Source organism: Natator depressus, chromosome 11 (genome assembly GCF_965152275.1).
Source record: "Natator depressus isolate rNatDep1 chromosome 11, rNatDep2.hap1, whole genome shotgun sequence".
Lineage (NCBI taxonomy): Eukaryota > Metazoa > Chordata > Testudines > Cheloniidae > Natator > Natator depressus.
In genome coordinates, this window is record NC_134244.1 from 46,646,460 (window position 1) to 46,751,871 (window position 105,412).

The 105,412-nt window shown below is 41.6% G+C and overlaps 1 protein-coding gene across 7 annotated transcripts; it reads left to right on the forward strand.

Annotated features, from left to right (window-relative positions):
- Positions 1–578: 578 nt before the first annotated feature.
- On the forward strand, positions 579–84,677 carry PPP1R1C (protein phosphatase 1 regulatory inhibitor subunit 1C). Of its 7 annotated transcripts, XM_074966858.1 has the most exons (7): positions 579–873; positions 3,785–3,845; positions 35,400–35,437; positions 39,722–39,782; positions 74,073–74,222; positions 84,260–84,364; positions 84,468–84,672. In XM_074966858.1, the coding sequence occupies exons 1-6, from the start codon at positions 793–795 to the stop codon at positions 84,346–84,348; spliced, it is 480 nt and encodes a 159-aa protein (XP_074822959.1). In that variant the 5' UTR covers positions 579–792; the 3' UTR covers positions 84,349–84,364; positions 84,468–84,672. The 7 variants fall into 7 exon arrangements, with proteins under 7 accessions (XP_074822959.1, XP_074822960.1, XP_074822958.1 ...); XM_074966859.1 differs by having other exon boundaries at positions 74,124–74,222; positions 84,260–84,673; XM_074966857.1 differs by having other exon boundaries at positions 84,260–84,672.
- Positions 84,678–105,412: the final 20,735 nt, after the last annotated feature.

Below are 105,412 nucleotides of genomic sequence, written 5' to 3' on the forward strand. Positions count from 1 at the left end.
CTCTGTAAACTTAGAGGAAGGCCCAGTCCTTGCTCCAAAGAGTGTACAGTCCGAAAGCTGAGACTGACAATATGGGGCTGGCCCACATAATCCATCAGCTAATGGATCAGGATCAAAGAAGTGGAGGTGTTTGTGTAGAATTGTCACTGAAAAGCTTCCTGGAAGAAGCATGTTTTAAAGAGGGCTTTGAAAGAAGCAAGGGGAGCTGCTGGATGCACAAGAGGAGGGAGGCATTCTGTAAATACTATAAAAGAGACGGAATTATTACATTCCACCCAGCTCTACTGCTGCCTCCACCCCCAAAATCACAAAACTTCCGGATTTGTGTTCATCAATAATTAAGGGCCCATCAGCAATACGCAGAGGGAGCTTACGCTGCACTTCTGAGCAGCCAGTTAGTAATGTACAGTGGGTAGATCCTCTTTTTCAAATCCCAGGGCACCAGGCCATGCAAGGCTAGTATTGCATTTTCAATTAGCTTCTGAGTGAATGCTTGGCATATGTAGAAGTGACCTGGTACACAATTAGCTTATTGTTCCTTTCAGCTTTGTGCAGAGAGGATCTGAAGGATTGGAAGGGGGGTGGGGGGAAACAGAGCCAGCCAGAGGCATCACTGTGGATATGGAATAAGGGATTGCTCAGCTCCTGCAGATTCACTTGCTAACTCGGGAGTTACAGCTGTTATTAGGAAGCTGTGGCTTTAGGGAGTGCACCAGGGAATAATCACTGAGGTGACTCTCTGATTTCTTGTAGTCTGGGCTCTTTTCTCTTCTGAGTCTCCTCATCATTATTATGGAGCCAAACAGCCCTAAAAAGATCCAATTTGCTGTGCCATTATTTCAGAGTCAAATAGATCCTGTAGCAGCTGAACAGGTAAGGAAGACAGGTGTCTTTCACTACTTGGGGGACTGGGTGTGGGATGACACTAGGTAATATTCATGGCCTAAATTCTTCTCCAGTTTACGCTGGTGTAAATTTAGATTAAATCCATGGAAATCAGTGTAACACAGGGCAGGATTTGTCCTATTGTGAGAATGCACATTTTAACTCGCACAGGTCTTTCTAAGTATATATTAGTGTCTGACTTTATTCTTTTAACATGTTTTGCACAAGAGATAAGCACACTTTATATGAATACATAATTTTGAGCTGAATCAATATGGGAAAATTAGCTGAAATGTATTGTTTCATATACAACAAAATATACATTTGATAATTTGTGTTTAAGGGGAATATTGCACAGCCTGGTTAGGAGACAGCCTGCTTGCAATTTATTTTGGTGTTGGAGCAAATCATTTAAATGCTGAAAGATAGTAATTTATTGAGTTATTCCCCCACATTTTAAGACTTTTCATGCTGAATTCTTTACATCACTGTTACTATTTGCTAAGTATTTCATGCATATGTATGTGGATATGGCTATATGTGTGACTGTATATACATGCGCACACTCAAAAATACAGCTATACTGTACAAATATATATGACAGCCGAATCTGACTCGCCTGTAAATTTATATACTGTTCAATCCTGCATTTATTACAGGCAGACCTCTCGTTAGTTATACGTATAGATACAGATGTGTAGAGCTACTTCTATATATAAGGAATGATACCATAAAATCCTAGAAGACAGAGGTGGATAATACGCATGAGTTGGTCTGGTCCATCTATGTTACTATATCATTGTTCCCCATTGTACATTTACTGTTGTTTTGATATGTCTAGTTTTAAATGATACGAAAGATGTAATAGGGCTTTGACAATTCCACTGTAGAGTGATGGCAGTGTAATCATTTACATCTGGAGGACAGACATCTTGTTTCCTTATCTTCTGATGTAATGTCTCCTAAGAGGAGGCGGGCTTTGCCAGGAAGAGATGAGTTGTTGTTGGCGGCCATGGAGGAAGGGGAGATGGAGGAGGGTAAAAACAAAGAACTTCCTGAGGCCTTCAACCTGCCCAGAGATGGTTTAACTAAAATATATTTATAACTTTGAGAATGATCCTTCTATTAACTTGAGCAAGACCTGGTCCACCACCTTTTGAAACCAATGAAAGTTATTGCCTTCAAGGACTGCAGAATTGGGCTCTTAACTAAATTCCTGTGGGCTGTAAAATATTATGAGCCAAGTTCTGCCCCACATTTATGGGAAGTCCTTTTGATTATGTTGTACTTTTAATTTATGGGATAGGTGCCCTCTAGTTTTATTTTAGATGTTTGAAGAAATTACATCAATAAAATCTGGAGTAACTGTCTGAACCTTATTGAGTTACTGTGGATTTCCCCCACTGAGAGCAGAATTGGGCCCTAGCTATTTACGAAGTTCCCTAAGTAATTAAAAAAGGGCCAACACATTGACAGAGAGATTATCTCAAAATGGTGTCTGGGTTAAATATTCTTCAGTACACTATTATATTCCGCTGCATAAGTGCCAATAGCCTCGGGGCTGTGATATAAAGTTTAGAAAAGCTTTCTTCACTAATACATCCATTATTGGAGACTATTCCAACATCATGTTAGTTAATTGTCTAACATTCCTGTTGGATGTTAATGGAACCACAAGAGAACTTGTGAAGATTTTAACTAAAAAGAAACTCATACAATGACTATTCAGATTTATATATATACAAACAGCTGCAATAGAGCATGCTTAAGAAATTTCCTTTTGGAAATATTAGTATTAGGTATTTTTTTTAAAAAATTGCTTGGAAATAGATAGGCATTTTTTTAATGTTCCTGTATACACTGACATTATTTATCTAGTTATTATTTCTTTGCTCTGCTTATACGCTTCACAATCAGTGCAACGTCAATGATAGAAAGGGTAAAAAAAGAGATTTAAATTAATCATTGTTGGTGATAACTATGGCAGTGCTAGAAATCCATGCTCGCATAGCAACTTAGGTTCTTTCCCAGAAGTAGAGATAAGGGGTTATATTTTCAAAAATACCTCAGACTATGTCTGCACTGCACACCACTTGTGGTGGCAGGTAGGGTACGTGTAGCTGCCTACCACAGTGAAAAGCAGGCTTTGTCCACACTGCAGTGTGTAACTACATGCATCAGTGAAAAGCTCTGATGGGGGAAGGCAGTGGGGAAAGGCTTGGTAGCTGGGAGCTGCTGGAGCCTTTCCCTACTCCCTTCCCGTTGCCAGAGCCTTTCCCCACTGCTGGAACCTTCCTCTGCGGCAGGGAAAAGCTCCAGCAGAGCAGTGCTACCAGAGCCTTTCCCTGCGGCATGCAAAAACTCCAGCAGAAGGGATGCAGCAGGACACTAGACTGCTACAGATAGCTGTGTAGATGGGAGAGGTATTGTTTGGTGAGTAGAGCGTCGTGTCGGGTACTTACCCACAGGGTTCAGGGATGGTGTATCTTTGTTCCACTTGCCTAAGCAATGCCTCACCATCTACACTGCTATTTATGCCCATGCTAGTGGGGTGTGCAGTGCCTGAACTTTACATGCTGCCGGAAGGAGTGTGCAGCGTAGACATACCTTAAGCGACTCAGGTGACTTGGTCTTTCTCTGGGGCTTGTACTCCTAAAAAACACTGGGGTTTTTGAAAATCCCACCCAATGACACTGATCCTGCAGTATGTTGCACCTGAATTGATTCTGATCATTATTACACTCACAGTTATGAAGACAATATTTTTAAAGCTGTTTTCCGTGTGCTTGCTTTTGCCACTTACATTGTTCAATAAGACTCCTGACGTCTTGTACTTTGTTTTGGATGTAGGGTAGTGGGTATCTTTAATGGCTCTGCTTGGGCCTCTGTTTTTTCACAGATCAGGAAAAGAAGACCCACACCAGCATCACTAGTTATTATGAATGAACACTCACCCCCAGGTAAGTAACAATGTATCTTCTAAATCACAAGACTGGGGTATGGGAACAAAGGGCCTGTCTTTTGCAATATGGTTTTAATAAATAAGTGCATTCAAAGAAAAGAAAATCAGCATTAAGCTCACAGCACCTAATGCCAGATCATGGGCCATACATGTGTTCACAGCAAAGACCTATGAATCTATGCAAATCCTGACCCCACTCGAGTCAATAGCACCACTCCCACTGACTTCAGTAGGGCCAGCAATCCACCCTACATGTGAATCTCCTTGTCGCACATGGAATGAGGGCTCAGTTGCCTCTGTGGGTTGGGGGTGGTCCCAGCTGCCCCTTCCACACACCCTCTCCTTCATCAATGGGATATTGTGGGGAAATCTGTGGAGTTACGTTAAACTAACACAGTTCTTGGTCCTCCAGTTCCTAGAGGGAACCAGGTCAGTTGCAGTGCAGAACTTAATAACACTAGGGGCTACACGGTAGGAGGGCCATTCTCTAGTTCTCTGCTGAAGCATATAGTGCCTGTTCTCTCTCTGCCCTGACCACAAAGTCTTTGTGGAGCTTGTCCTCCCACCAAAGACTCCCCTCAGAAGTTTTCCTGGGAGAGTTGATGATTTGGGGCCAGGACATGCTTAGTCACATACCTGTGCCTCCACAAGGCTGCTAAAGCAAATCTGGAGTTTCTAGACCAAGCCATTTTGGAGACACGATGAGCCAAAGAAAACACTAGAATTATTTTTAAAGAGTAAATCTCAGCAAAATCTTCAAAATATCATAATTTAAAACTCTTTATCTGTTTTTATTTAACCAAACTTCCCTGAAAAATGGCCTTTGGGTCAGATGCAGCATGCACAATTTTAGGATGATCAGTTTCTTTTCTCCTCTGAGGTGGGGGTTAAAAATCAAGCTTATAACGGAGAGCTACCTACCTACGGAAAGATTAGTACCACTCCATAATAAAGGCCTGTCAACAGAGTGAGTGATCCAAGATTAGCTCAGTTTACTGTTACTGTGCCATTACTGTAATGCAGTTGACAAATTTCCCAATCAGTTTTCACTATTGCCATTTTAAAAGCTTTTTTGAAAGATTCCAGTCCATTTACAAAGGTTGATTTCCAATTTTCTATAAATGTAACTTTGCATTATTCCTGCTGACAAATTTTATGCTGCAATTTACAGATTAGTTTTATATAGGAGTGTGTTTAAATTTCCATTTAATGACAGAGGGCCCAGTTACCATCTTTGCTAACAATGAGTAGTTCTTTACCCTGTGAGAAATCCCACTGATCTCAACAGAATTGTGGGGTATGGAACTACTCAACATGAATAAGGGTAGCAGAATTGGGCCCATGAGTAACATATATACAAGAAAAAGAAATGGGTTCTCCTAAAAGTGATACCTTGCTTCTAGTGAGCTATAATTCCACCTCCTGAAATGCCATTTCTGGAGATAACACTTTGTGAGTAAGTAGCAAATTAGTCCCATTATAAATAAGGATAATAATAACAGATCCTCTATACCAACTGGGATCATAAAGGCCATAGTTCTGGCCACTGGTTCTACAATCCACAGGGTAGGGGAGCAAATAAGAACCTAACCAAAGATCAATGGGTATTCTCCTCTCTGGAAACACACAAATGAATTGGTGGGAAGGGTTTGTTAGACAAATTTCTAGGTGCATTAGTAAACATGGAATCATAAGAGTCTAGAAAAAAACCAGCTGGATCTATTTTCACTTTTTGTGTTACCAGTCCCCTTTAATATTATTTCCCTCTTTAAATGGAGGGAAATCTCCTTGAGCATGTTTTAAATATAATTCAGATTTGTTCTCATTGCCCTAATAGGTTGTTTGCTGTCTATACTTATAACTAGTCTCTAAGTAAAGAAATTCCATCTCAGTTCTTTTAGGATTCAATCTTTCAAGGTTCTGAGCACTTCCTGAGAAGTGCTGAGCACCTTCAGTTCCCATTAAAGTCAATGGTAGTTGAGGGGTGATCCTTCCAGAGCTGTACACATAGGTATTCAAGCCAGAATACAGGGGCTGTGCAGCTCAAAGTAGCCATACTACCCAGAAGGATCTGGCTCTCAGTCTCTAACCTTTCCCTAACTCAGTGGCACACAGCACATCAGGGTTGCTAGGCCTTAATTTAAAACAAACTCACCTTGGCTGCTCTCCCATATTGCAGTTCTTTCTAAATAGACTCGTATTTCCTTTTGTAAACAGAGCCCTGTTGCAGCACTAAATCAAAAACAAACAGAGAATAAAGACACCTCTCCGATTTATAGAAAATGTTATTGTAAACAAATCAGTGCATGCCTGTTATCTCTTTTCATACAATGCTTACAATACAACTCCAAATAAATCATTTTTTATTGCTATTTAGTATTGCAGCAAGTATCAGTGAAATTTTAACCATGCAATGGAAAGAACATTGACACACTCAAATAATTGGTACATGAGATCATAGCACTTGGCTCATTCTTTGGTTAAAGTAGGCATGTATCTTATTTCTGATTTTTTTTGCAAAGTTAGAATTATTTTCAAAAATGAAGTCTTAAAGCTTTCCCAGAAACGGTATGTCTTGTTACAATTATGTGTATGTGAATGTATTTACATGTGAGTGCTTGATGTGTGCGTGTGTATAGTGGTGTGGGTGCACATGTGTATGATTTATGTATGTGTGTATATATACATATAGAGAAAGATTTCTTATATATTCGGATGTGAGTGTGTATATGTGCAAGTGTACAACCCTCCCCCCTTATTTGTATATAGAAGCTTCACTATTTGGTTTGGGGGAAGGATGCTTCTAAGGGGTAGGAGTTCCGATTTGAATGTGCTTTTAAAGGTTGAGATGCCTCAAAATTTATTCAGACTTTCAACCCCTTGAAAAAAAAAAGAGGTAGAAATCTTGTAAGAATGGGTTCTCCTGCACGATTTCTGGAGTATCTGCTCCCAGAGGCAGCTGATCAGAGCACAGTTTTTGTGGTATTTTGGCATCTCTGGTTGCAGCCCCTTCCCGAAACTAGAAAGAAACAAAATTTATTTGAACCTTGCTGAACTTTATAATAATTTCAATCTGAGTTGTGCTGTACAAATGGTTCAAGGTCAGAGTGTTTTTTTTTTCCTGAGCCATTTCATCTATCCCTTATGTCTCCTACAAATTCCAGTACAAAACCAGGAATCTATCTGCACTGACGTAAGTAGAGGTCATCCTGCTTTCAGGATAAATAATTTTGAACTAGTGGTAGTTTCTCAGAAACTATAAGACAAGTCTGTTTGGCTTCCTCAACATTTACATCCAGACCAGAACACACTAAATGATTTAAAGGCTGTTTGTGGATCTGGCTTCAAGAGATACATACAGCATGGGGGGAACATAGATTTGAGTATTTTCCCCTGCACACACTGTTGGAACCATCATATGCCCACATATAACTGCAGTAATAATTTTCAAAGGAGAGGATTTAAGTTCTCAACAGCTACAGAACTTCCTGTAGAGGACAAAACATCACTTTAAAACAAAATGAAAGTTAAAAAAACCCACTCAGCATCATCTACATCCATCCTGGAGACATCTTTTTGATGGAGGGCATTCTGCCAATATCATGACTGTGGTAGGAAGTTACCAATAATCAACCCAAATTGACCTATGGCTTCAAAGGAGTTATGTTTTTCATTGACACCAGCTGAGGATCTGGCATATTATTTTATTTATTATGCATTTTAATGTATTTTTATTTTTAATTTTGGGATAAATTTGATGTTTATGAAAGTAAAGGACTAATGCAACTGGAGAGAGCTATGCACAATATAGGCCAGTCCTATGCAAAGTTCCCTTCACAGCTAAACTCCCTTTGTGGCAATCAGAATTTCAGCCTCTAAAGTTTTATCCTTTGTTGTATATAGCTGACACTGTTTATTTTGTATGGTTGTAGTTAGATGCTTACAGCTGCTAACAAAGTGCGTGTTTTTTTGCACAATATACTTTGAAAGTAATTATTATTGTTATTATTATTATCATCATTCTTTTAGTTGCCTCTCTCCATAATTTCGAAACTCTATATAGATGTTCCACAGTCTACACAGGAGCAGGGTCCCTATGGTTGTAGTACAAGGGAAATAACCACCCTCTCCCTACTGGCTCTGTCCTTAAATCCACTTCCTCCCCTCCTTTCCCCACTTCAGGGAGTGTCTCTGGGGACAGCTTGGCTTCCTTGCAAGCTATCCCCATTAGTGTCTTCCCTCAGTCCTGCTCTTTCCTTGCTAGTGAGGGGCTCCTGGAAGGGGGCTGTAGGGCTATGAGAATCACATCAGTTTAGTTCAATACACATTTAAGAGCCCAGGCTGACAATCTTTTATTGATTCTTAGTATTAATTATTTATCTTATTATTTTATTACTAAACATCATATTCTTTCTTTGAAATACATTTTTAGCATAAAATTAATTAAAAGAGAAAAAGGGAGCTGTGGAATATGCTGCAGTGGAAATAAAATGATGTGTCCAAGCAATTCAGGCCCTGATTCAGCCCTTCACTTCAGGAGGTGCCTAAGTGCTTCACTGCACGGAGAGGGATTTTAGCACATGCTTATAGTTAAAATGCTCAAGTACTTTGCTAAATTAGAGCCTCAGCTGAGATTAGGCACAGCTCTCTTGATTGTTCTTTGGGTATCTTGTGACAATGTTGCTGAAAGCAACAGAAACCAGAACCTACCCTCCCTGCATACAACCTGCTTTAACAACCATGGCATAATTATGAGCTATTCTCTCCTTATCATCCATGGGCTATGTCATAAATATAAAGGGAAGGGTAAACACCTTTAAAATCCCTCCTGGCCAGAGGAAAAATCCTTTCACCTGTAAAGGGTTAAGAAGCTAGGATAACCTCACTGGCACCTGACCCAAAATGACCAATGAGGAGACAAGATACTTTCAAAAGCTGGGAGGAGGGAGAAAAACAAAGGGTGTGTGTCTGTCTGGGTGATGCTTTTGCCGGGGACAGAACAGGAATGGAGTCTTAGAATTTAGTAAGTAATCTAGCTAGATATGCGTTAGATTATGATTTCTTTAAATGGCTGAGAAAATAAGCTGTGCTGAATAGAATGGATATTCCTGTCCATGTGTCTTTTTGTAACTTAAGATTTGGCCTAGAGGGATTCTCTATATTTTGAATCTAATTACCCTGTAAGGTATTTACCATCCTGATTTTACAGAGGTGATTCTTTTTTACTTTTTACTTCTATTAAAATCCTTCGTTTCAAGAACTGAATGTTTTTTTCATGGTTCTTAAGATCCAAGGGTTTGGGTCTGTGGTCACCTATGCAAATTGTTGAGGATTTTTACCAAACCTTCCCCAGGAAGTGGGGTGCAAGGGTTGGGAGGATTTTGGGGGGAAAGACATTTTCAAACAACGCTTTCCTAATAAAATAAACCCAGATAAATGTTTGGTGGTGGCAGTGGAAGTCCAAGGGCAAAGGGTAAAATAGTTTGTACCTTGGGGAAGTTTTAACCTAAGCTGGTAAAAGTAAGGTTAGGAGGTTTTCATGCAAGTCCCCACATCTGTACCCTAGAGTTCAGAGTGGGGAAGGAACCTTGACAGGCTATTATAAATGAAGAATAAATCACTGCCATTTGAAATGAAAATACACCTAAGCTGTGTACTAGCAGAGTGTCATGTTGCAATGGCTCAGGAAAAAGCTGGTAACTATGGGGAAAAAATGACATTTCATGGCAAACATTTCAGATCACAGCTCAGATTTAAATTAATTGAGATTCACTTTGATCAGAATATGATGCCTACTTCTTTGTATGAACTGGCTTTGTCTCTCAGTCACTATAACATCAAATGGTACAATCTGCCCAGCTTGTGTTAAAAGTGTGTAGGGAGTTTGAAGCCATGCCAGGAACTGGGAATCCTGCTGGATCCTAAAGCCTTCAACATAACTCTAAATAAAAGAAAAGGAGTACTTGTGGCACCTTAGAGACTAACAAATTTATTTGCGCATAAGCTTTCGTGAGCTACAGCTCACTTCATCGGATGCATTCAGTGGAAAATAGAGTGGGGAGATTTATATACACAGAGAACATGAAACAAATGTGTGTTACCATACACGCTGTAACAAGAGTGATCAGGTAAGGTGAGCTATTACCAGCAGGAGAGCGGGGGGGGAGGAGGGGGAGGGAACCTTTTGTAGTGATAATCAAGGTGGGCCATTTCCAGCAGTTGACAAGAACGTGTGAGGAAGCGGGGGGGGGAGGGGGAATAAACATGGAGAAATAGTTTTCCTTTGTGTAATGACACATCCACTCCCAGTCTCTATTCAAGCCTAAGTTAATTGTATCCAGGTTGCAAATTAATTCCAGTTCAGCAGTCTGTATGGTAACACCCATTGTTTCATGTTCTCTGTGTATATAAAATCTCCCCACTGTATTTTCCAATACAATACAATAGCTCTGAGGTATGGGGAAAAAAACCATTTAGCTCAGTAGATGTTAAATCAGAGGCCAGTGATGATACTTTACATGTCAACATTGCTAACTATTTCACTGCTCATCAAAGTGTGTAAGAAAGCGGAGGAAATATCCTACTCTGAAGATGCATGTCATTTATTCTGAGTGATAGCTCAACTCATTTTGGCATCAGGAGTGGCTTGGATTTGGGAAAACAGTAGCACTTATTGGCTCAATCAAGAAGGAGCCAAGCAGAGCCCAACAAAGTATCTGAGCCCCACCAAAGGGAAACCACACCTGAGGAGCCAAGCAGAGCTCTTGGATATATTTTAACTTCTCAGAGGGGGTCTCAAACCCCAGGAGGCTAGCAGAGTCCAGCCGCGGGCCTGTTATTATATTTTGAACATCTGTGCAATCTACTGAAAGAGATGTCTCACTTTTGCTTCCCAGATAGGTGAAGCTTATTTTGTGGGTGGAGCTTGCAAGAATACTGCTACCTTATTCCTTTTTTCCCCAATGTGACCCCTGATGCTAATTCCTAGGGATGAACAGACCTGTGTAACATTTACATGGTTGCACAATCCAGTCTCTCTGGCAAAGTCCCATTTGTCACATATGGAAGACTGGGAACTGCTGTCTGATGAGTCACTAAAAATATGCACTATGTCCCAAACGTCCCAGCAAAAACAATAGGTCCGCTGGGCTAAATTAGGTCATATTCTGAGAACTGTGTGGAAAGTAACCAGTCCCCCATCCCTACAAAGGGATCACCCTCTACTCCATAACCGTAGGAGCCTCAGTCTAGGCCCATCTTTCCCTCACACTGAAAATGCTGGGTAATGGTGTAACATTACAGCTGTCGTGACTCCTCTGGCTTCTCCTAAGAAAAGAGACAAGAGTGTGATCTGCAAAGGGCTGAGTTCCCTGTCCCCCTACAGTAGCTCTGCATGTTCCATCTGCTAAGAACCCTTTTCAGAATAGATGCTAGCTACACAGAGTGGGTAGAGAAATGATTTTTTTTCCCCTGTGACAATTATTTTAAATTTTTTGTCTGAATTTGTGTGTGGTGGTGGTGGTTTTGTGAATTAGCGTCTGTCGGGCCTTAGCCAGCTTCTCTTTCAGATGGCCCCTTGACCCCAATTAGTTCTCAAGTTGAGCACACTGAGCAGGCCAGCCTTCCCCTGCGGGGGTCTGCCCTGCTATGAGGACGAGGCAGCATATATGATGGTCCCCTTCTCTCATCCCCAATTGGTTGAGAGGAGCCTTGCCTCACCCACTCTACAAGGCTCCTGGCCCCAGGCTCTTAAAGACATAGTGATTAGCTTTCCTCCCAGCACTACTCATTCCTGGACTACTTTATCTCCACCAGTATCTCCTAGGTTCTTGTATATATATCAGACCTTTCAAAATCTTAAAGGGCCATGCCACATGACAGGGGTGGGCTGATCCCTAGGTACCACTGCCCTTAAGGGGCAGACTACCTCATCACACCTACCTATTACAAAAAATGGACTAATATTTATTGGATTACACATTTTAATAAATGGATTTAGTTTGTCCAATACATTTTAAATTTCACCTTTGACAAAATATGTAGCAGTAAATAAGAACTGTGTCAGGTGCCCTGTGGGAGACGGACATCATGTATATTTGTGTGCAGTTATGACAGTCCTACAGTCCTTATTCAGGCAAAACTCTCACTGAAACCTAAATAAGGACTGAAATCTTGGGCCCAGAATTTGTGCTCTGACCTGTTTTTCAAATATATGCAGTGTTGCTGCAGCCATGTGGGTCCCAGGATATTGGAGAGGCAAAGTGGGTGGGGAATATCTTTTATTGGACCAACTGCTGTTGGTGAGAGAGACAAGCTTTTGAGCTTACCCAGCATTAGACTTCTGGCTGCGTAGGCCCTAACTGCTCACTGTTCAGGAAGCTGAAAGTGAGTAAGCCAATAACAGCTGTTTTCAATTGCAAATCTGAGCTTCTAACTTGGTTATAAAATACTCAGAAAAGCAGTAAATCACTAAAAACTGCCACTAATAACTACTGTTTATTTTTTTAAGTCAGAGCAATTGGCTTTGCTCCATGCTATATGTGAATACTATTTAAATTGGCTGTGCTCTCAGTTTAACTCTGTGACTTTAGGAACAGATGAAAAGAGCAATGAAAATGAACAGTCCCCTCCCCCCCCGCCTATTGCTAATGGTGGTGCAGCTGCAATCGTGTTAGCAGTACTAGGAGCACTGGTGCAGATATGGCATTGGCAGGCACTGCTGGTTTTACAACCATGCCGTGCAGACCTGTTTTAGCAGGGCCGGATGACACAGAGAGATTAGTGAAAACAAGAGAAGAACAAATGTATGTCAAAGGGATTTTCAGAATCAAGAAGACAAATCCTATAGTTGAGTATATCCTATCCTTAGTGCACTTGTATAGCTACTTCTAATAGGAGCAAAATGTTCACAGTGGTAAAATGTCCCCTTTCCCAATCTATGTACTAGATGACAAGTTATGTTCAGATTACTTACCTGACCCTTATGCTATGCAAGGCTTTGTTAAGCAAGAAATCAGTGGGACAACTCATAGGGGAAGATCCAATTCAATGTAAGGGTGACAGAATCTGGCTCTTACAAAACAGCTCAGCAATGCTTTCCAACAAAAGCTGCATTTGAGCTGGGTTTAGTATAGCCCAGAAAGGAAATATTTCTAAACAGCTAACACGTTCCAAACATTAGTGACAAAGCGCAGGCATGAAAAGCTTTCTCTTTGCTGAGTACTTGTGCAAAAGCAGACACTCCCAGAGTTACATGTGCAGGAAGTACATTCAATCTTTTGATGAGAGGGAGGATTTTATACTTCTGGCACATTTTCTGCTCTGTGGCAAACACAGGGAGGCGATTTGCATTTGGAATGAGTGAGCCACAGCAGCAGTTGAATTTTGGACCGTCACAGAGGGGCTCAGATACCATGGTGTTGAGTGCAATGTTAGTAGCTGCTAGCTAAGTAAGATATTACAGAAGATATTTTAAATGTCCCCCTTTGCTGATCTCAAGAGTGGATTTAACCTTCAAGAATAGTGCATTGGGTTCTCTCTTGCAGTCACAGGGCCTGACCCAACTCCTACTGAGCTCAATGGAATTTGAGTCTGACCCTCCAAGCATTGCCTGGGTGTTTGCCAGGAAGTACACGCAATGGCAAGTGGAAATAAAGACAGAGGCTAGCTGAGCTCTGATGCTTCAGTAATGGCTTCTGTAGGAGTGAGGTTTGACATCTCAGCAGGGCTACCTCTCTGAAATCAAAAGTAAGTGGGTCCCCCTCACCCTTGAGTTTATTTATAGAGTTTTATCACATGCAGTTACCCAATGGCTGCCTGGCTGGCTGCTTGTGGAAGCTTTAGTGCCTCTTACTGACTTATCCTCAATTTCAATGTACGGCCTGTAATTATCTTTCTTAGTAATTAGGTGAGGGAAGCTCCAATAGGTCCCTATTATTCCTTGAGATCATGAATGGATTAGTTCGGAATGTAAATATTCACCAGAATTCATGGAACACATATCGTTGGGTTCATTATTTATATAGTACCCAAAGTCTGCTGTTTGTGCTGAAGATGAGAAGGAGACCAAGGCCCCAGATCCTCAGCTGCATCACAGCCACTTTGCACAACTCCAGCATCACAAATGGCAACTTAACTGGCCCAGGGAGGAGCCCTGTGTAGAGGGATCCTTGGAAGGCATAAAAGGCAGTATAATGCCACCTATGCTACAGCCCTTCCTGAAGCTGATGTACAGAGCATGGCGGGTAGCTGTTGTAACACTTCTGTGCAGTCACAGGTAGCCAGTATACAGGAAAGCAGCCTTCAGCTTTCTCTAGCTTGCATTGGGGACTGGCTCAGCACACAACCCCAGGATACCTTAATGCTGCCTTTGCACTCCCATCCTGAGATGCACTGTGTGGGCCTTTGCTGAACTGAGGCTCAGGGCCCAGATCTGACCTCTGCCAGAATATCTGTGGAGTCCCTTCCCTTGAGTACAGAAGTTCAGAGGAGGATCCTCCAACAACAGCGATAGACACGCCAGTAGAAAACCACACACACGCTCCCTGCACCGAGCATGCACACTCCTCTGTAGCTCTCATCCCCCTCAACCAGGCCTTAAACACCCTTGAACACAATCTAAAGGCCAAATCCTGAGAGACGCTGAACACCTGCAACTCCCACCAACTGCAGTGAGTGTGCAAGTACCTAGCAGCTCTCAGGATTGGTCCCTTCATGTGCCACTGAAAAAGAAAGTAACAAGTATCAAAGCTATTCACATATGTAGAGTGACCTCTCCTGGCTGATTCAGACCCTCCCATATGCACAATCATGCTACAAAATGTGGCCTGATTTGATCTCACAACTTTAATACAGATCTCTGTGCGTCTTGTGACTTCTAGAAGAAAGCATGTGATTTATTTTTCTGTCTTATTTTTAATCAATCCCCACCAGTTAAGTCATCTCAACCTCACACAGCCAAGAAATATGGGATCTCGGCAATAGTTCAAAGCCGATTGGAGATAGAAAGGAGGAGAGATCTTTGCAAAGGGCCAAAGCCCAAGTGATGCATTGAGATCAAGGAGCTCAACTGTGTACCCCATGTCTGAGTAACTGAAAGCAAGATTGGGCCTTAATGCTCGTAGCAGCGATAACTAATGTGACTAACGAACACTGGACAAAGCTTGAGGTGGATATTCAATTGTTATATGCAGTTTGGAGTCTCATTGTTAGTTTTATATCTCATCTGATAAGAGAAAGGAAACAGTATCTCATGACATAGGCAAGTAGCTTACACATTGAATTTGCAAATTGTGAATTTTACTGTGAAGTATACAATTCACAATTTAGTTTCAGTGAATATTTGAGCTCAAATACTTTTTGAAAATATTTACGTTGTTAAAGCTGGGTTGATTGGAAATGAACACAAAAAGGTGGTGAGCACGGGCCAATCAGAATTCACTTCTGAATCTAGATGAGCATTCATGGACATTTTATCACTATTTGCTCAACTCTAATGATTAACTAAAGCTTATATTAGCAATCAAAAGTTTGTCATTGGAAGAGTTTGCATGGCACGTGACACTTTTTAACCTAATTTTTGACCGTGGTAGATTGATGTAATCATTAACTGTGTAGTCAACCCCCCCACCCCAACCAAAAACTATAAAAGTAGATATGGACTTAACCAGCCCCCAGCTCTGAAAAATGTTTGCAGTCTATGGGGAGGGGAAGTTTGGAATCGAAGCCTATTTCTGAATCCAAATTTTGCAGCTAACTGCAAACTATGTAAAGGGCTGACCCAAACCCTCAGATACAACACACATGCTTGCATGCTATCATGCAGATCTGAAATTTTTGTTTCTGGTAAGTGCCATGACACTGTCTGTTCACACTTTCATTGGCTTTGCACGTGAAAGGCTTCAACGTAAATGGAACTATTGGAAAGTAAAGGAAATAATTTTAGAACTGAACCTTGTACCCTTCATTTGTTTTCCTCGATCTTATACAACAGCACCATAGAAACAGCCTTCTTCAATCCTAGGGGATTAATTGCATGCCATTTTTAATATATATGGCTTCATATTACAACTCTCCAGCTGCTTTATAATTTAGTGTCAGGGACTGATGATCTTTGACTATTTCTTTCTGTTATCATCTGGGTGCATTATTAACATGACTCATAGCAGTGTCATTTTGGAGAGATAACAGTAGCATGCAGAGTTACAGAACACTGGCAAGGGTGAGAAAGGTACTTTGATAACAACCATTCACCTCATTACCCTCACAGAGTTTAATATTTTGTCCCAAGATCCTAGGGGATATACACTCGGCCGGACTGTGTCATCAGTTTCTGGGTGGAACTCCTAATTGATTTCAAAGGGGACTTCTACTAAAAAAAAGGAATGGTACAATATGGCCTAGCTGTAACTAGCTAGCTCTACTAATCAAAGTATTTGTATTATATTTAGAGTGTAACTAGGCACTCACAGATACCATGGTGACAAGTGCAGAATAAAACCACAGGTAGGTAGATAATGCGGATAAATGACCAGCTTTTAGCATTAACCTCGCTGTGTTCAGAAGAAGCCTATTTTGTACTCAGGCATCAGTCAGAACAGATCCATTTGTTGAGCTGCCTGAGAAAAAACTTGTGTTTTTATATACATTAACAGTACTTGAAGCTAGGCTTTAAAATAAATGGAGAGTAGGAATTTAATAAAGCTGAATTAAATTCAGAGACTCTGGACAAAAATGTAAAATTGCCTGATGATAAAACTTGCCATCAGCTATCCAGGACCAGATCCTTGGCTATAGCTGAGGAATACAGAGTGCAACTCAGGAGTTGACGTCACACCTGAAAAGGTGGTGTATTATTGACCTTTGCACGCCATGATCCTGCACTGGATGTAACCTGATCTGGTCTCCCAGTGCAAATTAGAGTAGCCAGGATGCTAGGTCACAACGCTATGCCAGCCAAGCCTCTATCTGCCACATTCAGGGCTGCTTTTGGGCAAAGTGTCTATCAGATATTGCTCCAATTTCCACCCCTAGCTGTTCACACATCTACTCCAGTATTCTTTTACTGCAAATAGCTTCAGCATTGGAACAACAGAACAGAAATGTGACGAAGACTGCACGGAGGTTCTGTGATTACTCTTCTTTTGTGTTTTCATTAATGTTTGGAATGCACCCATACTATAACTAATCAATCAGTGCCTTGGTATTCTAGAGCTTACCTTACCAAAATGTATTTTTGAAAGCCTGTAAGTGGTGCTAGGAAGCTTAATGTACTTTCAGAAAGACACCTCCTTTATTGAGGGCCATATTCCCCACTCTGTTACCACAAGCAGAGAAGAGGCAGGCTCAATAGAACCTTCTAGGGAGGACCTAGTCAGGTGAAGAGTCAAATAAGGCAGGGAGCTTCATGATACGTTCCACTCTTACCCTGATCCCGTGGAAGCCTCTCAATAGGATCAGGTCAGTGACATAGGCCAGGAAAGACTGGTTCAGAGTGTAGCAAGCATTGTTTGTGAACCTTGCTGAGGTCCTATCACTTAGTGTATGTCTGCGCTGGAACAGAGGTGTTATTGCAGCTTTGGGTAGGAATACCTGCATGAGCTTTAATCTAGCTAGTGTGGATAAAAATAGCAGTGAAGATGTGATAGCATAGGCTTCAGTTAGGACTGTAGAAGCATGCCCAGGACGCTGGACACATACTCACACAGCTGTTAGCCAGTGCTGAAGTCTGTGCTGCTGCATCTTTACTGCTATTTTTGTGTGAAGGGGTTGGCTGATGGAGTCACAATGCTATTGATCCGACCTTTCGCTAGGCTTGCCTAAGCCCAGCCTGTAGAAACATCTCTATGGGAGTGCAGATGGCGCTCCCATGGGTGTAATTCAGTAGCATTCCGGGGATGAGGATCTAATGGGCAAGAGATCTACACCAATCCTGTTGTCTATTGGCACTTTCTGAATCCCTGGGTAGGCCAGGGGAAAGGATTTGTTGAACCCGTTTAGGAAAAGGCTTGTAGCAAGCTTGTTTGCCAGTCAGTAGGTCTAATGTTCTGGGCCTCCGACTCTAGTCTCTCTTTCAGTTCAATATGTCCTAGACCTACTGGATGGAGTCTATCTGGGTTGGCTTCCTTGCCAGTAACTCATAGTCCTGCCTGTCCCAGGGCTAGGAGTTGGGGAATCTGGGATGGGGATGGGGACCAGGCCCTCCTGCTCCACTGGGTCACAACCCAGGGCCCTGAAAGTGAAACAGCATGCAGTGGCCTGGGTTCAGCCTGCCTCCTGCTTGCCTTCCCCTGGGCCACTGCCTACCACGCCCAATGCCTCCATTTGGGGCGTGCTTGCTATGGGGTAGAGACTTTTGCTTCACATTCCCACAATCTAGGGGCTGATGCAGGTGACCTTTTGGTGCTCCTTACGCAGTTCTTCTTCCCCTCCTGCTGCATAGCAGCGCTACTAAAGGAAATGGCTTCTCTTTCCCCATCTTGCCTGGACTGCTGGAGTTCTTGTTATATTGGCCTTTTTCCCAGGAGCACGCTTGGCAGTGTCTGAGGGGAGGAACTTTCCTTGCCCAGTACGGTTCCAACCCTTCCCCATCTCAGCCTTAATGTGGGGTCTGTAAACCCCATCACAGGACGCTAGACTCTTTTGCTGGTTATATCTTGCAAAAATACATATTGTCCAATTTCCATAGGGTTTGTCTTGAAGCCATCTATTGATGTCACTAAATATTTTTAAACCTATTCATTACTGGAATAGTGGGAGCTACTTCTTGATGATCTAGAAATTGATCTAAGAAAACATAAACCATCCTGAATCTCAACCCAAATCTTAAAAAACTTGACCCAGACATTCTGAGGTTCACCAAGTATTAATTTTGATGATCTTAATGTAACACACAGTAGGTAGTAGATATATGTGCTTAGATACCCCACTGTCAAGAACCCAGAAATGTCAATGTCAGTGTGTGATTTAGGAATTAATAAATATAGCATATCATGTTAGGGGAGTGGGACAACTCATTCCACGTGAATCACAGTGACATGTTCCTGATCATGTTGTTACAGATGCCGGCATAAAGAAATACAGGGTCATTTCTGAAGCATAACCTTTCCAATCTCTCGTATTAGTGAGATTAGTCAAGATTCAATTTTAGGAAATCATAGACTATTTTAGTTTAAATTAACGGATTATTGTCTTGTCATTTCCTAAATCCATCCAGCTTGCCTTCATATTGCCTATAGGATTATGGAGCCTCAACTGAACACACCTATATACAGAAATGAGAAATTAATTTAAGTTACCTATATTTCCCTCCTCTTTCTGTAGCAGGGACCTCAAAGCCAAAGAGTTTTACTAGTAAGAACTTGCTTGGTGCAGTGTTGATACTGGCATTTGAAGAGCTTAATGATGTGCAAAATCTATGATCATAAGAACTGAGAGAGTAGCTGGCAAGGGCTAGCTATAATATGAGTTGTTACTGGAATATTTGTGGTATTATTTAAAAAGGAGGAAAGGTACAAAGGTTCCAATAATGAATGGTTAAAGCTCAAACTACTGGCTATTGTTATGGTATGTATTTGTTTTCTTCTTCCACAGCAAATTGTTATCTCTCTCCAAAATATACAATGTTCTGCTATTCAGCTTCCAATGTATTTTTTATGGATCTATGAGCCATAGAATGATGTGAACAATTTTGACTTTTTTTTGTTTTTTTTAGTCGAGGTTGGAATACTCATACAGTTAAGAGAAAAGAATGAAATAGCTCAAAATGATGGCTATTTCAGCTGTAACTCCAGTGCAAAGATTGCCAGCCCTGTGCCAATTGTAAGCTATTTTTCATCAGAATTGATTCTTGTATACTATGCTGCTAGGAAATGGTTCAAAATGTACGTCGTGGGGTCCAGCTGGTATGGTATTTATGTTAGCAATTAATTTTTCTTGTGTTGCCTCACTGGTATTCATATTGTCAAACTGCCTATAAGACATTTAAAGTCTTAGATCCAAGAGAAGATATTTTTCTTTAAAGTTAGCAGTGTGGAAAGGATTAACTATTATTATTATTTCATTATTACAACTGAGCACATAACTCTGAGGAAATAATTTTTCAGTTCAGCTTCTTTTTCTGTTGAAAAAAATTATTGAAAATTATCAATAAACATGTTACAGTTTTCTCACATAGGTTCATTATTCAAAATTATTTGTTGCAATGGATTCATTTATTTACAATTATTTCATGGTTCACAAGCCACGAGTTGCAAATGTTTAGTAAGCAAAATTTGAAGGTCAAGCTGTGTCAATGTTTTGACTGGTCACATCAATCTCTTGGTGGTGGTTCTGGTCCATACTGCTTACTTTAAAATGCTTAAAAATGGCCAAAATCAAAACTAAGTATTTAAATTTTGTTGAAACAAAGCATTGTGTTTGGCCCCCCCAAATTTTTTTTTAACTTTTCAGTTTTCCAAAAATTTCTAAGAATGCTATTTTTGGTTCACCCCAAAACAAATTTTGTTTTTGTTTTTTTTTTGATTTTTCAGCAAACTGAAAAATCCGTTATTCACCCAGCTGTACTTGGAGTTCCCTAAAAGCTAACCTCAAGAACATTTTAAGATGCTCTAATTTGCTGTAATAACTCAATCCACAAGGTACAAAACATTTCTAAGGATTCTCTGATGATGGTTAATGTTCATTATCTCAAATGAATGTTCATAAAATAAGCACATAAAAGGGAAGACATAGGTCAACATATAAGTTTTTGCTTCTTGCTGTCTCCAATTAGCAGCCAAACTACAGGCTAATAAGCCTGAGAAATAAGATGCTAAGATAAAGGGGAATCAGTAACAGCAGTTTCCTGCAATTAGTTACAGGTATTCTTATTTAGGTGCATGAATTAACCAGGATTTTTCAAGTTAAGCGAATACTAATGTTATATCATCATTTAGTCAGCCTTACTCAAGATCAATAGACGTTTTCCTGATTAAAGACTCAGTTGCAAGCTGCTAAGAGAGTGGTCATAGAAAAGCCAAAATCTTATTTCAGTGAAGGAATGAATGATCTATTCCTGATTCAATTACAGTTGGATATGTAGGCCACAATTTTCAGATGTAGTAGCCTGAATTTAGGCTCCTAAATCTTGGCCAAGACACTAATTACTGACTAATGAACATTCATGGCAGGGTAATGTCTCTCTTCTTAGAGGTATAGGGCCACATTAATACTCAGAGAAGGTGCGCATTACACCAGATGTGATTCCATTCATTGAAACGGGCCTACTTGTGCAGTAATGTAATATTCAGAAAATTAGAATCTAGTCCATAATTAGTAGAATTCAACAATACAGACCTAGGCAAAGTTTTTTTTTTCTCCTGCTGATAATCGCTCATCTTAACTAATTAGCCTCTCACAGTTCGTATGGTAACTTCCAACTTATCTGTATGTATATATCTGTCTTCTTACTGTATGTTCCATTCTATGCATCCGATGAAGTGGGCTGTAGCCCACGAAAGCTTATGCTCTAATACATTTGTTAGTCTCTAAGGTGCCACAAGTCCTCCTGTTCTTTTTGTGGATACAGACTAACACGGCTGCTACTCTGAAACTTGACCTCTCAAAGTGCTTTATTACACATAACTGACGAACATCTGCCATCTGGTAGACACCCAGCTACCAGCTGTCATTCCATGCCAGCATACGCCATGACAGCTTCCCTGACACTGAAGTCAAGTTTCTTGTTGGTGGTTTTCTGCAGAGTAGTTTGGCAGTATGGAAATCTATTCCTCTGATGAGAAGTCAAAACCACAAGACAAACTTGTCACCAGAAACACTTAAACAGTTTTCTTAAAACAAGATTTTAACAGTAAATGTTGCCAAAGAAAGATGCATTTTGCTCTCTGTAATTTAGATTTCATACTGAAATTTCAGTAGAATGCATGTCCCTAATTTGCCAAAGCACTTAAGCACCTGCTTAAATTTAAGTATACGTGCAAATATTTTCCTGAATCAAGATCCTTTCCTGCATTTGCTGTGGTTAGAATATACTCAATTTAACTAGTAAAATACCATCCAAGAGCCAGATTCTGTCACTTTTACTTTCACTGAGTCACAGATTCATAGATTTTTATGGACACTGTGATTAGCTATAAAATTTAATTTAGTAATTACTGCATCAAGTCCAAGCAGTGAAATCAGTAGGAATAGTTGTGGAATAAGGCACTAATCAATGTGAGTAAAGGTGGAAAAATCTGGCCCTAAGTGTTTACATTAGCGATAGTAAGAAACATAATCTTATTTGTGGAGCTATAGTTCTAATATGTTTTATTGTATGTTTAGTACCATATACATTATGCTTTACAAAGATCAGTAATGAAATGATTCCGTGAACTAGAATAATAGATGAATAATAGGTTAGGAGTACATAATAAATATATCCCAGAGAAAAAAACTTGAAATGACAAGTCCATATATCTGCTAATCCATTAATTTAGTGCAAAGTTTAGGTATCTTTAAGGTTTATCTAGCGTTCAGACTCTAGAACAGTGTGTCCAGGGTGGAGAGATCAGAACTCTGTAAAGAAACATTAAAACATCAAAGGGATTTTCAGTCTGACACAAAGTTAAAGGAAATTAACAGTAACAGTTGCTGGCTATATTCCATCTTCAGATATAAAAGTTATGGCATGCACAATATTTTTAATCAGAGCTGTGCCTTAATAGTGTCTATGAAGAGTTGGACAGAACTTCTTACAAAAAAGTGATTTAATCTAGGGGGTGCAAAAATAAATTTAAAAATAAGCATGCCCTTTTATATAGGTGTTCTGCCAGTGAGCTGGCTTGATTAACTAGATGCTACAATGCCCCTTAAAGAAACATTTTAAATTCAGTAAATATAAAACTCATATGGATGAATCTAGGGAAATGGAATCCTTGCACTTCTGTAGGCTTAGGGACTTAGGGACTTTTCTGTAGCAACCTGCATGGAACTTGGAGGGAGCAGCAGAGCCTGCAGAATGGAAGAGTCTAGGGAAGGCAGCAGGCTGTCAATCTGTGAGCAGATAGCTGCAATTGAAGCATCCTGTAAATAGTTCTCTTAAGAAAGAGAGTTTCATTTTACAAGTATGAAGTCCTTACAAGTTATTATCCAGCATATGGGACACAAAACACTTCCTTACACTAGATGAAATCCTGACTATTGAAGTCAATGGCAAAACTTCCATTGACTTTCGGGAAGCCAAGATTTCATTTATATGTATATGTTTATATTTCTTTCTCCCTTCACATGGGCAGGGAGCAGAGAATTCTTGTTTGCTTGTTTTTGTTTTGCTGATGCAGGCCTTAAGTGCCAGTCTTAAGCTTTTCTAGGCGTTCAAGATGCAATAGGTGTTGGTATGGTGTTGGCATATGTGAAACCTTGAGGGTCTATGATTAAACTTAACTTTTGTTGTGTTGGAAACAGGAAAAATATGTTTGTCTCCAAGTTGATATTCTTTCAGAATGAAATAATTAGATGCAGCTTTAAAGCAACTCTCTGTTAGACATTGAACTGCACCTTCTGTACACAGTGACACCTTGTGGTTTTCTCATGGACTTCTCCCTTCTGTAAGTAATTCTCTGCACTGGACCAATTGCAAATTCTGTGGGAGGAAATTTCTCTCTAAATTATGCCTGATGTTTCAATGAATTATTTAGCCTTGATGATTTATCTCTGCTAGTAAGATATTTTAAACTGCATCCTGCACACAAGGTGACATGTTAGAGACATGAAAAGAAAAACATTTTCACTTATTCATCACTCGCCAACTGAAAGGCAATTCCCTTTATTTCACACAAAGGGGAGATTGTGGTGCTTAAAGAACTGCTAAGAGGCTTTAAGTTCAAATTAGCAATGTTTACATTATGGTTTAAAGCTAATCTCTACATCAATTATTACAACAGGAGATTTATTTTAAAATAGTGTCTCCCCGTGCCCCTTCCCCACCCCCCAAGTTGATCTCTTCCTCTCATAAGAATTACCAATCCTGTAATTGCTCCCATATGACTGATTAGTGACTTTATGTCAGGAGACTGCTCCTATATTTGAAAAATCTTCTAAAGATACAAGTTTTCCCAACAGTCTTTCTGAACGAGGCTCATTCTATTGTAATTAGAGCTGACCAAAAATTGGCAAAAAATAAAACTGAAAACATTCCATCAATTAGAAAAGGAGTACTTGTGGCACCTTAGAGACTAACCAATTTATGTGAGCATAAGCTTTCGTGAGCTACAGCTCACTGTAGCTTACGAAAGCTTATGCTCAAATAAATTGGTTAGTCTCTAAGGTGCCACAAGTACTCCTTTTCTTTTTGCGAATATAGACTAACACGGCTGCTACTCTGAAACATTCCATCAATTGTTTTTGCCATTTTTTGTGAAAAATTTTGACTAACATTTTTGTTGCCATTTCAATTTTCTTTGAGCAGCTCCAATTCTGATGCACATCTGCTAAGAATCCTAGAAGAGTCTGTGACCCCAGTGTTCATAGTCTTAATAATCCCTAACACAAACTTTCTGCTGTCTTGGGCAGAGACTAAAAAATTTTGCCCCTTTCCTTCCTTTACTTCAGAGCCAAAATCTAGCCCTTCCCCCTCTGATCTAAAGTAAATTTAAAAAAGTATATTTAAAATGATGAGCAGATTGAGGGGGCGAAACCCTGATCCTACTGAATAGGCCCGCCTTTTACCAAAGGTCTCTATCAGTTTAAAGAGATTAACAAGGGAAGAGTTGGATTAACAGCAGAAGGGGTGGCAAAGAGGGCAAAAGAGGCCACCAGAAGATTCTCACCATTATATCACCATTTCTCTCTATGTTTAGGAATCCAAGCCTCCCACCTCTAGAGGGACAGTGCATGAGGTATATCACTGGGACTACCTGAATGAGTAAATGCTCACCAATGCCAGTAAGGATTGCTCAACATAAGTTCAGTGCTCAGGGTAGCAAAATGGATGCAACATGACAGCAAGGTCTTTTCTGTACCCATGTATGTATGTGTGCGTGCTTCCTGACTGTGCATTTTTAAGAAACTCTTAATTTACAAAGTGGTTAGTAAAATGGGTGAAACATGGAAGGTGTGCCTATGCTGTAGAGTGCAATCTAGAGTGTCCAGGATGGCAGGTAGACTCTTGGGGTGGCATTAAGTAGATGGCAAAGAAGCGGAGAGGAGAGTGAAAAAGCCCAGGGTCAAATGCTCATTTTAGTTACAGCAGCAGAAATCTGGGGTAATTCCACTGATTATAGGAATTATCGTGGATTTACTCCAGTGTAACAGATCAAAGTTTGCTCCATCTGAGGAAGAATTAGAAGATGACAACAAAAAGCACAGAAAGAAGATGACATTTTTGTGCCTATTATAATAAGTCATCTGTGTTATGTGGTAAAACTGGGGGCCTGATTCACCACTGTGATATTCCAGTTTTATGCCAGTGTAACTCCATTGATTTCCATGAGCTATGCTAGAATAAAGCTGGAATAACACTGTGGTGAACCAGGCACTATGACTTCTCTCTGAGGGTCTTGTGCTATAAACAAATGCACTGAGATTTGCTTTTGAGATTTAAGATGGCTCCATATTCCCCTGAGGAAAATTACAGTCTCAGTATGTACGTCTTAGGGGAATTTTGATCCTTGTAAGTTATGAAGGAGGATTTTGTTTCATGTCCAGAATTATTATGCAGTCGTCACTGGGTCAGTAGGTATTGATGCCCCTCTTTTGCAGCCAGCACTCCTACCAGATTTTGTAGAGAGACTCACTCCGATGGGGCTGTCTTTGCAGCAGACACTTGCATCTGGAGGAAATGGCTCTATTATATTTTTTTTTGTTTGTTTTAAAGTTAATTTTAAAAATTGCTATTCAATGGGATTTGTTCTAACAAAGGGCATGGCTGCTCCTGGTCGGCACCGCTAATGTTTACTTCTTAATGTCTGATGCCGCAAATGCAGAACTAGGCAAACATGATCAGGCTAATTTATCTGGAGGCAAAGCTTTCAAATGGGCAACCAGCTGATCCATCTGACCTGTGGCATTCCTGGTGTTAATGGGTCTTAGAAACCACCTGGTGGGGATAAAGAGCCAGGAGGTTCTGGAGTTATTTTCAGTACAAATTGAGGCTGTGCTGAGGTTGATTAGGTTTGGGGATACTTCAGCCAACTGTGTTTGGGCTGGTGTCAGTTGTGCAGAGTAATTTGTAAATATTAGAGCTAAATTAACAATCCACATCCATTTCTCTCACATACAGCCTGAGTCATCAGGCTGTATGTTGGAGAAGTGGAGGTAGGCTAGGGAGATGAAATCTAGCCTCCAGCCTGGGATTTAGGGTACGAGATTGCAATGCAGAGCCCCTCCATGCCACTTGATCTGTCCCAACTAGATCCAAGGGTCCATCCCCTGGCCTGCCCCCCTGTGGAGCCCTCCACAGTAGCTTATGGCAGACTTTCAATGGAGGCCCCTTCCTCAGTGTTCAAGGAGTGTGCTGGCACCATTACATCGCAGCTCTTCCTGCAGGTGCCAACAGTTTTTGCCTTATGGTAACGTCCTATAGAATTTAATAGAAAATTGTATCTTTTTTCAATCGGCTTTTGGACCATCCTACATTATTTAAGAGAGAATTCTATCCTTGGCATAGAATTCTATAAGATGGTAAAAGCTGTGTAGAAAGAGTGTGATTCTCTGTGGGCCAGTAGCTGTGGTATTTCAGTTTTATGCTGAAATCAACCCCTTGAAGTTACATTGACATAAAACTGGAGAATCCTCTCCTACAAGTAGTGAGTTCTGTAAAACACAGGTAGATGTCTGTGGGTTCAGGAGTAGGGGGTCTAGATTGAATACATTGCTTTACAGCAGTGCTTGGATTTAATTCGAGTCATTTAACTATTTTTATTTTAAGTAAGGCATTCAGAGGCCTTGGTAACTAATACATATAGAATATTTATTATTATTTCTTTTGGACAAGTCAGCCTAGTCACTAGCTTAGAAAATCCATGGCGTGTAACTTTGTATTAGATTCTAGTGTCATGACTTTTTTAAAGGCCACAAACAGTGATTATTCAATTTATTAAAGCAATATTGATTAAGGCCCTGACCCTGGAAAGTGATAAATCCTTGTGGAATCTCATTGGTTCCAGTGGGGCTCAATACAGGCATAAGTGTTCATACAAGTCAAGCTCTTTGCAGGATAAAGGCCTAAAAATGACAGGCAAAATGCGTGACTGACTCCTACAGGTTCTTAGCACTAATCAGCCAACTGTGCCACTGTTACTTACTCTTTTCTCTCAGATTAATGTTGTTATGCTCTAGAAATCCCCTGTGCACACAGGGCATTGATTCATACAGTCTCTCCTAGCCTGAACTCCAGGAGCTCCATTGGTGAAGGTGCCTGACTCAACATAGTACAGAAGGTTTCATATGCTACTAACCCTACCAACAGCACCATTGTAGAAGAAGCAAGGGCAGAATGGCCTGGGCTGGTGCTTCTCCTCTGTATTTTTATTAATATTTTCCTGTACAAATCATATTATTAGGGCTCCCTATAAGACCAAGCAATAATTTAGATGCTGATTAGAGTATGAAATGCAGTGGAACTGTAAAATACTTACTCTCTTGTCAGCCCTAGAATAAAGGAGGAAAAACCTGCCTCCAGCTACACTTACCGTGGCAGCTGGGATATTGTAGTTTAATGAGGCACTTTTGCAGTGCAGAGGTTTACAGGGGCACACGCTAATGCTCAGCAGGATTTGCCATATTTCTTAGTAATTAAATGAAATTACATATGCCTCAGCAGCAGAGTTTTCCTGGAGAGACATAGACAAAAGGAAACCAGACAATTCACTTTGTCAAAGTGTTTCACATCTTTGCCTGACTAGATATTTTTCAATTTCTTAGCTCAGTCTTGCAACAAGATAGCTTGAGAAGTGGTTAGAGCAGTATGGAAAATCCTCACTGCAGGTTAAAAGCAGAGAATGTAACATTTTTGAAATTGGCTTGATTTTTTTTTTGTATGGAAAATAAAGGCCGTTTTGGGGGAAGAAAATAAACAATACTAAGACACTGAATTTCTAAGCTACATTCCATCTGAAATGCTTTCTGAACACCAGTTAATGTAGCTGCATAACATCCCCTCGAAACAGGTAGGTAGGTATCACTCGTTTTATTGAGGAGGAAACTGAGGCACACAAAGGAAAGCCAACATTTTCAGAAGCCTGCACATTCATCTGCTCCGATAGGTGGCCCAAGAAATTGCTAGATATGTCAGAAACTGGTCATTTGCTGATGCAGTTACTGAGATTGCATATTTAACTGCAGCTATTGTCTGTACAATTTAGGCGTACAATTGCAGATGCAGTTTTCTGAAAATCTGGGCCTAAGGGACTTTCATGAGGTTACACAGAAAATCCAAACAGAGCAAGTCCACTGAATGCCTGAATCAAGGCCTTCCATGTACCCTCGTGAGAAAGGCTTCCTTTGTCTCATTCACATTCCAAGATGGTCATGCTGACAGAAAGAACTAAGAAGAACTGAATCTTTTTTTTTCCACCTAAGAAAATGATAAAATTTCAGCACAAGTCAAATGCACAGACATCAGCATTTGGTCCATTTATTTCACATAAAAAATAATCAATTCATATTTGCTGATAGACATGGCATTATTTTGCTACAGAGAAATTTTGACAAGTGAATACTAATGAAACAAAAACTGGTTGAACGAGTTTCCAGGAGCAACAAGGTTTGATTTCTCACTAGTTTAAGATTTAAAATCCCTTCCAATGTAACGTTTCACATAATGAGCCACATTCCTGGCTCTGTTCCACCTGCTTTGCTTGTTCCAGTGTCACAAAGTAGCAGAGCGGGCGCTAGGCCTAAGCAGACTATACAATTGCTTAGGGCCCTGAGCCGCTCAAGGGGGCCCCCTATTAATTATTAGTATGTGTGGTGTGTGTATATGGGGGAGCGGGTATTTCTGCTCAGGGCCCCCAATGGCCTAGCGCCGGCACTGCAAAGAAGCCAGAAACCCTCCAGCTGATAATTCCCCCAGCCCTATTGAAAAGTGGGCATATCTGGAGGAGGATCAAAGGATGGCACCACAGACTGGTGGCTGAGCCTCTTGTCTGTGTAGCAGTGGAGGGATGTGTGTGTAAAAAGGGCTTGAGGGATGCTCCAGACCATTAGCACCATATCCATTGTGCACCCAAACCAGCCATCAGCTATGCAGACCCATTTCTCTGGGGCTCCGTCACCTTGGTTAGCTCCACTGTGTCTTCTCTTGCAGTAGTTGTGTATGCAGGCACTTCTCCCTGCCTGGACAGCGAAAAGGAAAAAGCCAAGACCAAAAGGAATAGCGCAGTAGGAATGCAGCTGCTTCAGAAGCAAATAGACGGATGATTGGAGCTGCTCAGAAAATTTGACCTTTTAGTCAAAACAAAAACAAAAAATTTCAGCCAAAAAGTGAAAGGTTTTGTTTTTCGGCCTAAAACTACTTTTCAGTTTATGGTTTTTCAGTAACAAAACTACCTTTTCCAAATAAAGCAGAAACGTTTAATGAACTTTTTGGGGGTCAAAACCCAATTTTCCATATAAAAACAGTTTCAACAGAATTTTTTCAACAAGTCCTACTGACTAAACTGATGAAATAACTAATTTATTTTGGAGTAAAAAATGTAGGTCTTGCCTCTGAGGATTAGGTTTCTGAGTGCCATTAACATTGAGTTGCATGTTGATCAAAGTAATGAATACACCCTCAGCTTTTTAAGAGTTTACAGTTATTTTGTTCTTTATAAATTAAGCCCTGTTTTCCTGTAATATTAATGCTGTCCTCTAAACACCACATGAATTGGGCATGTTCAGGGTTCTTCGCTCAGACCCCTATTCCCCTCTCTCCCTGTTACTGCTAGAAAACTGGGGGGTGGGGGAGGAAATGTTTTAACAAGGTAAAAATGAATGGAAGTAGCACTTTTCCTTTTCAAAGTAGCACTTTCTCTCATTTTGGATGGTCTGTCTCTTTAAATGAGAGAAAGAAGCACAAAGTGACAATGCCTTTTTTCTTGGGGGGGGGCAAATTAGAAAGTAACCACAAGTGCTTTATTTTCCACTTTGTTTCACTCTTTCACTCCTTTCCCTTTTCTAAAGGGAAAAGGGTGTTGAAATTAAAGAAGTAAGAGAGTACGATTTTAATCTCCAAAGTAAAACGAATGAACCCAACCAAAATTAAATGAAAATTTTTGAAATATGAAAATTTTTCACTGGGGGGCGGAAAAAACAGTTTCAACCAGCTCAGCTCCTGAGTCCGAGTCCAGTGCCATAACAGCAACATCCTTCCTCGCTGCTATTTTATAAACAGTTGGGCTGCCCAGGCTGAACCCAGGGCAGAAACTGATCCTTTGTTGTACAGAAATATTGCAAGGGGCAAGGCTGCCGGGAGAGTCTAGTGTGACCTGATTGTGCCTCCTAGTGGAGTAGAGTGAACTGCAGGTTTTTTTCTGAGCACACACACACATTTCTCAGCAATTATACCTGCCACTCACCGAGCTTTTTCTGTGCTGGCAGCTGCTCTCTGCATAGGGTGACCAGACAGCACATGTGCAAAATTGGGACAGGGGGTGGGGGATAATAGGTGCCTACATAAGACACAGCCCGAAATATCGGGACTGTCCCTATAAAATCGGGACATCTGGTCACCCTATCTCTGCAACCTGTTCTGCCTTCCATGTTTATGACTGAAAACTGGAGCAGAGGTTTTTATTTGTTCTTACGACTGGAGGAGGAAGAAGATTACTTAGTCTGACGAGATATGATTTTGCAGGATGACTCCATTGGGGAGCCCACTGGTGAGATCAGAGGCCAAGTCATTTATAATATGTCACCTCATGCCCTGCACAGTCGCCGTGAGTGCATTAAGTCTATCCGATGAGAGAAGAGGGAAGGGAGGCAGATGTGTAATGCTCATGTTTCCTGTCTCCATTCTCATTCTAAAGAGACCACGTTGCTCTCTGCACAGTATGGTCATGTTTCTTTGCAAAACTAATAGGGATTTGCTGGGAAACTGATAATCCGATATAGCTGTGGTCGTTCTGACTGCCACCCAGAGCATGGCCAGCTTCTGACCTCTTTTATAACAGGGTGGCTCTGGTGTAACTCAACTAACTGCATGATGATGTGGGTATGAGGATATGTCTGTGCTAACAAGCATTAGAAATTGATCTGCTCTGAAGGACTTTCAGTAAAAGAATTCCCCAGTGCATCTCCCTCCACCTTGCAGAAATGTCACTGGGCCAAATTTTGCAGCTTTCCTTCAAATGCCTGTGAAAGTGAGTGGGAGTTTGCAGTGAGCAAGACTCTGATTCTGAAACGGGATCTGGGCGGCCAAAGTCCTGCATCTGGCTGTACCCCCCTTGATTTCAACGGAGCTTCACAAAAGTGCAGAGATCTACCTCCATGAATCTCACTTCAGGATCAGGCCTTATGTAATACTGTTATTTATGTAGATAGACTGATAAAAGTGCCCATCCCAGGGCTTCAGGTTCGAGCCCTGGGTTTATAAAAATGGAACACTGCTCTTTGTAAAACCACTGAGCAAAGTGAAGCCCTATATTTGAAGTCTTTGTTTACTCTGCCAGAGACTGAGCTTTACTTAATTCACATGAACTTAGAATCCCTTGAGCTTCCAATGTTATTGAAACATTGTAGCTAAGAGTCGACAAACTCTTTCCACCTTTCCTCAGCACAGGTGTGGTAAAATCAAAGCAAACCTTCACCATTAATTTCAAGTGCATCTGCCTTAAAATATCTTGGGTACATACAGATCTTTTCCCAGCTATCCAAATCCATTTCTAATATGCCATATTAAAAGCCAGTATGGAAAAATGTCATATGTTCAGATTTAAAATGTAATAAAATGATGTATAGTTGTATGATGGAAGAACATGGACTGACATAAAAAATACTTACAAATAACAGAGTGCGATGGAATCTGTAAGGGAAATTATATCAGGTGTAAATAGCCTGAATTTCAATTCCTAAAAGCCTGGCCAAAATGATTTTCATTCTTAATGAGGTAATTGTCAGGGTATTAAATGTGAGTCCAAATAAATGTCTTTTTCTGTATTATCATAACAGACTTTGGGTGTAATCCTGGCCCCACTTTAGTTTTGTCATTAACCTCAGTGGGGCCAGGATTTCACCTCTCATTATTAATGAGCTCCAATATTTATGATTTGTTTTAAATCATTCCTTGAACTCTCTCAAGGGGAGAGAGCACCCAAAGAGCAATTTAGTAATGATATCAAGCTACCCACTATTAACTGAGTTCATGGGGATTTAGCAATTAATATCAAGTCACCATAACAATCCACAGTATATTAAATTCTGTCATTCACTTGGCTTTTTATTAAGGAGACTAAGAGATGTCTGGTTCAGTTAGTTCACAAAGATCATACTCTTCCCCCTCCTGCCTGCCTTTTCTTCCATTTCTCTAATGACTTGGGTCTTTTCTACGTGAGGGAGTTTCCTGACAGAACTATACCAGCATAATTATACCACTGTAGTTATACCAGTAAAACTCATCATGTAGAAACTCTTAATTGGGAATACAAGTGCCTTTTCCCCCGATACAGCTTATATTGCTTTCAAAGCAACATAAGCTAACTCAGAAAAAGGCACTCATTCTTAAATCAAATTGTCTACCCGAGGGGTTACATGTAGGTATAACTATAGCACTATAATTACACTGGTATACTTCTGCTGGTTAATTTCCCCACGTAGATTAGCCCTCAGTTGCTCATTCACTCCACTTCACTCTCCACTCCTTTGCCCTTCTTTCTCACCAAAAAAACTCCATCCTTTCACCCATGGCTCACTCCCACCGTCCACTTCCTCTGCTCCTAGGGTCATGCAGCTGAACTCATTTGTGGGAACTCCTGGGACAATGTGGCCATCAGGCTGCATGTTGACCAGGCCTTATCCGCTTGTCCCTTTACTACCTCTACTATATATGCTACCTCTACCTATACATTTGTTTTCCCCTTCTTCAGTTCTTCGGTATTCCTTGCCAAACAGCTCTATTTCTCCATCTGCGTTCATTCCTTCACCCACAACTCCCGCCTCTTTCCTATACCGTCAGCATCCCCATAATACCTTCTGCCCCATCCTTCCTCTCTGAGGAAGATCTCACTGACTGAGATTGACCATATCAATTGTAACTTCTCTTTTCCCCGCCCCCTTCTTTCTCCCTTACACAAAGGCTAAAGTTTATGCTCTACTCTCTTCCACCAAACTGTCTATCTGTCCCATTGATTCAACTCCTCCTGGCAACTAATCTCCATCACCATTGCCTCTCCAACCATGGCTCCCTCTCCTTTCTTCCCTTCACCTCTCAGCTCATTGAATGCACTGTTTGCAGCTGCTTCTCCAAGCCTGTCTCCTTTAACTCTAAGCTGGAGCCCCTCCTTTCCGGGTCCTGATCTCCCCACTCTATTGAAATTGCAAACACAATCAAGTCATATGATTTCAGTGACTTAATTAAAAAGTAATCAAATGGATTTTGTGCATTCCCAAATTTTCACATAGGTGCTATGCTGGATATTTGGTGCTGATTGCATAATAGCAACTATGTGGTTTTTTCTAAACCCAAACAGGGTCAAATCCTGTTCATATTACTAACTTCAGTGTAAGTGCTGCTGTGAGTAAGGTGAACAGGCTAGTTTAGCAGCAATGTCCATTGCTGATAGGTGTAATGTGACCCTGCTGAAAAGAACTGCAAAAGTGCAGGCTCTGTTGATTAGAACTGTGCAAACCTTAAGTGCTGAAACTTGAAACCAGACAAAATGTTACTGGTTGCAGGTTTTGTTCCCAGCCCAAGGCTCAGCTCAAGTTTTGAGGCGAAAATTCACAATCCTGAGCAGATTTAAGATGGAATGTCACCAAACTCAGCTTTCACTGACCTTTGGCTTCATTCAAACTCTAGCTCAAAATGAAACACAGGGTCCTGATCATGAAAATCCCTTGACACACTCAATTCCCATTGAAATCTCTCACCCACAGAAAGCATTAATGATTTTCTATTTAGTGTTTTCAATCTTTAGCTCTCCAAGTGCTTTATGAAGAAGTGTAAGTGTCACTATCTCCATGAGTCTATGATTCTATGATTTTATAGATGTGTGACCTGGGATAAGTTATTTTTCAGTTACCTAACAGGCCAATGGCAGGAACAGGCCCCATGAATCTGAGCCTAGCGCCCTTTCTGCTGGCCCAAGGCTGCCCCCTTCTTTAGTAATGAACTCTAATTATTTAGGGCCTGTTTTAATTCCTCCTTTACACACTGGAATATCAGTACTTTAATGCATGTCTTATAAAGTCATATGTGGAGGAATTGCAATTAATCAGTTAATGTTTGTGCAGTTCTCAGACACCAAAGAGATGAGCACCATAGAAAACACTATTAAAAATTAATTAAATAAATAAATTCTTCCTGGCTCTAATACAATAATCTCTCTCTCTCTCTCTCTCACACACACACTGGGCCCTATTTTCTCTTCAGGTGCACATGCACAAATTCACCAGACTTTAGTGGGAAGTGCACAGGGGCATTTTAGGATTGAAGATCTTAGGGTGGGGCCCATGTGTTTTGATGGTGAGAGATTTGTCGCACTCTATTTTAGTGTCACTTTATTTTAGAGCTCTGTAATTATGTGGCATCAAAGGTCTTGCCCAGTGGATAGTGTAGTAATTGGAAAATCATCCTTGACCATTAACAACATGCAAGTCGTGACAATAGAAAGGTAATTAATTCTTATGCAACAGGGCATAAACTGATTGGAACTAAGTGATAGGAAGCGATTGACCTCCTATCCCATGTACAACATTGCACAGTGTAACAAATAAATTATAGGAGGTATTTACTTTCTTTAGAAGTACTAAATTTAGGTTGTTGATGGAGGCAGTATATACCATGTAAATTAACCAAAAGCACTATGTAAAAACAAGAAACACTCCATGGTCACTTCTGACCCTAAACCAGTGTGCTATCATGAAACTTTTAAACTGTAAATTTAGAAATAATTATATTAGAATTGCTAATTTTATGTATAATTATAAGGTACTCTTCAGTGATGTCATTTTGCTGTTATATTAATAATTTAACAGCTTGTAGTTGGTATTAATGATTATTAATTAATTTCTAGTTGTGCCCATAAACTACTAGGTGTTTTGCAAACATAAAAGAAGGTGAAGTTCCTGTCCCAAGGACTTACAATCTAAGGGACAGATTTTTCAAAAGAGCTCATTGCCTAGTGTTCTGAAGAGGAGCTGTTGAGTACTGAGCACTTCTGGAAATCTGGCCAAAGCACTTATATGTTTAAAGGGTGTTGATCTCTTTGGCCTACAGGACAGACAAAGGCTAGGGGAAAGCTGTAAATCAGTGGAATTATTCCTTATTTACAGTGGAAATACTGTTGAGATCAGAATACGGTCCACAATATTTACCCTGGAAAAAACAAGTTTTTGGTACTCCCTTTTCTCTAATTGAATCTTTTCCCTTTTATAGAAATAGATGAGAAGAGAAAGAACAACTCACAAGGAGAAGTAAGTTAGTTACATTTTTTAAATAGTGGGCTATTGTTTAACAACTATTTTGAAATATATTAATTCTTGCTTTGCTGGCTTATACAATTGTTTATATTATCAGGCTTCCGTAACTGACACAGCTTTTCATGGACGAAGCTTCTAGATAAATGGCTTTGTACAAATACCTGTTGCTCCTTTAGTTCTGGTCAGTTTCTCCATTAGTCTCTATTCAGGTTAATGAGCACAGCAAACGCCATTCATTAGTACAGGGGAGATTAGGGATTGCAAGCTTCCTTTCTAATTCTGTACCAGGGCTAGAACTAGTACTCATTGAAAGCAATTAGTCTTTCCATTGACTTCAGTGAATATTAGCTCAAGTATTAAGTTTGCAATGAAGTCTAAGGTTTGTTCCTCCAGTTCCATCTCTTTTGCCCCCAAACCCTCACCTCGATCTCTTTCTCTTGTTATGGTGTTTTAAGGAAGCAAGCACTGCTTTAAATAGCAATGGGCAGTACTGTTTCAGACTTAGATCCAAATACAGACTTCTGAAGCCTTGCTGTGGTGAGGATCAACAGCATGTCACACACTGGTGTAAATAGCTCTCTTTGAATACAACAAATGTTTTATTCATAAACAGCATCTTTCCATCCATTATGATACAACAGGATAATAGTATTGGTCATATTTATGTGAAAGTGTTTTTCCTACGAGCCAACTTAAATTAATGTCTGTTGAAAGACTAGATCTGTTAGAAAATACAATCTCAGACACCCAGAGAAATACAAAGAGGCCTTTCAAGTGAACTTAAGGATGAATTTCCATTACATCACTATGATAAAAAACAATAGGAAATTGATAAGATCAAAGAATAGTTCTCTTAGGCCTGGTCTACCCAGTTTTTGTACCTCTATAATTGTTTTGGTCTGTGATGTGACATTTTATGAAAATAGATATACCTTGTACAACTCCTAATATAGATGTAGTTATGCCATTTAAAGGGGGCTTATACCAATATAGCTTAGTCCCCTTTCTATACAGAATAAAATAGATGGGTATAGACACTTTTATACCAGTATAATTAAATCCACACAATAACTTTAGCTATTCAGGTATAGATACATATTAGTTAGATACTGGTATAGTACAATCTTTGAGTGTAGACAAGGCCGTAGTGTCAGCAGAATTCCCTCACATCAAGCCCAACTAAAAGCATGTAATTTGAATGTTTAAACTCTTTATTATTTTAGGAGAGTTTCAATAAGAACATAAGTACAGGCATACTGGGTCAGACCAATGGTCCTTCTAGATCAGTATCCTGTCTTCCAACAGTGGCCAATGCCAAATGATTCAGAGGGGATGAACAAAATAGGACAACTATTGAGTGATGCATCCTCTTTTGTCCAGTCCCAGCTTCTAGCAGTCAGGGGCTTAGGGAAATCCAAAGCATGGGATTGCATCCCTGATTACCTTGACTAATAGCCATTGCTGGATTTATCCTCCATTAACTTATCTAATTCTTTTTTTAATCCAGTTATACTTTTATCCTTCACAACATCCCCGGCAATGAGTTTGATTGTGCACTGTGTGAAGAAATACTTCCTTTTGTTTGTTTTAAACCTGCTGCCTCTTAATGTCATTGAATGACCTCTGATTCTTGTGTTATGTGAAGGGGTAAATAATACTTCCTTATTCACTTTGTTCACACCATTCATGATTTTAGAGACTTCTATCATATTGTCCCTTAGTCGTCTCTTTTCCAAGATGAAGAGTCCCAATCTTTTAAATCTCTCCCCATACGGAAGTTGTTCCATACCCCTAATAATTTTTGTTGCCCTTTTCTGTATCTTTTCCAATTCTAATATCTCTTTTTTGAGATGAGACAACCAGAATTGCACACAGTATTCAAGGTATGGGCATACCATGGATTTATATGGTGGCATTATCATATTTACTGTGTTTTTATCTATCCCTTTCCTAAAGGTTCCTATCATTCTGTTAGATTTTTTGACTGCCACTGCACATTGAGTGGATGTTTTCAGAGAACTATCCACAATGACTCCAAGATCTTTCCTGAGTGGTAACAGCTAAATTGGACCCCATCATTTTGTATGTATAATTGGGATAATATTTTCCAATGTGCATTACTTTACCTTTCTCAACACAGAATTTCATCTGCCATTTTGTTGGCCAGTCATCCAGTGACAATCTATTGGAAAAAAGAGGTCTCATCAGTTTGTTTGTGTGCTTTTATGAATGTCAGTATTTCTTAGTTATTCTAGAATTGAACGTGTGAACATTACTTTTTTGGAGGCTTTTTTCTTTTGGATTATCACTTCTACTATTTATTTATTTATTTGGTTGCACTATGTCTTTTACTTAATGATGATGAAAACAAATCTTTCATTCTTTCAATTCATGTAAAGATATATTTCCCATATGGGTATCAATTTTACATGGAATGTTAGTTGTATAAGCTATTTTATTTTAATGCTGAAAAACATGTCTTTATATCCAGGCTTGTTTTAAAACAAAGTTGGGCCTATTTTACCCAGAAATGAAAAGAACTGCACTTGAGGCCTTATCTATACTATCGCAGTAAGTTGACCCAAGTTATGGGTCTGATGAGGTTCAACAAGGACAAGTGCAGAGTCCTGCACTTAGGACGGAAGAATCCCATGCACCACTACAGACTAGGGACTGAATGGCTCGGCAGCAGTTCTGCAGAAAAGGACCTAGGGGTTACAGTGGACGAAAAGCTGGATATGAGTCAACAGTGTGCCGTTGTTGCCAAGAAGGCCAATGGCATTTTGGGATGTATAAGTAGGGGCATTGCCAGCAGATTGAGGGACGTGATCGTTCCCCTCTATTCGACATTGGTGAGGCCTCATCTGGAGTACTGTGTCCAGTTTTGGGCCCCACGCTACAAGAAGGATGTGGAAAAATTGGAAAACGTCCAGCGGAGGGCTGGAACACATGACTTGTGAGGAGAGGCTGAGGGAACTGGGATTGTTTAGTCTGTGGAAGAGAAGAATGAGGGGGGATTTGATAGCTGCTTTCAACTACCTGAAAGGGGGTTCCAAAGAGGATGGATCTAGACTGTTCTCAGTGGTAGCAGATGACAGAACGAGGAGTAATGGTCTCAAGTTGCAGTGGGGGAGGTTTAGGTTGGATATTAGGAAAAACTTTTTCACTAGGAGGGTGGTGAAACACTAGAATGCGTTACCTAGGGAGGTGGTGGAATCTCCTTCCTTAGAAGTTTTTAAGGTCAGGCTTGACAAAGCCCTGGCTGGGATGATTTAGTTGCGGATTGGTCCTGCTTTGAGCAGGGGGTTGGACTAGATGACCTCCTGAGGTCCCTTCCAATCCTGATATTCTATGATTCTATGTGGCTTAGGTTGACTTACCGCAGTATCTACACCGTGCTGTGTAGACTGAAGGTGCTCTCCTGTCGACTTCCCTTACTCTTCTCATAGAGATGGAGTATTGGAGTCAACCAAAGAGTGCTCTGACATCGATTTAGCGGGTCTTCACTAGATCTGCTAAATCAACACCCGCTGCATCCATTGCAGCAGTGCCAATCTACCGGTAAGTGTAGGCAGGGCCTTAGACACAACTCTTTGTATCTAATCGTGGCTTTTCATATAAGTAGGTGGCATCCCAGGAATTGGGATCTGATTCATACAACATGCCTTCTTTATGAAGAACTCTTATCATAGATACAGTTACCCTTGTGAATTCTGATCAATTGTAAGGTATAAAGATGCATTAGTTCTGGATATCAACGCAGCCTACAAAGTTTGTATGTGTAGGTGGGTATGTATTCAGATTCTGGGGGCTACTTCAGACCCATATCTACTATAGGGTTGGCTGAAATCAGGTGAAAGGGGAACAATATATATTCCACAAGGCAAGAAAAGTGTTCCCAGAATTGCAAATCTCCCAGTTTGTTTTCCAAGTAACATGGATATTTCTCTATCAGAAGTGCAAATGCCTTATTCAAGAGGGTGTGCTACATGAAATATTACTGTAACACATGTGAAGCATATCCAGAATAACCACACCACCATATTAGATAATAATTATTTGGATTGTCTACCACTGACTGGAGCAGAACTAATAGGAACTCAGAGGGAAAACATTGTATGTGAGCAATACAAGCCATGTTGGGAAAAGAGGCAATGTAGAAAGACTGCATAACTGATAACTAGCAGACTTGATTTCCCCTCCCCTCCCCCCACCTCCCCAGGAAATGGTTTGACACTTTCCTTCTATGTTTATTAAACCTCTTTCTCTTATTCCTAGTCACAGAATGCCTCCCCTAAGCAGAGGAAGCAGAGTGTGTACACTCCTCCTGCCATCAAAGGTACTGTTCAGGTACTGTTTCTCATTATGCTAATGCATGTTTTGTTTCTGCCCACTGGTTTTCCACCATCTCCCTAGAATAAAAATCAACAACTAGATAAACAATGAGTATATTTGCCCATGGATAACTCACCCCAGGAACGGTTGGTTGCTTTAATTCTTATCTACCTGTGCATCTTATCTATGCATTTTCATACTTTGAATTAATTTCCCTCCACTTTTTCCTCTTCAGGGAAGTATCCTAGCAGCACTGGTATAAAGCAGTCATTACTTGTCAACTTCTAGATGCTATCACCAGCATGTGGTAACACATGCTTAGATCCCAATTGTTCAGACCAGTACTTATGCAATTAGTCCCATTGCTTTGAATGGAACTAATTGCATGAATAAGTGTTTGCAGGATCTGGCCCATACAGCTCACTCCCTCTTATTTAGAGCATTCCTTGGTGTTGTATCTTCCCTTTTGGGCAACTGCTAAAAGGAGGGAAGGCCAAAGCTGCACATTGATGACTGATCTTATGAGGTATAGATCTCTAAGGCTGATATCAAGAGGAATTGAGAATTCTCAGCATCCCGGGAGGGGTTTGGCCCAGATCCTCTAATGTATTTAGGTGCCTAACTGCCATTGATTTAAACTGAAGTTAACCCTAAATACCTCTAAGGATCTGGGCCTTAGTGTTTTTCAGAATTTGGACCTGAATATGAGCAACAGAAGTGGAAGTAGTGATCAGGACTCGTGCGCTTAGCCATGGTTTCTGAAATGATGCTGAACAGTGTTTGTCCTTGGCCACATTTGCAGCTAAGTGTGTTCAGAACTGGATCACTTGCATCTTTTATTGACACTTATTGTCAGCACTGGGTCATTTTCATAGTGCAGGCAAGGGTCCGTTCTTGCGAGGTAGAAAGTGTCTCCTGCCCGGTGCTGAGTGTCCTCAACTACTATTGCTTCTACTAAATGTAAGTGATCACATAGCAAAGAAGTAGAATTACAGTAAGTTAGCACTATTTCCTATAAAGCTACTAAATAATTATGAAATACCCCATAATATCCTATGGTAGTTTAGCCTATAACCCAGGTACACAGAACTTGTTCCATAATTTGAAATTTCCAGCTCTGCTCACAGTAGTAGCTATAACAATATTACCCATGTGCATGGGAATTATGTACCACGTTGGGGGTAATTATTTACTACTCTGGGTTAAAATTTCATTTACTGGATATTAGAAATATATTGCTCTATCCAATTATATTGATTTTCTGAAAGAAACCCCCTTGGCATGGGAAGCAATAATGTCTATTAACCTCACATATTGTCTTGCTGTACACTGAGTTCAAACTAGATAGTGTGTAAAAAAAGGTGTATGCGAAAGTTCAGTTTCTGTATTTCCTCATGATGATCTTGGTTGCCATGGGACCACCAGCTTTAATAGCCTCTTGGAGTATCAGGTATGTTTAGAAACTAGAGTTGCTTACTCGTTCTTTAAGATAGATGTAGGAATGGCTAACTTCTATTGAGATCCTCACTGCAGTGTGACAGACTTTCTAGTTTAAAATTATATGGTTTTCTCTGAGGTAGAAGAGCTCACAGCTGGGCTGAAATGGTTTGTAAATAAAACAAAGCAAAACACCACACCTCTGCAAAGTTATCCCTAAACACGACAGGCCAGATTCTGCTCCCAGTCACATCACTGTGAACCTGAACAACTTATCAGGTAAATGAATTACTTTAATGTGAACCAGAAACTTTTTAGTTCATGGACGCAAAGTCCACACAGGGGAGTTAAAGTTCAGCACTTTGGTGTGCACTGCTCTTCACATCCAAATAGTCCAAACTGTGGGGCAGCATAGAGTCATAGAACCATAGGGATAGAAGGGACTGCAAGGGTCATCTAGTCTAACCTCCTGCCAAGATGCAGGATTTGTTGTGTGTCAACCATCCAAAGACAGATGGTTATCCAGCTTTCTTTTGAAAACCTTGAGTGAAGGAGCTTCCATGACCTCCCTGTTCCATTGTCCTATTGTTCTTACAGTTAGGAACATTTTCCTGAGATTTAATCTACATCTGCTGTGCTGTACTTTGAACCCACTGCCTCTTGTTCTGCCCTCTGTGGCAACAGCGAACAACTGTTCTCCATCTTTTTTTATGACAACCTTTCAAGTATTTGAATACTGCTTTCATGTTCCCCCTTAATCACCTCTTTTCCAAACTCCTCTTTTTCAGTTCTTCAGCCTTTGCTCATACGGCTTGCATTCTGTCCCTTTGATCATCTTTGTTGCTTGCCTCTGGATCCTTTCCAGTTTCTTCACATCCTTTCTATATATTGGTGACCAAAACTGAAGACAGTACTCTAGCTTCAGCCTAACCAGCACCAAGTAGAGTGGTATTATCATCTCCCGTGACTTGCAGGCTATGCTTCTGTTAATGCAACCTAAAATTGCATTTGCTTTTTTTTTTTTTGCAACAGCATCACACTGTTGACTCTTGTAGAGGTTGTGATCCACCACAATTCCCAGATCCTTCTCAGCAGTGCTGCTGTCAAGCCAATTATCCCCCATTCTGTATTTGTGCATTTGGTTTTTCTTCCCTAAGTGTAGCACTTTACATTTGTCTTCATTGAATTTCATTTTATTGTCTATAACCCAGCTCTCCAATTTATCAAGATCCCTTTGAATTTTAGCTGTATCTTCCAAAGTGTTTGCAACCTCCTCCCTCCCAAGCGTTGTGTCATTTGCAAATGTGATCAGTATGCTCTCTATTCCTACATCCAGGTCATTAATAAAGATGTTAAATAACACCAGACCCAAAACAGATCCCTGTGCAACCCCACTTGAGATCCCCTCCAATCTGATGTCATTCCATTGATAGTTATTTGTTTGCGGTTGTTTAACCAATTATGTATCCACTTAATGGTAGTTCCACAGAGCCTGCATTTCTCCAGCTTACTTATCAGAATGTCATGTGGGACTATGTCAAAAGCCTTGCTAAAGTCCAAGTGTATTGGGTTCACTGCATCCTCCCATACACCAAACCAGTTACTCAGTCAAAGATGCAAATCCAGCTGGTTTGGCATGATTTGGAAATCCATGCTGGCTGCTAGTGATTAACCCTTCATCCTCCAGATATTCCCAAATTGAATGTTTTGTATATTGCTCTAATAGCTTCCCACGTATTGAGGTCAGGCTGACTGGTCTTTACTTTCCCGGCTCCTCCTTTTGTAGGACCCCTTCTTGTTGTCTGTAACATTTATTGCCATCTGTAACTCATTCTTTGTCTTGGCTTTCCTGAGTTTGTCCCAACACGCTTACACTATTCCCATGTATACTTTCTTGGTGACATGCCCCTCCTTCTATTTCCTGTATGTATCCTTTTAGGTTTTTAGATAGCTAAAGAACTGCTTGTGCAGCCACATTGGCCTCCTGTGGCTCTTATCTTGCCTCTGCATGGGAATAGCTTGATGTCGAGCCTCTAATATTACATCTTTTAGGAACTGCCAGCCCCCTTCAACTCCTTTTCTTCCTAATTGGTCTTTCCATGCCTACTATTTCTCTGAGCTGGTTGAAGTCTGCCTTTTTGAAGTCCAATGTCCTTGTTTTGCTGTTTCATGTCCTCTTTTCCATAGGATCTTGAATTCCATCAGATCATGATCACTTCCTCCCAAGTTCCTGACCACCTTCACACTTCACATTTGCAACTAATTCATCCCTGTTGGTCAACACCAGATCCAAAATGGATGACCCCTAGTTGTTTCCTCAACTTTCTGGATCAGAAAATTGTCTCCTACACATGCTGAGAACTTGCAGCACAAATTATGTTTTGCTGTGATAGTTTTCCAACAGATATCAGAGAAGTTAAATTTCCCCATTAATACTAGCTCATGTGTGGTAGCTAATCTTGTGTTACCTGCTTGTGAATGCCCCATCCACTTCCTTTTCTTGATTTGGTGGTCTATAATAGACCCCCACCAAAACACCTCCACTACTATTCTCTCACCCTAAGCTCTCAGTAGGTCTGCCACTCGCTTCCTCTTGGACCTGAGAGCAAGTGTATACATTCTTGACATATAGCATGACACCTCCTCCTTTTCCCCCATACTTATTCTTCTGGAACAAACTATATCCCTCAATGCTGGTACTTCAATCATGTAAGTAGTCATATTAAGTCATAATTGTCTTCATATATCACAACTATTTTACAGGCTGTCTTGTTGCTTTTCTTCTTGCCTCTTTAATGCAGTTGTGGTTTCTCGTCCCTTTTTCAGAATTTAGCTCCTTCCCCTTGACGTTATTGCTTGAGCGTAGATGCACATTGGCCAGATTTTTGTCACCATCCCCCATAAGATGTAGTTATAGCTCTTCTTATCAGGTTAGCCAGACAATGTTCAAATATGCCCTTCCCAGTATTTGATACATGGAGCCCATCCCAGCACAGTAATCCTCTTTCCTGGAACATCAGCTCATTGTTGAAGACACCAAAGCCCTCTCACCAGTGCCATCTGTGTAGTCATGCTTTTACTTCCATGCTTTAATAGTCCCTGCCCAGGCCTTTTCCTTCAACAGGGAGCATGGATGAGAACACCACTTGTGCCCCAAACTCTTTAATCCTTCTTCTCAGAACCATGTAATCTGTAGTGATCTGCTTACGGTCATTTTTGGCAGTACTGTTGGTGCTTCTATGGATAAGCAGGAAGTGGTAGTGGTCTGAGGGCTTGATGAGTCTTGGCAGACTCTCCATCACATTCTGAATTCTAGCTCCAAGCAAGCAGCACACTTCTCAGGATTCCCGGTCAGGATGGCAGATTGATGACTCTATCCCCTTTAGGTGGGAGTCCCTGACCACCACCACACTTCTCCTCCTCTTAGGAGTGGTGATCATGGAACTCCCATTCCTAGGACAATGCATCCCATGCTGTCCAGTTGACAGATTCTCCTTCTGATCCCTTGCCTCAGATGACTCTTCCAAGGCATTCTCAGCAGTAGTACCTGTGCAGAGAGCCTGAAAGCAGGTGCTTACCTCTATCTGTGTTGGGGGTACACTGATTATCTTCCTCCTTCTTCTGGAGGTCATGCACTGCCAATTTTCTTTCCTGTTCTTCAGTCCCCCTTGCACTGCCCTCTCTGATTCTTTGGCACACTCTACTCAGAGTACCAAATCCTGACTTCTGTCCAGGAAGTCTTCATTTTCTCTGATGCAATACAGGGTTGAGACTTGAACCTCCAGTCCTTTAACCTTTCTTCCAGTACAGAGACCCGCTTGCACTTTGTATGGATCAAGTCGCTCCTATCCTCCAGGAGAAAGACAAACATGGCACATCCTGTGCAGATCACAACAGCTATCCCTCAGTATCCATATTTTCTTCCTTGTAATGTATCAAGAGCCTGATCAGACAACGTATTTACTGTTCCCAAAAGCCTGAAAGGCAAAAACTCTGTGGGCGCTCTCCCTAGGTCACCTCCCAGGCAAACTCCCTCTGTTTACGTCTCCTCTGTTCGTTGCTCAGTAGGTTCACCACGGGCTGCCTTTTTATAAGGCTGCTGGCTCAAAGCAGTTGCCCCCGCTTAAAGCCTCCCCTGCTTCACACGTCAATCAACCACTCAAAGCCCATGTAGCCCAGATTACTCCAGATTTACAGTGGTGTATCTGATGACAAAATATGACCTAACTTGCTTAATATTTGCCACTAATGGGAAAACTCATATGACACAAATCCATTCATGCCTTTCTCTGTTCATGTGTTATGACAACATGCATGTTATTTAGTATAGGCAAAGGGACTAAAAAAGCAAACAAGTATAATAAAAATGGACAGTGAAATACTCAGGCCTATGAAAGACAGAATTCTGTAAAGAGCTAAGAATAGTTTAGATCAGTGGTTCTCAAAGCCCGTCCGCCGCTTGTTCAGGGAAAGCCCCTGCCGGGCCAGACCAGTTTGTTTACCTGCCGCGTCCGCAGGTTTGGCCGATCGCGGCTCTCACTGGCTGCGGTTCGCCGCTCCAGGCCAATGAGGGCTGCTGGACGGGCAGCCAGTACGTCTCTTGGCCTGCGCCGCTTCCCGCAGCCCCCATTGGCCTGGAGCGGCGAACCGCGGCCAGTGGGAGCCGTGATCAGCCGAACCTGCGGACACGGCAGGTAAACAAACTGGTCCGGCCTGGCGGGGGCTTTCCCTGAACAAGCGGCGGACTGGCTTTGAGAACCACTGGTTTAGATCATTCTGTTTTAGTAGCTGTTAAAGATCCTTTTTAGCAATGTGTTGATAACAGGGCCCATAACTATAAATTACTCCCAAAACATTTGCATGTTTTGCTTTCCCCTGGGCCGAGTTTATTAATTTGTTCTCCAATTGGCTTAGAAAGTCTACTTCACAATGCAAAAGAGAATGAGATTTTGGATGCTGGACTACCCACAAAAGGCCTCTGGACACAGTCTGCTCTATATCCTCTATTGCTGTTATTAATGAATAATCTTGGGAGGTGGGACAGGAATACATTCTGTGCCTTCACATTCCGAGATGAGGGTAGTAATACATCTCAGTTCCTGTCCCCAAGCCTTAAAATAGCACGACTACTGGAAAAGAGCAATAAACACTACCATTTTCTATATTGCACTGGAGTTTTAACATTGACTTCTCAGACAACCCCAAGCCCACAATAATTAGGCAAACATATGAGTGCAAAGCCTGGAAGTGCAGCAGTAGACACTGAGGCACTGTGAGAAAGACATATTGTAATAGAGGTTAGGATTTATCTTGTGTCTTCAATCAAAAAGTGTCCTAAAGAAACAACAGAGAGAACCCAAGAAGATTTATACTTAAGTCTGACTCAAGACCTCTAAATTGTTTCCTTGGGCTATATATATATTTTTTTTTACAAGCACCTCAGTGTATCTTTGGCAACTTTCTTGAAATGTATATGAAATTCCAAGACAGAGACAGATTACTGATGTACTGATTTCATGGAATTTAATGGAGCGGGCATTTAGGGCTGCAGCTGAAGGGAGAGAAAACGGGTAACTTAAGTTGAGACAAGATGGATGAGGTAGTATCTTTTACTGGACCAACATCGGTTGGTGAGGGAGAGACAACCTTTCAAGCCACACAGAGCTCTTCTTCAGGTCTGGGAAAGGTACTCCCAGTGTCACAGCTAACTGCAAAATGGAAAAGATTTTTTTAGCAGACGTAGTTAGCATATATTCTTAGAGACCATTCAAGGTAGAATTGCCTGTTAACATCTCTGCAGTCGTAGGACAAAAAGAGGGGTTAGTGGGCTACAGATTGTTGTAATAAGCCATAAATCCAGTGTCTCTGTTCAGTCTATGATTGTCAGTGTCTAGCAGAGTTATGAGTTTAAGCTTCCAGGCTTGTCTTTTGAAAGTATTCTGCAGGTTTCCTTTAAGGATGTGGACTGATAGGTCAAACACCGAGTGATAGCTTTGTGAAAAGACCAACAGAAATTGGTCTAATAAAAGATATTACCTCACCTACCTTGTCTCTCTAACATCCTGGGACCGCCACTCCTACAACTACACTGCATGTAGTAAATTAAGTTGTCCTTTGTGATACTAAATTAAAATGTATTGTTAATTTATTAGATTAAAAAGATGGTAAGCAAAAGGTACCTCAGGCAGCAGTAACTTGTGACCAATAGGCCATGCAGCACCCTGGTTAAACTATAGCAGAAGTTGCAGGAGCCCACAGGGCCCACCTATGAGTGTTGATGTGTTGGGATCAACATGGACTACCTCCAGCTCATGACAGTTAAGTGGGGCCTTACTTGCTCCCTCTGGCAGGCACCTAAATTGCACTACACAGCTTTACCAGTATGGCTTCTGTGGATTTTGGGTCTGTCCGGTTGTTGTCTCTGCCGTACCCACTGTAGTCTGTAAATTGCAACACTCTGGTTTGTGAGTTGTGACAAACTCCAAAATCATATGATGGTACAACTGACAGGTTCATTATTTGCAAATATTTGTGTATACTTTGCTGCTTCTGGGTATTTTTTCCTAAATGAAAGAGCATCAAAGAGCCCCAAGAGTAGGAAATAGCTGACTCATCCTAGGTTGTGGGGTTTTGTTTTTTGCTTTTTACTGGAATGCAGTATGCTGGAAAAATCAATGTGAGTGCTATTGATTTAAGAAGGTATCTGCAGAGTGAATCAGACAGCAGACCAGATAAGTTCCGTACACTATCCCTGTTAGTATTAGATTACTGTGCTTAATGGACGTCAGGAGACATTTTCCATTTTGCTGTGGCAAATCTCTCTTTTTTTTTTTTCGCCTCTCCCTTGACGGTTGCTAATTCAGTACTCATACTGTAGTATATATGTTTAGCAAATTCAGAATCTGAAGACACTATTCCTGTTGCACCAAATTGTGTTTTATCTGAATATTTTCAGCATGTTATAGTTTTACGTTATCTCGTCACATCATTCTTTTGATATATCTGCTACTTCCTCTTCCTAACTCATAATACTACTAATAATGAATAATATACTGCAAGCAGAGAAGGGTGTAATTGTTTTGTCTAATTTCAAACCCACTCATATAGCATGGGCCAAATCCTCAGCTGATGTAAATCAACATAGCTCCCTTAACTTCAGAAGACCTGTATGGATTTACACCTAATAAGGATCTGGTCCTCTGTGTTCAAAAGTCCACTGTTTTTTTATTAATTATTATTCTGTACCTATTTATTTATTAAATGTATTTGCCCAACTCCACTTACACTCCTGCCTATCGCCCGCAACCAGCACCCTCCTACACACACCACACCCCTCACTCACTCCTGGGCCCTCTTCTCCCAACTCTGCATGCCGCCCACCCACTCTCTACACTCACATACACACCAGTCCTGATTCCCCTCACATCTACTCCCTTCATTCTTGAGCCCTGTTTGCTCAAATCCTCAGGTTTGCATCTTCCTGTGACAAACAGGATACTGGCTGCCAGAGAGAGGATTCTGGACTAAATGGATCATAGGGCTGACCCAATATGGCAATGTCACAGGAAGGCTGGCCCTTAAGAAGAGATGGGTCTCAGCCCCACCTGTGACATCACCAACTTTCCTTGCCAGGTAGGAAAAGGCAGATGAACATGTGACCCAATCAGGCCTCTGGGGTAGATAATGGAGATGCCTGGGAGAGTCTTTGGGTGAAGCAGAGGCCAGAGCTGGAGGAGATGCAGGAAGTAGGAAGGCAGGGGACACACTAGAAGAGACAGGTCGGGGGGGAAGGACTGAGGTGGGGTGCCCCTACCTCCAACCTCTGGAGGAAGGCTGGAAGATCACATCCCAGTAGAGACGCCCCTGAGCAAAGGATTTTATTATGAAGGTTTTCTTTTGAGTTCTGTTTCTTAAAAGACTGTGTTGCCAGTCTGGTTGGAACTGGTCTAGGGCAATTTAAAGGGATCAGGGAGAAACTGAGCACAAGCCCTGCGTAATATCTTAGCCAAGAGGGAAGCGACTGGGCCTTCCACCAGAAACTGTGTGTAATGACTCAATAAATTAGACTCTAGGTATCTTGTTTTAAATACTTTGGATTGTGGAAAGTCTCTGGGAGACCTAAGAGGGAGCTGAGGGTAGTGTGCCTGCAGAGCTACCTCATGCCATGAGTGGTGCTCTGGAGATTGTGACCATACTACAGGTAACCATGGGCCAAATTTTAAATGGTATTTAGGGGCATAGCTCCTATTGAAATGTCCCTGTTTGGGTCCTGTTGGTCCCACTGAATGACCCTGCTCCCCACATCTGCCAACCCACCCTTCTCCCTGTAGGATCTCACAGTATAGCAAAGCAAAGAAGGATCTTCATTTCCCTTTGTCCTGGGCTCAGGGTCTGCCAGGAGCCAAAGGGAGAGGAGAAGTATTGTTCTCCACCCCTCCCTGCCTCTCTAAATCCAAATCAGGGAGTGCTAAAGTGATCCAGGAGCTATACTGGGAGATCTAAATTTGCCCTTCCCAGGAAAGGGAAGCAACTGGGAATGTGAGTCTTTAGGGTATCTTCATGCTCCTGCCTGTGGGCAGAGGAAAGGGGGCCATTGGGAACCACATGGGACCACCTTCCTCCTCCTTTTGAACCCACAGAGGAGAAGTCATAGGTGGTAATGGTGTCCCCATATGGGTAGGGACTTCTGTGGGAAGAGAGTTTAAGCTGCCAGTGCTGATGGCAGACTGCACTTACCCTCGGTGCGTCTTACCGATTTAAAATGAAGAGAGCACATGTACAGTCTTAGGGCTACGACATGTGACTGCTCATCCCCACACCTGCCTCTGCACCCAGCCAGGCTTCCCTTTATCTAGAGAAATGGGTGTGGCTTTGTACGAGTCATCCCCGGAAGGAAACCTGGGTTTAAATGACAGGAAACATTGTGTGAGGTGTTCACAAAACCCAAACTCGTCAGAGTTCACCTATCTCTACGTTATCTACGTTCAATCATTATCAGTACTACCAGCTGTTTAAACCCCAAAAAGCCCTTCCATTCTGCACGATCCCAAAGCACTTTACAGACTTCACCAACGATGGGTCAAATTATGGCTACCCTGTGTGGATATGCTAGAGGGGCAGGGCAATAGGGATCCTTCATTTGCTCTTATGCTCCTGCCCAGGAAACTACTGTAAGATCTGATCCAAAAGCAAATGAAGTCAATGCAAAAATTCCCATTGACTTCTGTGAGCTTTGGATCAAGCCTATAGAGTTGCTCTTTTTGTTTGCTGAGCCAGCATTGCCATTAGCCATCAACAACCCAGAATTAATCTCTTTACTCAGAGTCAGAAGATGACTTTGGCTTCATTGGCCCTCTTTGAGTTTATGGCAGCTCAGGTTTTATTCCTCTGTACGCAGCACTGGTTAGTGTGACAGGTTTTCAAGGTTTCATTAAAAACTCCAGGAAAATAGTTGATTTAATTACCCCTTTTAATGCATTTTTGGTCTGCTTAGGAATAAAGGTATGTTCTAGAGACGGACCCAAGCTACTAAGTTTGGAAGTGGATTGACTCTGAACTTTCCCAAAGTCATGGGATGTTTAGAGATGGGATTTTGGTTTGGCCCATTATAGAACTAGGATCGCTTTGTGAAGTCTGACTTCAGAGCCATATTTGAACTCTTCCAGTTCAAGTGGTGTTCAGCAGAGCTGGTTGAAAAGTTTTAGTCTAAACAGTTTTCCATAAGAAAATCCAGTTTTGATTAAACCCAAATTACCTGTGAAATTGTACTGATTTTGGACAAAAATCATCTGAAATGTCAAAACACAACATTTCTGCTTGTTGGAAATGAAAACTTTTCCATTTCAAAATGGCTTTGTTAAAAAATTTATATATATATAAATAAAACTTCAAAAATGGTTGAAATCAAAACACAGCATTTTGAATTTACTGATTAGAAACAATTTTTCTCTTTTGAATTTCTCTGCAAAATTTTTCAAAATTTTGGCTTTTTTGTCCCAATTCAGGATTTTTAAAAAATACTGAAATTTTTCAGAGGACAGAAAATCTGTTTTCCATCCAGTTCTAGTGTTCAGATACAGGGATTTGATGCATGAACAGCTTTAGCAGTTACAGTGATGGTTGCCTGAGCTCATTTTGTGAAGTTCCTGCTTGCTGTTTCCTCTAAAGGAAACAACATGCAGAAAAAATCATTAAAAGCATGATGTCCCTCCCGAAATATGTTGTTTATTAGAAACAATTAATATAATATGTGGCCATGAGCCAAATCTGGAACCCCTTAGGCCAACTGGAAGGTGTCTGATGCATCACATTACTTTGTGACCGGAGGTTAACAAGTTATGTGGATATGGCCAGGAGATTTTGATGCTTATTGCGAGCATGGTGAAGACTGAACTCAGAGAGCCCTCGAGAATCGCCATGGCTCAGGGTTCCCTGCAGCTTCAATCACATAAATCTCAGGTTAAACTTAGCTAGACTGTCAGAAGCACGAAACATGCCTCAGGAGATGGGGAACAGCTAATATCCATAGAACACTGTATATTGTTTAAGTGTAGCGTTCATATGCTAGCAAACTCTCTGAACTATACAGGTCTCCAACCCTAGTTAAATACATTAGGCCAACAGCAAGAAACATTGCATTATATTACAAAGGAAAATACAATGTTTTTGTCAGTGTCACACAGCCCTGGCAGAAGTCCTCCCAGCTGCACAGTCAGAAGGCTGCTGCATTTGGGTCCCACGCTCACCATCCTGGGTCCATGTGCCCTTAAGCTTCCCTCACGCTGAATAGGCCGCAACACTGGTTCTTTCCTGGGCCACTCATGCATGTTTCCTGGGCCCAGGTCCCCTGTCTGCCACCTCTTGACAGAAATGAGGTCCAGTGCCCCAGCTGCCAAGGCCCCGAGACCAGTACTGACCCCCTAGACTCCCTAGTAACTTGAGCACTCCCTTTCCCAGAACATCAACATTGTGGATACTCAGGTTTACCTCTTCAGCGAGGCACCATAGTGATCACAGGTACACTGACTTAGTAAGGTTTCAGAGTAGCAGCCGTGTTAGTCTGTATCCACAAAAAGAAAAGGAGTGCTTCTGGCACCTTAGAGACACAAATTTATTTGAGCATCAGCTTTTGTGAGCTCCTTAGACTTAGTAAGGGTTCCAAAAAACAATCACACTTTCTCTTTAGCAGCACAAGAAATGAACAGATGCAGACAAAACAAGAAAACACCTCTATGCATTATCTCACCCCAGTTTCCTCACTATTCGTGAACATTCTCTGGGCTTAGGTCAGAGTCCTCTAAAGAGTATAGCATCACCCCCTCCTGCACACGGTTTGTCCTCTAAATCATGGAGTCTCTCCTTCCTGTGCAGCCAGTTCCCTTCTTCCTAAACTGGTCCTCTATTTAAACAAGACCTCTCTGCTGTGAAAGCCTTACCCTCTGTTCCTCTCCCCTTCTCAAGCATCCTATGTGTCTGTGAGTTCCCTCCCCAACTTCTTGGCATTTGTGTTGTAAAGGGCTGTACCAACACCTGGTTTCTTTGTTTCTCTTCTGGGAAATTCCACTACCCCTAGCCTGGTGCTGAGACCTTGGAGAAAACTGACTTTACCCCCAGACTTCAGCCATCCCATTTTTCTGTGTGGGCCAGGTCTAGTCACTTGTCATTAGCCCTTAACGACTGTCTTTTCAAAGGTAGATGCACCAGCACCGCTCCTTGCTTCTTAGCACAAGAACTATGAGGTAAGAATACAGTAAAAATCATGACAAGGGCTAAAATATGCAGAGTTCATAATATCAAACTGAATTCATAAATTGTCCATGGACCAATTCCCCAAGACATCACAGACTGTAATTCCTTGGAGGCAACATTTCTGCATTATATACTAGAATAAGTTTAATTAGAGGACGAGGATGATAATGGCATCCATGCTACTTCCTCAGAGAGAGTTGGGGAGAAGAAGACACTCCAGGCTCTGAAGAGCCTCATAGGGTGGGCGAAAACCATTTCACAAAGAGCTCATCTGCACTTGGGCTGAATTCTGGGATGCTCCTAAAGATGAGTGAGGGTCCATCAGTCTTCACAAATCTAGGTTGGTGCTGTCTGTGCAGATCCTCTCTCCCCCATCTCTAAAATGGAAACAATCGATGACCCATAATTAGTATCGATGTTGTGAATGTAGCCCAGCATGAACCAGGAGGACAGGTCAAGGAGAGACTGTGCAAAAATTTTCGGAACACACACATACTGGTCTATTTGCTTTTCTGTGGGCAGTGCTTGGCGTTGGAGATTAATGAATTGGAGTCCGAGGGCCCATGTTCCCGGGAGAGTTTGTTATGGACAGGACATGGGGGGAATAGGGAATGTGGGCAGTGAGAAGGGAAGCAATTCAGCCGCATGGACAGAGCAGTGCTCAGGGTTTAATGAAGTTCCACTTGTTCAACATAACCTGCATTTATCCTCTGTCTTTGCAAATGAAACAGGCCTTAGGAGCTGAGCACTTACTGGCTAGATGGTTGGGACTGCTCTGCAAAGGCTTCAGGGGCCTAAGTAGCGTCCACCAACCGTTACCTAACCCTCTTATGGGGCAGGTGGCGAATGGGAAGAGCCATGTTACAGTAGCAGCATCCCTCTCTTAGCTTACTGACCCCTCACTTCCTGCATGCTCCTGCTGCTGCACTACTTGCATTGCCTCCCTTTGTGCAACCGCAGTACCCTGGTTCAGCTATGGGGTGGGGGTGGAGGGTTTGCCTTGGTGTGCTGGGATTGGTGTACCTCACTCATTTAATATTAACGCACTGTGGCACTGCACCATCAGGGTGCTGTGTTTCTTCATGTGTGTAACTTCCTGTTATCCCAGTGTGAGCTACATACGTAAATCCCGAAGCACCAAGAGAAGAGAATTCACTCTATAGTCTTGTACCCTTATGGGGCTTTTTTGTGCTAAGTGAGCAGCTTAAGTGTATCACAAAATGTATAGTCAGCTTTAGTTTCAATGAGCCTGATGTTATTGTTGCTCACACCCCCATACCTGCTTTGGGTTTGTTTACGTTCATCATCAGTGCTTCACTCAGAATGCACAAGAATCCTGCCGCACATTTCTCACTGCACCACGGCCTTGTCCAAGCTTCCCTGAGAAACCCCATCTAATGGCCTGGAACAAGCAACGGAGCGTCCTCTAATGCTATTATAGCAAGTGACAGGATGTTCCTGTGTATTCTTTGTAAAGAAGCTACACCTCCGGTGTCCTTGTTCTCCAACGTACAGGAGAATGACTCAAAGATACGATTAAAAATAATTTGCTTTAAATTAATTAGTGAATCACTGAATTAGTGAACGGGCGACATTACCATGCTGCCACCTCAAGTTCAATTGGCAGCCACCACGCTGCTTCTGGCTGCAAAATTGGCAGACACTGCTGTAGCCTGTATTTAATTTCCGACCATTGGCAGCCTTGAGCACGTTTCATTTCACACAGCTGGCAGTTTCTTCTTCAAAATGGCTCCGGCCTTGGCTGCAATAAATACCAAGTTTCTATTAGAACAAGGTGTTCAGTTGAAATTAAGCTTGATATCTGTGATTCAGCAAAATGGGGATGTTTGTGTTAGCTTGCTATCTGCCTCTATTACCTGGCATGTGGATATAAAAAAGATCCCACAGTTTACTACTACCGGTCCCTAAACTTCCCTAGGTCGTTTAAGGGCCTAATCCAATGCACACTGTAGTCGACGGGAATCTTCAGCTCAGCCTTACATCCACAAGGCTGGTACTTTCGCAGATAATACTGGCTAATGTGGTTTATTTTCAACTGTGTAACTTTACTCTTCTGCTACAAGGATGATAAGCTTTAAAAAATGTTTGTCTACACATCGGCATTTACAGCTTGTGAATAATTAACATTATTGAGTATTCGTTATCTGAGACCTAGAGAAACAATGTAAACACCACTGTGACATTATTTGCTTGTAAGCAGTAAACAGCAACATTAAAAAAGTAATTTTTTTCGGAGATAATGACAAGAATTAAAATGTGGGAGAGTCAATATTTTATCTAATATATAAACTAGAAAGTGCAGGAAGAACTGACTGTGGTGTTCTAGTTACGTGGTCATGAAATGTACAGTATTTACAGTGAAATTCCAGTGTTGCAATTTGCAATGTTACACTCTGAATTAAAACAGCTCTTGAACAAAAGATGATCTTTCTGTATAAGAAGATGTAACAGACTCCACTGCAGCCACTCATTTGGCAAGATTATTAATCTTTATTTCCTGTCATCAATCATCTGACTAAGGTCAAAGGTTAATGTCCATATTACATGACAGACGCCAGTATCCCCTGACTCAAGTGATAATTTGCCTTACAAGCATTATATGTAATCTGTGGGTAAGCTTTTCAGTGATTTAGGAGCTCATGTCATTTAAAATAACTCCGAGTCCCTTAGGTGTTTTTGAAAATCCCCCCCTGTATCTATATCAAGAACAGCTGTGTATATATTTAGATATTTCCACATCTGTATAGAGTTTTATTTTAATTGTGAAAATCTCCAGTTTCCAAAAGTAAAGCTGAGTAAAGACAACTTGAAAAATCGTGAGTACTGTCTCAGGACCATATTGAGCTTTGTGTGCTCCCAGGTACATCAACTTTTGTTGAGTGCATGTGTGCAGTGACTGACATAGCAAAATTGCCCCAGTTAAGAGTATAATCTTAGTAAGGCTTTTAAGTATCTCTCTCTCTTTCTTTTAAGAAAACATACATTTAAACCCAGTCCTTCAACCTTTAATGTCAATGGGGCGTCTTGCATTAACTTCATTTGGGATCAGGATTAGGTCCTTCTAAAACAAAGAATGATTTGAGGCAAGGCTTTTGAAAAAGGTGTGTTTCACATAAGAAATTGTCATGACTCTATGTAAATATTCATGTGAGTATGTACAGCAGGAAACAGTGATGGGGTTCTTCTGTATAACTTGAATAAAACCAAGCAGGATCCTAGAGAGGAGTTGATATCCATTATATTGTTCTTTTTGGAACGGTGCCTCAAGTTTATTTCTTGATTTCTTCCATCTGGTTTCTCTCTGACCTGAGCAAGTGTCCAAGTTAAATGCCAGGCTTTTGCTAGTTCTGGCTTTCTAGGGCTACGTCTACACTACATACCACTGGTCGCAATGTGCAGTGTAGCTATACGCAGCAGTGAAAAGCAGGCTGCATCCACGTTGTGGTACACAGCTACATGTGTCAGCGAAAGGCTCTGGCAGAGGGGAGGCAGTGGGGAAAGGCTCAGACCTTTCCACACTGACCCCCCCTCTGCCAGAGCCTTTCCATGTGGAGAGGAAATGCTCCAGCAGTGGGGAGCTGACAGAGCCTTTCCCCCCTGCCAGAGTCTCCAGCAGTTGGAAACTGGCAGACCCACCGTGCTGCTGGAGCCTTTCCCTGTGGTGGGGAAAAGCTCTGCAGTGGGGACCTACCCAAGCCTTTCCCTGCTGTCTACCCCCCTCACAGAGACTTTCCCCTCTGGGGGAGGCAGCACGACACCACACTGCTAAAACCAGCAGTGTAGATGGGGAGGCCCGGGTTGGCCAAGTAGAGAGTGTGTACGGTATGGACTCACATACATACCCACACCCGTCAGGTGTGTCACTTGCCTACACCACGCCTCTCTGGCTACACTGCTATTTATCCCCATGCTAGGGGGCTAGGCGGGTATATACTCTACATGCCGCTGAAGGAATTGTGCAGTGTAGATGTATCTTTGGTGTGTAGCCCATATGGTCCTAATTTCTTAGGTTAGAACAACACAACACTAAAGGAAAATCTGTTTCTGATCCAGCTCCTCGTAGACCATATGCGTTGTGCTCTCTGTGGGAAGGATGTCATCTGTTAATCGGACTTTGCGTTTGTTCCTTTTTTGAAGTAAGGTTGCTAACCGTTAATTTGGATGATTTGAAGGAGGATTCTAACTACGCCACACTGCACTCCCCTGCCCCATCCCTCTTTCTTTAACCCCCTGGGATGGAACACCACTTAGCACAATGTTCCCCAAACCCTTTCTCAGAGTCTTGGCAGTGAGACAAGTAAAGGAGCAGGCTGAGGATTCAACCACACCTTCCTGGGACAGCTAGAACTGTGCAGTCATGTACAACTATTTGTGCAAATGTGACTGGAGAAAAGTAAATATAAACGTTGCAGCAAACCAATGAACCCTACAGTAGCTTAATTTTTCCAGTAATGAGAAATAGGGCAAAGCCTGCATGGCCCATAAAAAAAGGTTTAAATTCTTCTAAATTTCCCTCATCCTATTTATTGTCTACTGTTTTCTAACCCGCTCTTTTTTTCCTGAGAAATTCTAAGCCCCTGTGGCTTTTCCCGTGCTCAACCAAAAAGGGAACCGTCAGAATAACATGTGAATTATATGGCCGATCACAATGAACTGGTGCAGCTTGACTATGAATACTGAAAGTGACCTGTTTGTAATCAATTTCCAGAGTCAGTACTTTTTTCAGAAAGCTGGGAAATGACTAATTTCAAGGAAGTTGTGAACTCATGACAATCTAGCCTAGAAAAAGAGGCTAGATTGTTTGCTGTGAATACTTCATTCACCTCTAATATTCACCTTTGCTCGGCACTGTGGGCACAGGAAGAAGTCTATGCAAGCAGAGTGCTGAGGCTGATGAGGTGAACTCTAGCCCAAGGCCAAGATACAGGACCCTCTGCAATAGATATGAGAAGGTTTCACTAGGGCTATTCCAATTGGCAGGAATAGCAATTTCTTGACTATAAAAAGAAAAGGAGGACTTGTGGCACCTTAGAGACTAACAAATTTATTTGAGCATAAGCTTTCGTGAGCTACAGCTTACTTCATCAGATGCATTCAGTGGAAAATACAGTGGGGAGATTTTATATACACAGAGAACATGAAACAATGGGTGTTACCATACAGACTGTAACCAGAGTGATCGGGTAAGGTGAGCTATTACCAGCAGGACAGAAAAAAACCTTTTGTAGTGATAATCAAGGTGGGCCATTTCCAGCAGTTGACAAGAACCTGTGAGGAACAGTTGGCGAGGGGGGGAATAAACAAGGGGAAATAGTTTTACTTTCTGTAATGACCCATCCACTCCCAGTCTTTATTCAAGCCTAAGTTAACTGTGTCCAGTTTGCAAATTAATTCCAATTCAGCAGTCTCTTGTTGGCGTCTGTTTTTGAAGTTTTTTTGTTGAAGAATTGCCACTTTTAGGTCTGTAATCAAGTGACCAAAGAGATTGAAGTGTTCTCCGACTGGTTTTTGAATGTTATAATTCTTGACGTCTGATTTGTGTCCATTTATTCTTTTACGTAGAGACTGTCCGGTTTGGCCAATGTACATGGCAGAGGGGCAATGCTGGCACATGATGGCATATATCACATTGGTAGATGTGCAGGTGAACAAGCCTCTGATAGTGTGGCTGATGTGATTAGGCCCTATGATTGTGTCCCCTGAATAGATCTCTGGACACAGTTGGCAACGGGCTTTGTTGCAAGGATTGGTTCCTGGGTTAGTGTTTTTGTTGTGTGGTGTGTGGTTGCTGGTGAATATTTGCTTCAGGTTGGGAGGCTGTCTGTAAGCAACGACTGGCCTGTCTCCCAAGATCTGTGAGAGTATGGGTCATCCTTCAGGATAGCTTGTAGATCCTTGATGATGCATTGGAGAGGTTTTAGTTGGGGGCTGAAGGTGACGGCTAGTGGCATTCTGTTATTTTCTTTGTTGGGCCTGTCCTGTAGTAGGTGACTTCTGGGTACTCTTTTGGCTCTGTCAATCTGTTTCTTTACTTCAGCAGGTGGATATTGTAGTTGTAAGAACGCTTGATAGAGATCTTGTAGGTGTTTGTCTCTGTCTGAGAATTTGGAGCAAATGCGGTTGTATCGCAGAGCTTGGCTGTAGACAATGGATCGTGTGGTGTGGTCTGGATGAAAGCTGGAGGCATGTAGGTAAGCATAGCAGTCAGTAGGTTTCCAGGATAGGGTGGTGTTTATGTGACCATCGCTTATTAGCACCATAGTGTCCAGGAAGTGGATCTCTTGGGTGGACTGGTCCAGGCTGAGGTTGATGGTGGGATGGAAATTGTTGAAATCATGGTGGAATTCCTCAAGGGCTTCTTTTCCATGGGTCCAGATGGTGAAGATGTCATCAATGTAGCGCAAGTAGAATAGGGGCATTAGGGGACAAGAGCTGAGAAAGCGTTGTTCTAAGTCAGCCATAAAAATGTTGGCATACTGTGGGGCCATGCGGGTACCCATAGCAGTGCCGCTGATTTGAAGGTATACATTGTCCCCAAATGTGAAATAGTTATGGGTGATGACAAAGTCACAAAGTTCAGCCACCAGGTTTGCCGTGACATTATCGGGGATAGTGTTCCTGACGGCTTGTAGTCCATCTTTGTGCGGATTGTTGGTGTAGAGGGCTTCTGCATCCATAGTGGCTAGGATGGTGTTTTCAGGAAGATCACCAATGGATTGTAGTTTCCTCAGGAAGTCAGTGGTGTCTCGAAGATAGCTAGGAGTGCTGGTAGCATAGGGCCTGAGGAGGGAGTCTACATAGCTAGACAATCCTGCTGTCAGGGTGCCAATGCCTGAGATGAAGGGGCATCCAGGATTTCCAGGTTTATGGATTTGGGGTAGCAGATAGAATACCCCTGGTCGGGGATATAGGGGTGTGTCTGTGTGGATTTGTTCTTGTGCTTTTTCAGGGAGTTTCTTGAGCAGATGGTGTAGTTTCTTTTGGTAACCCTCAGTGGGATCAGAGGGTAATGGCTTGTAGAATGTGGTGTTGGAGAGCTGCCTAGCAGACTCTTGTTCATATTCCGACCTATTCATGATGACGACAGCACCTCCTTTGTCAGCCTTTTTGATCATGATGTCAGAGTTGTTTCTGAGGCTGTGGATAGCATTGTGTTCTGCACGGCTGAGGTTATGGGGCAAGTGATGCTGCTTTTCCACAATTTCAGCCCGTGCACGTCGGTGGAAGCACTCTATGTAGAAGTCCAGTCTGTTGTTTCGACCTTCAGGAGGAGTCCATCCAGAATCCTTCTTTTTGTAGTGTTGGTAGGGAGGTCTCTGTGGATTAGTATGTTGTTCAGAGGTGTGTTGGAAATATTCCTTGAGTCGGAGACGTCGAAAATAGGATTCTAGGTCACCACAGAACCGTATCATGTTCATGGAGGTGGAGGAGCAGAAGGAGACTATTCCAGACACCTTACTTGTCTCTCTAAGGTACTTGGATCTGGGCACCTCATAATCATTGTAATATATTTATTAGAGCTGGTTGGAAACTTTTCAATAAAACCTCTTTCTTCAGAAAAATGCAGTTTATTGAAAACCTAAATGTTCTATGGAAATGTATTGATTTCAACAGTCCAGATTGGAATTAAGAGATTTCTCAGATTAACCCATAGCTTTGTGATTAGAGCACTCATCAGGGATTGCGGGAGAGCTAGGTTTAAGTCCCTGCTCTGTATCAGGCAGATCAGGGACTTGAACCTGAGCCTCCCAGATCCCAGCCCTCACCATCAGACTCTTTTAGGAGGTATCTCTGTATCTCTTTGAACTTCTTTGAAAAGCATTGTTTTCATTCCGCACTAGAACAAAACCATATTTTGAAGCTTGTACATTTTTTGTAAAACAGAATTGTTGTTTTCCAGCCCACCCTAGTTTTTATCATCACAACACCTCTGTGAAAGAGGGTAGCATTATCCTCATTTTACAGATAGGGAACTGATGCACTGAGAAACTCTGGGCAGGTCTATGCTAGAAGTGCTACACCTGGGCAGCTGCGCTGATGCAGCTGCACCACTGTAGTGCATCTGGTGAAGGTACTCAATGCCAATGGAAGAGCGTCTCCTGTCAGCATAATTACTCCACCTCAGCGAGAGGCAGAAGCTATGTTGGCAGGAGAGTGTGGTGTGAACAGCGCTTAGGTTGCTGTGACTTGTGTTGCTCAGGGGTTGTCTTTTTCACACCCCTGAGTAACTTAAATTAGATTGACTTAAGCGGTAGTGTAGGCCTGCCCTATGTAACCTGTTCAAGTTCACACAGGAACTCTATAGTACAGCAGGGACTTAAATCTGGGTTTCTCAGATGGCAGGTCAGCACCCTAACCATTATGCCTTCTCTCTGACACCACGTCTGAAGCCAGATAGATGCTATTCTCCCCCGGGGTGGGAGACCAGGCTATAGTTGATTGCTATGAATATGAAAAGCTGAAGTATAAACATGGAATGCTTTTTAAGTTATCAAAATGTGTTTTGACACCAGTGCTCCCCCTAGTGGCTCTTACGTGGTTTTTATTATTATTTCTGATCAGTTACTAAATTCAATTTGTAAAGGAATCGTAGTAACAATTTTAAAGTATAGATAAGAAGGGTTATAATAGAAAAGAGAGAAGTGATTTTAAAGACTACAGAACTGCTTTGTCTGATGATTCAACATTATCTTGTCTAGTTTGACAGCAATTACTATTTTTCCTACTAAAATCCAGTAGATTATTGATTATTAAAATCAGTTATACATAACTATTTCCCCAAGTCCTAGGGATATTTGGGTCTTGGGGTATGGGTCAAGCTCATCTCTAATTAGAACCTTGTTAAGTATAACAGCGTTCAAACCCAGCTGCAGATAGCTCCGTTCTCATACCAGTGTGCTCAGGGGCTGAAAAATCTGGGTGTGTTTGCAGGTGCACGGAGTTTTTGTCTTTGTGCTTTGAAGAGAAAACTAGTAAACTGACATTTGCTCACACAGGTTACTATTCGTTTTTACCTGAAAAATTCAGCATAATTCACAGTGGTTTCTTTTAGGCTCTAGGCTATTAATGTAAGTGCTAAATAATGTGCTCTCACAATTAAATTCTGGTTGTTCTGAGTGCTGGCTGTAGGGTATTTTGCTACCTTAGACCAACTGGAAAATGTATGTCTCTCTCAGCATTCAGTCACCCACACTATAAAGAATCATTAAAGATTTTGCTCCCCCTAATGTTTTGCTGCCCTTGGCAACTTGCCTGCCCAATCTGTACAGTAGAGTGGGACCTGGTTGTATCCAGTGCAGTTCAAACACTTCGTAGCTATGGTATTTTCTGATGCTTGAATAGTTAGGTGATATGTTTTAAGAAAAATTGACTTGGATGTCTGTTTCAGGTAAGTGAAACCACTGATATTAAAATAATAGCACCAATCCAGCATGTTGTTTTTGTTGTTGTTGTATTTTCATTTGATTGAAGTACGCATTAATTTTACTTTCTTAGTACACTTTTGGAAAACCTGTATCTTATAGCAAAGTGGTCCTGTGCCCTAGCTAAATTTAGGTCAACACTTCAATTGCTAACCCTGTAAATATAGTAGGAAGAAAATAGGCCTGGTTAAAATGCTGACTTGACAAAATCAAAGCAATCTGCGGGACCGTGCCTATTCCATCAAAACTCTCAACAGAAGCCAGGCAGGTACACACCTGCCTGCCTGCCAGGCAGCAGGGCTGCCCAACTCCCCGGCTTTGTGGGATCCCAGACAGCCCAACTGGCAGGCTGGCCAGCTCCGTGGGCTACTGTGCTTTCCACCTCCCTGGGATTTGCAGTTCCCAAAGTTGCCCAGGTCTTTGGCACGTTATGTGGCCGGCAGTGGGCTCCCTGGTCTGGCTGACTCCCTGGCTGGTTGGCTTTGCAGCCTCCTGGGCTGCTCTGCTCCCCACCTGTCAGGGTTTCTGGGCTACTTGGCCTCCACAGAGCTCTAGAAGAGAACATAAACCCAGTTTTCCCAGCTGGGCAGGTGAATAATCATGGAAACAGAAAGTATTTTTACACAGAAGATGGGAAGCTTGTTTCTTATGCTGATGTATATTCCAAGTCTCATAATACTTATTCCCAGGCTGTGAATTAACACAAAGCCTTGGTGCAAAACCACACTAGCCCCAGGGGAGTTTTGGGAAGCAGTATCCCTTAAGAAGAGCTCTTGTGGAGTTTAGAAGCATTCAGTGTGTAAGGATAATCTGTCCTGTTTCTTTAAATCTGTAGCAGGAAGCCATGCAGGTGGGGACACGTGGAATTTTCTGGGCAGAAGCTCATCAGGGAATCAGAGAAGCTTTGCAGACCACCGTTTTGCTAGTGTGAGCTCCTACTGTGGCCAGCCAGCCACTGGACTGCCTCGTCTCTATCCTTTTGAGAAGCTTAGTTCCCACAGGGCACTAGCTTGTCTATTGAGGGAGTTCTAAGACACAAGTTGTGGCCAGCCTTATTGCAGCAAATAGGGAGGAAGTTCCTTGTATCCTATTTGCCTTTTTGAACTCACAATTGGGCCTTCCTTTTCTGATATACTCATCACCATCAACAATAATAATAATAGCACCTCACTCTGAAGGATACCAAAGCTCTTCACAAATTGTGTACATAAATAAATCTAACACTTGCGGGGAGGGCAGCAGCCAAGAGGCCATTTGGCATACAAATGGGGGTGCCGAGCCGACAGGAAGGGAAAATTTTGGTCAAGGCTATTGCGGCTAACTGCTGCTGTTTTAAAAAAGAAAAAAAATATCATGAGATTTTCAATGTTCATGGAAAGCAGGATATTGCTTGCTTTCCCCATCCCCACAGCCACTAGTAACCACTATAATACCCAATTTATCTGTGTCACATGGTAGAAGGCTTGACCTCTCTGAGATTTGACTCCATGCTTGCAGGCAGTCAGGATAATTCAGACCTGATGTGTCCACTGCTTAGCCTTTCAGTGCTGCTTCTAAGATTTTTATGGTTCCTGAACAGGATCAGTATATCCAATGATCATTCATATGAGAATCTGTTAGGCAATAGGACTGTACCTTCCTGTAACGAGGGCTGAATTTGAAAACAATGGGGTTTCAGAGGTGTTGCTGAGGAATTCATCTGAAGACAATAGGATTGTGCAGGTGTTAGGGAGGGTTTAATTTGGCATACAGAACCTTTATTACTGGTGATGGAGGACATTACTACCTAGTAAGGCAGGCAGAAAGATTTGCAATTTAACTTCTAAATACAGCAACTTCCTTGTAAATATGAATGATCTCAGGCCTGGTTAAGACATGAGGAGCTTACATTAAACAATTACATTGTTTGTATTTAAACATTTTCAAACAGATGGAGACACCGCAGCCACCAATATCGTCTGTTCTGCCCCTGGCTGTCTGGACTTCTGCCTTTCAAAATGGAGGATGACCTCCGGTTTCTGCCACCACACCCACACCCTTATATAACAATAGCAGCTCCCCAGACACTCACAGAAAGGTGTGTTCTTAACATGGGTCCATTGTAAGGATCAGAAGGACTTAAATGTGGGCCTATAGGGTTACCAAGCAACCAACACCCCGACACTACAGCAGCAGCTGTAACCTGTCTATTCCCTGTGACCACAATCCTCAGAGCTTGCACACTATGGGAAGTTCCACCTCAAGATATCTGACTGACAATTGCCTTAGTGATCCCTGATTAGCTCCTTGATCCTAAATATAACCATGGGGTGTAACAGGAAGTGGCCAGGCAACAGTGTGGATTCCTATTTAGCTGTCATGACTACTGTGTTTCTGAAATTGACTCAGAGACTCTGACTAGGATTCTAACACCCAATGGACCCCCAGGACCCCAACACAGCTCCAGGTACCTGTATTGACCTTCAGCCTGATTCTTGACTTTGACTCCGGCTTGACCCTCAGCTTGACTGTTTAACCCTGACATTGGCTCTGAACCCTGCCTTCAGATCCTACCACTAGTCCTGCCTACCTTTGCCAAGGATCCTGACATAGGGAACCCTATTAGCTAACATAGGTTAAAATAGCAGGGAAGATGCAGCAATTCAGGTTAGCAGCTTGAGTTCAACCCCAGGTTCCTCTGTCTTCACTGCAATTTTAACCCAAGTTAGCTAGTGTGGGTTAGCTAACCCAAGTTAAGAATATGGTCTTTCTTTGCATTGTAGGCATACATCAATCAGTAGCTGGGTGATGCTGACAGTGATTAGGATTTCTCTAATGCAAATCCAGGATGTGTTAGCACTTAGCAAGAAGAAATCCTTATTCTCAGTACTGAGGGGTTAATAAAACAACATTCAAGCACACGTTCAGCTGGAGTCAGACTCTTCTGAAATGGATCCCAGCTGTTTAGATGATCTCAACAAACCCCAGACAAGTAAGTGGTGAAAATGAAAAGACTTGCTCTTCCTGGCATATTTCTGCTTTAGTGCAAAAACTACAACTACAGTAGATATATTGTAAAGAAAATGGCATTCGCCTGCTACTTGAAGACCACCCAAACTGCAGTGTAATGTGGATAATTTGATTGCAGATATGTTTGCAAGCTGGCCCATCAATTTTGTTTCCAATTGCCACATTGATTGCCTCATTTGTTATGTGTGTAGAAAAGAGCGCGTCCCCCTGTTACTGATTTATCAATGTCTGATTGTGTGAGTACCTTTGCCATCACATCCTTGATAGAAACATTATAATGAAGATAATCATCTTTGCTCAGTGAAGGACTGAGCAGCAAATTTCACAGATAAGCACATACAATTCAGATTTTTGACATAAAACCAGTCAACTAGATCAATTAATCTGAAACTCTGGGTGCATGGGATTTGCAGAAGATGAACGCAGTTAGCTTATTGACTGAACACATATTTGAATCTTCTAGTGAAGATATTGGTGCCACTTTGGTTTAAAAAGTCTGCCTTACCAAAGTGCTTTCTGACTACTCCTGCTGAAATCAGGAAGAATGAGTTTCTTTTCTAAAGAGACCAACCTCAGATGTTGTGTGGCCAGGGGAGTAATGATAGCTTTAGAGCTCCCATTAATGAATCTTGTGATGTACCTCATGATGCAGAAGAAAAATGGTCTTTCTGGCCATTTTGCTCAAAACACTGTGGAGAACCTGTGCTAGAAGTTGTGGACAGTAAGGCAAAGATGGGGAAGAATAAAAAGAATGAAGGCGAATGAAAAGACCAAGTCCAAAGAAGGAAAAGGGGAAGGATAATGCCCACGAAAAGAACAGCAAAGGAGAAAATGAAGATTCGGAGAAAAAAGCCAAGCAGAAGGATTTTGATGCCATGTAGAAACTTGGGGAAGCTGAGAGAGGATTTAGAATAGTAAAAGCTCTACTGAAAAAGACGTGCAGGGGAGAGAGAGGTCTCATCTTCGATTATTCTCTGCCTCCATGTATCTCTCTCTATGTCCCTCTCCTCAGCTGCCTCTTGGCTTCCTGTCAAATACTTTCTGAACTCAAGATGTGGCAATTCCTTTCCTCCCCTGTTTGAGGTTTCACATCCTCTGGCATATACCAGGAAGTGAGATGGTAGCATCACAGTGCAACTTTCCGAGCAGAGGACAGCAGTTGGGGAATTCCAGCGGCACTGTGAACCACAGACACTGGAATCGGATTTGCCCGCCAAAGGGGGATTGAGGAGAGCTCTTCAAATTTTTTTTCAGTGGAACAGTTTTCCATTAAAAATGCAAGTTATACAGAAAGCGCAATGTTTTATGGGACTGTGACAATTTCAGCAGGAATAGGTCAAAACCCTTCAATTAATTTCATTTTGATGTTTATATTAAAGTATTAATTTTAATATATTATATCAGACGTAGCCAAACTTACTGACCTTCTGAGGCACATATGATAATTTTCAGAAGTTTGAGAGCCCTGACCAGGCATGTCTCTCAGTGTGGAAGCCCCGAGGGCCATCCCCGAAGGGCAGAAGCCCCTAGCCCTTCACCACCTCACCGCAGGGCAGAAGACCCAAGCTCTCCCCTCCCCTTCCCAGTCAGGTAGGTGGATAATGGTGTGGGGGGCGGGGGGCTCCGTGAGCCACACTTTAACTGTAAAAGGCTTGTGAGCTGTGGTTTGGCCATGCCTGTATTATATGTAACATATACCATACATTTTATAGAAGTCTAAACGCAATGAATCAACATAACATTGAAATGAAATGTTTTGACACTATCAAAACCAAACACTTCAGTGGTCCCAAACTGATATTTTTTTGAATTTTGATTTCATGGGGAATTTTAAAATTTTGGTTTTCATTCTCGAATAGAGGGTTTTTTTCTGACTATCCTGTAGAATGGAAATTCCAGTTCCTGACCAGCTCTAGAACTTAGGATGACACGTGGCCAGCTTTGTGCATGTGTTATGAAGTCCCTGGAAAAGTGGAGCTCTGTGCACCTGCACAAAACGGAGTCCTTAGACTGCCATATCATTTTTTATGAGCACTGTGTGCACTTCTAAAATCCAGATGCCCCTTCTGATACGGTACACTAACCGTGTTGTGCATTGCCACAGATGTCACCTGCATGGGGAAAGCAAAAGAAAAGACACCAGTAAAATGAAGTAACACGAGGGAGGAATTTGACCTAGTGTTACTTTTATACAATGTCTGTTATTATTAGAATTTGGGGAACATTGGAGGTTTATTTTTCACGTCAGACTGAAACAAAGATTTCACATAGAGAGCTCTGAAATAATTCTGCACTAAACTGCAGCCATGTTACCCCATTGAAGTCAATGGGACTCTAGTGGGCATTCAGCCCATTGTATGTTTCAGCAAAACATCTGTGTAGAAAAGGGCCCCAACCCAAACTTTTGGTGAAATTTAAGAGAAACTGGCTCAGCAGTCCTGCTCTAGTCCAGATGCTCCCAATGGGGTCAATTAAGAGGGCAAGGCAGCACCCAGGGGGGCTATAAAGGCTAAGAGTCAGAGCCCACTTGCGTCAGTCAGGAAGAGCAGGAGATGAGTGCAGCCAGAAAGAGGAGGTGGTTCCTGGGAAAAGTATGAAGGCAGGACAGTAGCAAGAGGGGTTTGCTGGCTGGTGTCCCCAAGCCAGAGGGCTGAAGGCAGGAGGAGCAGCAGCAGAGGACGTGTCCTGCTAGCTCTATACGGGAGAGCCGAGGACCAACGAAAGGAGGAGAAGTGGAGGGGCTTACCACCTAGCAGCTCCTTGCTGGAGAGCTGGGCCTCAGAGAAACCAAGTGAGGCTCCCAGCAGTGATGCCATGTGGGTTCCTGTTGCGAAAAGAGAGGCTGTGTCCCAGCAGGAAGGGGCAGAGGAACAAAACAGGACTGATAAGGAGTCCAGGTGCGGTGGAAGACTCTGGACTGGTGAGCTCTTTCCCTCTCCCTCCCTGGTGAGCGGGCTGGGGGGGCAGTTTACTTCTGATTGTATATTGCTGAATACGGCTGTACTGGTGAACTGGACTTAATAAATAACACACTGGCGCTTCTAGACTCAGAAGCATCCAGCCTGGTTGAGGTGGTCCCTTGGGCGGAGAAGGGAGCCCTGTTACAGGCCCAGTCACCTATTCAAAGTTTACATCCAGAAAGGCACATGAGGATTCAAAAAAACTTATGATGAAAACCCCTGGACAAATACTTTATCATAGCGCTGCTGTTGGAGGTGTCAGTGATTATGGAGTTGCTGAAGCCATCACTTTGTGGCTAGAAGCATGTAACTTAAAATGCAGACGGATGAAAATGTGGCCCACAGGATTGAGTTTGGAGACTTCTGTTTGAAGGAATTACATTAGAAACAGCTCCTTCCACTGTGGGCAACGTGGTGGTTTTTTGACAGTTGTGAGCCTGACAGCCATTTGATTGTCAATACTGTTGTCTTTAAAGGTAGTTAAAAAACCTTGGGTAGATGCACAAAGGGATTTAGGTGCCTACCTGCCACTTCAGGTGCATAAGTCCAAAACTTGAACACAAGGAGAGGTTTCCCAGCTGTCAACCCCAAGTGGAGATAGATACCTCCCTCTGCCTGGAGTTAGGCACCTAATTTCCTTCGAGGGGTGAAGGTTAGGCCTCACCCCTATCCTCAGCATTTCCTACTGGCTAGCTTAGGTGTTCCCTACTCAGTGTGCTGGCTTTTTTGAATTCCATTTCTGCCCCAGGCATTGCATAGGGAGCCTGGGCACCTAACAAAGGGCAGCAGCAGGGCACCTAATGTTAAACATTGAAATACTGAACTGAAAGGCTTGTCTGCATGGTCAGATAGTGTGCGGTAACCAGGATGTAAATCTATAGCACCTTAGCCTGCCATGCACTAATTGGCCATGTGGCTCCTGCTGCCCTGAACTGTAGCAGAATCTAGATGGCCAGTTAATATGCAGTAGGCTAGGGCACTGTACAATCACACCCCTGAATTGCTGTGTGGACAAGCCCTATGTCCCCTCTGTGGATTTAGTCCCTTGATTTTCTTATTCTTAAAGGTTAACACTTCACAAAGTAAACAATTAGTCTTAGAACATCTCGGCTCATAGGTGCAATTCTGATTATGTACTTAGCATTATTTTCAGAGTTCCTGTGGTCACAGCACCTTTGAGAAGCTGTCTCTATCGATTTAATTTAAGCACACTAGCTGTCAGCTGTTATGAGATTATGGGTAACAGAGATGAGAAAACTTCAGCCAGAAAACTCCAACTTACACACAAATCCAGACATCCAACCTCCGCTGCCGAGCCCTCAAGCAAGTGCCTGTGTAAAGAGATGAGTGTTGCACACATATGAGAAACTATCATATATATGCAAGGTCTAGTTGAAGTTGTTGGAATATTGGCCTCAGAACCTTCTTACATACAGATCAGTTGAGAAATTGGTTTTGCTTTAAATTGAAGGCAAGTGGAGCCTATTATAAGCTGAAACATCTATTTGGCTGACCTCGGGGGCTTTGCTTATTATCTGAAGTCCTAAGACTGGCTGACTTGTGCAGTGGGAAGGCTAGTGGGGGTGTTAGAGACTCGGCAAAATGAGATGTTTACATACTAGTAAGAGTTGCTTGGAGCTATGAAAGCCTTAACTGTTTCTGTCAGTGAGAGATGTATACTAGTCAGTAACTAGGTAAACTGACCTCAGTCTCTAGTACATGCTTTATTCCATCTGTGGAGGGAGGATTTTCAACAGCATTTTTGTGTTGAGGCGGCTGCTTTGTGCTAATCATATCACGCTAATGCAGCTTAAAGAAACATTTAAATGCAGGGAGGGGAAAGGGAATGGCAAGTGCAACTTGAGAGAATAAAATTGAAAACAGCCAAACACTTGTAATGTGCATTTATTGGCCAGTTATAGTGCTGGTTATGGCAGCAATGATGAGGGGCATATTGATTTTACTGAGGGGAGGATTAAGCCCGATTTTTGTAAATTAAGACGTAACAGGAGCTAAGCGGGCAGTTTGGTGACACTTAACAGGCATTTAGCAAATGAGTTCATTCCTATTGCATGATTGCTGAATGACCATTTGTGATTGTTTATGGGGTTATGGTGCACTGCTGGGTGTGGTGATGATATTCTAGAGATGCTACTCCAGCTGTGACCCACATAAAGCTGTCACGTTTGCCAGTAGTTTGTTTTATTTGTTTATCGTCACTGTATATGACACGGTGGACTCTATAGAAAGCTTAGATTGTGTTACTGAATAATTTATTTTGGTTGCATGACTTCATTTCCTCCCCATGCACCTGTGGATAGATTGGGATAGACCCCATATTATACTAAACGTACATTTTTTTGTCACTGAGTTACAATGCACTCGAACATTAACACGCTTAAAGCTGGCACTCTTTCCTTATCCACTGTTGTAAGCTCTTGTTGGTGATAATGCCATGGAATCCATAGCACGTGCTATAATCTGTAGGCACTCCAACACCTGTTAAGGAATGAGCCTTAAATTTGCATTTCCTTAGTTACTTTAAACCAGAATGACCATAATGCAGGTTTTGTATGTCAATGAACCACACACTTGTGCCTTTTAACTCTAATTTTGGGCCCCAGTGCATTGTTAGCACACATTTTACACATGTTTATTGTAAGTAAACTGCAGCTGTTTGAAATCGATTTCTAACTGTAACTGAAAATTAAAATCAAGTATAGGCTTCATCCTCTTTCCAGTGAAGAAAATGGCAAAATTCCCATTGACTTCAGTAGGAGCTGGATCAAGTTCTGTATTTTAAACAGTGTAACAACCCTGGTTGTGTTCATGCAGCCCACTGACTCACTTGAGTAAGGGTGGCATGACTAAGGTCTGCATCATGGGCCAAAACCTGAAGTTATTATTACTTTGTCCTTTCTCAGGCAAAACTCCCATTGACTCAGTGGGCCAAAGCTAGCAGGAGGGACATATCTTATTTAGGATTCAATTGTGATACCACCATAGAGCACAGGGTAGGAGATGATGTGATATTGCCCGGCAGCTAGAAGAGCTCCTGGAAGCATTGTGCTTTAGACAACTAGGCTGCCTTCAGGAGCATCTGGGGAGCACATCTGCTGTGCCTGCCTTGAAGAAGGGCCCATGTGTGCTTCCCCTGAACGGAGCCAACTCTGCCTGGCACCGAAAGTGAGTAGGGGCATAAGCACACAACCTGTGGGGAATCAAATGCTGGCAGTAGCACTAGTCTCAAGCCATCCTTCTACTCAGAGGAGGAAGGGAGGGCACAAAGGGAAGTTCCTTTAACATCCTCCCTACAAACCTGCAAAGTCACCCAGTTATAACCTGGCGCTCAGCACTGAGTCAATCTCCCATTGACTATGCTACCCTCAACTGAGCTCCGACTGCAATGGCAGTTTGCCTGAACAAGGCAATTAAGTGAAAATGAATAAACCTTGCAGAACAACCCCTTGATACAGATTGCAAGTCATGTATGCAAAGGGAAAACAAGAAAGCTCAAAATAGCCACTTGGGAAACTCTATCACTTCCCCTCTTGCTGCCTGATTTACTGTTTTACAACTGCCTGGGTCTCTTTCTTCAGTACATCTTAAACTATTTAAGGACTTAATATAGCTAGGATAAAACTTATACTGTTTAGTCAGGGGAGTTATGATTAATAAGGTTAAAGGGCTTAGGGTATATTTTTCCACTGTGGTGTGTGGGAAATTAACTAAACATTTTCCATGAACCATAATGAGATGAGAGTTGTGCTTCTTAAATCTTTGTCATAGGAAAAAATTAAGTACAATAATGCATATTTGGCATCTATATTATATAGAACCTGGCCAACATATACAGTGTAATGTAACCTGACTTCATGGATGTAAAATATTTGGAAGAGTAGAAAAGTATATGGAACTATTATGAATTTTATGTATGTGGAATTAAAATGATTTCCAATGTGTTATAAGGATTTTAAATGTTTTTATTGGAATGTGAACTTGGAACTTTTTTGCACATCACGTATATTTAACCTTTATATACAGAACATTTGAATCTTTGTTTAAAAAAATAATTCAATGATGTACACCATGCTAAAAATGCTTCCACTCTCTGAAAAATTAAAATAAACAGTGCCAACTGTTTGGGCAGTAGCATTGACTTTATGGGACAGCATCTTGGCTGGTGTCACTGTCATAGGTCTATTGAGTTCACTGAAGCTGAGTTCAGTGTATACACCAGCTGAGCATCTGTCCCTATATGCTTGCTGACCTTTAGAGGAGTAGTGGAAATGAACTGAACCACCAGGTATCTGAAGGCAGAATCCATACACTATCTCTTCCTGAATTCTTACTGGAGCAGGGAGAATGGAGGATAGTTAAGCAGCAAGATCTGGAGCCTACAGGCAGCTGAGCTGATGAAAGGTGTGGAGCAGGAGAGTGCTTGCTGCATGCTTGGCACCTGTGAAAGGAGGCTTGTATATAGTGGGCCTGATCCTGTAAAATGCTGAGTGCCATCAACTTTCACTGAAGTCAACAACAGAGGAAGGTGTTTTACATCTGGCACAATTGGGCCTGGTGTACAGAAATGTGCAGCAGGCTGAGCAATGTGACTAACTGCTGTACCTAAGAAGGTCTAGCCAGGGCAGAGATGCTTAAGTACAGTCCAGTGACAGCGCTGCTATGCTTAGCCACCATTTTTTAGGAGTTTCAGTCACTCCTCCCGCCAATCCGGAGTAATGGCTCCGAGGTGCTTAAGAGGTGCACTTAGTAGAACCTGAAAGCAAGGGCAGCTGTGAGGGGCTTGGTCCTGACCATAGCCCAGACATGCACTTGACGATGGTAAGAAATCAAACGCTCTCCTCGTGAGAGGCTCAGTGTCTCCTGCCATCTGCTGGGTACAGTTCCTGCAGGCCCCCACCAGTCTGCTGCACCCGCTCCTCTCCACTTACTGGATCACACCTTTCCAAGCACCATGCTTAGCAGCCCTCAGCAATGTTCCCTCATCTGACGCCAGACAAGACAGAGGCCTAAGAGATTGAGTCTGCTGCTGGGTTAATATATGCTTGTGTCTAAAAACTGAGCTCTGTCAGTGCATGTAAACAGCCTGACACGCTACTTCAAGTGTCATCTTGTGAATAGAAAACAGTTAAAAAATATGAATAAGGGAACTAACGGTCTGATCCTACAAGAACTCCCAGTGCAGTTCACTCATTAAAGTAGGAGGGTGCTGTGGTTGTGTGGAGCTCTAAGTCAACTTTCACAGACTTTTACAAAACCCAACTATTTCTGATATTTTTCACTTTCCAATATAATTTTGTTTAAAATATCCCTGCAGGTTGTGCATTAAGGGTTCAGAACAGATCTTTGTATAGAGATGTCAACATTTTCCAAAGGCGCGTGTGATTTTTGGGACCCTCTGTTTCTGCATGCTCTACCTCAAACACCATAAAAGGGCCTGATTTTCAGAAAGTGCAGCACACTGAGCCTCTGAAAATCAGGCCTGGAAGGGGTCTCAGGGAGGGCAGCAAAAAACAACCATTTTGGAACACTTAGGTTGAGACATTTTGTCAAGTCCTGAAGGTTTGTCACTTTTATTGTGTATATACACATAACAGAGCAAAAAGCAATTTCTTTCATAACAGGAGTGCGTGGGGTTTTGTTTTTATTACTATGTTTTTACATCTGTTACATCTGCAGGCAGTGAACAGGCAGATTCTATTAAATGTAATGGTAATCACCACTCCTCAGGCACCATACAGCAGCAGAGAGTAACTGAGGCAGATGATCAGCTTATGAAACCAAGGCGGAAAGATACACCATTTCAGCACCACGCACCGTTTGTTCCAGGTAGGGCGTTTCAAGATGCACAATAGACTTTTAGGTAGCTCAAGCCTTATCCAATTTCTCATTGACATTGATGAGCCTTTCTTTTGACTTTTATGGGAGTTGGACTAGGCCCTACTAAATGAAGACAAAGAATGTAATGGGACTTTTGTGGGAGTTTTTGTTGCTGGGCCTTTCTGAGATGAATAAGGGATGCACCCCATTGGCGTTCAGGTGTTGCAATGCTCCCGCCTGCCCCTCCCTGCCTCCCCCAATGTAAACTATTTGTGTTCTCCTTTCGTGGATACTGCCTGGTACTTGGGGGTACGAGTGTGGGATATTTATCTTTGGCAAGGTATGAGGGGCCAGATCCTTAGCTGATGTAAATTGGCATAGTTTCACTGAAGTCAGTAGAGTGATGCCGATTTATGACAGCAGAGGACCTGGCCCATTCTTTCTCTAGACGGGTATTCAGAATGAACCCAGAGACCAAGTACATCACCGTTATGAGGCACTTGGTGTCCACTGTGATCCCAAAACTCATTCCTTGGCCATGTGGTACCTATTTTAATTTGCTTTCATAAACTGTGTTTAAAAAACACAAGCACACAAACACACAAAACCCTCCACTTCTGAGACATGAAGTGGCACCATGTGAATGAGCATGCTCCGGCCAATATAATGATGTATAAAACTGAGTTTATTGCTAATAAGGGACTTAATTTTTTTTTGTTTTTGGTGTATTCTTTGAACATATTGGTAACTAGCCCTCTGAAGATGTACTAAAACACAGAAAATCAAAAAGATTAAGGTGATTTTTCTAGAATACTTATTTTTCTGTCTCTAAATTATTTTCCATAGAACAGAAGTGTCTTCTATTCAGGAACTAGAAATCCTAATTCCTGTTGGAACACTAAAAATCCTTTTGTAATACTAGCATCAGGTGTGCCCTGTGCAATCCTGTAGTGGAATAAAGGGATATAATCCCAACAGCCCTTGGGTGTCCATGCAGAACTGTCTTGGAAACCTCAGGCACGGAAGGTTGGGGAGAAAAGTGGTAGGGCATGCCAGGGGTGTAGCCTCATTGCAAGGAGCACATTGTTTCCAAGTGGGGAAGAGTTACTTTCAAGAGGGGAAGCAAAGAAGGAGTTGTGACTCTCTTTCAGTGTTCCCCTTGATGTGGCACAGCTACACACCACCTCAGGCTCAGAGCTGAGCTTAAAGGCTCCATCTAGCCCTATGTGACACTGGACCAAGTCATTTAACCTCTGTGTGCCTCAGTTTTCTTCCTGTATTGTTCACTATGCTGTACAGAAGTGCCTGCCTTAATTGTAAGTTATTTGATTTCAGGGGTCAGAGCAAACCTCAGCTGTACACTGTGGTGGAGATATAGGGCCATTTTTTAAGCAAAGTAAAATAAGAAAATGAATTCCACATCCTTCAAAGGCATTAATGAGTTGCGACATGTGTGCTCCATTTGCCTCAAATAGTTCAGTTTTTTTTGACAAAAACAATGGTTAACATATTCAAAAGTGATTTTTGGGTGCCTCCATTTTTGAATGTCCAACTAGAGACAATTTAAAGAAACCTGATTTTTCAGAAAGGACCGAGCATCTGCCCTCTGAAAATTTGGCCACTTCAAAATGTCTCATGTTGGGTACTCAAATCACTAGTCGTTGCTGAAAATCTTGGCCCACGTGTCTCTAGTAGAGATGGGCCCAAACCCAAAACTTTGTATCCAAACACCCCTCTGTACACTAAGGAGTTCAAAACATGAACTCAGATCTAAATCTGAGTTTTGCAAATAGCCATTATATTTTTAATGTGCCACAGTGTAATCCAAACATGTCTGAGCTTTGTGGGTGAGGACTGGGGAGGAGGCAGGGTACACAATGTTAATTCAGGCTCACACTATTAAATCAGTTCCAGATCTTATCTCCAATTTTTAGAACAGATATAATTACAGTAACGTTTGGTAATTTCACATCTTGTGATACTGATTAACCTTCTGATCTGGTGCTTTGGTCAGGTGGATATAAAAGCAAAAGTCAAGCTGCTGATTAACCATCACAGATTTTATGATGTGACCATGGAAATGTCATAAAGTTGCTTCATTTGCACACATAAATTATCAGGAATCCGCAAATATGCTTTGAGGCAGTGATTTCATCTCAAACGCATTACCAGTTCAAAGTGTATTAGTGCACGCTTGCTGAAAATGGTTTGGCATTCAGGCTTTTTTCATCAGCATTAATTGGATTAAATGATCTGGAGTGAAATCTGAGCCGTTGATTAAAACACTTCTTGGCCTGATGGGGTTAAGAAAAAAAGGCAAGAAAAAGGGAAGACTAAAGTAAAATAAAAAACAGTGCTTATGCAGTCTTTGTTTTAGTGCAGGCTAGAGAATGAGTTTGAGCAAAGTAATTTTAGAGCACAGCAGCCTAAAGGCACCAACTGATTGTTGGGTTGGGGAAGCAGGAGAGAAATAAGGGGCAAGGGAAATCAGAACGGCATTATGAGTGGAATTGAGAAATAGTGCGAAATAGAGAGATGGTAAAGGAGCAAAACCACCTACAAGAAGTGAAGTTTCTGAGTAGAATTTAAAACCTGAGCACAGGGACTGTGGAGCAGCAAATGAACAGAGCAAATGTAATGGAGCAAGAAGAGTGTGAACAGAGTGACCTTAGGGCAGCCAGAGTAGAAGCAGAACAGAACATCCTCTGAGCAAGCAACCTCAGGGCAGAGCGTCAACAGAGCAAAGAGTGAGAGGGGTGAAGTAAACTGAGAAGTGGCTCAGGGCACAGCATATTGTGAAAACAAAATAACCTTAGGGTAGAATATAAGCAGAACTGATTGAGAGCATGAGGGTAAAGATGAACTCACAGGATTATTTGCAGTCTGAAAAAACAGATATTTGGGGCCAAGGGAGACTCATTTATGGATTAGCACTCAGACATGCATCCGATGAAGTGAGCTGTAGCTCACAAAAGCTTATGCTCAAATAAATTGGTTAGTCTCTAAGGTGCCACAAGTACTCCTTTTCTTTTCACTCAGACATAGCCCTTTACAATTACTATTATGAAATCTATAACTGTATATGTTGACCTTAGCTCTCTCACGTGTACAGAGCAACATCTGCTGCCTAGAATTTTGCCCATTACATTAATATTGTATTGTTTTTTTCTGAGTGATATTTCAGAGTCTATATTTGTGGTCTGACCTTGGTAAACTCTTGTATTGATGGATATAGATAAATCCTGAACAGCAGCTGCTCTGGTACCTCTTTCTTACTATTAAAAAAGGGCAGAGGGTATGGAGTACATGGCTAATGTAACATACATTAGGATCAGAATGAGAGGGGATAAGAAGAGTTTAGTTTTGTCTTTCCAGTTTTGTTTTCTACTTAATTAACTCAGTTGTGGAATCAGTTGTGAAGACTGTGATGGTGAGCGAGGTTACAAACCTTTTACCCTAGTATCACCGGATAGATGATTGTTTAGTAAACAATTTAGATACTTCTAAATAAAAGGGTACTGGGTACAGATATGGGCACAACTCAGAGATTGGCCCAACTAGTTCAGAAAACTTAAAGTGCATTATCTCTGGCAAAGTAGGATATTATTTTATTATCTGCTTATTGCTGGCTTACTGCTGAGTCAGCTAGTTCAAACCACAAAATCTAAAAAGCCCTAGAACGTGAACTTGGAGAGGCTTTTAAAGGCCTCTTCCCACAGCCTCTGAATGACTGTCTGTCATATTATCTCTTTGGCCTTGTCATAACATTTTGTACCATTGCTTCTGCTGTGGGGAATGGTGGGAAATCTTAGAGGTCTATCACAGGCACAGCTTTGTGACTTCCTGCATTGTTTGCAGTCACGGCTCTTCATTGCAGATTAGGTGAAAAAGCTAGAATTTTGTCCTGGTGGTTTAAGAGGCTGCACCATGTGGTGCTTTAGAAGCATCCTAGGACAGTAAGGAAGTCATGTAACCTCCATCAAGGCTGAACAACCTCAACAAAAGCTTTCACCTCCCAGAATACACAACATGAAAGCAAAAAGTCCCAGTTAAGTGAATTTGTTTCTTTAAACATTTGTAAACATTTATGGGGGTGCAACAATCCCAAACTTTTCCCAACAATATCTGGCTCGCTCATGTAAGTTAATGTTGACAGTGTCAGTAGGACCTTTGCCTGCTTATGAACTGCCCAGCGTCAGAATTGTTGTAAGTAGTGGGCCAGTTAGCTGCTGGGCATTGGTGGTTTCTGTGTTGCAGCAAGAAAACCCGACATCCAGTGCATAGAGTATAACTTGCGCCATGATAGAGGGAAGCAGCTGTTTATTAAACATGGTTAGACGTTATCAGGTGTTTTGCTATCTGCACATCGCTGCACTCTAGGTTGTTTTACTGTGTAGCTATGTGACGCATTCTGTAATACCATTGATCATATGGGCTGGCCTTCATTTTGGAAAAGTGCAGTGCAATATTTTGGAGCTTATTGTGTAATATGATGAGCTTTGTGATAAAGGTTATGGTGGGCTGTAGGTCGGGGAGATCAGCACTTAACACTGATTGTTTCCTTACAAAAAACACAGGTTTATGTGAGAAACAAAAAGTTCAGTGTGCAATACTCACTCAATAGCGTACCTCCCACTATGGAATTGCACCCTAAAAATAAACTTCACTCTGACCAAAATGTCATTCCATGGAACCACATCATACTAGTCTTATGTCCTGTGACCTCCCTTTTAGCCATAGCTCTTGTTTCATCTCCTAAAAAAACAACAACACTGCAATATTAAATATTCAGGCTCCTAGCAATTTCTGATTGATCTTTTTTTCTTAGTGTTCATTAATCAGGTATAGCAAATGTGTAATATATAGCTTGTCCAGAGAGAAACAACAAGAGATGAATTTGCAAAGCCATAACATTGGTTAGAGTTGAATGCTCATAAACCTACATTTATGGGGAATTAGAACACAAGTATTTCTCTTCTTTAAAGGCTTTACCTAAAGCACTCATCCCTGTTGAATGTGGGCACCTAAAATGTTGGGGTTTTTCTTGTACTTCTCACAGTTACGCAGTCTGATGCAAGTGGTTTAAAACATGCTAGATAAAGCAGAACTGCGTTGAAGTAGCTGGATTAATTGTGGGCACTTTTAGAAGTGTTGTGATGCTGCTAAGCCAGTGAAGAGGCCCATAATTTGCCTGCGTGATTTAAATCTGAATGACCGTTTGCCAGTGATTTGGGTGCTGTAATCCTTGACAGTAACAGGAAAGATGACACCACAGTATGGAGCACTGATTGACAATATTAGAGGCAGGGCTGGTAGCACTGTCTGTTAAGATTGCCTGACACCCCTCACAATACCCTGTTTTAAGTTGTTTACCACTTTGCCAAACTTTAACTTTTTGGGGTAAATTTTTTCATGTCAGGTATCTGCCTCAAGCTGATCATTTTGGAAAAGTTTCAACCAAAAAGGTTCAGCTGTTTCTCAGAATGATGCTGGGGGGAAATGCATTATTTTGCAATGCTAGAAAATTCTTCTCTTTGGGAGGCTGTTTGAACCCATGTGTTGGAGCAGGGTTGTGGTGAAATTTGGCAGTGGCCTTTGTGTCAGGCATATGCCTTCTGCTTTTCCTGTGAAAATAAGCCCACACTTGGCCAATTTATAACCTCTCTGAAAAATATTTTTGCACATGCTCAGTAGAGACATTTTACAGGTTAGTAGTTAACATCTTCAAAGATTCCATGCTCACTGAGCATGCACTATCTCCTCACAGTTCCTATGTATTACAAGAGGAGGGTCTGGTGATACTGGGACTGGTGTGGGGCAAGAGAGAAACTGCGATGGGGAGTTGGTGGGGAGAAGTGGGAACCAGGAAGGGAGACTGGGCCTGGTTGGGCAAGGGGACTGGGAGCCAGAGGGAAGACTGGAACTGCCAGGGCATGGAGACTGGGACTGGGGAGAGAGTGGAACTCAGATGGGGAGCTTGGAGGAGGAAACTAGGACTGGCTGTGCGAGGAGATTGGGATGAGAAGCCTTAAGAGTGGAGATTGAGACAGGTTAGATAAGGAGAATGGGTCTGGGGCAAGGAGTCGGGGGTGGGGAAGAGGCAGGACAGGGACAGGTTGGAGTGGATGAAGCAGAAGGGATCAAACTTGGAAGGAACATGCAGAGGACATTAGAGAATACTCCATGCCAGAGCCTGCAACTGAACTCAGGACTTCTGAGTTTCACCCTTCCTCAGTTGTCAGCAAATATCTGTGAAATTCACTGCCAAATTGTCTGTCCCATCTACCTCTAGTGCTGGTCCACATAGAGGATAACAACCTACTATTGCTATCAGTAACTACAGAGGTCGATGTGGTAGATCTAATAGTTCCAACCCTGCTGATGAACATAGGTGGTCAATTTGATGCCACATGATATTTATTTTTTCTGGCTTTTTAAAAAAAACATAGGAAATTACCCTCAAAAATTACATTAAAAACATTAAGATTGCAAAGTCAGTTACTAAAAAAATTATGCCAGAATTAAGGTTGCCTGTGAAATCTGTATGTTTACCTATACAGGATTGTGTGCACATGGCTATCAGGTTAAGAACCATGGGCTAGATTCTGGTCTCAGATATGTCCGGCTCAGTCCACTGAAATTAATTTACTCCAGATTTCTGTCAATATAAGTGTGACAAGTATCTGTCCCCATGTTTTTTAAGATGACAAATGACCTTACCTGTGTTTCTCATACAACACATTACGTTATTGAAATTGAATAAGTGCCATGGACTGTAATTGTCTACTCTTCATGCAACCCATACAATTTAACCCTTACGCTTCAGAAAAACAACTCTAGTGTAGTAATAGACTAGAACTGGTTGGTTTCATACAGTACCACATGCTAAGAGGATTACCATGCCATTGTCTGCCATTGTGGATGGCTAGAGCTGGGCAGGAACTGGATTTTTCATTTCTGATTTTTTTTTCTGTTATGAAACAGAACAAAAGTAAAAAATTCAGTTTCCCACCAAATGAAATTCTGGGGAAAAAATAATTTGGGGTCAATTGAAACATTTTGTTTTGATAATAGCGACCCATTTTATTCTGATTTTGATTTTTTTATATATAGAGTCTAGTATGTAATATAAAATAAGATTGAAAGGAAAAGTCATTTTGAAAAAGAAAATCTAAATGTTCCATTCTGACCTTATTAAAACACTTTTTTTTAAAAGTTTTCCTTTGAAACAAAACTTTCATAGAAATTGACACATTTCTGCAAAACATTTCGCTTTTGACAAATCAGAATTTTCCATTGGGAAAAAAACATTCCATCAGAAACTTTCCAACCAGCTCTATGGCACTGACAATACTACTAGGCTTCTGTGAGCTGCTCTCTTTCACTTTGGTATCTCTGGCACGTGTGACAGGGCACAATCTGGATTGCCACATGCTATGAAAGGGAAATAAGTCCCATCTTGGAACTGAAGCAGTAACAGATTAAGGGTAAAGCGCTAGAGCTAGCCTTTCTGCTCCTCATATTATCAAAGGGTCTCAGTATGAAGCTTTTCCATTGTGACACAAACATTGATCTGAGGCTATTATAGGCTTAATACAGCCCTTTGATAAAGTTCATTATGTTCCACCAAGTTTTTATATAAAGATAGCCAAGATTTTCAGAAGTGACTAGGCATTTGGGGGCTTTTATTTTTTGTGGGAGGGGGACACTTCCATTTTTTGGGTGTCCAGCTTGAGCCATTGATTTTCAGTGGGCAGGTCCTTAACACTTTCTGAAAAGTGGCTCCTTTCAGGTGTCTCAAGCTTGGGTGCCAAAAAATTGAGGAAAATCTTGTGAGCTCTTCCGAAAATCTTGGCCTCTAAGGCTATGTCTATACTTACGGTGGTGTGTAGAGTACAGACACTGCCTGGGTATAAATAGCAGCATAGACTGAGGCATTGCTTAGCCAAGTAACGTACAGCCACAGCAAAACCTTGGGGTATATACCCTACATGCCCAAGCAGTGCCTTCCACATCTGCAGTGCTATTTTTAGCAGCATAACATCTTGCTGCCCTGTCCCTGCCAGCTCCTTTCACGGCCGCCTGAAGCTGCACAGTCCAGTGTGTAGCTACACAGCTTCTACATGCTGCTGCAAGCGTAGACAAGGCCTAAGGCTTATAACAATGGGATGGCTATTTTGGGATGCTGAGGTGGCAAATGAAAGTATGCGTGACTGGTAGGGAAAAGCACATTTGTGCTCTTGGAGCAACTGCTGAAGAAAAATTTGTTTAAGCAAACGTTTTGTTCTTTGTATTGCTGCCGGTCAGGTCAGCTTTGATTATTGGTTACATGTCTGCACGGCTAGTGAGTTAGACTCAGTCAGGAACTAAATACAGTCCCAGCCACATAGTGACTACACATTGTGAGCTGTGGAGGTGGTGTGAAGGCCTGGTCATAGAGGCCTTTTATGTTTGTTTTGGACCCGAAGGAGTAATTTCAGACATGAATAATAGGCATGAAATTTGAGGTCACATTTTCCCCCTTTGACTAAAACAATGGAAGGGTTGGGTTTTCAAGCTAGTCCTCAAAACTAAATCACAGCACTAAGAGAGCTATTGACTCTTCTTACCTGGGTCCTACCTCGTATACAGAGACACAATAAACTCCAATGTTCTTACTCTCTGTGGTCTCAAATCTACAGTCCACTCAATCTATTCTCCATGAGGCAAGCCATGTGCCCCATTTCCCCCCATGATGTCACCCATCGTTGCTCCTACAGTACCTTCTCTTTGGCCAATCCTATGCTGTTTCAGAAACCTCTGATTAGCTGTAGCAGCTGCCCTGCCCTTTACAAAATTCTTCCTCAGCAGCCAATGGAGCAGACACTGGTTTACAAGTGAGGTGATTAGGTTGTAAGTGAAGACTGGCCTGGAGGTTTGATGGGAGGCTTAGTTAATTCCCTTTCAGGCAGCTACTGGTGCTGGCCAGATGCTGGGTCGTGCAAAACTAGAGATAACAATATAGTAATCAGCAGCAGGGGAAACAGAAAGAATAACAGCACATTGGGTACACTAAATCACCTTTAGAATTGTGCTTTAATTTGTTGAGTCCAGAACTGCCAGTGTCAAACCTTTCCAGAGTGGCACCCATAGATACACGGAAGACCCAGGGGCTGCCTAGTTAACAGGGGAGGGGTATTTGTGAGCCTACCAAATTTCCCAGGGTCAACCATCCTCTAGTTGTTTTGTGGCTGAGCAGAATGCTGTCCACTTCACGATCGCTTTTGTATTCATCCCCATGGTATTTTAACACTGGGCAGAGAGACTAGGAAGTACTCTGTGAATGTTTAGGATGAAAGGTGCTATTTAGAAGACATGAAATCAGAATGTGATTTAGCCAGTTATTTGTTTCTCAAAGTGTGCTGTGGGTTGTATTCACATATGACTAATGATAAAGCACGTTGCTAGGACCATAGCTTGCCGAAAGTCCATTGCAAAACTCCTGTTGACTTGCCTGGAAGTGACACATTTGTAGCAATGGCAAGATGCAGCTCCCAGAGTAGTTAGGTTCTAATTTTGTGGATGTTGCAAGGGATGAGTAACCTGCACAATCTTCGAACTAATTTACACAAAATGTGAATTCATTTAGGAGAGGGTTCATGAGCAGCTGAGTCCAAGCATACAAGGATTTGGGCCTTGTGTCTGCATTGCGTCTCTTCTCCAAGAGATGCGTTTCAGAGCTCACAATTAGACAGAAGTTCTAAATTCTGATGGCCAAGAACCCACAGCCATCTGCCATTATTTTAGCTTTTCAGGTGCTTAACTTGATTGAGTGTGACATTGCTAATTCAACCCAGGAGTGCTGTCGGGAATCCTGGAATGGAAGGAAATACTGTTCTATCACAAAAGGTGTAATATGTAATGCTTGTATGAACTGAAAGGTTATGAAAGACAGCACCAATGAGGTCACTTAAAAAAACCTTTTCATTGTTTTGTGGCCGTTTTTCTTTAGACAGACAGTCCGATTTGAATAAATGTGACTTTAAATACAATCTTTATATTTGCAGGGGTTAAGCATCTGAAAAGTCAGAATGACTCAGCATTCCCAGAGGAAGAAGAGGGTGTCAATGAAAGAGAAGAAGAATGGGACCATTAATTAGCATTGGGCTTGTGTAAGAAAGGTTATTGTGAATAACTGAACTGCTAAACTTTCCATACTTAACATGGAATTCCATTGCTTGTGTTTCTGAAACATTCTTCATCTCACCACTCCAGGCACACATGGCAGGATGCTTTCCGGGGAGCATTCCTTGGCTGGATTTTACAGCACTCTGCAAACTTGTCCTGTGATACTTGTAACTGAAGATAAACATTTATTTTACAGTCATTTTTCTTTCCTTTTTTATGACTTAAAAATGTAATTTGCAAACATGTTAGTAATCTAACTTCAGTACTGCCCGAGCTTAATTATTGAATGTGATGTGTACTCCAAGACTTATTGTAAATAGTACCAATTTAAAAGCTACAAATAAATACTAAATTCATTTAGACATGATTTTATGTCGTGCAGTGCTTCTGTCTAACTTGAAGAGAAATTTTTTGGTAAGGTGAGTCTTTAGAGCAGGGGCAGTTTTTAGCATATTAGGGTTACACCCAGTAGTATACTTCAAACCCAAGATAAAGCAGAGATGCCTGCTTAATTCTGCAATGCATTAGTTCTTTGTAGCTTTCAGTGTATGCATATAACAGTTCACCACTTCTTGCTTTCCATAAAGATATGTATCTGATGCTGCTCAGTCATGTCAGTCATTCAATGATACATTAACTGATTTTTCCTTTTTACTACTGAAGACAATCATATGAGGACATTAGGAAAATCTTTGATTTGACGGAGACTGGCTGCCACAAAATATTGGTGATAGGTTGCAGAACCTTTCGTCTCTAAGAGCTGGTTCAATTTTGGCCTGGTTCAATAATGCTGTTACCATTTGACAGCTCCTGTCAAGTTCCGTGAGTGCTGAACATCAGGAAAGCTTATGAAGGAGCAGAAAATGAGATGGGGTGGACAAATCCTACTTCTTTAAAGTTGTATTGAACATATTGTTCCCTATTTTTAATGGTCCATCTTTAAACTGAGGGCAACCTGTAGAACTGTGTTAGCTAAGGTTGTCCTTGGTATAAAGATGCATTTTGAATTTAGCCTTTCATCCACTCGATGAGCCAAGCTACTGAAAGTAGGAGATGAAGGGCTAGGAAAACACAGGCTCTTTTGTCAGTGCCTTGAGTGCTCATTTGGCTCACATTTAAGCTGACAGTGTTCTGAGAAGACCTACCATTCATAGGGTCTGGAACAAGTGTTTCTTTGTTCGACAGCCATATCTTTCTCTACATCTGTATCTGAGTTCTTTATTGCAGCTCCAGTCACAGACATTCCAAGTGATATTTATGGCTATAATTTAATGAAGAGCTGACTAATAGAAGAAATCTTCAGTTGTGCTGTAGACACAGTGCTGAACTGAGGTATCTTTATAATACAAGCAAAGGGGAAGCTTCCCTTCATAAAATATTTGAATGAAAAAAAGTTGAGACATTGGCCTGGGACCAAGAAGAGGTGGGATCAGTTCTCAGCACTGTCACGGGTTCCGGGCGTGACCAACTTACTTAGTTTGGGCAACTCATGTAATCATTCTGTGCCCCAGTTTGCCGTCTGTGAAATGGTGCTAATTTCTTTCTCCCACCGCTTATTTGTGTTGTTGCTTTAGATTTTAAGCTTCTCAGGATATGGATTGTCTTTTAGTGCATATGTACAGCATGTAGAACCGGGGGGGCGGCTGGCACATTTTTTATAGTGGGCGTGCTGAGACCCATTGAACCAAACTGTAAGCCCTGTACATGAGGGAAACCCCTTCAAGCCAGGGGTGCTGCCGGACCCCCATCATCCCTAATTCCAGCACCTATGTGTAGCACAGTGAGGGTGGAAACAGTTTCAGTTGGGCCTGTAGGTTCTACTATAATACAGATAATTAATAACAGCATGAAGCATTTTGGAAATACATTCCAGCATAAGGGCACAGTAGGCAGATAACAGTTTATATGAATTAACTAGGAAACGCAGAATCATGCTTCAGTAATGCCATCCCACACATAAGACTTAAGATAATCATTACACTTTTATAAACAGGTTATTAGAGTGCATCAGAACTAGTACAGTGAGTATTGTCACTAGCGCTGACCACAGAAAGACACTGCTGTTCTGTGGCAACTCTCAAAGTTTCAAAACCTTTAGAACAGTGGTCCCCAAAATTTCAGGGTCATGTCCTCCCCCTTACCCATGGGAGCCAGGGCCAGGAGCAGGGTTGTGGCTTGGGATGGGGGAGGAAGTGGGTCAAGGCCACGGCTGCAGCTGGGGGGGAGGGGGGGCGGGTCTGAGGCTGGGCCTGGGAATGGACCAGGGGCCAAGGCTGGGGCTGGGGCATGGGGCCGGGAGCTGGGGCTGTGCCTGGGGGCAAAGGCGGGGACAGGGATGGGGATGCAGCTGTGGGGCAGAATGGGGCTCAGTGACGCTCCCTCCCTGACCCCTGTTGGGGCTGGCCTGGACCTGCCATCCTTCCACCCCCAACGTTCCGCCATGCCCCCTCTAGGGGGCTGTGCCCCCACAGTTTGGGGGACCACTGCTTTAGAATGTTTTCACAAAACTGGAAATGTTCATTTTTGGATCAAAATCTAAGGGGAGTGGAGGGGGAGTGTAGTGGTGCCAGGTTCAAGTCTCTGCTTCCCTTTCTGATTCAGAGCAGAGTTTTTCATCCCAGATCACTCCAAATCTGCCAGAGCTTGAACTTGGGTCTCTCACATCCAAAGCCAGTACAGTGAATACCAGGCAATAGAGCATAAGTCTCTGGCTCTCTTCCCCTCGCCCCACAACACACTTTGTGACAACACAGCAGGTTTTGACAAAACAAGTGTTCTAACAGTGCTAACTGTTGCCAAACTTTCTCTCTCAAGCATTGCCCTTGTCCTCTCCTTACCAAGTCCTAGCTCCCTCCAACTAGACTTGCTTCCTATTGTTATCTTAGTTTGTAAGGCCCACTTGGTATCCTAGACGGCATAGTCTTTGTGATGGGATTTTTTTTTATTAGTAGCTACTGCAGCATATTCTGGGTCCTACCAAAATTAAAATAAAAAGTAATCCCCACCGCCCTGCCTCAGTTTCTTTTCTGTGATGTGACCAGTTAGATGGGGCTAAATTACTGGTACACGCCAGAAAGCTTTCAGTAGGGTTTGCAGTGTGATTGATGGGAGCAAAGCTTTCTGGGATGTGTTGGAGCTGCTGCCAATAGGTAGCAGGTAGAAAGAAGCCCTGGAGTTTTGCTGACCGGTGAAGCTGCAGGCAGGGAGACACTAGCAAATAAACACAACTCAACAGCAGGAAACGGTGATGCGCAGTGTTTGCGCGTTTCAGTGGGGCAAGTGCAGGTTTGGTTGCTTCCCCCGCAGCCTCTGCCAATGGTGTCTGTGTAGTTTTTCCCTTTGCCTGGGCCATATTTGTTCCAGGGCCCTCACAAAACTGGAATGACAACATATTTTCCTACTTATTAGTTATGCAACCTTTACTGTATTTGCAGTGTGCTGTAAGCACTCGGATCAAAGCGGTAAGACACATAGAAGTGTGCACTGAAATGTGACTATCCCTTTCAAATCCATGAATCGTTTGCGGAGGCAGGGGAGCAATTGTTCTTCAATACTTGATTTGGGGACGGGGCTTGAAAAAAACTCAAGCTACACTGTGACATAATGCCCTATTTTAAAGGGCCAGAAACAATGATTCCTCCTGAGTTATCAAAGGCACTATCAAATTTCCCAATCCCAAGAGATGCCAGCAGGAGGAATTTGGTGGGAGAAAGGCTTCCCTGCCTGTCCACTACATCTCATAAAGAAGCAGGAAGCAGAAGTGGACCTTCTGGCTGCTCTCCTAAGAGCCCAGATAAGGGAGGAGGATTACCAATCACTCTCAGAAGACATCGGAACTGGGTAGCAAGTTGCAGGTCCTCCCACAGGAAGAGCATGTTAGATGTGGGGAAGAGCTAAAGCCTGTTGAAGAGATGGGAATTTGTATGAGGAGAGAGGCCCAGAGGGTAAATTGTGAGGAGCAAGACAGAAGTCATTTGGGAGAAGCTCCACAGTAGAATATGACCTTCAGCGACACACCATGCTATTTGGATACATCTCTGAATGAAACCCTTATTGGTCCCTCATCTCTAAATATTGCCACTGTGTTTCATCATTTTTAAAAGCCTCTTTCTTTTCTTTCCTAAACCAGCAACAGGCTGGCTTCTCCTGCCAAAAGCCTCATCTTGTCTGTGGTCATTACTCAGAATCCCCACAGCAGATCAGCTTTTTAGATATGGATCAAGTCAAAATAGGAAAATTAAGCCCAGCTCAGTCACTCTGTGTTCCCCCTTGAGCCACATAGATCAAACCTAGAATGAGCATAAATATGCGGCCCCTTGTCACAGAGAAGCTTGTCAAGAGCCAAAGTGGGAAACATTGCTGTAAACCAAGGTGAAACTCGGGAGGGAAATGACTGCAGCCAGAGACCATGGGCAGATCCTCAGCTGTTGTAAACTGGCACATCTTCATTGGCTTCAGTGGAACTATGCCAGCTTAACACCAGAGCCCTTGCTTTTAGAACTGAATTTTAAAAGAACTGGGTAATTTTACTGCCACTTTGGAGCTCTGCTATTAAAGGTAACAACACAGGTAATTAAACTACATGCTTCAAAGCATACAATGGTCCTCTGTAGGGGGTCATCCTTCCACACGGGCACACACCATGTCCAGTAGTGCACACATGGCTGGATGGAGTTAGGGAGGGGGGCTTTGCATTCCTCTGAAATGTCAGATGTTGGAGACAGGACACAGGCATGGCTGGATCAAGGATTTAATTTGGGATGACAGGGCTGTTCCTTTGTTCCTATGTACTTACAAATATTAATCATTCTACTTAGCACGCGGATAGTCTTTTTCATCGGAGGAGCTCCCAGACAGAGCAGCCTCTGATTCACTTCAGAGAAGAGCCCAATACTGCAACCTACTGGCATGGACAGTAATACAGAAAAATACGTGGGCAGCTGATGTATGGAGGCATCAGAGCTCAAAAGGCAACAGGTGCAAGTCCATCTCCTGTATACATATGCTAGAACAAGGTGGTAATTTCCAGTAGATATTTTAGTTTGTGGGTGGGAGAGAGCTTGTTACTCTGATCATAAAATATACGAAGACCCTATTTTCTTCTAGTGTCTGAGTGTATTTTGAAGATTAGGCATTGTCCTTTCCGAGATTAAGTGGCTGAAGTCAGTAAAAATGGAAAGGAGTGTCAGTTTCACAGCTAACACGAAAAGCATGAATTAGAAAAAATCCATGGCTCACACAATGAGTGAACGAGTGAGGGGAAGGGGGATTGAGTAAGCAGGTCAACAGTTGCACAGACTAGGAGGGTCTTAAGTGACTAGCACAGCGGACAGCACAAGAGGCAGGTAGAGATCAAAGCATCTGTTGTGGTACGTCCATCTCCAAAGAACTCCCAATCTCAAGCGCTTCCTCCCAGGCGCTCCCCACAGGTTTTGGAAGAGCTGGAAGGTGGGTACCACATTTGCAGGCCAGGGTGCCTCCTGAAGTGTGTTTTCTTGAGTCTGCTGCTGTGTAAAGTCGGGAGCCTGAATTTGGCCTTCTGTATTTAGAAAGAAAGCAAAAAGAAAATAAACTGATTTCCTTTTCAGTGTACTGTATCCACACCTTCCAGTATCCCTTAACTCATTGTTCACAATACAGTTTGCAGACTTTTACTATTGATACATTAGCCAGTCCTGCTCCCTTCTTACGTAACGCTTGTTAATCTATAACACGTGTCTTTTAGCTGCACTGGTGCAACAGGCCTTCTCAATTGCACTGCACGTTGCTGTGCCCTGCCTCTCATTGACCACCGTGAGCTCAGTCCACGGGGACTCTCTCTTTTTGGCAGTCCTAACAGTAGCTCAGGCATTTACTCAGCTGATCTCAGCTGGGCCTGGAACTCCCATGAGGGGTGGGGTGACTTCAACGCCGACTAACTTTACTGACATCACAAGCATAAAAAAATCCAATCGGAAAAATTCAAGTGATCACAGGGTGAGCACTTTGTTACTAGGGGGAAGTCTTCATCCTGGAGTTGGCTCAGTAGCATCTGCCAAGCTATACGCACCCCAGAAAGAGACAGCAGGAAAAGGCACAGTAGTGAAATGACATCACAGTTACAGATGTGTTCACTTGGCAAAGCTACCTCCTTATCCCCAGAAAATCTCAAACCACAAACTTACTGTCCCATACTTCACACAATGTTTGTTTCCCTCTATCTTCAGGAGGAAAAATACAGACCACTTGATGGATGATCACTGCCAGAGGTCGGCAGGAAGGCCGACCCTACGTGCAGTGACTCTCCTGGAGCACCCAACTCCCTCTGGGCACTGGCCCAGACCACATCTGCCTAGCGCTCTTGGAGGAAACAAGAGAGAAACCTCTCAACTCATCTGAAAAACAATAGAATTCAAACCACATAAAAATGGGCCATCTTTGAATGAAGAAAAAGCCCTCTCTCACCTGCCAACTCAACAAGCAGGAAAGGTCGTTTCTGCCGTTGTAGTTTAGTGCATAAATGTCATCTTAAATCCTGAATATCAATTGAGTTCTAACTACTTTTCTACTTTTTCAGGCTCCAGAGAGCTGCAAGTTATGGGATAACTGACTCAGGCATCCCACAACGGAACAGCTGGAGAGAGAGTGGTGTGAGGAAGGGGCATTCCCATTTTCCAGAAACCTGTGTTTTTACTGTGCAGTTTTGTACCACTAGAAGGACAAATAGTACATCGTTTGTCTGCAGTTGTGCGCTTACCTAGTATAGACTGACCCTTAGTGGTAAACTGGAAATATGAGCACAGTTCAAATTTCAAAACGGTGTTTTTCCATGATCTAATTATTTGGAAAGGGGTAGATATATATGCTGTATGTCACCATACGTGTAAATAGCCCCTGTAATTGTCAGAAGTATAAATAATACCAGCGCTATCAAATAATGATTGCACGTGAAGAATGCAAAATGAAAATTGTGGTGTCAAGACACACTCTATACTATGAGGAACAAAGAAGAAGCCTGTATTGGGCACTAAAAAATACCTCAAGCTAACTATGGAATATGTATTAATTAGATCTCCAAAATACGATCTTTCTGAAAAGCAGCTTATGTGTAATATTCCTCCTTATTAATCAAAGCAATGGGGCAATGTGAAATCTGCAGAAAACGAATGGAGTGCAGACGATTGCCTGCCTCTTTAATAATGACAGAGGAAAAAACCAGCTCCCAATGCCAGAGACTCTCAGACTTCTTTATTTAAGCAGACACATTTTCAGTTTTCAATGCAGTGAGGTAGACATGTTGGTTTCTTATTGCATTTTTTCCCTGCAGCATTAATTCAATTGATATTCTTCCCTAATCATGCTAATTATACTGCCATATGTTGCTCTCATCCTTCTTTTTCTGTCCTACTGGGACACAGATCTCCTCTTTTGAATATGTCATTCATTTAGTACATGTATTGAGGGTTTTAACATTATATGAATCTTTTAATTGCTTTTTTAAACACTCAGCAGACTGGATATTAAAAAATTGACATGAAGGTCAATTATAAATAATATGTGAATTGCATGTGTGGGGTTTTGTTTTTTTCTGTAAATCTCTAATTTACTAGAAGTATCATGTTTATAGGAATTATTCACATGACAACACACACACACACAATCATAGAAATGTAGGGCTGAAATAGAGTTTGAGAGGTTATCTAGTCCATCTCCCAGTACCTAGGCCAGCCCTGACCTGTGTTTGTTGAACCTATTGTTAAAAACCTTCAGTTCTGGTGATTCCACAACCTACTTTGGTAACTTATTCCAGTACTTAAATATCTTTATAGTTAGAAAGTTTTCCCTGATATCACATTTAAATCTCCCTTGCTGCAAACTAAGCCAATTACTTCTGGTCCTACCTACACTGGACATGGAGTACAATTTGATCACCATCCTCTTTATAAACAGCTCTTAACATATTGGAGACCATTATCAGGTCCCCATTCAGGCTTCATTCTAAAGAAGAAAGACAAAGACAGAAAGACAGAAAAAGAAAGACCAAATCGGGACCAATTCTTTCTGTTTAATAGCACCCTCAGTTTAACTCCCCATTTTTCTGCTCTAACAAAAGCTACCTTATAAAAGCCAGGGTGCTTAGTGGTGCTATAATGGAGATGCATATTGCATGGTATTAAACCACCTAACACAGATATTGTCTAGTTCAGTAAAAATGTACTCGCTGTAAAAGATAAACACAAATTAAATTCAAATGAGATAAAGGGAATCCGAATAGCTCTATTTATATAGAGCTCTTTAGGTTTCCCAATTAACAGCCCAATCCCATGAGGTGCAGAGTACACCCATCAGTAGGGTAGCTGAATGTGACTTGATGTCATGCAGTGCCTCTCAGGCAGCCATTAGTACCTCACAGGACTGGGCCTTACTAGAAGAGAAAATAACTAATAATATAATTGAATAATAGAGAAAGTCAATAGGCTGAACACATCCCTCATATAGGTTTCAGAGTGGTAGCCGTGTTAGTCTGTATCAGCAAAAACATCGAGGAGTCCTTGTGGCACCTTAGAGACTAACTCATTTATTTGGGCATAAGCTTTTGTGGGCTAAAACCCACTTCATCAGATGCATGGTGTGGGAAATAAAGTAGGCGGATATATATATACACAGTACATGAAAAGATGCGAGTTGTCTTACCAAGTGGGGGGGCCAGTGTTAACGAGACAATTCAATTAAAGTGGAAGTAGGCTATTCTCAACAGAATTGTCTCGTTAGCACTGACCCCCCACTTGGTAAGACAACTCCCATCTTTTCATGTACTGTGTATATATATATATATATATATATATATATATATATATATATTCACCTACTGTATTTTCCACGCCATGCATCTGATGAAGTGGGTTTTAGCCCACAAAAGCTTATGCCCAAATAAATGAGTTAGTCTCTAAGGTGCCACAAGGACTCCTCGTTTTTATCCCTCATATAATATCACTGGCTGCAATAATGTTAGCTCAAGGATGAATTTGACATCTTGTGTTATTGAATTTGGTCCAGGAGATCAATCCATTTATTCTTCAAGTAATAAAATAATGTAGATATTTATGGGATTTGAAATGATTGCTCATGACATTCTGAGTAGAGCTGAACTGAAAAAACCTGAAAAAAAATTATTTTGGGTTGACCCAAAATGGAAATTTTTAATTTTTCTTTCTGAAATGAAAAATTGAAAAAAAATTAACCTGGGGTGATTGAAAAGTTTTCTTGGACCTGAAACTAATTTTTGTGGTTATAGTTTTTTAGTTATGTTTAGAGGTTTTTTTAATACTTTTTGTTTTGTTTTAAATACATTTAGCTAAGTTTTGACCCACACCATCAATTTGAAGGAAACAAAAAAAGATCAAAACATTTTGTTAGACCATAAGAACAGAAATGCTGGGTCAGATCAATCATCCATCTAGCCCAGTATCCTGTCTTCCAACAGCAGCCAATGCCAGATGCTTCCGAGGGAATGAACAGAACAGGGCAATTGTCGGGTGATCCATCCCGTTCTTCAGGCCCAGCATCTGGCAGTCAGAGGCTTGGAGACACGCAGAGCTTGGTGTTGCATCCCTGACCATCTTGGCTAATAAATTCATGGAACATAGGTCCATTGATGTGTATCTAATTCTTTTTTGAACCCATTATGCTTTTGGCTTTCACAACATCCCCTGGCAATGAGTTTCACAGGTTGACTGGGCATTGTGTGAAGTACTTTGTTTTGTTAGTTTTAAACCTGCTGCCTGGTTCTTGTTATGTTATTGTTTTGACTTTTAAAAAAATTGTCCAAAACTAGTTGCTGAGTTCAACTCAAATTTGTAATTAGTTTCAAACAACTGGAAACTGCATTTTTCAGTGAATAAGCTATTTGTCTGAAAAATTTCACCTAGCTCTAATTAGTCACATAACCTCAAAGTCTTCCTCAGACCACAGCCCTGTTGCAGTCAACAAGTGTATTGCCTATGTAAGGATTTCAGAATTAGGACCCAGATTATGATGAAGTCACTTTTCAACTATAGTCCAAACAAAAACTAAAAGTTTCTATTCTTTTATCTTTGGAGAATCAGAGGTTTAATTCAATTCTGTTCAGGTTCTTGTGCTGCGCCCATCACTGTGGAATCTGAATGCCTAACTTCAGCTGTAATTTTGCATTAGATTTGTTTTAAATAAGGATTGACACAGTGTTTTTTAAAGGAATAAAATTACATCCTTTATAAAAACATTTAAATAATAGGTGGAATTCCAAAACAATTCTAAGAAATTGTTTACCAAAAATAAGCTGTCACAAAACAGTGTAATAGGGATCAAGAGCACAAGTGGTATTTAAAAGTCAAAAGCAGCTTTATCAGCATCTCATGTTTTTCCAATACCTTTATGTTTTCATTCCATTTTGTCAGTCTTTATGCATCACTTGAATACTAATTAGTTAATTACATCACTTGAGTAAATGACTGGTGGTAATGAACTAAAATTAGGGCTATTTGATCTCTGTTGGAGGGCTGTAGTGTTGGCCAAGCTCTTCTGATGGCAGCATCAGTTTCATTGGCCTCCAAGTTGGAATAAAGATACTATAACCAAAGTAGCTGCATAATCAAAATCAGAACTTTTTTGCAGGGGTGTTCAGCCTAAAATGACTAATGTGCTGGTCCTGCAATGATTTACACACATATTTAACTTTATGAACATGAATAATTTGATTGACCTCAGTAGGATGTAAGACGTAAGATAATTCACATGTGTAAGATTTTGTAGGATCAGAGCCTAAGTAATTACAACTCTTCAGTCATACCAGGTTCACCCCACTTGGGCATAAGAAAAGCACCTTTACAATGTTGTTTGGAGCCCTGCTAAATAAATAAATGAGCAGGAAAGTTAAATCAAATCCCAGAGAAATGAAATGTCCCAAATATTTTTCCCATAATGCAGCTTATATAAAGCAGCTATAGATTTAAAAAAAAAATTTTTTTATTTAAAAATAAATTAAAACGACTACATGCCAGTAGAGGCCAGTATTTTGCTTATTTTAGTTTTCTAAGGGTGTGATTTTCAAAAGTAAATGGGAGTTCAAAGTCAGTGGGAGTTGGATGCCTAAATCCTTTAGATGCATTTGAAAATCCCAGTGTAAAACATGACTAGTAAAATTTTTCCTTAAGCTAAATCAGTGTAAATCCAAATCCTGATTTACCCTTTTGGTGTCTATGGAATTCCACAGGATTTACACCCACATAAGTGAAAACAGATTTTGGCTTCACACATTTTCGTGGCTTCCATCTGATAATACTAATTAAATACCAAATGGCACATTAGCTATAAGGACCCTCAGAAAAATAATTTGATAGGACACTTATGTACTGTAATTTTACTTGAGAGTTGCAGTTGAACATTTGTTTTGTATTTAATTCTCTCTCGTGCTGTCATTCGCTATCACTACACACCAATATTCAATTAAAATACATGATTAAATATCTATTTTTATATCCTTACTACTGAGGTCTTGAATATCATTGTTTATTTTAAATTATTTATTATTTCTATCGTGCCTTGCATGGCATTTTACAGCCTTACAAAGAGACATGAAACTTGCCCTGTGGAGCTCACAATCTAAAGTAGACATAGTCCAGACAAATAAAGACGGATGGGATATAATAGAGAAAATCTGTTGATTTTGTTTATCTCCCCCTTGTAAATTTCATATTGAAGTCAATGGGAGTCTTTCAACTGATTTCAATGGGAGTCTTTCAGTTGATTTCAATGGGAGTTGGATGGGAACCAGGTATTCTGATCTATAGTCCATTGCAGTCAATGAGAGTCTTTCCATCTACTTCAGTAGGCTTTGGATTAAGCCCTTTGCTCCAGATTTGGGTCTGATCTTGCAAACCCTTACTCACACGAATAGCCCCATTGACTTCAATGGGATCAATCACATTGGTCAGGCTTTGCAAGATCCACGTTTAGCTGGTTATTTTTTCCTTAATGTGAGTAATATTTAGGAGGACAAGCCCAAGTCTGAACATAAATGTAAAAGGTTAACTGTGGCAGGCCAGCTAAAAACAGTTAATTTCAAGATGGACTTGAGGAGAGCAAAATTGCTTGGCAAACAGGAGGCGGCGTGAAAAAAGTGCAGAGTCACAAAAAGGAGAAGGATTTGGTAAAATCCATTTATGCTGTGTCATTTTTTCCAAAGACAATCCATATGCAAATGATCAAACATGCTTCAGTAAAGCAAACTTGTATTGATACTCAAATGTTTCACAATCCTTGCCCTCAAATATGATTTATTTAGCAATATTATCATAGGAAATACGGACACGTACAGCAGAATAAAAACACAAGAGTTGTAGGTTGAGAATTAAATAAAAATACTGACTAAAATCATAATCCATAACGATATTACACGATATATTTGTCAGATAACTCAAGATAAAAATACAAAATGAAAGTTTTGAGGACTATGCCTATCTATGGCGCCTCACTGTACTCTATGGGAGTGCATTTCCATAGTGCAGTGGTTCCAACCTTTCTCTGCTGCGGCACACCTTGATACCTTCTGTTATTTTGAGGCACACCACCATATTGTCTCCAAATGAATTCACCCTCTTACCGCCTCGGTTTAAGCAGTTTACCACCCTGGCCATTCACAGTCTGTACAATACAGTTAATGATGCTAGAATCTAACATCATTAACTTTAGTGCACAGACTGTGACAAATATTTTCAGCTGACTCTCACATTCACACCAGCAAGACCCCAATTCTGCCCCACCCCCACCCAGGCCCCACCAGTTCTGCCCCCCATCTCCCCAGCCCCCACCTCACACCAATTCTGCCTTCCCAGATCCCCCACCCAGCCCCTATCAGTTCTGCCCCCCAGATACCACACCCCAACAGTTATTCCCCCTCAGCACTGCCAACTCACACCCAGCCCCCGCCCCCCAGTTCAGCCTTCCATCTCTGCTTCTCCTGCGGTTCTTCCTCCCTTCCAACCCTGGAGCACTGCAGCAGGGTTCCCACTCCACTTGCAGGCTGGGGCGGGTGGCTCCAGGGGCTCTTCCTCCCACACTCAGCCAGCAGCTGCAGGAGGGAGTGGGAGGGACAGAGGAGCTGGCCTGATGCTCACAGGTGAGGAGGAAGGAGGGAGATTGAGCTCTGATTGTTTGCTCTGTCTCTGGAGGAGGCAGGGCAGTGAGGCAGATGGCCAATGAGAAGGTGGCTTCCCCCCTTCTTTCTCCCTCCCTCGCCACCCTTCCACAGGAGTCAAATTTGCTATCTTAACCTCCCTTTGGGGAAGAGAATGTGACACATGCATAATATTTGAAAAGGGCCTTGTCTCAGACAGCAAAAGTACAGAATGTGATCCAACTCTGACACTAATTAAAATACATGGGAAAGTTTTTTGTTCTCACATGGAGTTTTTCAGAAAATTCTCTGGCACACCTGTTCAGCCTGACAGCACACCAGTTGGGAAACACTGCCATAATGCTCTAGGGGAGATGCATACACAAACCCCATTCTTTAAGGCCCCAGGCAATATTGTGTTAGTACATCCTCAAATGTTTAAGGGGGAAATTCATCCTCCTACAGAGGCCTCAGCACAAGGTCTATACACCATCTAAGGCCCCCTTATATTATATTTTGAAGAGTCAAATGAGTTGGCGCATAGGTCTCAGGTTGATTCTCCCCAGTGAGGTAAATTTCACCTCTGTAGATAACCCAGGATCTGGGTCAAACACAGGTACAATCTTACTGTAAAGAAAGAAAGAAACTTAACTGATGTTACCTAGAAGACATACTTGAGAAAATGGAGTATCCTTCGTCACTATTTCAATGAAGTCCATCACAGTGCTTAAATTTAATACAAACTGGCAAGTCAGGTAATTTATACAGAAGATACATTTGCAGATTAATGATCCAGTCCTGGAAGGTGCTGACTACCTCCTATGAGGTGTAGAGCTCCCCTAACTCCCAGCCAAGGCGCTGAGGGTGCTCAATATGAGTGGAGCATGCTGAACACCTCACATAAGCCACACAGAGCCTTGCAGATTTTGGAGTGAATTCTGCTGGTAAATACATTTTCAGTAACAAACGTCTGCTGTGTGTAAATCACTACTGGACATAGATACAGTAGAGAGGTCAAATTCAATTCTGAAAAAAAGTCAAAAGTTGAAATGTGTGGGTCAAACTTTTCATGCATTTGTGCAAAGCTGTTGGTCTCTGTGAGCCATGAACAGCATGTCTGGAAAATACTCTCTTATAACATAAGATTTCATTGGCTTCATTTGCAAAGATGCCAAAGCACCTGCAGCCCCTACCAACTCCAATGTGAGCTGTGAACGCTCAGCACAGCTGAAAAATCTAGCCCCATGTTTTTCCACATGGCAACATCCTGAAGTTCTTACTCCAGTCTTACTGAGGCAAGTCTTCCATTGAATTCAAAGGCAACTACGCCACAGTACCTAGTCAGCTCAGACTTTACAAAATTACTTCTGATATGACCAAACTGTCTTTTCCATCATCAGAATGGTTCTAAGGAACCATCAGATTATTTATAGTATATTATAAGAGGGGGTGAAAACCATTCAATGAAAGGATGAGAAGGTACAATTGAGGGATTCAGGTAACTAATGATCTGCCCAAACTCTAGCAGAGTATATATATAAATCCTTAACTCAGCAAAAAAACCAAAACAAAACAAAAACCCCCAGCCCCCCCCCAGTTATGTTATAATGTATATGATACAATTTCATGTTAACATTTCATTTGTTATTTGCCCTGTACAGAAAGTCCATGCTAAATACAAGCTCTGGACCGGATTCACAAAACATTTAAAATGCATTTTTTACACCCTCTATGCACAAATATTTCTTAAATTAAAACTATGCACACTAAATATGCATAGTGAATATATGGCTTATGTGTTGAATGACGTGAGTTCCACCTTTTGGAAGTCCCTTAACCCCAATACTGAGAGCTTGCAATATACCCAGTTCAATCACAATTGCTCGGGTGTGTGCAGGCTAAAAAAAGGGCAGAGTCAACAAATACAGACACATACGTGAGAATCAACATAACTGTGACTATTGCATTAGTCCTCATTCAAGCCGGGTGAAATTCGCCCATGCTGAGGACGAGTATGAGGCCTATGCTCCACTTTAGTCCCACTTAGGGCCCCAAAATAAACAGTACATAGGTCTCATTTTGGCTGTCTAGACAGGAGTGAATTTCACACCCACCGAATACTGTTGTAAAAGGGGCTAGTGGCTGCTTATGAAGGGTTGTTGGTCATGGAGGTCACCACCCAAAGGCCTGTTAAAGGAGTATTGTAAGTTTAAAGGCCTAAGCCACCTGGTCAAAGCATGCAACCCAGAGGGCAGTGTGGAGCTACAGGGTTTCCCTTTAGATTCCAGATGCAGGGGCGAGCAGTTGATTGCAGGCTGTGTGAGTTAGAGGGAATGAGCCAGGAGAAGTTGTCATGTGTGACCCTGGAAGGATGGGAGCCTCTCCTTGGGCACTGTGCAGGCTGGAAAGGCTCATTTGGGAGTTTCTGAACATGGAAACTAACTGCCTGATTGCTGTACACTTCTACTGTTGCTCGGGGAAACAGGATTGTGTGAATATTTTATGTAAATAAACCAAATACAGCATGGATTATCCTGACTCCATGTCACTGAGTTTTCATACAAACAGAATCACCCACAAGGCCCCAAATTTTGCTTTCCTGCTCAGTCTAAGGGGCCACAATACCATCTGCAGACTATTTATACATGGTTTTGTTTAAGTGAAGCCAATGTGTCACTTGAATATTCTTGTATCTGTTTCCCCTGCCCTGATCTCGAACAATATACACCTAACTCCATGGCAGGCGTGACTCCACTGCCAAGGTCTTACGGAACACCATAGGACATGGCATTAGAACATTTTGATCTTAGCATTGACAATTATTTAACAGGTTTTCAACTGATATTTCAAAGGCTGGTTTCATTAAACACCAGGTTTTCTCCAAATTGCAGCCACAGCATCAGGATACATTGATTGTTCACATGGGCTGCTTAGTACAACACTAACATTTCTCTGTACAGTCTACATTCTAATTGTTCCCAAACATTTTAAGAAATCTGACAAGTGGGCCTTAAATGTCATTATGCAATGTGGATGCATAAACAATTGTCTGTGCCAGCTTCATTTTGGCTTTCCATTTCCACTGGATGTAGTTCAAGGTTACCAGCAGTTTTATAGCAAACCAGTGTAAATGGTAAGTGCCTCATATTTCACATGTATCTCATGCTCATTTGGCAACAACTGGTTTCAGTGATGCAAATAAAATGAAGTCCAAGTTTTGGCTGAAAAAGTACTCTGGCTAGGTTTAAGAAGGCAAAATAGAAGAGGAAATAAAAGTTACAAATACATCTGAAATCTTGAGAGTTATTAAGTGCTTTGGGGTTACCAGCTCAGGGTTTTATGGTTTTTACTATAATTATTTTGTCCAATGGTTGTCCATAAAAATGGCATGGTCCAAGAACGAGTAGGTAGAGGAGATAGCCTCACAGAAAGCTGAATTAGGAACTTGTAGTGCTGTTCTGTTTTTCCTGCAAACAGATTTAAAATGAAAATACATGATGTGACATGCGCTTTACCATGAAACTTCAAGTATTTAAAATTCTTAAAGTGATATATTTCAGATAGATTATTTAGCCTGGAAAAGAGAAGAATTCAAAGAAACTTAAGGTACTGTTTTATCAGTCCTTCCCTCTTCTACACTGTCCCACTTCTTAAGGAGATGCTGTAGGGTCAGTTGGCCCCCAAAATTAGTAAAAAACCTACAAGTAACAGAAATGTTTCTATGGCTTTTTAAAAATGCCAGTGGAAATAATTTCTCTAATACTGCAAATAAATTAATATCCCCCTGCAATGCTTGCAACCAAAACTTACAGAATTATGACATGGTAAAAATGGTAAAATTACCTCTCATGACTAAAATGTCAGAAGCCTTTAAGTAGCAGCAAATCTAGTTGTGTATCACAGCATGTTTTTGTTCAGTGACTTTTACTATATCTTCTGATTTTTGACAGCGTTTAGGCTCACCTGAAAAACACACAAATGGGAATGTGCCTTAAGACGTTCATCAAGCCAACAGAATCTGCTTCCATTTTCATATATAATATGAACCTGTCTTGTGAATAACATATTATAGTATTACATCCCCGTAGGACATTTTTCCTTCCTTTTCCAAAGGTTGCCTATCTTATACTTACATTTCAATCATTACTTCCTTTTCAGCATGAATACATGGGATTGAGTTTAATCATTTTAATTTACTCATGTGGAAAGACACAGAATGAAAGCATTGGATCAGAACATTAATTGAGACAAATATAAAGCAATTTTAATTAGTCTATTGTTAATGAAGTATTAGGAAAAAAATTTAAATATCTTTTTGGTAGAAATTTCAACTGCTCCTTGGGGGGAATTCACCTCTGTGAAGATGGCTACTTAAATCCACTTCGGGGGTGAGTTTCACCTGGAAAAGGCATGATACTCTAAATTTGTAATCGAAGCCTAATTTTAAGAGTTCCATTTGTCCAGTCTGCTAACTGAAACAATACCATGTGACTTATATATTCATTCAAAACTAAGCAACACAGCTTGAATTTCAGCTCTTGAATAGTCACAATTAACAGTATTTAGATCACAGAAATTATTTGTGAATATTTTTGAATATAGAAAATTAAAAACTGTGGACAATTTGCCACTATAGAAAGAGGTAAAATATGTCAAATACATTGAATATAAATTAGCTGCTCAGTTCTAAGCAATTAAATGCATATCGTGGTCACTGATTTGCACCAATAAAACCTATAGCCGGTTCGCAGATTGTGGAGGAAGGAAAGCAAGAAAAAAAAATAGAAGGGCAGGGAAGTAGAGGAAAAACAGATGGGGAGATAGAGAAAGGCAGAGAAAGATGTTTGAAAGAGGAAGGAAGCACTGTTAGAAGCTATGAATGAAAGTAGAGGAAGAGCGTTTAAAGGAGGACAAACAATAGTTTGTAAGTGGGAGGAAACAAAAGGAAGAGGAATTTAGCTTGAAAACAGCATGATTAGTAGAGAAGTGTCAGAGGAAGAGTATACCAAAGAGGGAAGAAGAAGGAAGAGGAGGAAAAGCATTGAATTCACTATGTCTGAAATCTTAGTGCCACTGAAGACAGTGGGAGTTTTGCCATTTACTTCAGTGGGGCCAGGATTTCACCCCTGCTCTCAACCCCTTACGGTTTCACATATCTGAATGCCATGCTCTAGTGTTTGGGAAGCTAGGTCAGCCCCCCTCTCAAGTTGCTCTTCCTCTGTCTTCCTTTCTAAAGCTGTTTATCAGAGCTGTGTGAAGGATGGAAGTTCTATTTCATGAAGGATTTCAAGATTTCTGAATCTGGCCTCATTCTAAACTGAAATAAAAACTGAAAATTTCAAAATTTTCCATGAAGTAAAATTCTGAAAAGAAATGTTCATTTTGGGTCACACTACCTGTTTCAGTTTGATTTTAACTTTTTATAGTTTGTATTATAAGCTATAATGAAAAGTTAAAGTAAACCAAATAAGTTTCAGAACAAAAAAATGAAATGTTTGCTCCTACAATCGCAAAACAGGATATCTGGACATAGTTGGAACTTTCCCCCTCCATTTTTCCTTCAAAGTTAAATTCCAGCAAAGTTGATCTGATGTTGTGAAGTGTTCTGATTTTGATGGACCTGCATATTCCAAAGGAATATGATTCAGGCAAGGTTTCTCTGGGCAGCATTTTGATCAATAGCTCAATTGCTTTGTTCTTTGAACTTACCTTATTCTTTATCCACATAGCATATGTTTTTCTCCTAATTATCATTTAAGGATCAGGGCCCTGATTCAGCATTGCCTTGCGCCTTACACCAGCGTCAAAGTGGATTAAAATACTACCAAATCCCCCTTTGCACGGATGTAAATAATTACACCTGGTGTGGGGAAAAGTATGAAGTGAGGTCCAGGAATCTACCACGTCTCCTTTGACTGACACTTATATGCCAGAGAGTGATCAACGGATGTCATCTGAGCCAACGTAGATTACATTTCCACATTGCTGATGTGGATTTTCCTGTTGCTAGTCTATCTGGTTATGCTCCAGGAGGCTTTGAGTGATCAATTGATACTGCCCATGTGTGTTTTATACTACTCGTAGTTACTGGATAGTCCTCTACCGTCACACAGATTGATGCTATAGTCAGTCATTTTTAGTCACAGATTCACTGGCTTCTTAAATGTTATTTCTTGACACATTAAGGATATGTAGTTTTTTCAGGAGGTGTTTCCTTGGAAACTTTTGATGGTCAGTTTTGCATGAATGCTGGCCTGAGGATGAATCAGGTTTGGTTAATGAACTAGGAGTGCCTGCTAGAGTTAAATCTAAGAGTAGGTGCTAGGACAGCAGATCCCAAATTTTGCCATTGCATGGACCTCCTCTTAGTAGATATAGGGTGTCAAGAACCATCCCCCCCTCTATGTGCAAGCATGGTGACACCACCTTGCCTTGCATTTACAATCCCCTCACATCTTTGTAGCGACTGCAGTAGTTGCTTACGCATTACCATTAGGAATTTATGTGTTTTTAGTTGTCTTTAAAGCATTGTGTTTTATCCTCTTAAAATATTTAATCATGCTGTCTCCCTTTGCTCTTCATTTACTCTCCTCTCACATCTGTTCTGTTCTTCTCAGCATAAAACAAGCAGCAGCAGCCAGCACCTGTGTCATCTCTCCACAGAGCACTAGCAAGTGCTCCATAGACCTCTGTTTGGAAACTGCTGGCATGGGAGCTGGGACTTGGTGGCCAGATACTATGGTGATGGGCAACACATTAGACATGTAGATAGATAGATAGATATAAAACTAGGACATGCAAAAATGTCTGAGAAACAGAGAGATGCTTGTTGAAGCAACTAACTCTGGGTTGGATCATAAGCCAAATTTGCCCATGCATGAAAAGGAAAGGGCTCTGATCACCCGGGGGAGATAAGCCCCTCTGCCCCCCGCTAGCATACCCACAGGAGGTAATGGTAATGCTACTTCTTGTGGTCCCAGAAGGGCAAAGGGAACACTAGGGTGGTGCACACCCATCCAAAAGGAGCATGTCTATGTGGGTTGGGGCATAGCCAGGGTCCCACTCAGCATGCACAATGGCTGGTGACTTAAAGGCCATCACTGGAGAGAAGGGGTGTACCTTTCACCCAGGGGTCCCAAGAACCATTGTGGAGTTTGCCCTCTTCATCTTTTCTGGAGGCATTACACTTCCCTGTGATAAACAGACATAATGTGGTACAAATTGACCACTGGCTTTAAGAGCCAAACCTTACCCCATATTCTAGGGCACTGGGGTTACAGATATATGGTAGACACTCTTTGCGTGAATAAGTAGAAGCTAGCCCAACCCAAAAAAGGCCAGTTCACACCAGAACAGTAGCTTTTACACAGTCATGTCCCCCAACATAAAAGACCCCTAATATCTAAAAACACTTTCCATTATTCATGTTACAGAGGAGAGATGCCTTTGCACAATTTGTGGCAGCGTAGTCAGATGAAACCGATGCCCAAGTGTCCAGGCAGAATGTATATTCTTTTTCTTACTTATTTCCATTGGGTTAGCAATATATGTCTTTGCTCTGCAGCTATGCACATGTGCCTAACTTTAAATGAGCAACTGTACTATATATAAGTAGCAGTTCTCAAATTGCTTTTCCTTGCATGAGAGTTACGCATGGGTACTCTGGAAGCACATTGGCATTACCAGATGAAATGAACACTCCCTTCCCAGTTCGGAGTGAGGATGTTGATAGTGCCCTGCAGCGATGGCTCTCTTGTTTGCTGAGTGTTACATCACTTCTACACAAGACACTTGCTCTCACTGTATGGAAGACCCAACCCTTTGGGTATCACAGACAAACTGCACGGTTCCATGGACTTCTACTGTAAATGTGATGAGAGCATCACCTACACTCTGGAAA

What these genes read in the sequence shown, in the direction of transcription:
- PPP1R1C (XM_074966857.1), top strand. Translation starts at nt 793, where the DNA reads ATGGAGCCAAACAGCCCTAAAAAGATCCAATTTGCTGTGCCATTATTT. An exon ending in ATCCTGTAGCAGCTGAACAG is followed by an intron (nt 874 to 3,784) that starts GTAAGGAAGACA and finishes GTTTTTTCACAG; the next exon opens with ATCAGGAAAAGAAGACCCAC. An exon ending in GAATGAACACTCACCCCCAG is followed by an intron (nt 3,846 to 35,399) that starts GTAAGTAACAAT and finishes TCCCTTTTATAG; the next exon opens with AAATAGATGAGAAGAGAAAG.